We start from the raw sequence: 123,842 nt of genomic DNA, 5'->3' as shown, positions 1-123,842 counted from the left end.
TTTTGGGGAATTTTGGCTCCTTTTTCCCCACAAAATTTGGGATTTTGGGCGGTTTTTAGGTCCCTTTTCTCTGCAAATTTCAGGAATTTCAGGTCATTTTGGGTCCCTTTCCCCTCAAATTTCGCAAGTTTGGGGAATTTCGGGTCCCTTTTCCCCACAAATCTCCGGAATTTGGGTCAATTTGGGGTAATTTCGGTGAATTTTGGGCAATTTTGGTGAATTTTGGGCCGGGTCCGTTTTTGGCGCCCTTTTCCCGCCGCCGCCATCTTGGGGCCGTTTTTGGCGCCGCCGCCGCCATTTTGCCGCCTCCCCTTCACTTCCGGTTCGCCGCTTCCGGGCTGGGCGTGGCCGGAAGTGACGCGGCGGCGGCGGCGGCTCCGGGCCTGGGGGGAAGTTTTGGGGATTTTGGGGAATTTTGGGCGATTTTGGGGCATTTTGGGCGATTTTGGGGCTTTTTGGGGTTCGCGAAACTTCCCCGAGGGGTTTCGGGGCTCTCGGGGGGGCCCGGGGGGGGTTTGGGGCCGTTTGGGGCAAGTGGGGGAATTTTGGGGGGAATTTTGGGGGGAATTTTGGGGAAAATTTGGGGGAATTTTGGGTTTTTTGGCGTTTTTTGTGGAATTTTTGGGTGGAATATTTTGATTTTTGGGGATTTTTTTTTTTTTTTTTTTTTTGGTCAGAATTTTGGGGCTTTTTTGGGGATTTTGGGATTTTTTTGGGGATTTTTTTGGTGGAATTTTTTGGGGGTTTTTTTTGGAATTTTGGGGTTTTTGGGAATTTGGGTTTTTTTTGTTTTTGTCGGGAATTTTTGGGGTTTTTTTGGGGGGGATTTTTTGGGTGATTTTTAGGGTTTTTTGGGAATTTTGGGGATTTTTTGGGATTTTTTTGGGGGGTTTTGGGGCTCTCGGGGGGTCCCAGGGGGGATTTTGGGGCCGTTTGGGGGAATTTGGGGAATTTTGGGGGAATTTTGGGGAATTTTGGGGAATTTTTTTGGGAATTTTGGGGGAATTTTGGGAGATTTTTGGGACAATTTTGGGGGAATTTTGGGGGGAATTTTGGGGAATTTTTGGGGAAATTTTTTGGGAATTTTGGGGGAATTTTTGGGTTAATTTTGGGGAATTTTTTGGGATTTTTTGGGGAATTTTTGCGGAATTTTGGGGAATTTTTTGGGATTTTTTGGGGAATTTTTTGGGGAATTTTTGGGAATATTTGGGGAATTTTTTGGGATTTTTGGGGAATTTTTGGGGGAATTTTTGGGATTTTTGGGTCTCTGGGTGGGGGAGGGGCAGCGGGGGGATAATTAACGACCTCCCTCATTAATTAGCGCTTAATGAGCCCCCACTCCCAGCCCTGCTAACGAGCCCCCGGCTCATTAATTACCCCCGGCTCGTTAATTACCCCTGGGCTCATTAATTACCCCCAGCTCGTTAATTACCCCCAGCTCGTTAATTACCCCCGGCTCATTAATTACCCCTGGGCTCATTAATTACCCCCAGCTCGTTAATTACCCCAGGCTCATTAATTACCCCCGGCTCATTAATTACCCCTGGGCTCATTAATTACCCCCAGCTCGTTAATTACCCCAGGCTCATTAATTACTCCTGGCACAGGTTAATTACCCCGGGATCATTAATTATCCCCGGCTCATTAATTACCCCGGGATCATTAATTACTCCAGGCCCGGTAATTACCCCTGGGCTCGTTAATTACCCCAGGCTCATTAATTACCCCTGGCACAGGTTAATTACCCCTTGCTTGTTAATTACCCCGGGCTTATTAATTACCCCTGGCATGGGTTAATTACCCCAGGCTTGTTAATTACCCCTGGCAGGGGTTAATTACCCCTGGCTTGTTAATTACCCCAGGGTTGGTTACTCAATTAACGAGGGTCCCAATTAATTAAGTCATTCATTAAGGGGTTCATTAGGGTCCCTTTGTCACCCCTGTAATTAAAAATCCGGGGTTAATTACCCCCAGAGTCACCTCAGCCAATTAATGAGGGTTGCAATTAATTAATTGGGGGTTAATTAGCGCTTGCCCCAGACTTTAACCCTTCCAAACCCCTTTTCCCTCCATTTTTAATTAAAAATTGGGAGTTAATTACCCCTCAGACTCCTCCAGGAGGAGATGAATTAATTAATGAGGCCCTTAATTAATTAATGAGGGATTAATTAGCGCATCCCCGATACTTCAACCCTTCCCAAACCCCTTTTCCCTCCCTTTGTTAATGAGAAATGGGCGTTAATTACCCGCCGGGGCTCATTAATTCCCCCCCGGGGCTCGTTAATTCCCCCGCGTCAATTAACGAGGGCCCCAATTAACGGCGCAGGGGTTAATTAGCGCCGCCATGGGGGAGCTGAGCGACCTGGACCGGCAGATCGAGCAGCTGCGGCGCTGCGAGCTGATCCGCGAGAGCGAGGTCAAGGCCCTGTGCGCCAAGGCCCGGTAATTAGCGCTAATTAACACTAATTAATGTTAGTTAGTGAGGGTGGGATGGGGATTGTGCTTGTTACAGCTCGTTAGTGCTCATTAATGGTGATTAACGGTCATTAACGGTCACTGACGCTGATCCGCGAGAGCGAGGTCAAGGCCCTGTGCGCCAAGGCCCGGTAATTAACAGTAATTAACGCTAATTAGTGATCATTAGTGAGGGTGGGATGGGTATTGGTGGGTGTTGTGCTCGTTAGTGCTCATTAATGGTGATTAACGGTCATTAACGGTCACTGACGCTGATCCGCGAGAGCGAGGTCAAGGCCCTGTGCGCCAAGGCCCGGTAATTAGCGCTAATTAACACTAATTAGTGATCGTTAGTGGGGGTGGGATGGGTATTGATGGGTATTGTGCTTGTTAGAGCTCGTTAGTGCTCATTAATGCTCATTAACGGTCATTAACGGTCATTAACGGTCATTAACGGTCATTAACGGTCATTAATGCTCATTAATGCTCATTAACGGTCATTAACGGTCACTGAGGCTCATTAACGGTCATTAACGCTCATTAACACTCATTAACGGTCATTAACGGTCATTAACGGTCATTAAGGGTCATTAACGGTCATTAACGGTCACTGACGGTCATTAACAGTCATTAATGCTCATTAATGCTCATTAACGGTCATTAACAGTCATTAACGGTCATTAACGGTCATTAACGCTCATTAACGCTCATTAACGCTCATTAACAGTCATTAACGCTCATTAACGCTCATTAACGCTCATTAACGGTCTTTAGTGCTCATTAATGCTCATTAACGCTCATTAACGGTCACTGACGCTGATCCGCGAGAGCGAGGTCAAGGCCCTGTGCGCTAATTAACGCTAATTAACGCTAATTAACGCTAATTAGTGATCGTTAGTGAGGGTGGGATGGGCATTGATGGGTATTGTGCTTGTTACCCCTAATTAGCGCTCATTAACGGTGATTAAAGGTCATTAACGCTGACTAATGCTCATGAACGCTGATTAACGCTCGTTAATTAGCACTAATTAACGCTAATTTGCCCTCATTAACGCTAATGAGTGTCCACTAATGCTCATTAGTGCTAATTAATGTTAATTAACCCCAATTAATACTCACTGACATTTATTAATGCTCATTAGTGCCAATTATGCTAATTAACCCTCATTAGCACTCACTGACACTAATTAACTCTCATTAATTAATGCTCATTAAGGCTCATTAGTGCTAATTAATGCTAATTAACCCCAATTAACTCTCACTGACACTAATTAACTCTCCTTACTGAATGCTCATTAGTGCTAATTAACCCTTGTTAACCCTTGTTAACTCATTAACTCTAATGAATGCCCACTAACGCTCATTAGTGCTAATTAACGCTAATTAAGGCTTGTTAACTCTCATTAACGCTAATGAGATTCCATTAAGGCTCATTAGCGCTAATGAACCCTGATTAACCCTCGTTAGCACTCACTGATGCTAATTAACATTCATTAAGGCTCATTAATGCTAATAAATGCTAATTAACCCTTGGTGCCTGTTAGCCCTCATTAATTAACACTAATTAGCGCTAATTAGCGCTCATCATTAATGCTCCCGGACCTTAATTAACACTCGTTAACGCCTAACGAAGCCCGGCAGACGTTAATTGGGGTTAATTAGTGTTAATTGGGGTTAATTAGTGTTAATTGGGGTTAATTAGGGTTAATTAGTGTTGATTGCCGCTAATTGTGCTTCGTTTACCTCGTTAATTGGTGTTAATTAGGGGCAAATGAGCCTTAATTGCAGGTAATGAATGTTAATTGCTGTTAATTAATATTCATTGATGTTGATTACTGTTAATTGTGGTCAATGTTAATTTGGGGCTAATTAGTGTTAATTGCTCTTAATTAACGCTAATTGCTGTTAATTGGCGTTAATTAGCGTTAATTTGCGTTAATTTGCATTAATTTCATGGCAAACGGTGTTAATTAGTGGCAATTGCCATTAATTGGGTTTCATTAGTGCTAATTAGCGCTAATTGGGGTTAATTGCGTTCAATGGGGGAATTGGGGCTGATTTCGTGTTAATTGCTGTTAATTAACATTAATTGGCGTTGATTTTGGATGAGTTGGTGTTGATTTTATGTTAATTAGTGTTAATTGGAGTTAATTGTGGGTTAATTGTGGTTAATTTGGGATTAATTAGCGTTAATTACTGTTAATTTGGGTTAATTAGAGTTAATTGGGTTTAATTAGTGTTAAATGGGGTTAATTAGTGTTAATTTGATGTTAATTGCTGTCAGTGTCAATCAGCATTAATTTGTGCTAGTTTTGGGCTAATTAGTGTTAATTAGTGTTAATTAGGGCTAATTAGGGTTAATTGGGGTTGATTTTGTGTTCATTGCTGTGGAATTTTTGCTAATCAGCGTTAATTAGTGTTAATTAGCGTTAATTAGCGTTAATTAGTGTTAATTTGGGATAACTTGGGGTTAACTTTTGGTTCATTTGGTGTTAATCGGTGCTAATTAGTGTTAACGAGTGTTAATTAGCGTGAATGTTGTGCTAATTAGCATTAATTGGGGCTAATTTGGGGAGGATTTTTGGTTCGTTAGTGCTGACTGTGTGTTAATCAGTGCTAATTAGTGTTAATGAGCTTTAATGAGCATTAATGAGCGTTAATGAGTGCTAATGAGCGTTACTGAGCGCTAATGAGCGTTAATGGTCATTAATGAGTGCTAATTAGCGTTAATGATTATTAATGATCATTAATGAGCGCTAATGAGCATTAATGAGCGTTAATGAGCATTAATGACTGTTAATGAGCACTAATGAGTGCTAACGAGCAGTGATGAGTGCTAATGAGCGTTAATTAATGTTAATGAGTGCTCATGAGTGTTAATGAGTGTTAATGAGCATTAATGAGCGCTAAATAGGGTTAATGAGCGTTAATGAGTGCTAATTAGAGTTAATGAGTGTTAATGAGCGCTAATGAGCATTAACGAGCACTAATGAGTGTTGATGAGCACTAATGAGCATTAATCAGTGCTAATGAGCATTAATCAGTGCTAATTAGGGTTAATGAGCGCTAATGAGTGCTAATGAGTGTTAATGAGTGTTAATGACCGTTAACGAGCATTAATGAGCGCTAATGAGCATTAATGAGTTTTACTGAGTGCTAATGAGCTCTAATGAGCATTAATCATTGCGAAGGAGTGTTAATGAGCATTAATGAGTGCTAATTAGGGTTAATGAGTGTTAATGAGTGCTAATGAGCGTTAATGAGTGTTAGTGAGTGTTAATGAGCGCTAATGAGTGCTAATGAGCGTTAATTGAGTGTTAATGAGCGCTAATGAGTGCTAACGAGCGTTAATGAGTGCTAACGAGTGCTAATGAGTGCTAACGAGCGCTAATGAGTGCTAACGAGCATTAATGAGTGCTAATGAGTGCTAATGAGTGCTAACGAGCGCTATCGAGCGCTAATGAGCGCTAATGAGTGCTAATGAGTGCTAACGAGCATTAATGAGTGCTAATGAATGTTAACGAGTGCTAACGAGTGCTAACAAGCATTAATGAGTGCTAATGAGTGTTAGTGAGTGCTAATGACTGTTAACGAGCATTAATGAGTGTTAATGAGCGCTAACGAGTGCTAATGAGTGCTAACGAGCATTAATGAATGCTAATGAGTGCTAATGAGTGCTGATGAGCATTAATGAGCGCTAATGAGCGCTAATGAGTGTTAACGAGTGTTAATGAGTGCTAATGAGTGCTGATGAGCATTAATGAGCGCTAACGAGCGCTAACGAGCATTAACGAGCGCTAATGAGTGCTAACGAGCACTAATGACCATTAACTAGTGTTAATGAGCGCTAATGAGTGTTAACGAGCGCTAATTACTGCTAATTGTGTCAGGGAGATCCTGGTGGAGGAGAGCAACGTGCAGCGCGTCGACTCGCCCGTCACCGTGAGAGGATCGGGGAAATCGGGAAAATCGGGAAAATCGGGAAAATCCGGAATTTGGGAATTGGGAATTCGGGAATTCGGGAATTCCGGGGAAAATTGGGAATTTCTGGGGAGAAATCCGGGAATTTCGGGAGTTTTTGGAGGAATTTCGGGGAGTTTTTGGGCAGATTTTGGCCAAAATTTGGGAATTTCTGGGGCAGTTTTGGGGATAAATTTGGGAATTTCGGGGAATTTTTCGGGAGTTTTGGGGATTTTTGGGAATTTTCGGTCAAAATTTGGGGATTTTTGGTCGAAGTTGGGGAATTTTGGAGGGAAATTTGGGTTTTTTTATTTTTTTTTGGCGGTTCTGGGGGAATTTTGGGGATAAATATGGGAGTTTTGGGGAATTTTGGGAAATTTTTGGGAATTTTGGGGATTTTTGGGGAGTTTGGGAATTTTGAAGAATTTTTGGGGATTTTTTGGGGGAACTTTTGGCCAAAATTTGGGATTTTTGGGGGAAATTCGGACATTTTGGGGATTTTTGGGAATTTTGAGCATTTTTCGGGATTTTGGGGAATTTTGGCAAATTTTTTGGGAACTTTTTGGCCAAAATTTTGGGGAATTTTTAGGGGTTTTTGGGTGAATTTTTCTGATTTTTTTTTAGGGAGAAATTTGGGAATATTTTGGGGATTTGAGGAATTTTTGAGGGGAATTTTTGGCCAAAATTTGGGAATTTTTTTTTTTGAGAAATTCAGGAATTTCGGGGAACTTTGGGGAATTTTGGGGGGTTTCGGGAATTTCGGGAATATTGAGATTTTTTTTGGGATTTCGGGATCTTTTGGGGGAATTTTTGGGATTTTTTTGGGGGAACTTTTGGCCAAAATTTGGGAATTTTTGAGAGAAATTTGGGGAATTTTTGGTGGAATTTTGGCCAAAATTTGGGAGTTTTGGGGTGAAAAATTGGGGTTTGTGGGGGAGTTTTTGGGATAAATTTGGGAATTTTTCGGAATTTTGGGAATTTAGGGAATTTTTATGCATTTTTGGAGGAATTTTTGGGATTTTTTTGGGGAGAAATTCGGGGATTTTGGGGATTTTTAACGGAATTTTAGGGAAAAATTTGGGGAATTTTTGTGGATTTTTGGAGGAATTTTTGAGATTTTTTTTGGGGAGAAAATTGTGGATTTTGGGGATTTTTAAGGGATTTTTCAGGGAAAAGTGTGGCTGGTTTTGGGGTAATTTTTTGGGAATTTGGGGAATTTTGAGGGATTTTTTGGGAATTTTTTTGGGAATTTTGGCCAAAATTTGGGAATTTTTTGGGGGAAAATTGGGGATTTGGGGGGATTTTTTGGGATGAATTTGGGATTTTGGGGATAAATTTGGGAGTTTGGGGAATTTTGGGGATTTTTTTGGGAACTTTTGGCCAAAATTTGGGAATTTTTGGGGGAAATTTGGGAATTTTGGGGAATTTTTGGAGGAATTTTTGGGGGGAACTTTTGGCCAAAATTTGGGAGTTTTTTTGGAGAAATTCAGGAATTTTGGGGAAATTTGGGGAATTTTGGGGGGTTTGGGGAATTTTGGGAATATTGAGAATTTTTCTGGGATTTCGGGAGTTTTTGGGGATTTTTGGGGATTTTTTGGGGAACTTTTGTCCGGAATTTTGGGGAATTTGGGGATTTTGGGGGTCTTTGGGTGAATTTTGGGTGATTTTGGGTGAATTTTGGACAAATTTTGGGTGATTTTGGGTGAATTTGGGGTGAATTTTGGGTGATTTTGGGTGGATTTGGGTGATTTTGGGTGAATTTGGGGGTGTTTTGGGTGTTTTTCGGTGATTTTGGGTGATTTTGGTGAATTTTGGGTGATTTTGGGGGTGTTTTTGGGTGAATTTGGGTGAATTTTGGGTGCTTTGGGTGAATTTTGGGTGATTTTGGTGAATTTTGGGTTGATTTTGGGTGTTTTTGGGTGTTTTTGAGTGAATTTGGGTGATTTTGGGTGATTTTGGGGGTATTTTGGGTGTTTTTGGGTGATTTTGGGTGATTTTGGTGAATTTTGGCTTGATTTTGGGTGTTTTTGGGTGTTTTTGAGTGAATTTGGGTGATTTTGGGTGATTTTGGGTGATTTTGGTGAATTTTGGGTGGATTTTTGGTGAATTTTAGGTGATTTTGAGTGTTTTTGGGTGATTTTGGGTGATTTTGGTGAATTTTGGGTGTTTTTGGGTGATTTTGGGTGATTTTGGTGAATTTTGGGTGGATTTTTGGTGAATTTTAGGTGTTTTTGGGTGTTTTTGGGTGATTTTGGGTGGTTTTGGTGAATTTTGGGTGATTTTGGGTCGCTTCTCCCCAGGTGTGCGGGGACATCCACGGGCAGTTCTACGACCTCAAGGAGCTGTTCCGGGTCAGTGACCCCTGACCTCTGACCCCCGAGTGACCCCTGACCCCTGAGTGACCCCTGAGTGACCAATGAGTGACCCCTGACCCCTGAGTGACCCCTGACCCCTGAGTGACCCCTGACCCCTGAGTGACCAATGAGTGACCTCACCTGTCCCATCTCACCTGTCCATGTCTCACCTGTCCATATCTCACCTGTCCATCTCACCTGTCCCATCTCACCTGTCCATATCTCACCTGTCCATCTCACCTGTCCATCTCACCTGTCCATGTCTCACCTGTCCATCTCACCTGTCCATATCTCACCTGTCCATCTCACCTGTCCATCTCACCTGTCCATATCTCACCTGTCCACCTCACCTGTCCATATCTCACCTGTCCATCTCACCTGTCCATCTCACCTGTCCATATCTCACCTGTCCATCTCACCTGTCCATGTCTCACCTGTCCATCTCACCTGTCCATCTCACCTGTCCATCTCACCTGTCCATATCTCACCTGTCCATGTCTCACCTGTCCATATCTCACCTGTCCATGTCTCACCTGTCCATGTCTCACCTGTCCATCTCACCTGTCCATGTCTCACCTGTCCATGTCTCACCTGTCCATGTCTCCCCTGTCCATGTCTCACCTGTCCATATCTCACCTGTCCATGTCTCACCTGTCCATGTCTCACCTGTCCATCTCATCTGTCCATCTCACCTGTCCATCTCACCTGTCCATGTCTCACCTGTCCATATCTCACCTGTCCATGTCTCCCCTGTCCATGTCTCACCTGTCCATCTCACCTGTCCATGTCTCACCTGTCCATATCTCACCTGTCCATGTCTCACCTGTCCATCTCACCTGTCCATGTCTCACCTGTCCCATCTCACCTGTCCATATCTCACCTGTCCATGTCTCACCTGTCCATCTCACCTGTCCATATCTCACCTGTCCCATCTCACCTGTCCATGTCTCACCTGTCCATCTCACCTGTCCATCTCACCTGTCCATCTCACCTGTCCATATCTCACCTGTCCATGTCTCACCTGTCCATCTCACCTGTCCATGTCTCACCTGTCCATCTCACCTGTCCATCTCACCTGTCCATGTCTCACCTGTCCATGTCTCACCTGTCCATGTCTCACCTGTCCATGTCTCACCTGTCCATCTCACCTGTCCAGGTGGGTGGGGATGTCCCAGAGACCAATTACCTGTTCATGGGCGACTTCGTGGACCGCGGCTTCTACAGCGTGGAGACCTTCCTGCTGCTGCTGGCGCTGAAGGTGAGACAGGTGGGACACACCTGGACAGGTGAGACACCTGGGACAGTGGGACACACCTGGGACAGTGTGACACACCTGGGACAGTGTGACACACCTGGGACAGTGTGACACGGGTGTGACACGGGTGTGACACACCTGGGACAGGTGTGAGACCTTCCTGCTGCTGCTGGCACTGAAGGTGAGACGGGTGGGACACACCTGGACAGGTGAGACACGGGTGTGACACACCTGGGACACGTGTGAGACCTTCCTGCTGCTGCTGGCGCTGAAGGTGAGACAGGTGGGACACACCTGGACAGGTGTGACACAGGTGTGACACAGGTGTGACACTGCTGTGACACAGGTGATACAGGTGTGACACGTGTGACAGGTGTGACACAGGTGTGACACAGGTGTGACACGTGTGACAGGTGTGACACAGGTGTGTCAGAGGCGTGTCACAGGCATGTTACGTGTGCACGTTTCTGTTATACCTGGTACAGGTGTGACCGGGCGTGTCCCACCCGTGTCCCCTGTCACACACATGTCACACACATCACACACGTGTCACACCCGTGTCACACCCATGTCACACACGTGTCACACACGTGTCACATGTGTCACACACATGTCACACATGTCACACCTCTGTCACACACATGTCACACACATGTCACACACGTTTCACACACGTCACACACATGTCACACCTCTGTCACACACATGTCACACACATGTCACACACGTGTCACACACGTGTCACACACATGTCACACACATGTCACACGCATGTCACACGCATGTCACAGGTGCGGTACCCAGACCGGATCACGCTGATCCGCGGGAACCACGAGTCCCGGCAGATCACGCAGGTGTGTCCTGTCACACACATGTCACACACGTGTCACACACATGTCACACGTGTTCAGGTGCGGTACCCGGACCGGATCACGCTGATCCGCGGGAACCACGAGTCCCGGCAGATCACGCAGGTGTGCCCTGTCACACACATGTCACACCCATGTCACACCCGTGTCACACACATGTCACACACATGTCACACATGTCACAGGTGCGGTACCCGGACCGGATCACGCTGATCCGGGGGAACCACGAGTCCCGGCAGATCACGCAGGTGTGCCCTGTCACACCCATGTCACACACATGTCACACACATGTCACACCCGTGTCACACACATGTCACACACATGTCACACACATGTCACACAGGTGCGGTACCCGGACCGGATCACGCTGATCCGCGGGAACCACGAGTCCCGGCAGATCACGCAGGTGTGCCCTGTCACACCCATGTCACACACATGTCACACACATGTCACACCCGTGTCACACACATGTCACACACATGTCACACACATGTCACACAGGTGCGGTACCCGGACCGGATCACGCTGATCCGCGGGAACCACGAGTCCCGGCAGATCACGCAGGTGTGTCCTGTCACACACATGTCACACACATGTCACACATGTTCAGGTGCGGTACCCGGACCGGATCACGCTGATCCGGGGGAACCACGAGTCCCGGCAGATCACGCAGGTGTGCCCTGTCACACACATGTCACACACATGTCACACATGTTCAGGTGCGGTACCCGGACCGGATCACGCTGATCCGCGGGAACCACGAGTCCCGGCAGATCACGCAGGTGTACGGCTTCTATGACGAGTGCCTGCGCAAGTACGGCTCCGTCACCGTGTGGCGCTACTGCACCGAGATCTTCGACTACCTGAGCCTGTCGGCCATCATCGACGGCAAGGTGCGCACCTGGGCACTCACCTGGGCACACCTGGGCACTCACCTGGGGCACCTGGGGCACCTGGGCACTCACCTGGGCACCTGGGAACTCACCTGGGCACCTGGGATAGACCTGGGGGCACCTGGGCACTCACCTGGGCACTCACCTGGGCACACCTGGGAACTCACCTGGGAACTCACCTGGGCACCTGGGAACTCACCTGGGCACTCACCTGGGCACACCTGGGGCACCTGGGGGCACCTGGGAACTCACCTGGGCACCTGGGCACTCACCTGGGCACACCTGGGCACACCTGGGGGAGGTGGGGCACGGAGATCTTCGACTACCTGAGCCTGTCGGCCATCATCGGCAGCAAGGTGCGCACCTGGCACAGACCTGGGCACTCACCTGGGATAGACCTGGGCACACCTGGGCACACCTGGGATAGACCTGGGGGCACCTGGGCACCTGGGAACTCACCTGGACACACCTGGGGGAGGTGGGGCATGGAGATCTTCGACTACCTGAGCCTGTTGGCCATCATCGGCGGCAAGGTGCGCACCTGGGAACTCACCTGGAACCTGGGCACTCACCTGGGGCACCTGGGCACACCTGGGGGCAACTGGGCACTCACCTGGGCACTCACCTGGGCACTCACCTGGGCACACCTGGGCACACCTGGGCACTCACCTGGGCACCTGGGATGGACCTGGGATAGACATGGGATAGACCTGGGCACAGCTGGGAGTGTTTAAAGGGGGGTTGGGACACACCTGGGCACACCTGGGCACACCTGGGCACTCATCTGGGCACATCTGGTGGCACCTGAGCACACCTGGGAGCACCTGGGGGCACCCGGGGCAGCTGGAGGGGGTCGGGACACTGAGGTCCCCCAATGATCCCAAATCGCCCAAAATGTCCCAAATGTCCCCAAAATCCCCAAAATGACCCAAATCCCCCAAATCCCCCAAATCCCCCAAATTCCCCAAATCCCCCAAAATCCCCCAAACTTTCCCAAATTCCCAGATTTTCTGCGTGCATGGCGGCCTCTCGCCGTCCATCCAGACCCTGGACCAATGTCCCGATGACCCAAATCCCCCAAAATGACCCAAATCCCCCCAAAGTGACCCAAATCCCCCAAATATCCCAAATGTCCCAATGAGCCAAAATCCCAAATTGCCCAAATATTCCCAAATCCATCAAAATGTCCCAAATCCCCCAAATTCCCCAAAATTTCCCAAAATGTCCCAAATGCCCCAAATCCCCCAAATGCCCCAAATTTCCCCAAAATGACTCCATGTTCCAAATCCCCCAAATTTCCCCAATGACCCCAAAATGTCCCAAATCCCCCAAATCCCCCAACAGTCCCAAATCCCCCAAATCCCCAAAATTCCCAAAATCCCCCAAAATGACCCAAACTTTCCCAAATTCCCAGATTTTCTGTGTGCACGGTGGCCTCTCGCCGTCCATCCAGACCCTGTCCCGATGTCCCAAATCCCCCAAAATGACCCAAATCCCCCAAAATCCCCCAAATCCCCCAAAATCCCCCAAATCCCCCAAATGTCCCCAAATCCACCAAAATCCCCCAAATCCCCCAAATCCCCCAAATATCCCAAATCCCCCAAATTAACGAAATGTCCCAAAACGTCACCAATGGCGCCAAATGTCCCAAATGTCCCAAAATGTCCCAAAATGTCCCAAATCCCCCAAATCCCCCAATTTCCCCAATTTCCCCACATCCCCAAAATCCCCAAAATCCCCCAAAATGACCCAAACTTTCCCGAATTCCCAGATTTTCTGCGTGCACGGCGGCCTCTCGCCGTCCATCCAGACCCTGTCCCGATGTCCCAAATCCCCCAAAATGTCCCAAATCCCCCAAAATGACCCAATTTCCCCAAATCCCCCAAATCCCCCAAATCCCCAAAATCCCCCAAATTAACGAAATGTCCCAAAATGTCACCAATGGCGCCAAATGTCCCAAAATGTCCCAAAATGTCCCAAAATGTCCCAAAATGTTCCAAATGACCCAAATCCCCCAAATGTTGCAAAATCCCTCAAACCCCCAAAATGTCCCCAACGTCCCCAAAATGTCCCAAATGTCCCAAATGATCCCAAAATGTCCCAAATTCCCCAAATGAACCAAATGGCCCAAAATGTCCCAATGAGCCAAAATCCCACAAATTGCCCAAATATTCCCAAATCCACCAAAATGTCCCAAATCCCCCAAATCTCCCAAATCCCCCAAATGCCCCAAGTTTCCCCAAAATGAGTCCATGTTCCAAATCCCCCAAATTTCCCCAATGACCCCAAAATGTCCCAAATCCCCCAAATCCCCCAACAGTCCCAAATCCCCCACATCCCCAAAATTCCCAAAATCCCCCAAAATCCCCCAAATTTTCCCAAATTCCCAGATTTTCTACGTGCACGGCGGCCTCTCACTGTCCATGCAGACCCTGTCCCAATGTCCCAAATCCCCCAAAATGTCCCAATTTCCCCAAATCCCCCAAATCCCCCAAATGTCCCCAAATCCCCCAAATGTCCCCAAATCCACCAAAATGTCCCAAAACCCCGAAATCCTCCAAATGTCCCCAAATATCCCAAAATGTCCCAAATCCCCCAAACGACCCAAATTCCCCAAATGTCCCAAATCCCCCAAAATGTCCCAAATCCCCTAAATTCCCCAAAATGTCCCAAAATGTCCCAAATGCCCCAAATCCCCCAAATGTCCCCAAATTTCCCCAAAATGACTCCATGTTCCAAATCCCCCAAATTTCCCCAATGACCCCAAAATATCCCAAATTCCCCAAATGTCCCAAATGCCCAAAATTATCCCAAAACGTCCCAAATCCCCCAAATGTCCCAAATCCCCAAATTCCCCAAATTTCCCAAATCCTCCAAATGTCCCCAATGTTCCAAAATCCCCCAAATGTCCCAAATGTCCCAAAATCCCCAAAATGACCCAAAATCCCCGAAACTTTCCCGAATTCCCAGATTTTCTGCGTGCACCCCCAAACGACCCAAATTCCCCAAATGTCCCCAATGTCCCAAAATCCCCCAAATCCCCCAAATTCCCCAAAATGACCCAAATCCCCCAAATCCCCCAAATCCCCCAAATCCCCCAAATTCCCCAAATTCCCCAAAATCCCCCAAACTTTCCCAAATTCCCAGATTTTCTGCGTGCATGGCGGCCTCTCACCGTCCATCCAGACCCTGGACCAATGTCCCGATGACCCAAATCCCCCAAAATGACCCAAATCCCCCCAAAGTGACCCAAATCCCCCAAATATCCCAAATGTCCCAATGAGCCAAAATCCCAAATTGCCCAAATATTCCCAAATCCATCAAAATGTCCCAAATCCCCCAAATTCCCCAAAATGTCCCAAAATGACCCAAATGCCCCAAATCCCCCAAATGCCCCAAATTTCCCCAAAATGAGTCCATGTTCCAAATCCCCCAAATTTCCCCAATGACCCCAAAATATCCCAAATCCCCCAAATGTCCCAAATGCCCAAAATGATCCCAAAATGTCCCAAATCCCCCAAATGAACCAAATGACCCAAAATGTCCCAATGAGCCAAAATCCCACAAATTGCCCAAATATTCCCAAATCCCCCAAATGTCCCCAAAATCCCCAAATCCCCCAAAATCCCCCAAACTTTCCCGAATTCCCAGATTTTCTGCGTGCACGGCGGCCTCTCGCCGTCCATCCAGACCCTGGACCAGATCCGCACCATCGACCGCAAGCAGGAGGTGCCGCACGACGGGCCCATGTGTGACCTGCTCTGGTCCGACCCCGAAGGTACGGCCGGGCACACCTGGCACACCTGGGCACACCTGGCACACCTGGGCACGGGTGGGGCAGGCGAAAATCCCCGAAAAAACCCCAAAATCCCCGAGGTTTTACACCGAAATTCACTGAATTGGCCCCAAAATTCACCTGAATGTTCTTGGTGAGGGACAGGTGAGGGACAGGTGAGGGACAGGTGAGGGACAGGTGGGCACACCTGGCACACCTGGCACACCTGGCACACCTGGGCACGGGGGGGGCAGGCGAAAATCCCCGAAAAAAACCCAAAATCCCCGAGGTTTTACACCGAAATTCAATGAATTGGCCCCAAAAATCACCTGAATGGGCCCCAAAAATCACCTGAATTCTCCCAAAAATTCTTTAAAATGTTCAAGGTGAGGGACAGGTGGGGGATAGAAAAAACCCCAAAAAAACCCCAAATCCCCAAAAAAATCCCCAAATCCTCGAGGTTTTACCCCAAAATTCACCTGAATGGGCCCCAAAAATTCCTTAAAATGTTCAGGGTGAGGGACCCAAAAAAACCCCCAAAATCCCCAAATCTTTGGGATTTTACCCCAAAATTCACGGAATGGGCCTCAAAAATCCCCTGAATTCCCTCACCTGTGCTGGGGCTCACGCGCACACGCGTGTTCTCACGTGTTCTCACGTGTACACGCGTGTTATCACATGTACACGCGTGTTCTCATGTGTACACATGTGTTATCACATGTGCATGTGTGTTATCACATTTACATGTGTGTTATCACGTGTACATGCGTGTTATCACATGTACACACGTGTGCTATCACATGTACACGTGTTTTCTCACATGTACACCTGAGTTCTCACATGTACATGCATGTTATCACATGTACATGCGTGTTATCACATGTACATGCGTGTTATCACATGTATACGTGTGCTATCACATGTACACGTGTTTTCTCACATGTACACCTGAGTTCTCACATGTACATGCATGTTATCACATGTACATGCGTGTTATCACATGTACACGCGTGCTATCACATGTACACGTGTGCTATCACATGTACACGTGTTTTCTCACATGTAGACACCTGTTCTCACATGTAGACACATGTTCTGACATGTAAACACGTCTTCTCACATAAACATGCGTGTTTTCCCATGTCAGACACCACGGGCTGGGGCGTGTCGCCCCGCGGCGCCGGGTACCCTCACACGCGTGTTCTCCCGTGTTTTCCCGTGTCAGACACCACGGGCTGGGGCGTGTCGCCCCGCGGCGCCGGGTACCCTCACACGCGTGTTCACACATGTTATCCCATGCAGACACCACGGGCTGGGGCGTGTCGCCCCGCGGCGCCGGGTACCCTCACACGCGTGTTCTCACGTGTTTTCCCGTGTCAGACACCACGGGCTGGGGCGTGTCGCCCCGCGGCGCCGGGTACCCTCACACGCGTGTTCTCACGTGTTTTCCCGTGTCAGACACCACGGGCTGGGGCGTGTCGCCCCGCGGCGCCGGGTACCCTCACACGCGTGTTCTCCCGTGTTTTCCCGTGTCAGACACCACGGGCTGGGGCGTGTCGCCCCGCGGCGCCGGGTACCTGTTCGGCTCGGACGTGGTGGCGCAGTTCAACGCCGCCAACGAGGTCGCCATGATCTGCCGCGCCCACCAGCTCGTCATGGAGGGCTACAAGTGGCACTTCGGAGAGACCGTGCTCACCGTCTGGTCCGCGCCCAATTACTGCTACCGGTATGCTAATCACATGCTAATTAGGCGGTAATTAGCTGGTAATGACGTGGGGTTGCTATGAGGGACAGGTGGGGTTTGGGCACAGCTGAGCAAGAAGTGACAATACCCAATTAAGGGGTTTTGAACAGGGCTGGGAGGGTGGAAATGGGGCCAAATTAGTGCTGACGGTATGCTAATGAGATGCTAATTAGGCGGTAATTAGCTGCTAATGACGTGGGGTTTCTATGAGAGACAGGTGGGGTCTGGGCACACCTGGGCAGGGAGTGACAGGGCCCAGGTGAGCGGCTCTGGAGATGAATGGGAGGGCGGAAATGGTGTCAGTATGCTAATGAGATGCTAATTAGGGGGTAATTAGGTGGTAATTAGGTGGTAATGATGTGGGGTTTCTATGAGGGGCAGGTGAGGTCTGGGCACACCTGGGCAAGAAGTGATGGGACCCAGGTGAGGGGTTTTGGATGGGGCTGGGAGGGTCTAAATGAGGCCCAATTATTGCTGCTGGTATGCTAATGAGATGCTAATTAGGCGGTAATTAGCTGCTAATGATGTGGGGTTTCTATGAAGGACAGGTGGGGTTTGGGCACACCTGGGCAGGGAGTGACAGGACCCAGGTGAGGGACTCTGGACAATGGTAGAACCAGTGTCTAATTAGTGCTGCCAGTATGCTAATGAGATGCTAATTAGGTGTTAATTAGCTGCTAATGACATGGGGTTTCTATGAGGGACAGGTGGGGTCTGGGCACACCTGGGCAGGGAGTGACGGGGCCCAGGTGAGCGGCTCTGGAGATGAATGGGAGAGTGAGAAAGGTCTCCAATTAGTGCTGACGGTATGCTAATGAGATGCTAATTAGGGCGGTGATTAGGTGGTAATGACGTGGGGTTTCTATGAGGGGCAGGTGGGGTCTGGGCACACCTGGGCAGGAAGTGATGGGACCAGGTGATGGACTCTGGAGATGAATGGGAGAGTGAGAAAGATCTCAAATGATTGCTGTCGGTATGCTAATGAGATGCTAATTAGGTGGTAATTAGGTGGTAATGACATGGGGTTTCTATGCGGGACAGGTGGGGTTTGGGCACACCTGGGCAGGGAGTGATGGGACCCAATTAAGGGGTTTTGAATGGGGCTGGGAGGGTGGAAATGGGGCCAAATTAGTGCTGATGGTATGCTAATGAGATGCTAATTAGGCGTTAATTAAATGGTAATTACGTGGGGTTTCTATGAGGGGCAGGTGGGGTCTGGGCACACCTGGGCAGGGAGTGACGGGGCCCAGGTGAGCGGCTCTGGAGATGAATGGGAGGGCGGAAATGGTGTCAGTATGCTAATGAGATGCTAATTAGGGGTTAATTAAATGGTAATGACATGGCGGTTGTATGAGGGACAGGTGAGCTCTGGGCACACCTGGGCAGGGAGTGACGGGGCCCAGGTGAGGGACTCTGGACAGGGGTGGGAGGGCGGAAATGGTGTCAGTATGCTAATGAGATGCTAATTAGGGGGTAATTAGGTGGTAATTACGTGGGGTTTCTGTGAGGTACAGGTGGGGTTTGGGCTTTCCTGGGCTCCAGGTGCGGCTCCAGGTGAGTCCGGCAGGTGAGAGCGTGCTGAGAAACCCTCAGGGAGCGCCTAATGAGATGCAAATGAGATGCAGATGAGCAACACCAAGGGGGCGGAGCCGGGGCTGTCAGGTGGGGCCGGGCTGGGTTTGGCAGCCCCAGGTGAATTGGGCAGGTGGGAATGGGCTAAAACCCCCCAAAACCTGACTAATGAGATGCAGATGGGATGCAAATGGTATGCAAATGATATGCAAATGAGGAGGGAGACAGAAAGGGGGCAGAGCCAGCACAGTCAGGTGGGGCCGGGCTGGGTTTGGGATCCCCAGGTGAGCCCAGGAGGTGGTCAGGTCAGTAAAACCCTGCTGAAGCCGACAAATTAGATGCAAATGATATGCAAATTATATGCAAATGAGATGCAAATGAGATGCAAATGAGGTTTGAGACATAAAGAGGGCGGAGCTGGGGCAGTCAGGTGGGTTTGGGATCCTCAGGTGAGGTGGGCAGGTGGGCGGGTCACTAAAACCCCCCTGAAACCGACAAATGAGATGCAAATGAGATGCAAATGAGATGCAAACGGGATGCAAACGAGGCTGTCCGCCAGGTGCGGGAACGTGGCGGCCATCTTGGAGCTGGACGAGCACCTGCAGAAGGAGTTCATCATCTTCGAGGCGGCGCCGCAGGAGACGCGCGGCATCCCCGCCAAGAAACCCGTGGCCGATTACTTCCTGTGAGCGCCCGGGCGCACCTGGGCACACCTGGGGCACCTGGGCACACCTGGGTACTCCTGGGATAGACCTGGGCACACCTGGGGCACCTGGGGGCACCTGGGGCACCTGGGCACACCTGGGGCACCTGGGCACACCTGGGTACTCCTGGGATAGACCTGGGCACACCTGGGGGCACCTGGGATAGACCTGGGGGCACCTGGGCACACCTGGGCGCACCTGGGGGCACCTGGGCACACCTAGGTATTCACCTGGGGGCACCTGGGTACTCCTAGGATAGACCTGGGCACACCTGGGGGCACCCGGGATAGACCTGGGGGCACCTGGGGGCACCTGGGATAGACCTGGGGGCACCTGGGGGCACCTGGTCACTCACCTGGGGGCACCTGGGGGCACCTGGGCACTCACCTGGGGGCACCTGGGATAGACCTGGGCACACCTGGGGGCACCTGGGCACACCTGGGGGCACCTGGGATACACCTGGGCACACCTGGGGGCACCTGGGCACACCTGGGGGCACCTGGGTACTCATCTGGGGACACCTGGGCACACCTGGGCACTCCTAGGATAGACCAGGGCACACCTGGGGGCACCTGGGGGTACCTGAGATAGACCTGGGAGCTCACCTGGGCACACCTGGGGGCACCTGGGGGTACCTGGGCACTTCTAGCATAGACCTGGGCACACCTGGGGGCACCTGGGCACACCTGGGTACTCACCTGGGCACTCCTGGGGGCACCTGGGATAGACCTGGGCACACCTAGGGCCTCACCTGGGCATTCCTGAGTACACCTGGGCGCTCACCTGGGGGCACCTGGGATCAATCCGGGCACACCTGGGCACATCTGGGGGTACCTGGAGGCTCACCTGGGATAGAGCTGGGCACACCTGGGGGTACCTGGGCACACCTGGGGGTACCTGGGCACACCTGGAGCCCCCCTGGGACACGGGGCAGGCCTGGGGACCCCCTGAGACCATTGGGGTGCCCCCAGGTGAGTGCCCAGGTGTGCCCAGCTGTGCTCCCAGGTGTGCCCAGCTGTGCCCAGGTGCCCCCAGGTGTGCCCAGGTGACCTTTGGGTCCCCTCCCCCCCCCCCCCCCGCGCGCGTTTTGGGGCCAAATTTGGGGAATTTTTTTTTGTGTTTCTGCCCCGTTTCGGCTCCGTTTGGATAAAAAAAAGTTGGAAAATCCCAAAAAATTTTCCGGGAATTTTTGGGAAAGGGTGGGGGGCGGGGGGGCAATAATCCCGTCATCCTCCGCGGCACGGCGAAGATGGCGGCGCCCAGGGGGCAAGATGGCGGCGCGCAATTCCCACGTGGCTGCGGGTCCAAGATGGCGGCACCCATAGCGGAAGTGAAGGCGCAGAGCCCCGGGAAACAAGGAAATGACGTAATGCATTGGCCACGCCTTCCCCACTGCCTCCCAGCGCTTGAAATCTCGCGAGAGCTCGCGGGAGAGGCGGGAAAGGGGCGGGGGAATGGCAGCGGAATCTCGCGAGAGTTTCCTCCCTAGAATTAAGGATCTCGCGGGACTTGGGAGGGGAGGAAGGGGGGATGATGGAAAGGCGGGGGAGAAATCTCGCGAGAGCACCCATTGAGACGGACGGCAATCTCGCGAGATTTGTACAAAGAGCGGGAAGGAGGCGGGAGAGAGCGAAAAGCCTCAGTTCGTGGGGGTGGTAAAATCTCGCGAGAGCGCCCGTAGAGAAGCGGTAAGATCTCGCGAGACTTCGTGTGGCGGGAGGGCGGGGCTGAGCAGCGAGGGGAGGAGGGCGGAGATCTCGCGAGAGCGCCCATTCAAACGCACAGAGTTCTCGCGAGACTTGGAACGGGGGTGAATGGGGCGGAGGAGCGCGATCTCGCGAGATCGCTGTGGGACTCAATGGGAGATCTCGCGAGAATTGGCGTGGCGGGAAGGCTGGAAGGATAGCGTGGGGGTGGGGAGAGAGGAAGGAGATCTCGCGAGAACGGTGTTCGACTCAATGGGAGATCTCGCGACATTTGTCGTGGCGGGAGGGCGGGGAGGAGGAGCGAGGGGATGCTGGGGCGAAATCTCGCGCGATCGCGATGCGTCTGAATGGGCGCTCTCGCGAGATTTGAGAGGGGCGGGAATAGCGGGAGGCGCTCAGGGGAGGAGGAGGGCGGACCGCGAGATCTCGCGAGATCGTAATGCTTCTGAATGGGCGCTCTCGCGAGATTTGAGAGGGGCGGGAATAGCGGGAGCTGAGGGGGGAGAAGAGGCGGGCGGGTGGGGAGATCTCGCGAGATCGCAATGCGTCTGAATGGGCGCTCTCGCGAGATTTGAGAGGGGCGGGAAAGGCGGGAGGAGCCGAGGGGAGGGAGGAGGCGGCGGGCGGGCCGCGAGATCTCGCGAGATCTCCCATTGAGCCGCATTGCGCTCTCGCGAGACCCGGCGGGCGCGCGCCGCCGCCGCCATTTGCCGGCGTCTCCCCTCAGGGCCGGACTCCATTTCCCGTGAGCCCCGGGGGAGCGGCGGGAGGAGGGCCCGGGGGGTTCTTTTGGGGGGTCTCGGTGAGGGGGGAGAGGAGGAGGAGGGGGGGAGCCCGGCCGCCATTTGGCGGCGGAGGCGGAGCGAGCCGGCCGGGGCATCCCCCGCGTCTCCCCTCAGGGCGCCGTCCTTCCGCCGCCCCCGCCTCGTTCTCCTCATCCTCATCCTCCTCATCCTCATCCTCATCCTCCTCATCCTCCTCATCCTCCTCCGGGAGGCGGCGGCGGCGATCGGTAACGGGGGAGGGGCGCCGGTTTGGGGTCCCAGTTTGGGGTCCCAGTTTGGGGTCCCAGTTTGGGGTCCCAGTTTGGGGTCCCAGTTTGGGTTTAGGGGTCCCAGTTTGGGTTTGGGGTCCCAGTTTGGGGTCCCAGTTTGGGGTTTGGGGTCCCAGTTTGGGGTCCCAGTTTGGGGTCCCAGTTTGGGGTTTGGGGTCCCAGTTTGGGGTCCCAGTTTGGGGTTTGGGGTCCCAGTTTGGGGTTTGGGGTCCCGGTTTGGGGTCCCAGTTTGGGGTTTGGGGTCCCAGTTTGGGGTCCCAGTTTGGGGTCCCAGTTTGGGTTTGGGGTCCCAGTTTGGGGTTTGGGGTCCCAGTTTGGGTTTGGGGTCCCAGTTTGGGGTTTGGGGTCCCAGTTTGGGGTTTGGGGTCCCAGTTTGGGGTTTGGGGTCCCAGTTTGGGGTCCCAGTTTGGGTTTGGGGTCCCAGTTTGGGGTTTGGGGTCCCAGTTTGGGTTTGGGGTCCCAGTTTGGGGTTTGGGGTCCCAGTTTGGGGATTTTCTGTCACTTTGGGATTTTGGGGATTTTGAGGATTTTGGGTCATTTTGGGTCATTTTGAGGATTTTGGGGATTTTGGGTCACTTTGGGGATTTTGGGTATTTTTGGGTCATTTTGGGGATTTTCTGTCACTTTGGGATTTTGGGGATTTTGGGGTTTTTTGGGTCCCTTTGGGGAATTTGGGTCGTTTTGGGGATTTTGAGGATTTTGGGTCATTTTGGGGATTTTGGGTCACTTTGGGGATTTTGGGTCACTTTTGGGATTTTGGGGATTTTGGGTTTTTTGGGTCATTTTGGGGATTTTGGGGATTTTTGGGTCTCTGTGGGTTTTGGGTTTTTTGGGTCATTTTGGGGATTTTGGGTTTTTTGGGTCATTTTGGGGATTTGGGGTTTTTTGGGTCATTTTGGGGATTTTGGGTCACTTTGGGGATTTTGGGTATTTTTGGGTCAGTTTGGGGATTTTCTGTCACTTTGGGATTTTGGGGATTTGGGTTTTTTTGGGTCATTTTGGGGTTTTGGGGATTTTGGGTCTCTGTGGGTTTTGGGTTTTTTGGGTCATTTTGGGGATTTTGGGTCCCCTCCCTGCCTCACCTGTCCTGCTCTCCCCAGGTGCTCTCAGCTGCTCCCAGGTGTGCCCAGGTGTGCCCAGGTGTGCCCAGGTGTGCCCAGGACCCCCCAGGTGTGTCCCAGGTGTGTCTCACCTGTCCAGGTGTGTCTGACCTGTCCAGGTGTGTCCAACCCCCCCAGGTGTGTCCCAGGTGTCCCACCTGTCTCACCTGTCTCACTTGTCTCTCACCTGTCTCACCTGTCTCTCACCTGTCTCACCTGTCTCTCACCTGTCCAGGTGTCTCACCTGTCCCTCACCTCTCTCACCTGTCTCATCTGTCCAGGTGTGTCTCACCTGTCCAGGTGTGTCTCACCTGTCTCTTACCTGTCCCTAGTGTCTCTCACCTGTCCAGGTGTGTCCCAGGTGTGTCTCACCTGTCCAGGTGTGTCTCAGGTGTGTCTCACCTGTCCAGGTGTGTCTCACCTGTCCAGGTGTGTCCCAGGTGTGTCTCACCTGTCTCTCACCTGTCCAGGTGTGTCCCAGGTGTGTCTCACCTGTCCAGGTGTGTCTCACCTGTCTCTCTCTCCCCCAGGACGCCCCCCCGGCCTCACCGGCACCGTGGAAGTGCAGTGTGAGGAGGAGGAGGAGGGCCCCGCCCACACAGGTGAGCGCACAGGTACGGGGACAGGTGAGTCTGGGGACAGGGGAGATGGACAGGTGAGATGGGACAGGTGAGATGGGACAGGTGAGACATGGACAGGTGACATGGACAGATGAGATGGGACAGGTGAGACATGGACAGGTGAGATGGACAGGTGAGATGGACAGGTGAGACATGGACAGGTGAGACATGGACAGGTGAGATGGGACAGGTGAGATGGACAGGTGAGACATGGACAGGTGAGATGGGACAGGTGAGACATGGACAGGTGAGATGGACAGGTGAGATGGACAGGTGAGACATGGACAGGTGAGATGGGACAGGTGAGATGGACAGGTGAGATGGACAGGTGAGACATGGACAGGTGAGACATGGACAGGTGAGATGGGACAGGTGAGATGGACAGGTGAGACATGGACAGGTGAGACATGGACAGGTGAGATGGACAGGTGAGACATGGACAGGTGAGATGGACAGGTGAGACATGGACAGGTGAGATGGACAGGTGAGACATGGACAGGTGAGACATGGACAGGTGAGATGGACAGGTGAGATGGACAGGTGAGATGGACAGGTGAGATGGACAGGTGAGACATGGACAGGTGAGATGGACAGGTGAGACATGGACAGGTGAGATGGGACAGGTGAGATGGACAGGTGAGACATGGACAGGTGAGACATGGACAGGTGAGACATGGACAGGTGAGATGGGACAGGTGAGACATGGACAGGTGAGATGGACAGGTGAGACATGGACAGGTGAGATGGACAGGTGAGATGGACAGGTGAGACATGGACAGGTGAGATGGACAGGTGAGACATGGACAGGTGAGACATGGACAGGTGAGATGGACAGGTGAGATGGACAGGTGAGACATGGACAGGTGAGACATGGACAGGTGATACATGGACAGGTGAGATGGACAGGTGAGACATGGACAGGTGAGATGGGACAGGTGAGACATGGACAGGTGAGACATGGACAGGTGAGACATGGACAGGTGAGACATGGACAGGTGAGATGGACAGGTGAGACATGGACAGGTGAGACACGGACAGGTGAGACACGGACAGGTGAGATGGACAGGTGGGATGGGACAGGTGAGACATGGACAGGTGAGATGGGACAGGTGAGACATGGACAGGTGAGACATGGACAGGTGAGACACGGACAGGTGAGATGGACAGGTGGGATGGGACAGGTGAGACATGGACAGGTGAGACACGGACAGGTGAGATATGGACAGGTGAGATGGACAGGTGAGATGGACAGGTGAGTCTGGGGGCTCAGGTGAGGTCAGGGATGCCCAGGTGAGGTCAGTGAGGTTCAGGTGAGTCTGGGGGGGGCTCAGGTGGGTCTTACCTGTCCCAGATATCTCAGGCGTGTCCCAGGCGTGTCCCTTGTGTCCCACGCGTGTCTCACCTGTGCAGGTGCCGCGGCTCAGGTGAGGCTGGGCCGCCCGGGCGCCCCCCCCCAGCATGAGGCGCCCCCTACCCAGCAGCCCCTGCGGCCGGGGGGGGGCGGCCCCGGGGCCCCCCGCCCCACCCCCACCCCCCGCTGCACCCCCAGGTGAGTGACCCCGAAACCTTCCCAAAATCCCAGAAAATACCCCAAAAACGGCCCCAAAAACGGCCCCAAAATCCCCAAAAATACCCCAAAAAACGGCCCAAAAACGGCCCCAAAATCCCAAAAAATACCCCAAAAACGGCCCCAAAATCCCAAAAAATACCCCAAAAAATACCCCAAAAACGGCCCCAAAATCCCCAAAAAATACCCCAAAAACGGCCCCAAAATCCCAAAAAATACCCCAAAAACGGCCCCAAAATCCCAAAAATACCCCAAAAAACAGCCCCAAAACACGGCCCCAAAATCCCCAAAAATACCCCAAAAACGGCCCCAAAATCCCCAAAAATACCCCAAAAACGGCCCCAAAATCCCAAAAAAATACCCCCAAAAAATGCCCAAAAACGGCCCCAAAATCCCAAAAAATACCCCAAAACACGGCCCCAAAATCCCAAAAAATACCCCAAAAACGGCCCCCTAATCCCAAAAAATACCCCAAAACACGGCCCCAAAATCCCAAAAAAATACCCCAAAAACGGCCCCAAAATCCCAAAAAATCCCCCCAAAAAAAGCCCAAAAACGGCCCCAAAAATCCCAAAAAATACCCAAAAAAATTCCAAAAACGGTCCCGAAAATGCCCAAAACACAGCCCCAAAATACCAAAAAATACCCCAAAAAATTCCCAAAACACGGCCCCAAAATCCCCAAAACACGGCCCCAAAATCCCAAAAAATCCCCCCAAAAAATGCCCAAAACACGGCCCCAAAATCCCAAAAAATCCCCCCAAAAAATGCCCAAAACACGGCCCCAAAAATCCCCAAAAAATACCCCAAAAAATGCCCAAAACACGGCCCCAAAATCCCAAAAAATACCCCCAAAAAATGCCCAAAAAACGGCCCCAAAATCCCAAAAAATCCCCCAAAAAATGCCCAAAACACGGCCCCAAAATCCCAAAAAATACCCCAAAAAATGCCCAAAACACGCCCCCAAAATCCCAAAAAATACCCCCAAAAAATGCCCAAAACACGCCCCCAAAATCCCAAAAAATACCCCCAAAAAATGCCCAAAACACGGCCCCAAAATCCCAAAAAATACCCACAAAAATGCCCAAAACACGGCCCCAAAAATCCCAAAAAATACCCCCAAAAAATTCCAACAACAGCCACAAAAATCCCCAAAACACGGCCCCAAAATCCCAAAAAATACCCCCAAAAAATCCCCAAAAACGACCCGAAAATCCCAAAAAAATCCCCCATAAAATGCCCAAAACACGGCCCCAAAATCCCAAAAAATACCCCCAAAAAATGCCCAAAACACGGCCCCAAAATCCCAAAAAAATCCCCCAAAAAATTCCCAAAATGTTCCCAAAAAATTCCCAAAATGTGGCCCCAAAATCCCAAAAAATACCCCCAAAAAATTCCAAAAACGGCCACAAAAATCCCCAAAACACGGCCCCAAAATCCCAAAAAATACCCCCAAAAAATGCCCAAAAACGACCCGAAAATCCCCAAAAAATCCCAAAAAATCCCCCCAAAAAATGCCCAAAACCCCAAAAAAATCCCCCAAAAAATTCCCAAAACAGCCCCAAAAATCCCAAAAAATACCCCCAAAAAATTCCCAAAATGGTCCCGAAAATCCCCAAAAAATACCCCCAAAAATCCCAAAAAATCCCCCCCCCAAATTCCCCAAAATGGTCCTGAAAATTCCCAAAAATCCCAAAAAAAACCCCAAAAAATTCCCAAAATGGTCCCGAAAATCCCCAAAAAACGGCTCCAAAAATCCCCCCGAAAAATTCCCCAAACGGTCCCGAAAATCTCTAAAAACGGCCCCAAAATCGCCTCTGAAACCGACCCAAAAATCCCCAAAATACGGCCCCAAAATTCACCTAAAAATGGCATCAAAATCTCCCCAAAACTGACCCAAAATCCCCCCAAAACAGCCCCAAAAATCCCCAAAAAATGGCCCCAAAATCCCCCCAAAACTACCAAAAAAATCCCCTAAAAACGGCCCCGAAATCCCCAAAAATTGCCCCAAAACAGCCCCAAAAATCCCCAAAAAAGGCCCCAAAATCCCCCCAAAGCTACACAAAAATCTCCCCAAAACAGCCCCAAAATCCCCAAAATTTTCCCCAAAATCTCACAAATTTTCCCCCAAACCGGCCCCAAAATCTCCCACAGAAATGACCCCAAAATCTCAAAAAATCCCCCCAAAAATTCCCCTAAAATGGCCCCAAAATCCCCCCAAAAATTCCCTAAAAATCCCCCAAAAAATTCCCCCAAAATTCCCCCAAAATCCCCCACAAAAACGGCCCCAAAATCCCCAAAAATCCCCTCAAAAATTACCCCAAAATCCCCCAAAATAGCCCCAAAAATCCCTAAAAACCTGCCCCAAAATCTACATAAAAATGATCCCAAAATCCCCAAAAATCCCCCCAAAATGAGTCCAAAATCTCCCTTAACCTGCCCCAAAAATCTCCCCAAAATTCCCAAAAAGTGGCAACAGGGACCCCAAAATCCTTTAAAATTCCCCCAAAATCCTCCCAAAAATCCCCCCAAAATCCCCCCGAAATTTCTCCTCCGAAATCCCAAGTTTTTCACCTAAAACCCCCCAAAATCCCAAATTCCCCCCGAAATCCCAAAATTTTCACAGAAAACCTCTCAAATTCCCAAATTTCCCCCCAAAATCCCAATTTCCCCCACAAAATCTCAAGTTACGCCCCCAAAATCCCAAATTTTCCCCTAAAATCCCCAAATTTTCCTCTAAAATCCCCAAATTTTCCCCCAAAATCCCCAAATTTTCCCCTAAAATCCCGTTTTTTCTCCCTAAACCCCTGAATTTTCCCAAAATCCCCTTTTTTCACCCCAATCCAGGCACCCTCGGGCAGGATGACCGGCTCCAGCCCCGTGTCCCTGTGTCCCCTAAAACCCCCTAAAACCCCCAAATTTTCCCCCAAAAACCCCAAATTTTCCCCTAAAAACCCCAAATTTTCTCTTAAAAACCCCAAATTTTTTCCCCAAAACACCAAATTTTCCCAAATCTCCCTTTTTTCCCCCCAAATCCAGGTGACCACAGGCTCCATCTCTGTGTCCCCAAACCCCCCTAAAACCCCCTAAAATCCCCAAATTTTCCCCTAAAATCCCCAAATTTTCCCCTAAAACCCCGTTTTTTCTCCCTAAACCCCCAAATTTTCCCAAAATCTCGTGTTTTCACCCCAATCCAGGCGCCCTCGGGCAGGATGACCGGCTCCATCCCCGTGTCCCCAAATTTTCCCCTAAAATCCCCTGTAAAATCCCCAAATTTTCCCCTAAAAACCCCAAATTTTCCCTTAAAACCCCCGAATTTTCCCAAAATCTCGTGTTTTCGCCCCAAACCAGGCGCCCTCGGGCAGGATGACCGGCTCCAGCCCCGTGTCCCCAAAGCCCCTAAAACCCCCTAAAATCCCCAAATTTTCCCCTAAAAACCCCAAATTTTCCCCTAAAATCCCCATTTTTTCTCCCTAAACCCCCCAATTTTCCCAAAATCTCCTTTTTTCACCCCAAAACAGGCGCCCTTGGGCAGGATGACCGGCTCCAGCCCCGTGTCCCTGTGTCCCCTAAAACCCCCTAAAATCCCCAAATTTTCCCCTAAAAACCCCAAATTTTCCCCTTAAAACCCCAAATTTTCCCCCAAAATCCCCAAATTTTCCCCTAAAACCCCAAATTTTCCCCCAAAATCCCCAAACTTTCCCCTAAAAATCCCCAAATTTCCCCCAAATTTTCCCAAATCTGTCATTTTTTCCCCCAATCCAGGTGCTCACAGGCTCCAGCCCCGTGTCCCCAAACCCCCTAAAACCCCCTAAAAACCCCAAATTTTCCCCTAAAATCCCCAAATTTTCCCCTAAAAACCCTGTTTTTTCTCCCTAAACCCCCGAATTTTCCCAAAATCTCCTTTTTTCACCCCAAACAGGCACCCTTGGGCAGGATGACCGGCTCCAGCCCCGTGTCCCTGTGTCCCCTAAACCCCCCTAAAATCCCCAAATTTTCCCTAAAACCCCCAAATTTTCCCCTAAAATCCCCAAATTTTCTCCCAAAATCCCCATTTTTTTTCCTAAAAACCCCCAATTTTCCCAAAATCTCCTTTTTTCACCCCAATCCAGGCGCCCTCGGGCAGGATGACCGGCTCCAGCCCCGTCTCTCCCGCCTCGTCCTCGGGGGGCTCCCCCGGCAGCCCCTCCCCCCCCGCGCCCCCCCGGGCGGCGCCCGAGGGACCCCCCGACCCCCCCGACCCCCCCCGGCTGTGGGAGCGCAGCGCGGCCGGCACCGCCGAGCAGGCCAAGCACGTAAGGGTTAACTGGTTTATACTGGTTATACTGGTTTGTACTGGGAATGGACTGGGAATGGACTGGGAATGGACTGGGAATGGACTGGGAATGGTTATACTGGGTTATACTGGGTTATACTGGTTATACTGGGTTATACTGGGTTATACTGGGTTATACTGGGTTATACTGGGTTATACTGGGTTATACTGGGAGCGCAGCGCGGCCGGCACCGCCGAGCAGGCCAAGCACGTAAGGGTTAACTGGGGATACTGGTTATACTGGGTTATACTGGTTATACTGGGTTATACTGGGTTATACTGGTTATACTGGGTTATACTGGGTTATACTGGGAGCGCAGCGCGGCCGGCACCGCCGAGCAGGCCAAGCACGTAAGGGTTAACTGGGGATACTGGTTATACTGGTTATACTGGTTTGTACTGGGAATGGACTGGGGAACGGACTGGGAATGGGCTGGGAATGGACTGGGAATGGACTGGGAATGGTTAGACTGGGTTATACTGGGTTATACTGGGTTATACTGGGAGCGCAGCGCGGCCGGCACCGCCGAGCAGGCTAAGCACGTAAGGGTTAACTGGGGATACTGGTTATACTGGTTATACTGGTTATACTGGGAATGGACTGGGAATGGGCTGGGAATGGACTGGGAATGGTTATACTGGGTTATACTGGGTTATACTGGGTTATACTGGGTTAGACTGGGTTATACTGGGTTATACTGGGTTATACTGGGAGCGCAGCGCGGCCGGCACCGCCGAGCAGGCCAAGCACGTAAGGGTTAACTGGTTTATACTGGTTTGGACTGGTTATACTGGTTATACTGGGAATGGACTGGGAATGGGCTGGGAATGGACTGGGAATGGTTATACTGGGTTATACTGGGTTATACTGGGTTATACTGGTTATACTGGGTTATACTGGGAGCGCAGCGCGGCCGGCACCGCCGAGCAGGCCAAGCACGTAAGGGTTAACTGGGGATACTGGTTATACTGGTTATACTGGTTATACTGGGTTATACTGGGTTATACTGGGTTATACTGGGTTATACTGGGTTAGACTGGGTTATACTGGGTTATACTGGGAGCGCAGCGCGGCCGGGACCGCCGAGCAGGCCAAGCACGTAAGGGTTAACTGGTTATACTGGTTATACTGGGAATGGACTGGGAATGGACTGGGAATGGACTGGGAATGGTTAGACTGGGTTATACTGGGTTATACTGGGAGCGCAGCGCGGCCGGCACCGCCGAGCAGGCCAAGCACGTAAGGGTTAACTGGGGATACTGGTTATACTGGTTATACTGGTTATACTGGGAATGGACTGGGAATGGACTGGGAATGGTTATACTGGGTTATACTGGGTTATACTGGGAGCGCAGCGCGGCCGGCACCGCCGAGCAGGCCAAGCACGTAAGGGTTAACTGGTTTATACTGGTTTGTACTGGTTATACTGGTTATACTGGGTTATACTGGGTTATACTGGGAGCGCAGCGCGGCCGGCACCGCCGAGCAGGCCAAGCACGTAAGGGTTAACTGGGAATACTGGTTTGTACTGGTTATACTGGTTTGTACTGGGAATGGACTGGGAATGGACTGGGAATGGACTGGGAATGGACTGGGAATGGTTATACTGGGTTATACTGGGTTATACTGGGTTATACTGGGAGCGCAGCGCGGCCGGCACCGCCGAGCAGGCCAAGCACGTAAGGGTTAACTGGGGATACTGGTTTGTACTGGTTTGTACTGGGAATGGACTGGGAATGGACTGGGAATGGACTGGGAATGGTTACACTGGTTATACTGGGTTATACTGGTTATACTGGGTTATACTGGGTTATACTGGGTTATACTGGTTATACTGGGTTATACTGGGAGCGCAGCGCGGCCGGGATCGCCGAGCAGGCCAAGCACGTAAGGGTTAACTGGGGATACTGGTTATACTGGTTTGTACTGGTTTGTACTGGGAATGGACTGGGGATGGACTGGGAATGGTTATACTGGGTTATACTGGGTTATACTGGGTTATACTGGGTTATACTGGGTTATACTGGGTTATACTGGGTTATACTGGGAGCGCAGCGCGGCCGGCACCGCCGAGCAGGCTAAGCACGTAAGGGTTAACTGGTTTATACTGGTTTGTACTGGGAATGGTTATACTGGGTTATACTGGGTTATACTGGGTTATACTGGGTTATACTGGGTTATACTGGTTATACTGGGTTATACTGGGAGCGCAGCGCGGCCGGCACCGCCGAGCAGGCCAAGCACGTAAGGGTTAACTGGGGATACTGGTTTGTACTGGTTTGTACTGGGAATGGACTGGGAACGGGCTGGGAATGGTTAGACTGGGTTAGACTGGGTTATACTGGGTTATACTGGGTTATACTGGGAGCGCAGCCCAGCCGAGATCGCCGAGCAGGCCAAGCACGTAAGGGTTAACTGGTTATACTGGTTTGTACTGGTTTGTACTGGTTATACTGGGAATGGACTGGGAATGGTTATACTGGTTATACTGGGTTATACTGGGTTATACTGGGTTATACTGGGTTATACTGGTTACACTGGGTTATACTGGGTTATACTGGGTTATACTGGTTAGACTGGGTTATACTGGGTTATACTGGTTATACTGGGATATACTGGTTTATACTGGTTATACTGGTTTGTACTGGGAATGGACTGGGAACGGGCTGGGAATGGTTATACTGGTTATACTGGGTTAGACTGGGTTATACTGGGAGCGCAGCCCGGCCGAGATCGCCGAGCAGGCCAAGCACGTAAGGGTTAACTGGGGATACTGGTTTGTACTGGTTTGTACTGGGAATGGACTGGGAATGGACTGGGGAACGGGCTGGGAATGGTTAGACTGGTTATACTGGGTTATACTGGGTTATACTGGGTTATACTGGGTTATACTGGGTTATACTGGTTTGTACTGGGTTATACTGGTTTATACTGGTTTATACTGGGTTATACTGGTTTATACTGGTTTATACTGGTTTGTACTGGTTTATACTTCTTATACCGGGTGTAGCAGTGACTTGAGGAGCTTTGCAGTGAAATAACCCCAATTTATTCAAATTTTGCCCTAAAATCTCGGGGTTTTTTGCATTTTTTCAGTTTTTTTTCCCCCTCCCCCATCTCACCTGTCCCTCACCTGTCCCACCTTTATCTCACCAGTCTCACCTTTATCTCACCTGTCCCTCACCTGTCCCAGGTGAACCCTCCAGGAGTTTTGCAATGAAATAACCGCAATTTATTCCATTTTTGGGCTAAAATCTCGGGGTTTTTTGCCTTTTTTTCGGGTTTTTTTCCCCTCACCTGTCTCACCTGTGTCCCACCTGTCCCAGGTGAGTCCTTAAGGAGCTTTGCAGTGAAATAACCCCAATTTATTCAATTTTTGGGCTAAAATCTCGGGGTTTTTTGCATTTTTTTTGGGTTTTTTTCCCCTCACCTGTCTCACCTGTCCCACCTGTCCCTCACCTGTCCCAGGTGAGTCCTTAAGGAGGTTTGCAATGAAATAACCCCAATTTATTCCATTTTTGGGCTAACATCTCGGGGTTTTTTGCATTTTTTCGGGTTTTTTTGCCCCTCACCCATCTCACCTGTGTCTCACCTGTGTCACCTTTATCTCACCTGTCTCACCTGTCCCAGGTGAACCCTTCAGGAGTTTTGGAGTGAATTATCCCCAATTTATTCCATTTTTGCCCTAAAATCTCGGGGTTTTTTGCATTTTTTTCCGTTTTTTTTCCCCCTCCCCCATCTCACCTGTGTCTCACCTGTCCCTCACCTTTATCTCACCAGTCTCACCTGTCCCAGGTGAGTCCTTAAGGAGGTTTGCAATGAAATAACCTCAATTTATTCAAATTTTGCCCTAAAATCTCAGGGTTTTTTGCCTTTTTTTCGGGTTTTTTCCCCCTCACCCATCTCACCTGTGTCCCACCTGTCCCACCTGTGTCTCACCTGTCTCACCTGTCCCTCCCCTGTCTCACCTGTCCCAGGTGAATCCTTCAGGAGTTTTGCAGTGCAATGACCCCAATTTATTCCATTTTTGGGATAAAATCTCGGGGTTTTTGCCGTTTTTTCAGGTTTTTGTTTCCCTCACCTGTCCCTCACCTGTCCCACCTTTGTCTCACCTGTCCCAGGTGAGCCTTTCACTAGTGACTTTAAGTGGTTTGCAGTGAAATAACCCCAATTTATTCAATTTTTGGGCTAAAATCTCGGGGTTTTTTGCATTTTTTTCCGTTTTTTTTCCCCCTCCCCCATCTCACCTGTCCCTCACCTGTCTCACCTGTCCCACCTGTCCCACCTGTCCCCCCAGGAGGCCGAGGTGGAGCACCGCGTGGCCGAGATGAAGCGCGAGGGCTTCTGGTCGCTGCGGCGCCTGCCCAAGGTGCCCGAGCCGGCGCGGCCCAAGGTGCACTGGGACTACCTGTGCGAGGAGATGCAGTGGCTGGCCGCCGACTTCGCCCAGGAGCGCCGCTGGAAGAGGGGCGTGGCCCGCAAGGTGACACACCTGGGCGCACCTGGGCGCACCTGGCGGAATTCGGGGGGAAATCGGGTGAAATTTGGGCGAAAATCGGGCGAAAATCGGGTGAAAATTGGGTGTTTTTTGGTGGGTTTTGATCACCTGGAGCACCTGTGGTGGCATCTCAGGTGGGTCTGAGCACCTGGAGAAGGTGTGGTCACACCTGGGCACACCTGGTGAAATTTGGGGGGAATTTGGGTGAAATTTGGGCAGAATTCGGGCGAAAATCGGGTGAAATTTGGGTGTTTTTTGGTGGGTTTTGGTCACCTGGTGGCATCTCAGGAGGGTTTGAGAACCTGGAGAAGGTGTGGCCACACCTGGGCTCAGCTGGTGGAATTTGGGAGGAATTTGGGTGAAATTTGGGCGAAAATCGGGTGAAAATCAGGCGAAATTTGGATGTTTTTTGGTGGTTTTTGGTCACCTGGTGGCATCTCAGGAGGGTTGGAGCACCGGGTGGAGCCAAGGGCACACCTGGCCGCACCTGGCAGAATTCGGGGGGAAATCGGGTGAAATTTGGGCGAAAATCGGGTGAAATTTGGGTGTTTTTTGGTGGGTTTTGGTCACCTGGTGGCATCTCAGGTGGGTTGGAGCACCTGGAGAAGATCAGGTGACACCTGGGCACAGCTGGGTGAAATTTGGGTGGAATTTGGGTGTTTTTTGGTGACCTGGTGGAGCCAAGGACACACCTGGCCACACCTGGGCGCACCTGGCGGAATTCGGGGGGAATTCGGGGGGAATTTGGGTGAAAATCGGGTGAAAATCGGGCGAAAATCGGGTGAAATTTGGGTGGTTTTTGGTGGTTTTTGGTCACCTGGTGGCATCTCAGGAGGGTTTGAGAACCTGGAGAAGGTGTGGCCACACCTGGTCACACCTGGCAGAATTCGGGTGGAAATCGGGCGAAATTTGGGCGAAAATCGGGTGAAATTTGGGTGGTTTTTGGTGGGTTTTGGTCCCCTGGAGCACCTGTGGTGGCATCTCAGGTGGGTCTGAGCACCTGGAGAAGGTGTGGTCACACCTGGGCGCACCTGGCGGAATTCGGGGGGAAATCGGGTGAAATTTGGGTGTTTTTTGGTGGGTTTTGGTCACCTGGTGGCATCTCAGGTGGGTTGGAGCACCTGGAGAAGGTGTGGCCACACCTGGTGAAATTTGGGTGAAATTTGGGTGAAATTCGGGTGTTTTTTGGTGGTTTTTGGTCACCTGGTGGCATCTCAGGAGGGTTTGAGAACCTGGAGAAGGTGTGGCCACACCTGGGCTCAGCTGGTGAAATTTGGGTGGAATTTGGGTGAAAATCGGGTGAAATTCGGGTGAAATTTGGGTGGTTTTTGGTGGGTTTTGGTCACCTGGTGGCATCTCAGGTGGGTTGGAGCACCTGGAGAAGGTGTGGTCACACCTGGGCGCACCTGGCGGAATTCGGGGGGAAATCGGGCGAAATTTGGGTGTTTTTTGGTGGTTTTGGTCACCTGGTGGCATCTCAGGTGGGTTTGAGCACCTGGAGAAGATCAGGTGACACCTGGGCACAGCTGGTGGAATTTGGGTGATTTTTGGGCGTTTTTGGGTCATTTTTGGTGGTTTTGGGTCACCTGGTGGCAGCTCCGGTGGGTTTGAACGTGTGGAGAATCTGTGCCCCACACCCGTGTCACACACGTGTCACACGCATGTGTCACGCGTGTCACACGCGTGTTGCAGGTGGTTTGCATGGTGCTGCAGCACCACGAGGAGCAGCGGGGCTGGAGTGTGTCACACGCGTGTTCCCTGTGTCACACGTGTGTTCTCTGTGTCACACACGTGTTCCTTGTGTCACACACGTGTTCCCTGTGTCACACGCGTGTTCCCTGTGTCACACACGTGTTCTTTGTGTCACACGCGTGTTCCCCGTGTCACACGCGTGTTCTCTGTGTCACACGCATGTTCCCCATGTCACACGCGTGTTCTCTGTGTCACACGCGTGTTCCTTGTGTCACACACGTGTTCCCTGTGTCACATGTGTGTTCACTGTGTCACATGCGTGTTCTCTGTGTCACACGCGTGTTCCCTGTGTCACACGTGTGTTCCCTGTGTCACACGCGTGTTCCCTGTGTCACACGCGTGTTCCCTGTGTCACACGCGTGTTCCCTGTGTCACACACGTGTTCTTTGTGCCACACGCGTGTTCCCCGTGTCACACGCGTGTTCTCTGTGTCACACGCGTGTTCCCCATGTCACACGCGTGTTCTCTGTGTCACACGCGTGTTCCTTGTGTCACACACGTGTTCCCTGTGTCACATGTGTGTTCACTGTGTCACATGCGTGTTCTCTGTGTCACACGTGTTCCCCGTGTCACACACGTGTTCTCTGTGTCACACGTGTTCCCCGTGTCACACGCGTGTTCTCTGTGTCACACATGTGTTCTCTGTGTCACACGTGTTCCCCGTGTCACACACGTGTTCTCTGTGTCACACGTGTTCCCCGTGTCACACGCGTGTTCTCTGTGTCACACGCGTGTTCTTTGTGTCACATGCGTGTTCTCTGTGTCACACGTGTTCCCTGTGTCACACGCGTGTTCTGTGTCACACGTGTTCCCTGTGTCACACGCGTGTTCTCTGTGTCACACGTGTTCCCTGTGTCACACGCGTGTTCTCTGTGTCACACGTGTGTTCCCTGTGTCACACGCATGTTCCCCGTGTCACACGTGTGTTCCCTGTGTCACATGTGTGTTCACCGTGTCACACGCGTGTTCTCTGTGTCACAAGTGTGTTCCCTGTGTCACACGTGTGTTTTCTGTGTCACACGTGTGTTCTCTGTGTCACGTGTGTTCACCGTGTCACGTGTGTTCCCCTTGTCACACGTGTGTTCTCTGTGTCATACGCGTGTTCTCTGTCACACCCGTGTTATCTGTGTCACATCCATGTCACACATGTCCCACACATGTCCCACCCGTGTCCCACGCGTGTCCCAGGTGGTTCGCATGGTGCTGCGGTACCACGAGGAGCAGCGGGGCTGGGCTGTGTGCCTGTGGTGTGTCACACATGTGTCCCACGCGTGTCACACACATGTCACACGTGTCCCACCCGTGTCCCACACATGTCGCAGGTGGTGCGCATGGTGCTGTGGCACCACGAGGAGCAGCGGGGCTGGGCTGTGTGCCTGTGGTGTGTCACACACATGACACACGTGTCCCACGCGTGTCACAGGTCGTTCGCATGGTGCTGCGGCACCACGAGGAGCAGCGGGGCTGTGTGCCCATGGGGTGACACACATGTCACACATGTCCCACACATGTCCCACATGTCACATCCATGTCACACCCATGTCCCACGCGTGTCGCAGGTGGTGCGCATGGTGCTGCGGCACCACGAGGAGCAGCGGGCTGGGCTGTGTGCCTGTGGTGTGTCACACACATGACACACGTGTCCCACGCGTGTCCCAGGTGGTTCGCATGGTGCTGCGGCACCACGAGGAGCAGCGGCAGCGCTCGGAGCGCGCCAAGCGCGAGGAACAGGCCAAGCTGCGCCGCGTGGCCGCCGCCATCGCCCGCGAGGTCCGGCACTTCTGGAGCAGCGTCGAGAAGGTGACCAGACACCTGGGGGGACACGGGACACACCTGGGGACACCTGGGGACACCTGGATACACCTGGGGACACCTGGGGACACCTGGGGGGACATGGGGGGACACGGGGGACATGGGGGACATGGGCACACCTGAGATACACCTGGGCACACCTGGGGGGACACGGGGGACACCTGGATACACCTGGGGGGACATGGGGGGACATGGGGGGACATGGGATACACCTGGGATACACCTGGGGGGACATGGGGACACACCTGGGCACACCTGGGGACACCTGGGGACACCTGGGGACACCTGGGGACACCTGGATACACCTGGGGGGACATGGGGGGACATGGGCACACCTGAGATACACCTGGGGGGACATGGGGACACCTGGGGACACCTGGGGGGACATGGGGACACACCTGGGGACACCTGGATACACCTGGGGGGACACGGGGACACACCTGGGGACACCTGGGGACACCTGGGGACACCGGGGATGCACCTGGATACACCTGGGGGGACATGGGGGGACATGGGGGGACATGGGATACACCTGGGGACACCTGGGATACACCTGGGGGGACATGGGGGGACATGGGGGGACATGGGGACACCTGGGGACACCTGGGATACACCTGGGGGGACATGGGGACACCTGGGGACACCTGGGACACCTGGGCACACCTGGGATACACCTGAGATACACCTGGGGGGACATGGGGGGACATGGAGACACCTGGGATACACCTGGAGGGACATGGGGGGACATGGGCATACCTGGGACACCTGAGAGACACCTGGGGGGACATGGGGGGACATGGGGACACACCTGGGCACACCTGGATACACCTGGATACACCTGGGGACACCGGGGATACACCTGGGGGGACATGGGGGGACACGGGATACACCTGGATACACCTGGGGGGACATGGGCACACCTGGGACACCTGGGCACACCTGGGGACACCTGAGGGGACATGGAGACACACTTGGGCACACCTGGGAGCACATGGGCACACCTGGGATACACCTGAGATACACCTGAGATACACCTGGGATACACCTGGGCACACCTGGGCACACCTGGGCACACCTGGGCACACTTGGGGGGACATGGTCACACCTGGGATACACCTGGATACACCTGGGGGCACCTGAGCAGACATGGGGCTACCTGGGCACACCTGGGCACACCTGGAGGAAGCTGGGATAGACCCGGGCACCTGGGAGGGGCACCTGGGGGGACATGGGCACACCTGGGATACACCCGGGCACACCTGGGGCACACCTGAGGGCACCTTAGGGGACATGGGGCACACCTGGGATATACCCAGGCACACCTGGGCACCTGGGGTGGGCACAGCTGGGATTCACCTGGGCACACCTGGGGGCACCTGAGATACACCTGGGTACACCTGGGGGCACCTGGGCGCACCTGGGGGCACCTGAGATACACCTGGGGGCACCTGGGGCATCTGGGGGGACATGGGCACACCTGGGTCCGGCCAGCTCAGCTGACAGGTGCCCAAGTGGGTGGCCAGGTGTGCCCAGGTGTACCCAGGTGTGCCCAGGTGTACCTAGGTGCACTCCCAGGAGTACCTAGGTGCACTCCCAGGTGTGCCCAGGTGTCCAGGTGCCCGGTGCCTGTTGCTGACAGGTGCCCAGGTGCCCAGGTGTGCCCGTTGCTGACAGGTGCCCAGGTGTGCCCAGGTGTGCCCGTTGCTGACAGGTGCCCAGGTGTGCCCGTTGCTGACAGGTGCCCAGGTGTGCCCAGGTGTGCCCGTTGCTGACAGGTGCCCAGGTGTGCCCAGGTGTGCCCAGGTGTGCCCAGGTGTGCCCAGGTGTGCCCGTTGCTGACAGGTGCCCAGGTGCTCCCAGGTGTGCCCGGTGCTGACAGGTGCCCAGGTGCCCAGGTGTGCCCGGTGCTGACAGGTGCCCAGGTGTGCCCGGTGCCCAGGTGTGCCCGTTGCTGACAGGTGCCCAGGTGTGCCCAGGTGTGCCCGGTGCCCAGGTGTGCCCGGTGCTGACAGGTGCCCAGGTGTGCCCAGGTGTGCCCAGGTGTGCCCAGGTGTGCCCGGTGCTGACTGACAGGTGCCCGTGCCGCAGGTGGTGCAGTTCAAGCAGCAGTCGCGGCTGGAGGAGCGGCGCAAGAAGGCGCTGGACCTGCAGCTGGACTTCATCGTGGGCCAGACCGAGCGCTACTCCCACCTGCTGAGCCGCAGCCTGGGCCAGGCCCCGAGGGCCACCTGCGCAGGTGGGCACTGCCCGGGCACCTGGGCACCTGCCCGGGCACCTGGGAGGGGTTTGGAGGGGTTTGGAGGCACCTGAGAGGGTTTGGTGGCATCTGAGAGGGTTTGGTGGCACCTGGCAGAGGTTTCAGAGGGGTTTGGGGTCACCTGGTGAGGTTTGGGAAGGGTTTGGGGTCACCTGAGAGGGTTTGGTGGCACCTGGGAGGGGTTTGGTGGCACCTGGGAGGGGTTTGGTGGCACCTGGGAGGGGTTTGGGGTCACCTGGGAAAGGTTTCAGAGGGGTTTGGGGTCACCTGGGCGCTGCTCCCACCTGCTGAGCCGCAGCCTGGGCCAGGCCCCCAGGGCCACCTGCGCAGGTGGGCACTGCCCGGGCACCTGGGCACTGCCCGGGCACCTGGGCACCGTGTGGGAGGGGTTTGGAGGCACCTGAGAGGGTTTGGAGGCATCTGAGAGGGGTTTCAGAGGGGTTTGGGGTCACCAGGTGATGTTTGGGAAGGGTTTGGGGGCACCTGGGAGGGGTTTGGTGGCACCTGGGAGGGGTTTGGTGGCACCTGGGAAAGGTTTCAAAGGGGTTTGGGGTCACCTGGGCGCTGCTCCCACCTGCTGAGCCACAGCCTGGGCCAGGCCCCGAGGGGCACCTGCGCAGGTGGGCACTGCCCGGGCACCTGGGAGGGGTTTGGAGGTACCTGAGAAGGGTTTGGTGGCACCTGGGAGGGTTTGGAGGCATCTGAGAGGGGTTTAAGAGGGGTTTGGGGTCACCTGGTGAGGTTTGGGAAGGGTTTGGGAGCACCTGGGAGGGTTTGGGGTCACCTGGGAAAGGTTTCAGAGGGGTTTGGGGTCACCAGGTGAGGTTTGGGAGGGGTTTGGTGGCACCTGGGAGGGGTTTGGGGTCACCTGGGAAAGGTTTCACAGGGGTTTGGAGGTACCTGAGAAGGGTTTGGTGGCACCTGGGAGGGTTTGGTGGCAGCTGGCAGAGGTTTCAGAGGGGTTTGGGGTCACCAGGTGAGGATTGGGAAGGGTTTGGTGGCACCTGAGAGGGTTTGGTGGCACCTGGGAGGGTTTGGTGGCACCTGGGAGGGGTTTGAGGGCACCTGAGATGGGTTTCACAGGGGTTTGGGGTCACCAGGTGAGATTTGGGAAGGGTTTGGTGGCACCTGGGAGGGTTTGGAGGTATCTGAGAGGGGTTTGGTGGCACCTGGGAAAGGTTTCAAAGGGGTTTGGGGTCACCTGGGCGCTGCTCCCACCTGCTGAGCCGCAGCCTGGGCCAGGCCCCCAGGGCCACCTGCGCAGGTGGGCACTGCCCGGGCACCTGGGCACCTGCCCGGGCACCTGGGCACCGTGTGGGAGGGGTTTGGAGGCACCTGAGAGGGTTTGGGGTCACCTGGGAGGGTTTGGAGGCATCTGAGAGGGGTTTAAGAGGGGTTTGGGGTCACCAGGTGAGGTTTGGGAGGGGTTTGGGGGCACCTGGGAGGGGTTTGGGAGGGGTTTGGAGGCACCTGGGAGGGTTTGGAGGTACCTGAGAGGGGTTTGAGGGCACCTGGGAAAGGTTTCAGAGGGGTTTGCGGTCACCAGGTGAGGTTTGGGAGGGGTTTGGTGGCACCTGGCAGAGGTTTCAGAGGGGTTTGGGGTCACCTGGTGAGGATTGGGAAGGGTTTGGTGGCATCTGAGAGGGGTTTGGTGGCACCCGTGGGTGCTCAAGTGACGCCCATGGATACCAGGATCTCACCCGCGGGTGCTCAGGTGCCACCCGTGAGTGCTCAGCTCCCACCCGTGGGTGCCGGGCCCTCACCTGTGGGTGCTCAGCTCCCACCCGTGGGTGCCGGGCCCTCACCTGTGGGTGCTCAGCTCCCACCCGTGGGTGCTAAGGTGCCACCCATGGGTGCCCAGCTCCCACCTCTGGGTGCTAAGGTGCCACCCAAGAGTGCCCAGGTGTCACCCATGGCTGCCCGGCTCCCACCCGTGGGTGCCCAGGTGTCACCCATGGGTGCTCAGCTCCCACCCGTGGGTGCTGGTCTCTCACCCGTGGGTGCCCAGGTGTCACCCATGGGTGCTGGTCTCTCACCCGTGGGTGCTGGTCTCTCACTCGTGGGTGCTCAGCTCCCACCCGTGGGTGCCGGTCTCTCACCCATGGGTGCTCAGGTGTCACCCGTGGGTGCCGGTCTCTCACCTGTGGGTGCTCGGGTGTCACCCATGGGTGCTGGTCTCTGACCCGTGGGTGCCCAGGTGTCATCCATGGGTGCCCAGCTCCCACCCGTGGGTGCCCAGGTGTCACCCATGGGTGCCGGGCTCCCACCCATGGGTGCTGGTCTCTCACCCATGGGTGCCGGGCTCCCACCCATGGGTGCTGGTCTCTCACCCGTGGGTGCTGGTCTCTCACCCGTGGGTGCTGCTCTCTCACCCGTCCCCTCCTCCCGCAGCCTCGGCCGAGAGCCCCCCCCGAGCCCTGGGGGAGCTGCTGGGCGCCCTCCCCCCACAGGTAACGCCCCTCCCCCACCCCAAATACAGCCCCTCCCCCACCCAGCCCCTCCCCCACAGGTAACGCCCCTCCCCCCCCAGGTAACGCCCCTCCCCCCTCGCCCCTCCCCCACAGGTAACGCCCCTCCCCCACCCCAAATACAGCCCCTCCCCCACCCTGCCCCTCCCTCACAGGTAACGCCCCTCCCCCACCCTGCCCCTCCCCCACCCCAAATACAGCCCCTCCCCCCCCGGTAACGCCCCTCCCCCACCCAGCCCCTCCCCCGCAGGTAACGCCCCTCCCCCACCCAGCCCCTCCCCCACAGGTAACGCCCCTCCCCCACCCTGCCCCTCCCCCACCCCAAATACAGCCCCTCCCCCCCCGGTAACGCCCCTCCCCCACCCTGCCCCTCCCCCCGCGGTAACGCCCCTCCCCCACCCAGCCCCTCCCCCACAGGTAACGCCCCTCCCCCACCCAGCCCCTCCCCCACAGGTAACGCCCCTCCCCACCAGGTAACGCCCCTCCCCCACCGCAAAATACCGCCCCTCCCCCCGCCCCCCCCAAAATACAACCCCTCCCCCACCCCGCCCCTTCTCCTCCCCCAAAATTCTGCCCCAACCCTCCCCCACCACCCCAAAATGCCGCCCCTCCCCCCACAGGTAACGCCCCACCCCCACCCCAAATACCGCCCCTCCCCCACCCCAAATACCACCCTCACCCCGCCCCTCCCCCGCCCCGAATTCACCGCCCCTCCCCCCCGCCCCTCCCCCATTCTCACCCCTCCCCCATTCTCACCCGCCCCTCCCCCATTCCCCCCTCCCCCTCCCCCATTCTCACCCCTCCCCCCCCCTCACCCGCCCCTCCCCCACCCGCCCCTCCCCCAGGTTCTGGGCCGGCCTCGGGACCCTCCCCCGCCCTGGGGGCGCCGCGAGGAGGATGAAGAGTTCCGGGCCGAGGAGGAGGAAGGTCAGGGGGGAGGGGAGGGGGGAGGGGAGGGGAGGGGAGGGGACACCCGCACGGGGCAGCTCTGGACACTTTTTGCCATTTTTTACCTTTTTTTTGGCCATTTTTTACAATTTTTTACCATTTTGCTGCCATTTTTTATGTTTTTGTTGCCATTTTTTTACCATTTTGGTAAAACTTTTTGCCTTTTTTGACCATTTTTTACCATTTTTGGCCATTTTTTAATCATTTTTTGCCATTTTTTATCATTTTGGTGCTACTTTTTATCATTTTGGAGCCATTTTTTACCATTTCAGTGAAACTTTTTGGCCATTTTTTACAATTTTGGTGCCATTTTTTACCATTTCAGTGAATTTTTTGGCCGTTTTTTACAATTTTTTACCATTTTTTGCCATTTTTTATCATTTTGGGGCCATTTCTTACCATTTCAGTGAATTTTTTTGCCATTTTTTACCATTTTTTACCATTTTTTGTCATTTTTTATCATTTTGGTGCCATTTTGTGTCATTTTTTACCATTTTTTACCATTTGTTGCCATTTTTTACCATTTTTTTGTCATTTTTTATCATTTTGGTGCCATTTTGTGTCATTTTTTATGATTTTTTACCATTTGTTGCCATTTTTTACCATTTTTTGGCATTTTTTACCAATTTTGTGTCATTTTTTACCATTTTGGTAAAATTTTTTGCCATTCTTTACCATTTTTTACCATTTTGGTGACATTTTTTACCATTTCAGTGAATTTTTTTGGCAGTTTTTTACAATTTTTTACCATTTTTTGCCATTTTTTACCATTTTGGTGCCATTTTTTATCATTTTGAGGCTATTTCTTACCATTTCAGTGAATTTTTTTACCATTTTTTACCATTTTTTGTCATTTTTTATCATTTTGGTGCCATTTTGTGTCATTTTTTACCATTTTTTACCATTTTTCGCCATTTTTTACCATTTTTTGGCATTTTTTACCATTTTTGTGTCATTTTTTACCATTTCGGTAAAAATTTTTGCCATTTTTTACCATTTCTTGTCATTTTTTACCATTTTGGTGCCATTTTTTACAATTTCAGGGAATTTTTTTGGCCATTTTTTACCATTTACCATTTTTTGCCATTTTTTACTATTTTGGTGCCATTTTGATCAATTTGGTGCCATTTTGGTGAATTTTGGTGCCGTTTTTTACCATTTTTATCCATTTTGCTGCCATTTTTTGCCATTTTTTGCCATTTCAGTGCCATTTTTTCCCATTTTGGTGCCATTTTTTCCCATTTCGGTGCCATTTTTTCCCATTTCGGTCCATTTTTCCCATTTCGGTCCATTTTTCCCCATTTTGGCGCCGTTTTGGTGAATTTTGGTGCCGTTTTGTGGCAGGTGAGGACGAGGAGGACACGATCGCGGCCCAGGAGCGCCTCGAGGGCGACGTCGACCACCAGCAGGAGCTGGACGACCTGGCCAGGGAGGGTAAGGGGCAGGAACACCCAAAATCACCCCAAAAATACCCCAAAATCACCCAGAAAATACCCCCAAAAAAATCACCCAAAATCCCCCAGAAAATATCCCAAAAATCACCCAAAATCACCCCAAAATCACCCAGAAAATACCCCAAAAAAATCACCCAAAACCCCCCAGAAAATATCCCAAAAATCACCCAAAATCACCCAAAAATACCCCAAAAAATCACCCAAAATCCCCCAGAAAATACAAAACAAACATCACCCAAAATCACTGAAAAATACCCCAAAAAAATCACCCAAAACCACCAGCAGGAGCTGGACGACCTGGCCAGGGAGGGTAAGGGGCAGGAACACCCAAAATCACCCCAAAAATACCCCAAAATCACCCAGAAAATACCCCCAAAAATCACCCAAAGTCACCCAGGAAATATCCCAAAAAATCACCCAAAATCACCCATAAAATATCCCAAAAATCACCCAAAGTCACCCAGAAAATATCCCAAAAAAATCACCCAAAATCACCCATAAAATATCCCAAAAATCACCCAAAATCACCCAGAAAATACCCCCAAAAAATCACCCGAAATCCCCCAGAAAATATCCCAAAAATCACCCAAAATCACCCAAAAATACCCCAAAAATCACCCAAAATCCCCCAGAAAATACAAAACAAACATCACCCAAAATCACCCAAAAATACCCCAAAAAATCACCCAAAACCACCAGCAGGAGCTGGACGACCTGGCCAGGGAGGGTAAGGGGCAGGAACACCCAAAATCACCTGAAATCACCCCAAAAATACCCCAAAATCACCCAGAAAATACCCAAAAAAAATCATCCAAAATCCCCCAGAAAATATCCCAAAAATCACCCCAAAAAAATCACCCAAAACCCCCAGAAAATATCCCCAAAATCACCCCAAAATCACCCAAAAATACCCCAAAAAAATCACCCAAAATCCCCCAGAAAATACAAAACAAACATCACCCAAAATCACCCAAAAATACCCCAAAAAAATCACCCAAAACCACCAGCAGGAGCTGGGCGACCTGGCCAGGGAGGGTAAGGGGCAGGAACACCCAAAATCACCCCAAAAATACCCCAAAAATACCCCAAAATCACCCAAAAATTCCCCAAAAAATCAACCAAAATCCCCCAGAAAATATCCCAAAAATCACCCAAAATCACCCAAAAATACCCCAAAAAAATCACCCAAAACCACCAGCAGGAGCTGGACAACCTGGCCAGGGAGGGTAAGGGGCAGGAACACCCAAAATCACCTGAAATCACCCCAAAAATACCCCAAAATCACCCAGGAAATACCCCCAAAAATCACCCAAAGTCACCCAGGAAATATCCCAAAAAATCACCCAGAAAATATCCCAAAAATCACCCAAAGTCACCCAGGAAATACCCCAAAAATCACCCAAAATCACCCATAAAATATCCCAAAAATCACCCAAAATCACCCAGAAAATACCCCCAAAAAATCACCCGAAATCCCCCAGAAAATATCCCAAAAATCACCCAAAATCACCCAAAAATACCCCAAAAAAATCACCCAAAACCACCAGCAGGAGCTGGACGACCTGGCCAGGGAGGGTAAGGGGCAGAAACAGCCAAAATCACCTGAAATCACCCCAAAAATACCCCAAAATCACCCAGGAAATATCCCAAAAAATCACCCAAAGTCACCCAGGAAATATCCCCAAAAATCACCCAGAAAATATCCCAAAATTCCCCAGAAAATACCCCCAAAAAAATCACCCAAAATCACCCAAAAATACCCCAAAAAAATCACCTAGGAAATATCCCAAAAAATCACCCAGGAAATATCCCAAAAATCACCTAAAAATACGCCAAAATCACCCAGGAAATACCCCAAAAAAATCACCCAAAATACCCCAAAAAAATACCCCAAAATCCTCCAAAACCCCCCAGAAAATACCCCAAAAAATTACCCAAAACCCCCCAGAAAATATCCCCAAAAATCACCCAAAATCACTCAAAAATACCCCAAAAAATAAACCAAAATCCCCCAGAAAATACAAAACAAACATCACCCAAAATCACTGAAAAATACCCCAAAAAAATCACCCAAAACCACCAGCAGGAGCTGGACGACCTGGCCAAGGAGGGTAAGGGGCAGGAACACCCAAAATCACCTGAAATCACTCCAAAAATACCCCAAAATCACCCAGGAAATACCCCAAAAATCATCCAAAATCCCCCAGAAAATATCCCAAAAATCACCCAAAATCCCCCAGAAAATACCCCAAAAAAAATCACCCAAAACCCCCAGAAAATATCCCAAGAAAATCACCAAAACCCCCAGAAAATATCCAAAAATCACCCAAAATCACCCAAAAATACCCCAAAAAAATCACCCAAAACCCCCAGAAAACATCCCAAAAATCACCCCAAAAATCACCCAAAATCCCCCAGAAAATATCCCCAAAAATCACCCAAAATCACCCCAAAATACCCCAAAAAATCACCCAAAATCCCCCAGAAAATACAAAACAAACATCACCCAAAATCACTGAAAAATAACCCAAAAAAAATCACCCAAAACCACCAGCAGGAGCTGGACGACCTGGCCAGGGAGGGTAAGGAGCAGGAACACCCCAAATCACCCCAAAAATACCCCAAAATCACCCAAAAATACCCAAAATCACCCAGAAATACCCCAAAAATCACCCAAAATCACCCATAAAATATCCCAAAAATCACCCAAAGTCACCCAGAAAATACCCCAAAAAATCACCCGAAATCCCCCAGAAAATATCCCAAAAATCACCCAAAATCACCCAAAAATACCCCAAAAATCACCCAAAAATCCCCCAGAAAATACAAAACAAACATCACCCAAAATCACTGAAAAAATAACCCAAAAAAAATCACCCAAAACCACCAGCAGGAGCTGGACGACCTGGCCAGGGAGGGTAAGGGGCAGGAACACCCAAAATCACCCCAAATCACCCCAAAAATACCCCAAAATCACCCAGAAAATATCCCAAAAATCACCCAAAATCTCCCAGAAAATATCCCCAAAAATCACCCAGAAAATATCCCAAAATTCCCCAGAAATACCCCTAAAAAAATCACCCAAAATCACCAAAAATACCCCAAAAAAATCACCCAAAATCACCTAGGAAATATCCCAAAAAATCACCCAGGAAATATCCCAGAAATCACCCCAAAAATACCCCAAAATCACCCAGGAAATACCCCAAAAAAATCACAAAAAATACCCCAAAAAAATACCCCAAAATCCTCCAAAACCCCCCAGAAAATATCCCCAAAAATCACCCAAAATCACTCAAAAATACCCCAAAAAATAAACCAAAATCCCCCAGAAAATCACCCAAAATCACCCAGAAAATACAAAACAAACATCACCCAAAATCACCCAAAAATACCCCAAAAAAATCACCCAAAACCACCAGCAGGAGCTGGACGACCTGGCCAGGGAGGGTAAGGGGCAGGAACACCCAAAATCACCCCAAAAATACTCCAAAATCACCCAAAAATACCCCAAAAAAATCACCAAAAATCCCCCAGGAAATACCCCAAAAAAATCACCCAAAATCACCCAGGAAATATCCCCAAAAAATCACCCAAAATCACTCAAAAATACCCCAAAAAATAAACCAAAATCCCCCAGAAAATCACCCAAAAAATACCCCAAAATCACCCCAAAAATACCCCAAAATCACCCAGAAAATACCCCAAAAAATCCCCCAAAGTCACCCAGGAAATATCCCAAAAAATCACCCAGAAATATCCCAAAAATCACCCCAAAAATACCCCAAAATCACCCAGAAAATACCCCAAAAAAATCACCCAAAATCACCCAAAAATACCCCAAAAAGTCACCCAAAATCCCCCTGAAAACATAAAAAAAATTGACCCAAAATCACCGAGAAAATACCCCAAAAAAATCACCCGAAAATCACCCAAAACCACCAGCAGGAGCTGGACAACCTGGCCAGGGAGGGTAAGGGGCAGGAACACCCAAAATCACCCCAAATCACCCCAAAAATACCCCAAAATCACCCAAAAATACCACAAAAAATCACCCAAAATCACCCAGAAAATATCCCAAAAATCACCCAAAATCACCCAAAAATACCCCAAAAAACACCCAAAATCCCCCAGAAAATATCCCAAAAATCACCCAAAAGCACCCCAAAAATCACCCAAAATCATCCAGGAAATATCCCAAAAATCACCCAAATCACCCAAAAATACCCCAAAAAGTCACCCAAAATCCCCCTGAAAATATAAAAAAAATTGACCCAAAATCACCCAGAAAATACCCCCAAAATCACCCAAAATCCCCCAGAAAATATCCCAAAAATCACCCAAAATCACCCAGAAAATATCCCAAAAAATCACCTCAAAAATACCCCAAAATCATCCAGGAAATACCCCAAAAAAATCACCCAAAATCCCCCAGAAATTACCCCAAAAAATCACCCAGAAAATGCCCCAAAAAGTCGCCCAAAATCGCCCCAAAACACCCCAAAATCACCTTAAAATACCCCAGGATATTTCAAAATTACTGAAAGTAATCCGAAATTATCCGAAATTATCCAAAAGGTGCCCTGGAAATCCCAAAATGACCCAAAATCAGCCTTGAAACCCCAAAATTACCCAAAATTACCCAAAATCAGCCTTGAAACCCCAAAATTCACCCTGAATTCCCCAAAATGACCCAAAATTCGCCCTGAAAATCCCAAAATAACCCAAAATGACCCAAAATAAGCCTGAAAACTTCAGAATTACCTAAAATGACCCAAAATCAGTTCTGAAAACCCCAAAAATGAGCCAAAATGTCCCAAAATGATCTCTAAAGCCCCAAATGACCCAAAATTACCCAAAAATCAGCCTTGGAACCCCAAAATGCCCCAAAATGACCCAAAAACAGCCTGAAAACTTCAGAATGACCCAAAATGACCCAAAATCAGCCTTGGAACCCCAAAATGACCTAAAATGACCCAAAATACTTAAAAATCAGCCTTGACCTCCCAAAATGTCCCAAAATGACCCAAAATGTCCCAAAATGTTCCAAAATGACCCAAAATTCGCCCTGAAAATCCCAAAATGACCCAAAATCAGACTTGAAACCCCAAAATTACCCAAAATGACCCAAAATCAGCCTGAAAACTTCAGAATGACCCAAAATGACCCAAAATACTTAAAAATCAGCCTTGATCTCCCAAAATGTCCCAAAATGACCCAAAATGTCCCAAAATGACCCAAAATATCCCAAAATTAGTTCTGAAGCCCCAAATGTCCCAAAATGACCCAAAATGCCCCAAAATCAGCCCCAAAACCCCCAAATTTTCCCCAAACCGCGCTGGGCCCCCACCAGATCCACCCGGGAGCCACCGAGAACTTCACCCGGGGCCCCCAGGTGTCCCCAGGTGTGCCCAGGTGTGCCCAGGTGTGCCCAGGTGCCCCCAGGTGCCCCCAGGTGTGCCCAGGTGTGCCCAGGTGTGCCCGCCGTGTTGCAGGTGCGCTGCCCATGGAGGAGCTGCTGCAGCGTTACCGCGGCGCCTTCGCCGACTCCGACTGCGACTCGGGGCCCGGCGCCAGCAGCACGCGCTCAGGTGAGCCGGGCACGCGTGAACACGCGTGTGCGCACGTGTGTGTGTGTGCAGGTGCGTCTGTACAGGTGTGTGTGTGCAGGTGTGTCCCAAGCCCCCCAGGTGTCTCACCTGTCCCCAAACTCACCTGTCCCATCTCACCTGTCCATCTCACCTGTCCATGTCTCACCTGTCCATCTCACCTGTCCCATCTCACCTGTGTCTCACCTGTCCATCTCACCTGTCCATCTCACCTGTCCATCTCACCTGTCCATCTCACCTGTCCATGTCTCACCTGTCCATCTCACCTGTCCATCTCACCTATCCATCTCACCTGTCCCATCTCACCTGTCCATCTCACCTGTCCATGTCTCACCTGTCCATCTCACCTGTCCCATCTCACCTGTCCATCTCACCTGTCCATGTCTCACCTGTCCATGTCTCACCTGTCCTATCTCACCTGTCCATCTCACCTGTCCGTGTCTCACCTGTCCATGTCTCACCTGTCCATGTCTCACCTGTCCATGTCTCGCCTGTCCATCTCACCTGTCCGGGTGTCTCACCTGTGTCTCACCTGTCCCCAGACTCACCTGGCGGTGACACCGATGACGAGGACGATGACGACGACGACGACGACGAGGCCGAGGAGGAGGAGGAGGAGGAGGGGGAGGGGGGGGGGGAGGGGCCGGCGGCCGAGCCCCGGGGGGGAGGGGCGGCCCCGCCCCCGCCCGCCCAGGTGAGCCCAAAACACCCAAAAATACCCCAAAATACCCAAAATACCCCCAAATATTCCCCAAAATCCACCAAAATACCCCCCCAAATATTCCCCAAAATACCCAAAAATACCCCAAAATATTCCCCAAAATACCCCCAAATATTCCCCAAAATCCACCAAAATACCCACAAAAATACCCCCAAAATAACCCAAAATATTCCCAAAAATACCCCGAAATACCCCCAAAAATACCCCAAAATATTCCCCAAAATACCCCGAAATACCCCCAAAAATACCTCCAAATATTCCCCAAAATCCCCCAAAATACTCCCGAAAATCCACCAAAATACCCCGAAATACCCCCGAAAATACCCCAAAAATTCCCACAAAAATACCCCAAAATATTCCCAAAAATCCCCCAATATACCCCAAAAAATACTCCAAAATATTCCCCAAAATACCCCCAAAATAACCCAAAATATTCCCCAAAATACCCCAAAGTACCCCAAAATATTCCCAAAAATACCCCCAAAAATACTCCAAAATATTCCCCAAAATCCGCCAAAATGCCCCCAAAAATACCCCCAAATATTCCCCAAAATACCCCAAAATGCCCCCAAAAATACCCCCAAATATTCCCCAAAATCCACCAAAATACTCAAAAATACCCCAAAATATTCCCCAAAAATTCCCACAAAAATACCCCAAAATATTCCCAAGAATTCCCCAAAATACTCCCGAAAATCCACCAAAATACCCCAAAATACCCCAAAACATTCCCCAAAATCCACCAAAATACCCCCCAAAATACCCCCAAATATTCCCCCAAATACCCTGAAATACCCCCCAAAAAAATACCCCGAAAATACCCCAAAATATTCCCGAAAATACCCCCAAAAATCCCCCAAAATACCCCCAAAATATTCCCGAAAATCCCCCAAAATACCCCCAAAATATTCCCGAAAATACCCCCCAAAATCCCCCAAAATCCCCCCAAATATTCCCCGAAATACTCCCAAAAATACCCCAAAAATTCCCACAAAAATACCCCAAAATATTCCCGAAAACACCTCGAAATACCTCCAAAAATCCCCCAAAATACCCCCAAAATATTCCTGAAAATCCCCCAAAATACCCCCAAAAATCCCCCAAAATATTCCCGAAAATCCCCCAAAATCCCCCCAAAATATTCCTGAAAATCCACCAAAATACCCCAAAATCCCCCCAAAATACCCAAAAATACCCCCAAAATATTCCCCAAAATCCCCCAAAATATTCCCCAAAATCCACCCAAAAATTCCCACAAAAATACCCCTGAAAATTCCCAAAAATCCACCCAAAAATACCCCAAAATACCCCCAAAATTCCCCCAAAATACCCCCCCAAATACCCCCCAAAAATCCCCCAAAAATCCCAAATTTCCCCCAAAAATCCCCCCAGAAATTCTTAAATTTCCCACAACAATCCCAAATTTCTCCCCCAAAAATCCCCCCAAAAATCCCTCCCAAAATCCCAAATTTTTCCCCCAAAATCCCCCCAAAAATTCTTGAAAATCCCCACAAAAATGCCCCTAAAAATCAAAACATTTTCCCCCAAAAATCCCCGTAAAAATTCCCAAATTTCCCTCCAAAAATTTCCAAAATTCACCCCCAAAAATCCCAAATTCCCGCTCAAAATTTCCAAATTTCCCCCAAAAATCCCAAATTTCCCCTCAATAACCCCAAATTTCCCCCCAAAATTTCCCAGATTTCCCCCCAAAAAATTCCCCAAATTCCCCCAAAAATCCCAAATTTTCCCCAAAAATCTCCCCAAAAATTCCTGAATTTTCCTCAAAAATCCCCCCCAAAACCCCCAAATTTCCCCCTCAAAATTCCCCCCAAAAATTCCAAATTTTCTCCAAAAAACACCCCAAAAATTCCCACATTTCCCCCAAAAATCCCAAATTGCCCCGCAAAAATCCCCAAAAATTCCAAATTTCCCTGCAAAAATCCCCCCCAAAAATTCCAAATTTTTCCCCCAAAATCCCCCCAAAAATTCCCAAATTTCCCCCAAAAATCCCCCCAAAAATTCCCAAAATTCCCCCCAAAAATTCCCCCAAAAATCCCAAATTCCCGCCCAAAATTTCTAAATTTTCACCAAAAATCCCCCCAAAAATCCAAAATTTCCTCTCAAAAAACCCCAAATTTCTCCCCAAAATTTCCCACATTTTCCCCCAAAATCCCAAATTTTCCCCAAAAATCCTGCCAAAAACTCCCAAATTTCCACCCAAAACCTCCCAAATTTCCCCCGAAAAATTCCCAAAATTCACCCCAAAAATTCCCAAAAAATCCCCCCAAAAATTCCCAAATTTCCCCCTCAAAATCCCCCCAAAAATCCCAAATTTCCCCCCAAAAATCCCAAATTTTCCCCAAAAACCCCCCCAAAACTTCCCAAACTTTTCCTCCAAAAATCCCCCCAGAATTCCTAAATTTCCCCCAAAAATCCCCCCAAAAATCCCAAAATCCCCCCAAAAATCCCAAATTTCCCCATAAATCCCCCCCAAAATTCCCCCCCAAAAATCCCCCCCAAAATTCCCAAATTTCCCCCAAAAATCCCAAATTTTCCCCCAAAAATCCCAAATTTTCTGCAAAAATCCCAAATTTCCCCCAAAAATCCCCCCAAAATTCCCAAAATCCCCCCCAAAATCCCAAATTCCCCCGAATCTCCCCAAATTCCCGAATTTGGCTCACCTGCGCAGGTGAGCTCCGGCCCGGCCCCGCCCGCCGGCCCCGCCCCCAAGAAGGAGATCAGCGACATCGCGGCGGCCGCAGAGAGCCTGCAGCCCAAGGGGTACACGCTGGCAACGACGCAGGTGAGCACACCTGGGCACACCTGGGCACACCTGGGTACACCTGGGATACACCTGATATACACCTGGGCACACCTGGGATACACCTGGGTACACCTGGGATACACCTGGGTACAGCTGGGCACACCTGGGCACACCTGGGATACACCTGGGCACACCTGGCACACCTGGGCACACCTGGGCACACCTGAGATACACTTGGGTACAGCTGAGATACACCTGGGCACACCTGAGATACACCTGGGTACACCTGGGGTACCTGGGACTCACCTGGGACTCACCTGGGACTGACTCAACTGGGACTGACTCACCTGGGACACACCTTGGGGTACCTCAGGGTACCTGGGACTCACCTGGGACTCACCTGGGGGTACCTGGGACTCACCTGGGGGTATCTGGGACTCACCTGGGGGTACCTGTGACTCACGTGGGGCTCACCTGTGTCACCTGGGCAGGTGAAGACGCCGATCCCTCACCTGCTGCGGGGCACGCTGCGCGAGTACCAGCACATCGGGCTGGGCTGGGGGCGGGGTTACCTGGGGCTCACCTGGGGGTACCTGTGACACACCTGTGACACACCTGGGGCTCACCTGGGACTGACTGGGACTGACTCAACTGGGACTGACTCACCTGGGACTCACCTTGGGGTATCTCAGGGTACCTGGGACTCACCTGGGACTCACCTGGGGGTACCTCAGGGTACCTGGGACTCACCTGGGACACACCTGGGGGTACCTGGGACTCACCTGGGAGTTCCTGGGACTCACCTGGACCTGACTGGGACTGTCTCAACTGGGACTGACTCACCTGGAAGTACCTGGGACTCACCTGGGGGTACCTGTGACACACCTGGGGCTCACCTGGGGCTCACCTGTCTCACCTGGGCAGGTGAAGACGCCGATCCCTCACCTGCTGCGGGGCACGCTGCGCGAGTACCAGCACATCGGGCTGGGCTGGGGGCGGGGTTACCTGGGGCTCACCTGTGACACACCTGTGGCTCACCTGTGACACACCTGTGACACACCTGTGTCACCTGGGCAGGTGAAGACGCCGATCCCTCACCTGCTGTGGGGCACGCTGCGCGAGTACCAGCACATCGGGCTGGACTGGGGGCGGGGTTACCTGGGGCTCACCTGGGGGTACCTGTGACACACCTGTGACACACCTGTGACACACCTGTCTCACCTGGTCAGGTGAAGACGCCGATCCCTCACCTGCTGCGGGGCACGCTGCGCGAGTACCAGCACATCGGGCTGGACTGGCTGGTGACCATGTACGAGAAGAAGCTGAACGGGATCCTGGCCGACGAGATGGGGCTGGGCAAGACCATCCAGACCATCTCCCTGCTGGCACACCTGGCCTGCGAGAAAGGTACCTGGGCACACCTGGGCACACCTGGGAATGGCTGGGATACACCTGAGATACACCTGAGAGTCATTACACACACCTGGGACACACCTGGGCACACCTGGGATACACCTGAGATACACCTGAGATACACCTGAGACACCTGGGATACACCTGAGACTCATTACACACACCTGGGATACACCTGGGCACACCTGGGATACACCTGGGCACACCTGGGTACAGCTGGGCACACCTGGGATGAGGCTGGGCAAGACCATCCAGACCATCTCCCTGCTGGCACACCTGGCCTGCGAGAAAGGTACCTGGGCACACCTGGGCACACCTGGGCACACCTGAGAGTCATTACACACACCTGAGATACACCTGGGTACACCTGAGATACACCTGAGAGCCGTTACACACACCTGGGATACACCTGAGCACACCTGGGTACAGCTGGGCACACCTGGGATGGGGCTGGGCAAGAGCATCCAGACCATCTCCCTGCTGGCACACCTGGCCTGCGAGAAAGGTAACTCACCTGGGCACACCTGGGCACACCTGGGCACACCTGGGATACACCTGGGATACACCTGGGATACACCTGAGCACACCTGGGTACACCTGAGACACACCTGGGCACACCTGGGCACACCTGGGATACACCTGGGAATGGCTGGGATACACCTGAGACTCATTACACACACCTGGGCACACCTGGGTACACCTGGGCACACCTGGGCACACCTGGGATGGGGCTGGGCAAGACCATCCAGACCATCTCCCTGCTGGCACACCTGGCCTGCGAGAAAGGTACCTGGGCACACCTGGGCACACCTGGGCACACCTGGGAATGGCTGGGATACACCTGAGACTCATTACACACACACCTGGGTACACCTGGGATACACCTGAGACGCCTGGGATACACCTGGGCACACCTGAGAGCCATTACACACACCTGGGATACACCTGAGACACACCTGGGATACACCTGAGCACACCTGGGCACACCTGGGTACGGCTGGGATACACCTGAGACACCTGGGATACACCTGTGACTCATTACACACACCTGGGATACACCTGGGCACACCTGGGATGAGGCTGGGCAAGACCATCCAGACCATCTCCCTGCTGGCACACCTGGCCTGCGAGAAAGGTACCTGGGCACACCTGGGCACACCTGGGATGCACCTCAGAGTCATTACACACACCTGAGATACACCTGGGTATGGCTGGGATACACCTGGGTACACCTGATACTCACCTGAGGTGTTTTGGGGGTGTCTCACCTGTGCTCACCTGCGCAGGTAGCTGGGGCTCACCTGAGCCCGTTTGGGGTGTCTCACCTGTGCTCACCTGCGCAGGTAGCTGGGGCTCACCTGGGACTCACCTGGGACTCACCTGAGGTGTTTTGGGGGTGTCTCACCTGTGCTCACCTGCGCAGGTAGCTGGGACTCACCTGAGGTGTTTTAGGGGGTTCCCAGCACTCACCTGAGCCCATTTGGGGGTGTCTCACCTGTGCTCACCTGCGCAGGTAGCTGGGGCCCTCACCTGGGGCTCACCTGAGCCCGTTTGGGGTGACTCACCTGTGCTCACCTGCGCAGGTAGCTGGGGCTCACCTGAGACTCACCTGGGGCTCACCTGAGCTGTTTTGGGGTGTCTCACCTCTGCTCACCTGCGCAGGTAGCTGGGGCTCACCTGAGCCCGTTTGGGGTGTCTCACCTGTGCTCACCTGCGCAGGTAGCTGGGGCTCACCTGAGGTGTTTTGGGGGTGTCTCACCTGTGCTCACCTGCGCAGGTAGCTGGGACTCACCTGGGACTCACCTGCGCAGGTAGCTGGGGCTCACCTGAGCCCATTTGGGGTGTCTCACCTGTGCTCACCTGCGCAGGTAGCTGGGGCTCACCTGGGGCTCACCTGAGCTGTTTTGGGGTGTCTCACCTGTGCTCACCTGCGCAGGTAGCTGGGGCTCACCTGAGCCCGTTTGGGGTGTCTCACCTGTGCTCACCTGCGCAGGTAGCTGGGGCTCACCTGAGGTGTTTTTGGGGGGTTCCCAGCACTCACCTGAGCCTGGTTTAGGGTGTCTCACCTGTGCTCACCTGCGCAGGTAGCTGGGGCTCACCTGGGGCTCACCTGAGCTGCTTTAGGGGGTTCCCAGCACTCACCTGAGCCCGTTTGGGGTGTCTCACCTGTGCCCCACCTGCGCAGGTAGCTGGGGCTCACCTGAGGTGTTTTGGGGGTGTCTCACCTGTGCTCACCTGCGCAGGTAGCTGGGGCTCACCTGAGCCCATTTCAGGGTGTCTCACCTGTGCTCACCTGCGCAGGTAGCTGGGGCCCTCACCTGAGGTGTTTTTGGGGGGTTCCCAGCACTCACCTGAGCCCGTTTGGGGGTGTCTCACCTGTGCTCACCTGCGCAGGTAGCTGGGGCCCTCACCTGGGGCTCACCTGAGCCCGTTTGGGGGTGTCTCACCTGTGCTCACCTGCGCAGGTAGCTGGGGCTCACCTAAGACTTACCTGGGACTCACCTGGGGCTCACCTGAGCCCGTTTGGGGGTGTCTCACCTGTGCTCACCTGCGCAGGTAGCTGGGGCTCACCTGAGGTGTTTTTGGGGGGTTCCCAGCACTCACCTGAGCCCGTTTGGGGTGTCTCACCTGTGCTCACCTGCGCAGGTAGCTGGGGCCCTCACCTGAGGTGTTTTGGGGTGTCTCACCTGTGCTCACCTGCGCAGGTAGCTGGGGCCCTCACCTGAGGTGCTTTAGGGGGGTTCCAGCAGTCACCTGAGCCCGTTTGGGGTGTCTCACCTGTGCTCACCTGCGCAGGTAGCTGGGGCCCTCACCTGATCATCGTGCCCACCTCGGTGATGCTCAACTGGGAGATGGAGCTCAAGCGTTGGTGCCCCGGCTTCAAGATCCTCACCTACTACGGCGCCCAGAAGGAGCGGCGCCTCAAGAGGCAGGTGAGCGCACCTGGGCGCACCTGGGCACACCTGGGGGGACATGGGCACACCTGGGCACACCTGGGATAGACCTGGGATACACCTGGGATACACCTGGGATAGACCTGGGCACACCTGGGCGCACCTGGGTATGGCTGGGATAGACCTGGGCACACCTGGGCACACCTGGGCACACCTGGGCACACCTGGGATAGACCTGGGATACACCTGGGATAGACCTGGGCACACCTGGGCGCACCTGGGATAGACCTGGGCACACCTGGGCACACCTGGGCACACCTGGGCACACCTGGGATAGACCTGGGCACACCTGGGATACACCTGGGACACACCTGGGATAGACTTGGGCACACCTGGGCACACCTGGGCGCACCTGAGCACACCTGGGGGGACATGGGGACACCTGGGCACACCTGGGCGCACCTGGGCGCAACTGGGCTGTTTTAGTTCCGATTTTTGGGGTTTTTTTGGGGTTTTTTGGGCCATTTTCGATGGGGATTTTTGTCTCACCTGTCTCACCTGTCTCACCTGTGTCCCACCTGTCTCACCTGTCAGGGCTGGACCAAGCCCAACGCGTTCCACGTGTGCATCACCTGGTCCAGGCTGGGCACACCTGGGCACACCTGGGCTGTTTTAGTTCTGATTTTTGGGGCTTTTTTTGGGATTTTTGGGCCGTTTTCGATGGGGATTTTTGCCTCACCTGCCTCACCTGTCTCTCACCTGTCCCACCTGTCAGGGCTGGACCAAGCCCAACGCCTTCCAGGTGTGCATCACCTACAGGCTGGGCGCACCTGGGCACACCTGGGCACGCCTGGACTGTTTTAATTCCGATTTTTTTGGGATTTTTCGGCCGTTTTTGATGGGGATTTTTTCCTCACCTGTCCCACCTGTGTCTCACCTGTGTCTCACCTGTCTCACCTGTCTCTCACCTGTATCTCACCTGTCAGGACTGGACCAAGCCCAACGCCTTCCACGTGTGCATCACCTGGGCACACCTGGGCACACCTGGGCTGTTTTAATCTCGATTTTTTGGGGATTTTTGGGCCGTTTTCGATGGGGATTTTTGCCTCACCTGTCTCACCTGTGTCTCACCTGTCCCACCTGTCAGGGCTGGACCAAGCCCAACGCGTTCCACGTGTGCATCACCTCCTACAAGCTGGTGCTGCAGGACCACCAGGCGTTCCGCAGGAAGAACTGGAAGTACCTGATCCTGGACGAGGCGCAGAACATCAAGAACTTCAAATCCCAGCGCTGGCAGTCCCTGCTCAACTTCAACAGGTGAGCGCCGCACCTGGGCGCACCTGGGCACACCTGGGCACACCTGGGGTGCACCTGGATACACCTGGGGTGCGCCTGGATACACCTGGGGTGCGCCTGGATACACCTGGGGTACACCTGGATACACCTGGAGCACACCTGGGTACACCTGGAGCACACCTGGGTACACCTGGGGTACACCTGGATACACCTGGGGTGCGCCTGGATACACCTGGGGCGAACCTGGATACACCTGGGATGCACCTGGATACACCTGGGGCGAACCTGGATACACCTGGGATGCACCTGGGCACACCTGGGGTGCGCCTGGATACACCTGGGGTACACCTGGATACACCTGGGGTACACCTGGATACACCTGGGGCACACCTGGGCACACCTGGGGCGAACCTGGATACACCTGGGCACACCTGGGATACACCTGGGCACACCTGGATACACCTGGGCACACCTGGGCGCACCTGGGATACACCTGGGCACACCTGGGGTACACCTGGATACACCTGGGGCACACCTGGATACACCTGAGTTACCTGGGACACACCTGAGTTACCTGGGGTACACCTGGGCACACCTGGGCTGCACCTGGATACATCTGGAGCACACCTGGGCACACCTGGGGTGCGCCTGGATACACCTGGGGTACACCTGGGCACACCTGAGTTACCTGGGAGACATCTGAGTTACCTGGGATATACCTGGAGCACACCTGAGTTAGCTGGGATACACCTGGGGTGCACCTGGATACACCTGGGATGCACCTGAGTTACCTGGGACACACCTGGGCACACCTGGGGTGCGCCTGGATACACCTGAGTTACCTGGGATATACCTGGAGCACACCTGAGTTAGCTGGGGTACACCTAGGATACACCTGGGGTACACCTGGGTTAACCGGGATACACCTGGGGCACACCTGGGCACACCTGGGCACACCTGGGCACACCTGGGCTGTTTTAGTTTCGATTATTTGGGGTTTTTAGGCCGTTTTATTTTGGATTTTTTGGGGTTTTTTGGGCCGATTTTGATGGGGATTTTTGCCTCACCTGCCTCACCTGTATCTCACCTGTCCCACCTGTCAGGGCTGGACCAAGCCCAACACCTTCCAGGTGTGCATCACCACCTGGGCACACCTGGGCTGTTTTAGTTCCGATTTTTTGGGGATTTTTGGGCCGATTTCGATGGGGATTTTTGCCTCACCTGCCTCACCTGCCTCACCTGTGCCTCACCTGTCAGGGCTGGACAAAGCCCAGGTGTGCATCACCTCCTACAGGCTGGGCACACCTGGGCTGTTTTAGTTTCGATTTTTTTGGGTTTTTGGGCCGTTTTATTTTGGATTTTTTGGGGTTTTTTGGGCCGTTTTCGATGGGGATTTTTGCCTCACCTGCCTCACCTGTGTCTCACCTGTGTCTCACCTGTGTCTCACCTGTGTCTCACCTGTCAGGGCTGGACCAAGCCCAACGCGTTCCAGGTGTGCATCACCTGGGCACACCTGGGCTGTTTTAGTTCCGATTTTTTGGGGTTTTTTGGAGATTTTTGGGCCGTTTTTGATGGGGATTTTTGTCTCACCTGTCTCACCTGTCTCACCTGTGTCTCACCTGTCTCAGCTGTCAGGGCTGGACCAAGCCCAGGTGTGCATCACCTCCTACAGGCTGGGCACACCTGGGCACACCTGGGCTGTTTTAGTTTCGATTTTTGGGGTTTTTAGGCCGTTTTATTTTGGATTTTTTGGGGATTTTTGGGCCGATTTCGATGGGGATTTTTGCCTCACCTGCCTCACCTGTATCTCACCTGTGTGTCACCTGTATCTCACCTGTTGGGGCTGGATGAAGCCCAACGCCTTCCAGGTGTGCATCACCTGGGCACACCTGGGCTGTTTTAGTTCTGATTTTTTGGGGATTTTTGGGCCGATTTCGATGGGGATTTTTGCCTCACCTGTGTCTCACCTGTGTCTCACCTGTCAGGGCTGGACAATGCCCAGGTGTGCATCACCTCCTACAGGCTGGGCACACCTGGGCTGTTTTAGTTTCGATTTTTGGGGTTTTTAGGCCGTTTTATTTTGGATTTTTTGGGGATTTTTGGCCCGTTTTCGATGGGGATTTTTGCCTCACCTGCCTCACCTGTCCCACCTGTGCCTCACCTGTCCCACCTGCAGCCAGCGGCGGCTGCTGCTGACGGGCACGCCGCTGCAGAACTCGCTGATGGAGCTGTGGTCGCTGATGCATTTCCTGATGCCGAGCGTCTTCCAGTCGCACCGGGAGTTCCGCGAGTGGTTCCACAACCCCCTGACGGGCATGATCGAGGGTAGCCAGGAGTACAACGAGAGCCTGGTGAAACGGCTGCACAAGGTACCTGGGCACACCTGGGCACACCTGGGCACACCTGGGCACACCTGGGCACACCTGGGCACACCTGGGAATGGGTACATAGAGATAGGATACACCTGGGATACACCTGGGCACACCTGGGAATGGGTACATAGAGATGGGATACACCTGGGTTACACCTGAGTTACATTGGGTTACACCTGGGCACACCTGGGAATGGGTACACACACCTGGGCACACCTGGGCACACCTGGGAATGGGTACACACACCTGGGAATAGGTACATAGAGATAGGATACACCTGGGTTACACCTGAGTTACATTGGGTTACACCTGGGCACACCTGGGAATGGGTACACACACCTGGGCACACCTGGGCACACCTGGGAATGGGTACACACACCTGGGATACACCTGGGCACACCTGGGAATGGGTACACACACCTGGGATACACCTGGGTCACACCTGGGCACACCTGGGCACACCTGGGCACACCTGGGAATGGGTACATAGAGATAGGATACACCTGAGTTACACCTGGGATACACCTGGGCACCAGGATCGAGGGCAGCCAGGAGTACAACGAGAGTTTGGTGAAGAGATTGCACAAGGTAACGCACCTGGGCACACCTGGGCACACCTGGGATACACCTGGGCACACCTGGGAATGGGTACACACACCTGGGATACACCTGGGTTACACCTGGGCACACCTGGGATACACCTGGGCACACCTGGGAATGGGTACACACACCTGGGCACACCTGAGCACCAGGATCGAGGGCAGCCAGGAGTACAACGAGAGCCTGGTGAAACGGCTGCACAAGGTAACGCACCTGGGCACACCTGGGCACACCTGGGAATGGGTACACACACCTGGGATACACCTGGGCACCAGGATCGAGGGTAGCCAGGAGTACAACGAGAGTTTAGTGAAGAGATTGCACAAGGTAACGCACCTGGGCACACCTGGGCACACCTGGGCACACCTGGGAATGGGTACACACACCTGGGATACACCTGGGCACCAGGATCGAGGGTAGCCAGGAGTACAACGAGAGTTTAGTGAAGAGATTGCACAAGGTAACGCACCTGGGCACACCTGGGCACACCTGGGCACACCTGGGCACACCTGGGCGCACATGGGAATGGGTACACACACCTGAGTTACACCTGGGCACACCTGAGCGCCAGGATCGAGGGCAGCCAGGAGTACAACGAGAGTTTGGTGAAGAGATTGCACAAGGTAACGCACCTGGGCACACCTGGGCACACCTGGGAATGGGTACACACACCTGGGAATGGGTACACACACCTGGGATACACCTGGGTTACATTGGGTTACACCTGGGCACACCTGGGCACACCTGAGCGCCAGGATCGAGGGTAGCCAGGAGTACAACGAGAGCCTGGTGAAGAGGCTGCACAAGGTACCTGGGCACACCTGGGCACACCTGGGCACACCTGGGAATGGGTACATAGAGATGGGATACACCTGGGTTACAGCTGGGCACACCTGGGAATGGGTACACACACCTGGAATGGGTACGTGTAGATAGGAAACACCTACATTGCATTGGGGCACACCTGGGCACACCTGGGAATGGGTACATAGAGATAGGATACACCTGGGATACACCTGGGCACACCTGGGCACACCTGGGAATGGGTACATAGAGATAGGATACACCTGGGATACACCTGGGCACACCTGGGCACACCTGGGAATGGGTACATAGAGATGGGATACACCTGGGTTACACCTGAGTTACATTGGGTTACACCTGGGCACACCTGGGAATGGGTACACACACCTGGGATACACCTGAGTTACACCTGGGAATGGGTAAATAGAGATGGGATACACCTAAGTTACATTGGGGCACACCTGGGACACACTGGATCACACCTGGCACATGCCAGGACACACCTGGGCACACCTGGGGCATATGTGGGACATGCCAGGGCACACCTGGGACACACCTGGGGCACACTGGATCACACCTGGGACACCTGGGGCACACCTGGGACACACCTGGGGTGTGTCAGGTCACACCTGGGGCACACTGGATCACACCTTGGCACACCTGGGGCACACCTGGGACATGCTGAGGCACATTGGGTCACATCTGGGCCACACTGGATCACCCCTGGGCACACCTGGGGCACACCTGGGGTGTGTCAGGGCACACCTGGGGACACCTGGGACACCTGGGGCACACTGGATCACCCCTGGGCACACCTGGGGCACACCTGGTGTGTTTTGGGGCACACCTGGGCACACCTGGGGCACACTGGGACACACCTGGGCACACCTGGGGCACACCGGGCCACCCCCGGGGCGTGTCGGGTCCCACCTGGGCACACCTGGGGCACACTGGGTCACACCTGGGCACACCTGGGGCATATGTGGGACATGCCAGGGCACACCTGGGACACCTGGGGCACACTGGATCACCCCTGGGCACACCTGGGGCACACTGGATCACACCTGGGCACACCTGGGGCACACTGGGACACACCTGGGGCACACCTGGGGCACACCTGGTGTGTGTTGGGGCACACCTGGGCACACCTGGGCCACACTGGGCCAGCCCCGGGGCGTGTCGGGTCCCACCTGGGCACGCCCGGGCACACCTGAGCAGGTGCCCCCGCAGGTGCTGCGGCCGTTCCTGCTGCGCCGCCTCAAGGTGGACGTGGAGAAGCAGATGCCCAAGAAGTACGAGCACGTGCTGCGGTGCCGCCTGTCCAAGCGCCAGCGCTTCCTCTACGACGACTTCATGGGCCAGGCCAGGTGAGGGCACACCTGGGCACACCTGGGCACTCACCTGGGCACACCTGGGGGACAAAAATCCCGAATTTCCTGGGAAAATCTGCACAAATTGCACAAAATTCCATCAAAATTCACCCAAAATTCACCTTTTTGAGGATTCTGGCAATGTCATGGGCCAGGCCAGGTGAGGGCACACCTGGGCACACCTGGGCACACCTGGGCACTCACCTGGGGGCCAAAAATCCCGAATTTCCTGGGAAAATCTGCACAAATTGCATGAAATTCTGTCAAAATTCCATCAAAATCCACCCAAAATTCACCTGTTCAAAGTCTCTGATGGTGCCAGGGGTCAGGGCAGGTGAGGGCACACCTGGGCACACCTGGGCACTCACCTGGGCACTCACCTGGGGGCCAAAAATCCTGAATTTCCTGGGAAAATCTGCACAAATTGCACAAAATTCCATCAAAATTCACCCAAAATTCACCTTTTTGAGGATTCTGGCAATGCCATTGGCCAGGCCAGGTGAGGGCACACCTGGGCACACCTGGGCACTCACCTGGGCACACCTGGGGGCCAAAAATCCCGAATTTCCTGTGAAAATCTATTCAAATTTCATCAAAATCCATCCAAATCCACCCAAAATCCACCCAAATTCACCTGTTCAAAGTCTCTGATGGTGCCAGGGGTCAGGCCAGGTGAGGGGCACACCTGGGCACACCTGGGCACTCACCTGGGCACACCTGGGCACTCACCGGGGCACTCACCTGGGGGCCCAAAAAATCCCGAATTTCCTGTGAAAATCTGCACAAATTCCAGCCAAATTCCACCCAAAATTCACCCAAATTCACCTGTTCAAAGTCTCTGATGGTGCCAGGGGTCAGGCCAGGTGAGGGGCACACCTGGGCACACCTGGGCACACCTGGGGGGCCAAAAATCCCGAATTTCCTGGGAAAATCTGCACAAATTGAACAAAATTCCATCAAAATCCACCCAAAATTCACCTTTTTGGGGATTCTGGCAATGCCATTGGCCAGGCCAGGTGAGGGCACACCTGGGCACACCTGGGCACTCACCTGGGCACACCTGGGGGCCAAAAATCCCAAATTTCCTGGGAAAATCTGCACAAATTTCATCAAAATCCACCGAAATTCACCCAAAATTCACCTGTTCAAAGTCTCTGATGATGCCAGGGGTCAGGCCAGGTGAGGGCACACCTGGGCACACCTGGGCTCACCTGGGCACACCTGGGCACACCTGGGCACACCTGAGAGCCCCAAACTCACCTGGGACCCCAAAAAACCCCCAAATTCTCTCTTAAACCCCTTTAAATCCCCAAATTTCCTCCAGAATTCCCGCGGGTTTTCCGTCTTTGCCCCCAGGTGTGCCCAGGTGTGCCCAGGTGTGCCCAGGTGACCCCGAATTTCCTTCCCCAGAACACCTGGCTCCACCCTGGACCCCCAAATTTCCCCTTAAACCCCCAAATTTCCCCTTTGAACCCCTCCCAAATTCCCCAGGTGACCCCCAGGTGAGCTCAGGTGTGTTCAGGTGAGCTCAGGTGATTTTTGTGTCCATTTTTGACCACCAAGGCCCCCCTGGACCCCCAAAATTCCCCTTAAATCCCCTCCCAAATTCCCCAGGTGAGCTCAGGTGACCCCCAGGTGCGCCCAGGTGCGCCCAGGTGCACCCAGGTGCACCCAGGTGACCCCAAATTCCCCCCCCTGCAGCACCAAGGCCACCCTGGACCCCCAAATTTCCCTTTCAAACCCCTCCCAAATTCCCCAGGTGAGCTCAGGTGAGCTCAGGTGAGCTCAGGTGCCCCCAGGTAACTTCTCCATTTGTTTTTGACCATCAGGACCACCCTGGACCCCCAAATTCTCCATTAAACCCCCAAAATTCCCCTTCAAACCCCTCCCAAATTCCCCAGGTGAGTTCAGGTGAGCTCAGGTGAGCTCAGGTGAGCTCAGGTGATTTTTGTGTCCATTTTTGACCACCAAGGCCCCCCTGGACCCCCAAAATTCCCCTTAAATCCCCTCCCAAATTCCCCAGGTGAGTTCAGGTGCGCCCAGGTGACCCCCAGGTGCGCCCAGGTGACCCCCAGGTGCGCCCAGGTGCGCCCAGGTGACCCCGGTTCCCCCCGCAGCACCAAGGCCACGCTGGCCAGCGGGCACTTCATGAGCGTGATCAACGTGCTGATGCAGCTGCGCAAGGTGTGCAACCACCCCGACCTGTTCGAGCCCCGCCCCGTCACCTCGCCGCTCGTCACACCTGGCCTCAGCCTGGGCGCCCCCGCGCTGGTGCTGCGGGCGCTGGAGCCGCACCCCTTCCAGGTGAGACACACCTGGGCAGGTGAGACACACCTGGGACAGGTGAGAGATACCTGGGATACACTTGGGACAGGTACAGACACACCTGGGACAGGTGAGACACACCTGGGGTGGGTGGGAGACAGGTGAGAGACACCTGAGATAGGTGAGAGACACCTGGGACAGGTACAGACACACCTGGACAGGTACAGACACACCTGGGGTGGGTGGGAGACACACCTGGACAGGTACAGACACACCTGGACAGGTACAGACACACCTGGCCTCAGCCTGGGCGCCCCCGCACTGGTGCTGCGGGCGCTGGAGCCGCACCCCTTCCAGGTGAGACACACCTGGGCAGGTGAGACACACCTGGGACAGGTACAGACACACCTGGGATGGGTGGGAGACAGGTGAGACACACCTGAGACAGGTACAGACACACCTGCACAGGTACAGACACACCTGGACAGGTACAGACACACCTGGGATAGGTGAGAGACACCTGAGACACACCTGGGACAGGTACAGACACACCTGGACAGGTACACACAGGTACAGTCACACCTGGCCTCAGCCTGGGCGCCCCCGCGCTGGTGCTGCGGGCGCTGGAGCCGCACCCCTTCCAGGTGAGACACACCTGGGCAGGTGAGACACACCTGGGACAGGTGAGAGATACCTGGGGTGGGTGGGAGACACACCTGGGACAGGTACAGACACACCTGGACAGGTACAGACACACCTGGACAGGTACAGACACACCTGGGACAGGTACAGACACACCTGGACAGGTACAGACACACCTGGACAGGTACACACAGGTACAGACACACCTGGCCTCAGCCTGGGCGCCCCCGCGCTGGTGCTGCGGGCGCTGGAGCCGCACCCCTTCCAGGTGAGACACACCTGGGCAGGTGAGACACACCTGGGATGGGTGGGAGACACACCTGGGACAGGTGAGAGGTACCTGGGATACACCTGGGACAGGTACAGACACACCTGGACAGGTACACACAGGTACAGTCACACCTGGGACAGGTACAGACACACCTGGCCTCAGCCTGGGCGCCCCCGCGCTGGTGCTGCGGGCGCTGGAGCCGCACCCCTTCCAGGTGAGACACACCTGGGCAGGTGAGACACACCTGGGACAGGTGAGACACACCTGGGATACACCTGGGACAGGTGAGAGATACCTGGGATACACCTGGGACAGGTGAGAGACACCGGGGACAGGTACAGACACACCTGGACAGGTACACACAGGTACAGACACACCTGGGACAGGTACAGACACACCTGGACAGGTACAGACACACCTGGGACAGGTACACACAGGTACAGACACACCTGGGACAGGTACAGACACACCTGGGACAGGTACAGACACACCTGGACAGGTACAGACACACCTGGGATGGGTGGGAGATACCTGAGATACACCTGGGACAGGTACAGACACATCTGGACAGGTACACGCAGGTACAGACACACCTGGACAGGTACAGTCACACCTGGGACAGGTACAGACACACCTGGACAGGTACACACAGGTACAGTCACACCTGGGACAGGTACAGTCACACCTGGACAGGTACACACAGGTACAGTCACACCTGGGACAGGTACAGTCACACCTGGACAGGTACACACAGGTACAGACACACCTGGGACAGGTACAGACACACCTGGCCTCAGCCTGGGCGCCCCCGCGCTGGTGCTGCGGGCGCTGGAGCCGCACCCCTTCCAGGTGAGACACACCTGGGCAGGTGAGACACGCCTGGGATACACCTGGGATAGGTACAGACACACCTGGGACAGGTGAGACACACCTGGGCAGGTGAGACACGCCTGGGATACACCTGGGATAGGTACAGACACACCTGGGACAGGTACACACAGGTACAGACACACCTGGACAGGTACAGACACACCTGAGACAGGTACAGACACACCTGGCCTCAGCCTGGGCGCCCCCGCGCTGGTGCTGCGGGCGCTGGAGCCGCACCCCTTCCAGGTGAGACACACCTGGGCAGGTGAAACACACCTGGGACAGGTGAGAGATACCTGGGGTGGGTGGGAGACACACCTGGGACAGGTACAGACACACCTGGGACAGGTACAGACACACCTGAGATAGGTACAGACACACCTGGACAGGTACACACAGGTACAGACACACCTGGGACAGGTACAGACACACCTGGACAGGTACACACAGGTACAGACACACCTGGCCTCAGCCTGGGCGCCCCCGCGCTGGTGCTGCGGGCGCTGGAGCCGCACCCCTTCCAGGTGAGACACACCTGGGCAGGTGAGACACACCTGGGCAGGTGAGACACACCTGGGACAGGTACAGACACACCTGGGCAGGTGAGACACACCTGGGGTGGGTGGGAGACACACCTGGGACAGGTGAGAGGTACCTGGGATACACCTGGGACAGGTACAGACACACCTGGACAGGTACACACGGGTACAGACACACCTGGAACAGGTACAGACACACCTGGACAGGTACAGACAGGTACAGTCACACCTGAGACAGGTGAGAGACACCTGGGATGGGTGGGAGACACACCTGGGACAGGTACAGACACACCTGGGACAGGTACAGACACACCTGGGATGGGTGAGAGATACCTGAGATACACCTGGGACAGGTACAGACACACCTGAGATAGGTACAGACACACCTGGGACAGGTACACACAGGTACAGACACACCTGGACAGGTACAGACACACCTGGACAGGTACACACAGGTACAGACACACCTGGCCTCAGCCTGGGCGCCCCCGCGCTGGTGCTGCGGGCGCTGGAGCCGCACCCCTTCCAGGTGAGACACACCTGGGACAGGTGAGACACACCTGGGACAGGTGAGAGATACCTGGGGTGGGTGGGAGACACACCTGGGACAGGTACAGACACACCTGGGACAGGTGAGACACACCTGGGATACACCTGGGACAGGTGAGACACACCTGGACAGGTACAGACACACCTGGGATGGGTGAGACACACCTGGAGAGGTTCAGTCACACCTGGGGCAGTTCGGTTATAGCCAGGTGTCACCCAGGTGTCACTCAGGTGTGTCACAGGTGAGACAGGGACAGGTGACACAGGTGTACCAGGGATGGGTGTAGGTGTGTCACAGGTGACACAGGTGTGTCAGGGGTCACACAGGTGTGACACAGGTGTGTCCCAGGTGTGTCACAGGTGTGTCACAGGTGTGTCACAGGTGTGTCACAGGTGACACAGGTGTGACACAGGTGTGACACAGGTGTGTCACAGGTGTGACAACAGGTGACACAGGTGTGACACAGGTGTGTCAGGAGTCACTCAGGTGTATCAATGACGGGCACAGGTGTGTCACAGGTGACACAGGTGTGACACAGGTGTGACACAGGTGTGACACAGGTGTGTCACAGGTGTGTCAGGGGTCACACAGGTGTGTCCCAGGTGTATCTGAGCTCGCTCAGGTGTATCAGGGATGGATGTAGATGTGTCACAGGTGACACAGGTGTGACACAGGTGTGTCAGGGGTCACACAGGTGTGACACAGGTGTGTCACAGGTGTGACACAGGTGTGTCAGGTGTCACACAGGTGTGTCACAGGTGTGTCCCCAGCAGGTGGACCTGTCCCCGTTCGAGCTGGTGGCGCTGGAGGCTCACCTGAGCCTGGGGGTGTCACTCAGGTGTATCAATGACGGGCACAGGTGTGACACAGGTGTGTCAGGTGTCACACAGGTGTGTCACAGGTGTGTCCCCAGCAGGTGGACCTGTCCCCGTTCGAGCTGGTGGCGCTGGAGGCTCACCTGAGCCTGGGGCTGTCACTCAGGTGTATCAATGACGGGCACAGGTGTGACACAGGTGTGACACAGGTGACACAGATGTGACACAGGTGACACAGGTGTGTTAGGGGTCACTCAGGTGTATCAATGACAGGCACAGATGTGTCACAGGTGACACAGGTGTGACTCAGGTGTGTCACAGGTGACACAGGTGTGACACAGGTGACACAGGTGTGTCACAGGTGTGTCAGGGGTCACACAGGTGTGTCACAGGTGTATCTGAGCTCGCTCAGGTGTATCAGGGATGGATGTAGATGTGTCACAGGTGACGCAGGTGTGACACAGGTGTGTCAGGTGTGACACAGGTGTGACACAGGTGTGTCACAGGTGTGTCACGGGTGACACAGGTGTGACACAGGTGTGTCAGGGGTCACACAGGTGTGACACAGGTGTGTCCCCAGCAGGTGGACCTGTCCCCGTTCGAGCTGGTGGCGCTGGAGGCTCACCTGAGCCTGGGGGTGGGCACAGGTGTGTCACAGGTGACACAGGTGTGTCAGGGGTCACACAGGTGTGTCACAGGTGTGTCACAGGTGTGACACAGGTGTGTCAGGGGTCACACAGGTGTGACACAGGTGTGTCACAGGTGTGACACAGGTGTGTCAGGGGTCACACAGGTGTGTCACAGGTGTGTCCCCAGCAGGTGGACCTGTCCCCGTTCGAGCTGGTGGCGCTGGAGGCTCACCTGAGCCTGGGGGTGTCACTCAGGTGTATCAATGACGGGCACAGGTGTGACACAGGTGTGTCAGGTGTGTCACAGGTGTGTCACAGGTGTGTCCCCAGCAGGTGGACCTGTCCCCGTTCGAGCTGGTGGCGCTGGAGGCTCACCTGTCCCGCTACGCGGCCGATTGGTTCCTGCCGCGCTTCCGCCTGACGCGGCGCCTCCTGTGGGACGTGGCCGCCGCCCCCGAGCCCCCGCCCCGCCCCAAGCCCGTCCGCATGAAGGTCAACAGGTGAGGCGCACCTGGGCACACCTGGGCACGCACCTGGGGGGGTTGGGTACACCTGGGCACGCACCTGGGGGGTTTGGGTACACCTGGGGGGGTTGGGTACACCTGGGGGGGTTGGGTACACCTGGGCACTCACCTGGGGGTACCTGGGCACTCACCTGGGGGGTTGGGTACACCTGGGGGGGTTGGGTACACCTGGGCACTCACCTGGGGGGTTTGGGTACACCTGGGCACACCTGGGCACACCTGGGTGGGTTTTGGGCACACCTGGGCAAACCTGGGTGGGTTTTGAACACACCTGGGCACACCTGGGCACACCTGGGTGGGTTTTGGGCACACCTGGGCACACCTGGGTGGGTTTTGAACACACCTGGGCACACCTGGGCACACCTGGGCGGGTTTTGGGCACACCTGGGTGGAGTTTGAGCACATTTGTGCACACCTGGGGCACACCTGGGCACACCTGGGCAGGTTTTGGGCACATCTGGGCACACCTGGGTGGGTTTTGAGCACACCTGGGCACACCTGGGGCACACCTGGGTGGGTTTTGGGCACACCTGGGCACACCTGGGTGGGTTTTGGGCACACCTGGGGCACACCTGTGGCACACCTGGGCACACCTGGGCGGGTTTTGAGCACACCTGGGCACACCTGGGGCACACCTGGGCGGGTTTTGAACACACCTGGGCACACCTGGGCGGGTTTTGAGCACACCTGGGCACACCTGGGGCACACCTGGGGCACACCTGGGCGGGTTTTGAACACACCTGGGCACACCTGGGCGGGTTTTGAGCACACCTGGGCACACCTGGGGCACACCTGGGGCACACCTGGGCGGGTTTTGAACACACCTGGGCACACCTGGGCGGGTTTTGGGCACACTTGGGCGGGTTTTGGGCACACCTGGGTGGAGTTTGAGCACACCTGGGCACACCTGGGCACACCTGGGCGGGTTTTGGGCACACCTGGGCACACCTGGGCGGGTTTTGGACACACCTGGGTGGGTTTTGAGCACACCTGGGCACACCTGGGCACACCTGGGCGGGTTTGGGGCACACCTGGGGCACACCTGGGCACACCTGGGTGGGTTTGGGGCACACCTGGGGCACACCTGGGCACACCTGGGTGGGTTTGGGGCACACCTGGGGCGCACCTGGGCACACCTGGGCGGGTTTTGGGCACACCTGGGCACACCTGGGCACACCTGGGCGGGTTTTGAGCACACCTGGGCACACCCAGGCGGGCTTGGGGCACACCTGGGCACACCTGGGCGGGTTTTGGGCACACCTGGGTGGATTTTGGGCACACCTGGGTGGAGTTTGAGCACACCTGGGCACACCTGGGCACACCTGGGCGGGTTTTGGGCACACCTGGGCACACCTGGGCGGGTTTTGAACACACCTGGGCACACCTGGGCGGGTTTTGGGCACACTTGGGCGGGTTTTGGGCACACCTGGGTGGAGTTTGAGCACACCTGGGCACACCTGGGCACACCTGGGCGGGTTTTGGGCACACCTGGGCACACCTGGGCGGGTTTTGGACACACCTGGGTGGGTTTTGAGCACACCTGGGCACACCTGGGCACACCTGGGCGGGTTTGGGGCACACCTGGGGCACACCTGGGCACACCTGGGTGGGTTTGGGGCACACCTGGGGCACACCTGGGCACACCTGGGTGGGTTTGGGGCACACCTGGGGCGCACCTGGGCACACCTGGGCGGGTTTTGGGCACACCTGGGCACACCTGGGCACACCTGGGTGGGTTTTGAGCACACCTGGGCACACCCAGGCGGGCTTGGGGCACACCTGGGCACACCTGGGCGGGTTTTGGGCACACCTGGGTGGATTTTGGGCACACCTGGGTGGATTTTGGGCACACCTGGGCACACCCGGGCGGGCTTGGGGCACACCTGTGCACACCTGGCCACGCCCCGCGCTGACCCCGCCCCCTCCCCGCAGGATGCTGCAGCCGGCGCCGCGGGCGGAGCCTCGGGCGGTGCTGCTGCTCCCCGCCCCCCGCCCCGCCCCCGGGGGCGTGGCCTCGCCTGGCCCCGCCCCCTCCGCCCCGAGCCACGCCCCCTCCGCCTCAAGCCACGCCCCCTCCGCTCCAGGCAGCGCCCCATTGGCTCCAGGCCACGCCCCCTCTGCGCAAAGCCACGCCCCCGTCGCCGGTGGCCACGCCCCCTCCGCCCCAGGCCACGCCCCCCTGCTGGTGGCCCCGCCCCTCGTGGCGCTGGGCCCCGCCCAGGCCCCGCCCGCCGGCCCCGCCCCCTTGGTGACGTCACAAGGGGCGGGGCTGAACCTGGGGCTGGCGCTGGCCCCGCCCACGCTGCTGGCCACGCCCCCCGCGGCGGCCAATCACGGTGAGGGGCGGGGCCATGAGCGGGGGTGGGGGGGAGTTAATTGGGGTGGGGTCACTAATTGGGGTGGGGGTAATTAGAGTGGGGTTAATTGGGGTGGGGTTAATGGGGGTTGGGGTTAATTGGGGTGGGGATAATTAGAGTGGGGTTAATTTGGGTGGGGCTAATTAGGGGTGGGGTAATTAATTGGGGTGGGGTTAATTAATTGGGCATGTGATTAATTAGGGGTGGAGTTAATGGGGGTGGGGTTAATTAGTTGGGGGTGGGTATAATTAGAGTGGGGTTAATTGGGGTGGGGGATAATTGGGGGTGGGGTTAATTGGGGTGGGGTTAATTGGGGTGGGGTTAATTAGGTTTGGGGTTAATTAATTAGGCATGGGATTAATTAGGGGTGGAGTTAGTGGGGGTGGGGTTAATGGGGGGTGGGGTTAATTGGGGTGGGGTTAATTGGGGGTGGGGTTAATTGGAGTGGGGTTAATTAATTGGGGTGGGGTTAATTGGGCATGGGATTAATTAGGGGTGGGGTTATTTAGGGGTGGGTTTAATGGGGGTGGGGTTAATTTGGGTGGGGATAATTAGAGTGGGGTTAATTAGGGGTGGGGTTAATTAATTGGGGGTGGGGATAATTAGAGTGGGGTTAATTAGGTGTGGGGGTAGTGGCGCGGGATTACTTGGGGTGGGTTAATTAACTAGGAGTGGGGTTAATTAGAGATGGGGTTAATTAGAGGCGGGGTTAGTTTGGGTGGGTTAATTAGGGTGGGGTTAATTAGGGGAGGGGTTAATTGGGGGTGGGGTTAATGGGGGTGGGGTTAATTAATTGGGAGTGGGGATAATTTGGTTGAAGTTAATTAGGGGTGGAGTTAATGGGGGTGGGGTTAATTAGGGGTGGGTTAATTAATTGGGGGTAGGGATAATGGGGGTGGGATTAACTGGGGGTGGGGATAATTGGGGTGGGGTTAATGGGGGTGGGGTTAATTAATTGGCGGTGGGGGTAATTAGGGGTGGGGTTAATGGGGTTGGGGTTAATTGGGGTAAGGTTAATTGGGAGTGGGGTTAATTAGGGGTGGGCTTGATTGGGTAGGGTTAATTAATTGGGGGTGGGGGTAATTAGAGTGGGGTGAATTGGGAGTGGGGATAATAGGGGTGGAGTTAATTAGGGAGGGGATAATTAGTAGTGGGGTTAATTGGGGGTGGGGCTTGATTGACAGTTTATTGGGGGTGGGGTTAATTGGGGTAATTTAATTAATTGGGGTGGGTTAATTGGGGGAGGGACTTGAGTGGGTGGGGTTAGTTGGGAGTGGGGTTAATTATGGGTGGGGCTTGATTGCGAGTTAATTAGGGGTGGGGATAATTGTGGTGGGGTTAATTGGGGGTAGGGCTTAATTAGGGGTGGGGTTAATTGCGGTGGGGTTAATTAGGGGTGGGTTAATTGCTGGGGCTTAATTAGGATGGGTCTTAATTAGGCAGGGGCGGAGCTTAATACATTTAATCAGTATCAGGGCCTTAAAAGTAATGGGGTGGGGCTGGGTGGGTGGAGCTCGCCGTATGCAAATGAGGTGGGCGTGGCCTAACCCGATTTCCCGCCAGCTGCCGCCCTGGCCACGCCCACCCCCGCGGGAGGCCCCGCCCCCCCGGCCACGCCCACCCCAAATTTGGGGAAGGGGGCGGGGCCAGCGCCGGCCCCGCCCGTCGCCGCCTTCGCGCTGCCCCAGCGGCTGCTGCTGGCCCCGGACATGCAGGCCCGCCTGCCCTGTAAGCCACGCCCCCTCATTTGCATCTCATTTGCATGACCGCGCCCTCAAAGCTTTGCCCCTCCTCGAAGCGGTTCCCGGGAGTTTTCCCCAAAATTTCTCCAAAGTTCGTTAAAATTCCCCCAAATTCCCTCCAAATTCCCCCAAATTTTCTCAACATTTTCCACTGAAAGTCTTGCTTTTGTCTCATTTGCATCTCATTTGCATGACTGCGCCCTCAAAGCTTTTCCCTTCCTTAAAACGATTCCCGGGAGTTTCCCCCCAAAATTTCTCCAAATTTCGTTAAAATTCCTCCAAATTCCCCCAGATTGTCTCAAAATTTTCCACTGGAAGGATTGCTTTAGTCTCATTTGCATCTCATTTGCATCTCATTTGCATGAGATTTATTTGAAGCTTTCTAGTTCTTAACCCATTCTCTAATTTTTCCTTAAAATTTCTCCAAATTTCCTCAAAATTCTCACAAATCCTCTCAAAACCCTTCCCCAAACCTTCCTTTTGTGCTCATTTGCATCTCATTTGCATCTCATTTGCACGAGTACAATTTGAACCTTTCTAGTCCTAAAAATCGTTCTGAAACTTTCCCCAAAATTTCTTCAAATTTCTTCAAAATTCCCCCAAATCCTCTCAAAACCCTTCCCCCGAACCCTTCCCCCTCTGCTCATTTGCATCTCATTTGCATCTCATTTGCATGACCGCGCCCTCAAAGCTTTTCCCCTCCTTGAAACGATTCCCGGGAGTTCCCCCCAAAATTTCTTCAAATTTCGTTAAAATTCCCCCAAATTCCCCCAGATTGTCTCAAAATTTTCCACTGAAAGTCTTGGCTTTGTCTCATTTGCATATGATTTGCATCTCATTTGCATGAGTGCCATTTAAAACTTTCTAGTCCTTAGAAACCATTTTGAAAATTTCCCCAAAATTGCTCCAAATTTTCTCAAAATTTCCCCAAATCCTGTCAAAACCCTTCCCCAAACCTTCCTTTTGTGCTCATTTGCATCTCATTTGCATCTCATTTGCACGAGTACAATTTGAACCTTTCTAGTCCTAAAAACCGTTCTGAAACTTTCCCCAAAATTTCTTCAAATTTCCTCAAAATTTCCCCAAATCCTCTCAGAACCCTTCCCCTGAACCCTTCCCCCTCTGCTCATTTGCATCTCATTTGCATCTCATTTGCATGACCGCGCCCTCAAAGCTTTTCCCCTCCTTGAAACAATTCCCGGGAGTTTTCCCCAAAATTTCTCCAAATTTCGTTAAAATTCCTCCAAATTCCCCCAGATTGTCTCAAAATATTCCACTGGAAGTCCTGGCTTTGTCTCATTTGCATATGATTTGCATCTCATTTGCATGAGTGCTATTTGAAACTTTCTGGTCCTTAAAAAAAACATTCTCAAAATTTTCCTTAAAATTTTCCCAAATTTCGTCAAAATTCCCCCAAATTCTTTCAAAACCCTTCCCTAAACCTTCCTTTTGTGCTCATTTGCATCTCATTTGCATCTCATTTGCATGAGTGTTATTTAAAACTTTCTACTCCTAAAATCCGCTCTGAAAATTTCCCCAAAATTGCTCCGAATTTCCTCAAAATTCCTTCAAACCCTAAAACCCCCCGAAATCTCCCAAAACCCGCTCTAATCTCCCTAATTAGCTGCTAATTTGCATAACCACCACTTAATTTGCATACCCACCCCCGGGACGCCATTTTGGAATCCCCAAATTCCCGTTTTTCCTCCCAAAATCCCTTTAAAACCTCCCAAAATCCTCTCTAATATCCCAAATTATCCCTTAATTTGCATAATTACTACATAATTTGCATACCCACCCCCTCCCCCACCCCCAGGGCGCCATTTTGGAATCCCCAAATTCCCGTTTTCCCTCCCAAATCCCCCTAAAATCTCCCCAAAATCCCCTTTAACTGCCCTAATTTGCATAACTACCGCACAATTTGCATAATTACCCCCTCCCCCACCCCCGTGACGCCATTTTGAAATCCCCAAATTCTCGTTTTTCCTCCCAAATCCCCCTAAAATCTCCCAAAATCCCCCTTTAACCACCCTCATTTGCATACCCACCGCACAATTTGCATACCCACCCCCTCCCCCACCCCCAGGACGCCATTTTGAAACCCCAAATTCCCGTTTTTCCTCCCAAATCCCCCTAATTGTGTCCCCAAACCCCCTTTAATCGCCCTAATTTGCATACCCATTGTACAATTTGCATACCCACCCCCTCCCCCACCCCCAGGGCGCCATTTTGGAACCCCAAATTCTCGTTTTTCCTCTCAAATCCCCCTAAAATCTCCCCAAAACCCCCTTTAACCGCCCTAATTTGCATAACCACCGCACAATTTGCATACCCACCCCCTCCCCCAACCCCAGGGCGCCATTTTGAAACCCCAAATTCCCGTTTTTCCTCTCAAATCCCCCTAAAACCTCCCAAAATCCCCCTTTAACCGCCCTCATTTGCATACCCATTGTACAATTTGCATACCCACCCCCTCCCCCACCCCTAGGGCGCCATTTTGGAATCCCCAATTTTTGGTTTTTTTTCCCAAATCCCCTTAATTTTGTCCCCAAACCCCCTTTAATTGCCCTAATTTGCATAACCACTGCACAATTTCCATAATTACCCCCTCCCCCACCCCCGGGACGCCATTTTGGAATCCCCAAATTCCTGTTTTTCCTCCCAAAATCCCTTTAAAATCTCCCAAAATCCTCTCTAATATCCCAAATTATCCCTTAATTTGCATAATCACCACATAATTTGCATACCCACCCCCTCTCCCACCCCCAGGGCGCCATTTTGAAACCCCAAATTTCCATTTTTCCTCCCAAAATCCCTCTAAAATCTCCCAAACTTCCCTCTAATCTCCCTAATCAGCCCCTAATTTGCATAAACACCACATAATTTGCATACCCACCCCCTCTCCCACCCCCAGGGCGCCATTTTGAACCCCCAAATTCCCGTTTTTCCTCCCAAAACCCCCTAATTGTGTCCCCAAACCCTCTTTAACCGCCCTAATTTGCATACCCACCGCACAATTTGCATAATTACCCCCTCCCCCACCCCCGGGACGCCATTTTGGAACCCCAAATTCTCGTTTTTCCTCCCAAATCCCCCTAAAATCCCCCTAAAATCTCCCAAAATCCCCTTTAATCACCCTAATTTGCATACCCATTGTACAATTTGCATACCACCCCCTCGGCGCCATTTTGAAACCCCAAATTCCCATTTTTCCTCCCAAAACCCCCCCTAATTGTGTCCCCAAACCCCCTTTAATAACCCTAATTTGCATACCCACCGCACAATTTGCATACCCACCCCCTCCCCCACCCCCAGGACGCCATTTTGGAACCCCCAAATTCCCGTTTTTCCTCCCAAAATCCCTTTAAAATCTCCCAAATTCCTCTCTAATATCCCAAATTATCCCTTAATTTGCATAATCACCACATAATTTGCATACCCACCCCCTCTCCCACCCCCAGGGCGCCATTTTGAAACCCCAAATTCCCGTTTTTCCTCCCAAATCCCCCTAAAATCTCCCAAAATCCCCCTTTAACCGCCCTAATTTGCATAACTACCGCACAATTTGCATACCCACCCCCTCCCCCACCCCTAGGGCGCCATTTTGAACCCCCAAATTCTCGTTTTTCCTCCCAAAACCCCCTAATTGTGTCCCCAAACCCCCTTTAATCACCCTAATTTGCATACCCACCGCACAATTTCCATAATTACCCCCTCCCCCACCCCCGGGACGCCATTTTGGGCTCCCCAAACCCCCAAATTTTCTCGTTTTTTCCCGTTTTTTCCTCTTTTTCCAGCCGGCGAAGTGGTCAGCCTGGGCCAGCTGGCGGCCCTGGCCCCGCCCCGCCCCTCCCCCACCGCGGCCGGAGGGGGCGTGGCCAAACCCGCGGGGCCCCTCCCCCCGCCGGGCCAGGCCCCGCCCCCCGCGCCGGCCCCGCCCCCTCTGACGCTGCAGCTGCAGGGCGGGAAAGTGACGCTAAGCCCCGCCCCCTCCGCGCTAAGCCACGCCCCCGCCATCGTCAGCCCGGCCGGGATTGGCCACGCCCCTTCCGGGGTGGGACATGCCACTTCCGGGTTAAGCCACGCCCCTTCCGGCCTAAGCCCCGCCCCCGCGCTGCGGCAGCTGGCGCTGGCCCCGCCCCCCGGCCGGGGGCTGGCACGTGAGTGGCGGATTGGGGGAAATGTGGGAAATTTGGGAATTTGGGGGAATTTGGGGGATTTGGGGAAATTTGGGGGAATTTGGGGGAAATTTGGGGATTTTGGGGGTTTGGGGGAAATGTGGGGATTTGGGGAAATTTGGGGGAATTTGGGGAATTTGGGGAATTTGGGGGTTTTGGGGAATTTGGGGATTTTGGGAAATTTGGGGGGGATTTTGGGGAATTTGGGGGAAATGCGGGGAATTTGGGGAAATTTGGGGGGAAATTTGGGGAATTTGGGGGAAATTCGGGGAATTTGGAGGGAATTTGGGGATTTTGGGGAATTCGGGGGGAATTTCGGGATTTTGGGAAATTTGGGGGGAATTTGGGGATTTTGGGGAATTTGGGGGGAATTTGGGGATTTTGGGGAATTTGGGGGGAATTTGGGGATTTTGGGGAATTTGGGGGATTTGGGAATTTGGGGATTTGGGAAAATTGGGGAATTTGGGGGTTTGGGGGAATTTGGGGGATTTGGGGATTTGGGGAAAACTGGGGGATTTGGGGGGATTTGGGGAAAATTGGGGGATTTGGGGGATTTGGGGAATTTGGAGGATTTTGGGGATTTGGGGGATTTAGGGAAAATTGGGGAAAATTTGGGGAATTTGGGGATTTGGGGGAAAATTGGGGAATTTGGGGAAATTTGGGGGATTTGGGGGAATTTGGGGATTTGGGGAAATTTGGGGAAAATTTGGGGAATTTGGGGATTTGGGGATTTGGGGGAATTTGGGGATTTGGGGGATTTGGGGGAATTTGGGGGAATTTGGGGAAAATTTGGGGAATTTGGGGGATTTTGGGGATTTGGGGAATTTGGGGGAATTTGGGGGATTTGGGGATTTTGGGGGATTTGGGGGAATTTGGGGATTTGGGGAAAATTGGGGGATTTGGGGAATTTGGGAATTTGGGGAAAATTGGGGAATTTGGGGGATTTTGGGGATTTGGGGATTTGGGGGAAATTTGGGGATTTGGGGAATTTGGGGATTTGGGGATTTGGGGGAAATTTGGGGATTTGGGGAATTTGGGGGATTTTGGGGATTTGGGGGAATTTGGGGAAAATTTGGGGAATTTGGGGGTTTGGGGAATTTGGGGGATTTTGGGGATTTGGGGGAATTTGGGGAATTTGGGGAATTTGGGGGATTTGGGGAATTTGGGGAAAATTGGGGGATTTGGGGAATTTGGGGAATTTGGGGGATTTGGGGGATTTGGGGAATTTGGGGAATTTGGGGAATTTGGGGAATTTGGGGAATTTGGGGGATTTGGGGAATTTGGGGAATTTGGGGAATTTGGGGGATTTGGGGAATTTGGGGAATTTGGAATTTGGGGGATTTGGGGGTTTTGGGGAATTTGGGGATTTTGGGGAAATTTGGGGGTTTTGGGGAAATTTGGGGGTTTTGGGGAATTGGGGAAATTTGGGGGGATTTTGGGGAATTTGGGGAATTTGGGGGAAATTTGGGGAATTCGGGGATTTGGGGAAATTTGGGGGAAATTTGGGGATTTTGGGGAATTTGGGGGTTTGGGGGGAAATTTGGGGAATTTGGGAAATTTGGGGGGAATTTGGGGATTTTGGGGAATTTGGGGGAAATTTGGGGAATTTGGGGATTTGGGGAAATTTGGGGGTTTGGGGAAAATTCGGGGATTTTGGGAAATTTGGGGAATTTGGGGAATTTGGGGATTTTGGAGAATTTGGGGAAATTTGGGGAATTTGGGAAATTTGGGGAATTTGGGGATTTGGGGGGAAATTTGGGAAATTTGGGGGGAATTCGGGGATTTTGGGGAATTTGGGGTTTTGGGGGGAAATTTGGGGAATTTGGGAAATTTGGGGGGAAATTTGGGGGGAAATTTGGGGATATTGGGAAATTTGGGGGGAAATGGGGGGTTTGGGGAGAAAATTTGGGGGATTTTGGGAAAAAATTGGGGATTTGGGGGGAAATTTGGGGATTTTGGGAAGTTTGGGGGTTTGGGGGAAATTTGGGGATTTTGAGAAGTTTGGGGGAAATTCGGGAATTTGGGGGGAAATTTGGGGATTTGAGGAAATTTGGGGGTTTGGGGGAAAATTTGGGGATTTTTGGGGTAATTTTGGGGAGAATTTGGGGATTTGGGGGAAAATTTGGGGGAAAAGTTGGGGATTTTGGGGGGAAATTCGGGAAGAAAACGGGGGGAAAAAAGGGAAAAAAATCACCAAAAAATTGGGGAGAAAAAGGGGGTAATGGGGAAAAAAATGGGAAAATTTGGGAATTTCGGGGAATTTTGGGAGGAATTTTTGGGGAATTTTGGGAGACATTTTGGGAAGAATTTTTGGGAAATTTGGGAGGAATTTTGGGGATTTTTTGGGATTTTGGGGGGAATTTCGGGGAATTTTGGGAGGTATTTTGGGGATCTTTTGGGATTTTGAGGGGAATTTTTGGGGAAAATGGGGAATTTTGGGGGGAAATTTGGGAAGAAAACGGGGGACGAAAATGGGAAAAAAATTGGGGAAAAAATGGGAAAATTTGGGAATTTTAGGGGGAATTTTGGGAGGAATTTTTGGGGATTTTTCGGATTTTGGGGGGAATTTCGGGGAAAAATTTTGGGAAGAAAGTGCGGGGAAAATGGGAAAAAAATCCCAAAAAATTTGGTGGAAAAGGGTGGAAAATGGGGAAAAATGGGAAAATTTGGGAATTTTGGGGTTTTGGGAGGAATTTTGGGGGGAATTTTTTGGGGGGAATTTTGGGAGGAATTTTTGGGGATTTTTCGGATTTTTTGGGAATTTCGGGGAGGAATTTGGGAAGAAAACGGTGGGGGGAAAAAACGGGAAAAAATCACCAAAAAATTGGGGAGAAAAAGGGGGTAATGGGGGAAAAAAATGGGAAAATTTGGGAATTTCGGGGAATTTTGGAAGGAATTTTTGTGGAATGTTGGGGGGAATTTTGGGAGAAATTTTGGGAAGAATTTTTGGGAATTTTGGGAGGAATTTTGGGGAATTTTGGAAGGAATTTTGTGGATTTTTGGGGAATTTGGAGGGGAGTTTTGGGAAGAATTTTTGGGAATTTTGGGGGCAATTTCAGGGATTTTTTGGGAATTTTGGAAGGAATTTTGGGGAATTTTGGGAGGTATTTTGGGGATCTTTTGGGATTTTGAGGGGAATTTTTGGGGAAAATGGGGAATTTTGGGGGGAAATTTGGGAAGAAAACGGTGGACGAAAATGGGAAAAAAATTGGGGAAAAAATGGGAAAATTTGGGAATTTTGGGAGGAATTTTGGGAGCAATTTTTGGGGGGAATTTTGGGAGGAATTTTTGGGGATTTTTCGGATTTTGGGGGGAATTTCGGGGAGGAATTCGGGAAGAAAACGGGGGGAAAAAAGGGAAAAAAAATCACCAAAAAATTGGGGAGAAAAAGGGGGTAATGGGGAAAATGGGAAAATTTGGGAATTTCGGGGAATTTTGGGAGGAATTTTTGTGGAATTTTGGGAGACATTTTGGGAAGAATTTTTGGGAAATTTGGGAGGAATTTTGGGGATTTTTTGGGATTTTGGGGGGAATTTTGGGGAATTTTGGGAGGTATTTTGGGGATCTTTTGGGATTTTGAGGGGAATTTTTGGGGAAAATGGGGAATTTTGGGGGGAAATTTGGGAAGAAAACGGGGGACGAAAATGGGAAAAAAATTGGGGAAAAAATGGGAAAATTTGGGAATTTTGGGGGGAATTTTGGGAGGAATTTTTGGGGATTTTTCGGATTTTGGGGGGAATTTCGGGGAAAAATTTTGGGAAGAAAGTGCGGGGAAAATGGGAAAAAATCCCAAAAAATTTGGTGGAAAAGGGTGGAAAATGGGGAAAAATGGGAAAATTTGGGAATTTTGGGGTTTTGGGAGGAATTTTGGGGGGAATTTTGGGAGGAATTTTTTTGGGGAATTTTGGGAGGAATTTTTGGGGATTTTTCGGATTTTGGGGGGAATTTTGGGGCAAATTTTTGGGGAATTTTGGAAGGAATTTCAGGGATTTTTTGGGAATTTTGGAAGGAATTTTGGGATTTTTTTGGGGGGTTTTGGGAGGAATTTTGGGAGGAATTTTTGGGGATTTTTTCGGATTTTGGGAGGGAAGTTCGGGGAGGAATTCGGGAAGAAAACGGGGTGGGAAAAAACGGGAAAAATCGCCAAAAATTGGGTAAAAAAGAGGGAAAAACGTGGGGAAAAATGGGAAAAATGTGGGAATTTCGGGGAGGGGTTTTTGGGAATGCGTCGTGACCCCGCGCTGACCCCCCGCAGGTCACGTGGTGCACCTGGTGGCCGCGGGGGGGCAGCACCTGCTGGCCCCGCCCACCCAGCTGGCCCTGCTGGCGCCCCTGGGCGGCCCCGCGGCGCCGGGGGGCGGGGCCTCGGCCGCGCTGGCCACGCCCCCGGCCCCGCCCCCCGCGGGAATGGGGCTCCCCCTGGCGGCGGCGCAAGGTGAGGGCGGGGGCAACCGGGGGGCACCTGAGATACACCTGGGGGCACCTGGGCACTCACCTGGGGGCACCTGAGATACACCTGGGCACACCTGGGGGCACCTGGGCACTCACCTGGGGGCACCTGGGCACACCTGGAGTAACCTGGGCACACCTGGGGGCACCTGAGATACACCTGGGGACACCTGGGGGCACCTGAGATACACCTGGGCAAACCTGGGGGCACCTGGGCACACCTGGGGGCACCGGGGCACTCACCTGGGGGCACCTGAGATACACCTGGGCACACCTGGGGGCACCTGGGCACTCACCTGGGGGCACCTGGGGACACCTGGGCACACCTGAGATACACCTGGGCACACCTGAGATACACCTGGGCACACCTGGGGGCACCTGGGCACTCACCTGGGGGCACCTGAGATACACCTGGGCACACCTGGGGGCATCTGCAGGGGGTTAGACACATCTGGGCACTCACCTGGGCACACCTGAGATACACCTGGGCAGGGTTAAACACACCTGGGGGCACCTGAGATACACCTGGGGGCACCTGGGCACTCACCTCGGGGCACCTGGGCACACCTGGGGGCATCTGAGATACACCTGAGATAGACCTGGGGGCACCTGGGCACACCTGAGGGGTGTTAGACACACCTGCGCGCACCTGGGGGCACCTGGGCACTCACCTGGGGGCACCTGGGGGCACCTGAGATACACCTGGGCACACCTGGGAGCACCTGGGGGGGTTTAGACACACCTGGGCACTCACCTGGGCACACCTGGGGGCACCTGAGATACACCTGGGGGCACCTGAAGGGGGTTAGACACACCTGGGCACTCGGACACTCACCTGGGCACACCTGGGGAGGGGTTTAGACACAACTGGGCGCGCACCTGGGCACACCTGGGGGCACCTGGGCACAGCTGGGCACAGCTGGCACAGGGAGGTTTTGGGCGGTTTTAGGGTTCCTCTGGGGAGAATTTGGATATTTGGGGTAATTTGGGGTAATTTTAGGGTGGTTTTGGGGTGATTTGGGGTAATTTTGGGGAGATTCTGGGTAATTTTGGGTAATTTTGGGGTGATTTTGAGATGTTTTTGGGGTGGTTTTGGGGTATTTTTTGGGTAATTTGGGGTAATTTTGGGGAGATTTTGGGTAATTTTGGGGTGATTTTGAGATGTTTTTGGGGTGGTTTTGGGGTATTTTTTGGGTAATTTTGGGTGATTTTGGGGAGATTTTGGGTAATTTTGGGGTGATTTTGAGATGTTTTTGGGGTGGTTTTGGGGTATTTTTTGGGTAATTTTGGGTGATTTTGGGTAACTTCGGGGAATTTTGGGGTGGTTTTGGGGTGATTTTGGGTAATTTTGGGGTGATTGTCAGATGTTTTTGGGGTAGTTTCAGGGTATTTTTTGGGTAATTCTGGAGTGATTTTGGGGTGAATTTGAGGTGATTTCGGGATAATTTTGGGGTGATTTTGGGTAATTTCGGGGTGTATTTTGGGGTGATTTTGGGTAATTTTGGGGTGTATTTGGGACTGATTTCAGGGTAATTTCAGGGCGTATTTGGGCTGTTTTCGGGGTGATTTTGGGGTAATTTCGGGGCGATTTCGGGGTGTATTAGGGCTGTTTTCAGGGCGGTTTAGGGGTGATTTTGGGGCGATTTTGGGGTGATTTCGGGGTGTATTTGGACTGTTTTCGGGGCAATTTCGGGGGCAATTTTGGGGCAATTTGGGGGTGATTTCGGGGTGTATTTGGGGGCGATTTCGGGGCAATTTTCGGGTGATTTCGGGGTGTATTCGGGCTGTTTTCGGGCTGATTTTGGGGGCAATTTTGGGGCAATTTGGGGGCGATTTCGGGGTGATTTCGGGGTGATTTCGGGGTGTATTTGGGCTGTTTTTGGGGTGATTTTGGGGCGATTTCAGGGTGTATTTGGACTGGTTTTGGGGTGATTTCGGGGTGATTTTGGGGCGACTTGGGGGTTTTTTTGGGGTGTATTTGGGCTGTTTTCGGGCTGATTTTGGGGGCAATTTTGGGGCGATTTGGGGGTGATTTCGGGGTGTATTTGGGCTGTTTTCAGGGCGATTTCGGGGTGATTTTGGGGTGATTTTGGGGTGATTTTGGGGCGATTTTGGAGTGTATTTGGGGTGATTTTGGGGCGGTTTCGGGGTGATTTTGGAGTGTATTTGGGGTGATTTTGGGGTGGTTTCGGGGTGATTTTGGCGGCGATTTTGGGCTGTTTTCGGGGTGATTTTGGGGCGATTTCGGGGTGATTTTGGCGGCGATTTCGGGGCGATTTCGGGGTGATTTTGGGGCGATTTCGGGGTGATTTTGGGGTGATTTCGGGGTGTATTTGGGCTGTTTTCGGGGCGATTTCGGGGCGATTTCGGGGTCCCTGACCCCCCTTCTCCCCCTCCCGCAGTGCCGGCGCCGCTGGTGAACAGCGGGGGAGGGGTGGTGAAGATCGTGGTGCGCCAGGGGCCGCCCCCCGCCCCTCCCCCACCCCCCGGCCCCTCCCCCCAGCCCCGCCCCCCCTGCTGCGGGTGCTGCCCGCCGCCCCTCCCCCGCCCCCGCCCGGGGCCGCCGCGCCGGAGACGGGTGAGTGACCCAAAAAAGCCCGAAATTGCCCCGAAAAACGGCTCCAAAACGGCCCAAAAATGGCCACAAAAATGGCCAAATTGTCCTCAAAAAACGGCCCCAGGTGGACCCAAAAATGGCCTAAAAATGGATCAAAAAATGGCCTAAAATGGACCCAAAACTGTCCTGAAATGGACCCAAAAATGGCCTCAAAATGGCCTCAAAATGGCCAAAAAACGGCCCCAAATGGACCCAAAAATATTCCCAAATGGACCCAAAAATGGCCTCAAAATGGGCCTAAAAATGGCCAAAAAACAGCCCCAAATGGACCCAAAAAATGTCCCCAAAATGGCCTAAAAATGGTCGCAAAAATGTCCAAATTGTTCTCAAAAAACGGCCGCAGATGGACCCAAAAATATTCCCAAATGGACCCAAAAATGGCCACAAAAATGTCCAAATTGTCCTCAAAAAACGGCCCCAAATGGACCCAAAAAACGGCCCCAAATGGGCCTAAAAATGGGCACAAAGTGGCTCCAAAAATGGACCCAAATGGACCCAAAAATGGCCACAAAATGGACCTAAAAATGGCCTCAAAGTGGTTCCAAAAATGCCCAAAAATGGACCCAAATGGACCCAAAAAACATCCCCAAATGGACCTAAAAATGGGCACAAAATGCCCAAAAAACTGCCCCAAATTCCCCCAAAAAACGGCCCCAAAAAACATCCCCAAATGGACTAAAAAATGGCCACAAAAATGTCCAAATTGTCCTCAAAAAACGGCTCCAAATAGACCCAAAAATGGACCCAAATGGACCCAAAAAACGGCCCCAAATGGACCCAAAAAATGGCCCCAAATTGGCTCTAAAAATGGCCTCAAAATGGACCCAAATGGACCCAAAAAACATCCCCAAATGGGCCCAAAAAATGTCCCCAAAATGGCCTAAAAATGGTCGCAAAAATGTCCAAATTGTTCTCAAAAAACGGCCGCAGATGGACCCAAAAATATTCCCAAATGGACCCAAAAATGGCCACAAAAATGTCCAAATTGTCCTCAAAAAACGGCCCCAAATGGACCCAAAAAACGGCCTAAAAATGGGCACAAAATGGCCAAAAAACGGCCCCAAATGGACTCAAAAAATGGCCCCAAATGGGCCTAAAAATGGGCACAAAGTGGCTCCAAAAATGCCCAAAAATGTCCCCAAATGGACCCAAAAAATGACCGGAAAATGCCCCAAAATGGGCTCAAAAAATGCCCCAAAATTGGTTCCAAAATTGCCTCAAAATGGCCCCAAAATGGTCCCAAATTAACCCAAAAATGGTCCCAAATGGACCCAAAAATGGCCTAAAAATGGCCACAAAAATTCCCCAAAATGGCTGCAAAAATGCCCCTAAAATGTCCAAATTGTCCTCAAAAAATGCCCCCAAATGGACCCAAAAAACGGCCCCAAATGGACACAAAAATGGACAAAAATGGTCCCAAAAATGGCCCAAAATAGACCCAAATTGACCCAAAAAATGGCCCCAAAATGGCCCCAAAAATGATCCAAAAAATGGTCCCAAAATGGCCCCAAAATTGGCCCAAAAGTGCCTCAAAATGGACCCAAAAATGGCCCAAAATTGACCCCAAAAATGCCCCAAAAATTCCCCCAAATTGGCACCAAAATCCCCCCAAATATCGCCAAAATCGCCTAAAATTCTCCAAATTCTGCCCCAAAAACCCCAAATTTCCCCCCAAAACCCCCAAATTTCCCCCCAAAATCCCCCAAATTTCCCCTCCCCCAAACTTGGGACCCCCCAAAATTCCCCAAATCCCCCAAAATTCCCCAAAATTCCCCAAAATTCTGACCTAAACCCCCCAAATTTCCCCTCCCCCACCCATGATACCCCCCAAAATTCCCAAATTTTCCCCAAAATTTCCAAATTTTCCCCAAATTCCCCCCGAAATCCCCCAAATTTCCCCTCCCCCATCCTTGGGACCCCTCAAATTTCCCCAAAATCCACCAAATTTCCCCAAAATTCACAAATTTTCCCCAAATCCCCCAAATTTCCCCAAAATTCCCCCCAAAATCCCCCAAATTTCCCCAAAATTCCCAAATTTTCCCCAAATTTCCCCCCAAAACCCCCCAAATTTCCCCTCCCCCACCCCCGACACCCCCCAAAATTCCCGAATTTTCCTAAAATCCCCCAAATTCCCCCCAAATTCCCCAAATTCGCCCCAAAATCCCCCAAATTTCCCCTCCCCTAATCTTGGGACCCCCCAAATTTCCCCTCAAAATCCCCCAAATTTCCCCAAAATTCCCAAACTTTCCCCAAATTTCCCCTCAAAATCCCCCAAATTTCCCCAAAATTCCCAAACTTTCCCCAAATTTCCCCCCAAAATCCCCCGAATTTCCCCTCCCCCACCCCCGACACCCCCCAAAATTCCCAAATTTTCCCAAAATCCCCCAAATTCCCCCCAAAATCCCCCAAATTTCCCCAAAACCCCCAAATTTCCCCTCCCCCATCCCGATACCGCCCAAAATTCCCGAATTTCCCCAAAATCCCCCAAATTTCCCCTCCCCCATCCTTGCGATCCCCCAAATTTCCCCAAAATTCCCAAATTTTCCCCAAATTTTCCCCCAAAATCCTCCAAATTTCCCCAAAATTCCCAAATTTCCCCAAATTCCCCAAATTTCCCCCAAAATCCCCCAAATTTCCCCTCCCCCACCCCTTATACCCCCCAAAATCCCCGAATTTCCCCAAAATCCCCCGAATTCCCCCCAAATTCCCCAAATTTTCCCCCAAATTCCCCAAATTTCCCCAAAATCCCCAAATTTCCCCAAAATCCCCTAAATTGCCCCCCAAATTCCCCCAATTTTCCCCCAAAATCCCCCAAATTTCCCCAAAATCCCCAAATTTCCCCAAAATCCCCAAATTCCCCCCAAAACCCCCCAAATTTTCCCAAAATCCCCCGAATTCCCCCCGAAATCCCCCCTGAGCCCTCCCCTCTCTCTCTCCGCAGCCCCTCCCCGCGAGGAGCCGGGGGCGGGGCCGAGCCCCCCCATGGCCACGCCCCCTCCGAGCCAGGCCACGCCCCCCGCGCCGCAAGCCACGCCCACTGCGGCACAGGCCACGCCCACTGCGGTCCAAGCCACGCCCACTGCGGCTCAGGCCACGCCCACTGCGGTCCAAGCCACGCCCATCGCTGTGCAGGCCACGCCCCTTCCCGCGCAAGCCACGCCCACTGCGAGCCAAGCCACGCCCATTCTGACCCAAGCCACGCCCACTCTGGCTCAGGCCACGCCCCCTCCGGGCCTGGCCACGCCCCTCTCGCCGAGGCCCCTCCCCCCCCGCCGGCAGCCGCCGCCCCCCCCGCGCTCCCCCTTCTACCTGGTGAGGAAATGGGGGAAATTTGGGAAATTTGGGGATTTTGGGGAAATTTGGGGGAATTTGGGGGATTTGGGGAAATTTGGGGGGTTTGGGGGGTTTTGGGGGGTTTTGGGGGGTTTGGGGGGTTTTGGGGGGATTTTGGGCTATTTGGGGGATTTTGGGGGGATTTGGGGGAAATTTGGGGATTTTGGGGGAATTCAGGGGGTTTTGGGGAAATTTGGGGATTTTGGGGGAAATTTGGGGGAAATTGGGGGATTTTGGGGAAATTTGGGGGATTTTGGGGGAAATTTGAGGGATTTTGGGGGGATTTGGGGGAATTGGGGGGATTTTGGGGAAATTTGGGCATTTTGGGGAAATTTGGGGGATTTTGGGGAAATTTGGGGGATTTTGGGGGAAATTTGAGGGATTTTGGGGGGATTTGGGGGAATTGGGGGGATTTTGGGGAAATTTGGGCATTTTGGGGAAATTTGGGGGATTTTGGCAGATTTTTGGGGAAATTTGGGGGAAATTTGGGAGGGATTTGGGGAAATTTGGGAGATATTTGGGGGGATTTTGGGGAAATTTGGGAGGGATTTGGGGGGTTTGGGGGGTTTCGGGGGGATTTTTGGGAAATTTTGGGGAAATTTGGGGGATTTTGGGAGGGACTTGGGGGAAATTTGGGGGATTTTGGGAGGGACTTGGGGGAAATTTGGGGGATTTTGATGAAATTTGGGGGGTTTTGGGGAAATTTGGGGATTTTGGGGGATTTGGGGGATTTTGGGAGGGATTTGGGGGGTTTGGGGAAATTTGGGAAATTTTGGGGAAATTTGGGGGATTTTGGGGGGGATTTAGGGGGAATTTGGGGGGTTTTGGGGACATTTGGGGATTTTGGGGAAATTTGGGGGGTTTTGGGGGAATTTGGGGGATTTTGGGGAAATTTGGGGGAATTTGGGGGATTTTGGGGACAATTTGGGGAGTTTTGGGGGATTTTGGGGGATTTTTAGGGAAATTGGGGAAAATTTTGGGGGTTTTGGGGAAATTTGGGGGATTTTGGGGAAATTTGGGGGATTTTGGGGGATTTTGGGGGGATTTGGGAGGTTTGGGGGTGGGGGAGGGGAAATTTGGGGGTTTTGGGTGGGAAATTTGGGGATTTTGGGGGTAAATTTGGGGGATTTTTGGGGAATTTTGGGGGGAAATTTGGGGATTTTGGGGGCAATTTGTGGAAAAAATTGGGGGAAATTTTAGGGGATTTTGAGGATGTTTTGGGGAAATTTGGGGGATTTGGGGATTTTGGGGGAAATTTGGGAGATTTTGGGGAAATTTGGGGGATGTTGGCTGGAAATTGGGGGATTTTGGGGGGAAACTTGGGAATTTTCAATTGGAATTTGGGGATTTTGGGGAAATTTGGGGGGTTTTGGGGAAATTTGGCGGATTTGGGGGAATTTCGGGACATTTGGGGGAAACGAGGAGAAATTAGGGAAATTTTGGGGTTTTTTAATTCCGATTTTTGGGTATATTTTCCCCATTTCAACTCCGATTCTCTCCGGGTTTTTTTTCCCCTCACATTCCCGATTTTTTCCCCATTTTTTCCTCACAGAAATCCCAGAAATTTGTCCGAATTTGGGATAAATTTTGGAGTATTTTAGTGCAGAATTTTAGATTTTTTAATTGCGATTTTTCCCTGTATATTCCCCATTTCAACTCCGATTCTCTCCGGATTTTTTTCCTCAATTTTCCCAAATTTTTCCCTTTTTTTTTCTCAAAAATCCCTGAAATTTGTCAGAATTTGGGATCATTTTTCTCTATTTTAGTGTCAATTATTGGGATTTTTAATTCCAATTTTTGGGTATATTTTCCCCATCTCAACTCCGATTCTCTCCGGGTTTTTTTCCTCTCACATTCCCGATTTTTTTCCTCACAGAAATCCCTGAAATTTCTCAGAATTTGGGATCATTTTTCTCTATTTCAGTGTCAATTATTGGGATTTTTAATTCCAATTTTTGGGCGTATCTCCCCCATCCCAGCTCCGATTCTCTCCGGGTTTTTTCCCTCACATTCCCCAATTTTTTTCCCATTTTCCCCCCGCAGGAATCCCAGGAATTTGTCAGAATTTGGGATAAATTTGTGCTATTTACGTGCAGATTTTTAGGTTTTTAATTGCGATTTTTTCCCATATCTCGCCCATTTCAACTCCGATTCTCTCCGGGTTTTTTTCCCCTGACATTCCCGATTTTTTTCCCATTTTTTCCTCACAGAAATCCCAGAAATTTGTCAGAATTTGGGGCTGGTTTAGAGCAGATTTTGGCCTGATTTAATGTCAATTTTTGGGATTTTTAATTCCAATTTTTGGGCGTATCTCCCCCATTCCAGCTCCGATTCTCTCCGGGTTTTTTCCCCTGACATTCCCGTTTTTTTCTCCTCAGAAATCTCTAAAATCTGGCAGAATTTGGGGCTGGTTTAGAGCAGATTTTGGCCTGATTTAATGTCAATTTTTGGGATTTTTAATTAGAATTTTTGGGTATATTTTCCCCATTTCAACTCCGATTCTCTCCGGGTTTTTTTCCCCTCACATTCCCGATTTTTCCCCCGCAGGAATCCCTGAAATTTGTCAGAATTTGGGATAAATTTGGGGTATTTCAGTGCAGATTTTTAGGTTTTTAATTCCGATTTTTGGGTATATTTTCCCCATCCCAGCTCCGATTCTCTCCGGGTTTTTTCCCCGGACATTCCCGATTTTTTCCCCACAGAAATCCCAGGAATTTCTCAGAATTTGGGATAAATTTGTGCTATTTACGTGCAGATTTTTAGGTTTTTAATTGCGATTTGTTCCCGTATCTCCCCCATTTCAACTCCGATTCTCTCCGGGTTTTTTTCCCCTGACATTCCTGATTTTTCCCCCCGCAGGAATCCCTGAAATTTCTCAGAATTTGGGATAAATTTGGGGTATTTCAGTGCAGATTTTTAGGTTTTTAATTCCAATTTTTGGGCGTATCTTCCCCATCCCAACTCCGATTCTCTCCGGGTTTTTTCCCCTCACATTCCCGATTTTTTCTCCACAGAAATCCCAGGAATTTCTCAGAATTTGGGATCATTTTTCTTTATTTTAGTGCAGATTTTTAGGTTTTTAATTGCGATTTTTTCCCGTATCTCCCCCGTTTCAACTCCGATTCTCTCCGGGTTTTCTCCCCTGACATTCCCGATTTTTCCCCCCGCAGGAATCCCTGAAGTTTCTCAGAATTTGGGATCATTTTTCTCTATTTTAGTGTCAATTTTTGGGATTTTTAATTCCAATTTTTGGGTATATTTTCCCCATCCCAACTCCGATTCTCTCCGGGTTTTTTCCCCTGACATTCCCGATTTTTCCCCCCGCAGGAATCCCTGGAATCGCGGCGCTCGCGGGGCCGGGCGGAGCGGCTGGAGCGGCTCCTGCGGCTGAACGAGCTGCGCTGCGGGCTCAGCCCCGTCTACGGCCGCGAGGTTTTGGGGTTCCTGACGCTGCCGCCGCCGCCGCCGCCGGGGGGCGCCCTGGAGCGCGCCGTGCTGCGCCCGCCGCAGCGCCAGCAGCAGCTGCAGCCCCTGCTCGACAGGTCAGCACACCTGGGATTGGTCGGGAACGCGTTGGGAATTTTTGGGAATTTTTTGGGAATTTTTAGGGGATTTTTTGGGGATTTTTTCTGATTTTTTGGGGATTTTTTGGGGTTTTTTGGGGATTTTTTGGGGTTTTTTGAGGATTTTTTTAGTGATTTTTGGGTCAGGATGGAGTTCTTCGATTGGTAAAAATTTGGGAATTTTTTGGGGATTTTTAGGGATTTTTTGGGGATTTTTGGGGATTTTTTAGGATTTTTTGGGGATTTTTTACGATATTTTTCCGAATTTTAGCGATTTTTAGGCAGGTTTTAGGGTCAGGATGGAATTCTTAGATTGGTAAAAATTTGAGAATTTTTGGTGATTTTTTGGGGATTTTTTGGGAATTTTTGGGGATTTTTTGGGGGTTTTTTTGGGGGTTTTCGGGGCCCTCCCTGGAGCGCGCCGTGCTGTGCCCGCCGCAGCGCCAGCAGCAGCTGCAGCCCCTGCTCGACAGGTCAGCACACCTGGGATTGCTCGGGAACGCGTTGGGAATTTTTTGGGAATTTTTTTGGGAAGTTTTTTGGGAATTTTTTTGGGGTTTTTTTGGGGATTTTTTGGGGGTTTTTTGGGGTTTTTTGGGGTTTTTGGGGATTTTTTAGGGATTTTTTGAGGATTTTTTTAGTGGTTTTTTAGGTCAGGATGGAGTTCTTCGATTGGTAAATAGTTGGGAATTTTTAGGAAATTTTTAGGAATTTTTAGGGATTTTTTAGTGATTTTTTTGTGATTTTTTACGATTTTTTCTGAATTTTTAGTGATTTTTTGGGATTTTTCACGAATTTTTCATGAGTTTTTAGGCAGGTTTTAGGGTCAGGATGGAGTTCTTAGATTGGTAAAAATTTGGGAATTTTTTGGGGATGTTTAGGAATTTTTTGGGGATTTTTTGGGGATTTTTTGATGATTTTTTAGTGATTTTTTGGGATTTTTTGATGATTTTTTTGGATTTTTTAGGTCGGGATGGAGTTCTTCGATTGGTAAATAGTTGGGAATTTTTAGGAATTTTTTGGGAATTTTTAGGAATTTTTTGGGGATTTTTTAGTGATTTTTTTACTATTTTTTCTGAATTTTAGCGGTTTTTAGGCAGGTTTTAGGGTCAGGATGGAATTCTTAGATTGCCAAAATTTTGGGAATTTTTGGGGAATTTTTTGGGAATTTTTGGGGGTTTTTTGGGGGAGTTTTAGGGATTTTTTGCTGATTTTGGGGATTTTTTAGTGATTTTTTGCTGATTTTGGGGGATTTTTTGGGGTTTTTTGGTGATTTTTTCGGATTTTTGCTGATTTTTTTAGTGATTTTTGGGTCAGGATGGAGTTCTTCGATTGGTAAAAATTTGGGAATTTTTCAGGAATTTTTAGGGATTTTTTGGGGATTTTTTTGGGGTTTTTTTGGGATTTTTTACAATTTTTTCTGAATTTTTAGTGATTTTTTGGGATTTTTCACGAATTTTTCATGATTTTCTGGCAGGTTTTAGGGTCAGGATGGAGTTCTTAGATTGGTAAATATTTGGGAATTTTTTGGGAATTTTTGGGGATTTTTGGGGGATTTTTTGATGATTTTTTAGTGATTTTTTGGGATTTTTTGATGATTTTTTGGGATTTTTTAGGTCAGGATGGAGTTCTTCGATTGGTAAAAATTTGGGAATTTTTTGGGGATTTTTAGGAATTTTTTAGGATTTTTTTGGGGATTTTTTACGATTTTTTCTGAATTTTAGCGATTTTTAGGCAGGTTTTAGGGTCAGGATGGAGTTCTTAGATTGGTAAAAATTTGGGAATTTTTGGGGATTTTTAGGGATTTTTTACAAATTTTTCTGAATTTTTAGTGATTTTTTGGCCTTTATTCAGAATTTTTAGCGATTTTTTAGGCGGGTTTTAGGGTCAGGATGGAATTCTTAGATTGCCAAAATTTTGGGGATTTTTGGGGATTTTTGGGATTTTTGGGGATTTTTGGGGATTTTTTGGGAATTTTTTGGGGAATTTTTTGGGAATTTTTTGGGTTTTTTAGGGGATTTTTTCTGATTTTTTTGGGGTTTTTTGGGGGTTTTTTAGGGATTTTTTGAGGATTTTTTTAGTGATTTTTGGGTCAGGATGGAGTTCTTCGATTGGTAAAAATTTGGGAATTTTTTGGGGATTTTTAGGGATTTTTTGGGGATTTTTGGGGATTTTTTTTGGATTTTTTACGATTTTTTTCTGAATTTTAGCGATTTTTAGGCAGGTTTTAGGGTCAGGATGGATTTCTTAGATTGCCAAAATTTTGGGAATTTTGGGGAATTTTTTGGGATTTTTTGGGGAATTTTTAGGTGATTTTTGGGAATTTTTAGCGATTTTTGGGATTTTTCACGAATTTTTCATGATTTTCAGGCAGGTTTTAGGGTCACGATGGAATTCTTAGATTGGCAAAAATTTGGGAATTTTTTGGGATTTTTGGGGATTTTTTTGTGATTTTTTGGGATTTTTATTGATTTTTTTTAGTGATTATATGGGTCAGGATGGAGTTCTTAGATTGGTAAAAATTTGGGGAATTTTGGGGATTTTTTGGGGAATTTTGGGAAATTTTTGGGATTTTTTAACAGATTTTTAAGATTTTTTTTTCTCAATATTTATTTATTTTTTGTGGTTATTTCGGAATTTTTCGGGATTTTTTTGGGCTGCTTGTGAGTCAGAATAAAAATTCTGCAGAGGTAAAAATGGGAATTTTTGGGGGTTTTTTAACAAATTTTAGGATTTTTTTTAAATTTATTTTTTGGAATTTTTTTGGCATTTTTTGTGATTTTTTTTTTTTAAATTTTTGAATTTTTTGGGCATTTTTAGTGATTTTTTTTTTAATTTTTGGATTTTTTTATACATTTTTGGTGCTTTTTTTCACCATTTTCACCTCAGGACGATTTCTCCACACTCCCAAAAATATTGGACATTTTTGGGGGAAATTCCTGAATTTTTGGTGATTTTTTTTTAACCATTTTTTTCCCAATTTTTCAACGATTTTTTCTCATTTTTTTGGAGAGCTTTTGGGCAGATTTCAAAACTCCCTCATGGGTGGAAAATTTGTGGATTTTGGGGCGTTTTTTGGGCATTTTTTGAGTGTTTTTTGGGGATTTTTGGGCATTTTTTGGGTGTTTTTTGGGGTTTTTTGGGTGTTTTTTGGGGCGTTTTTTGGGCGTTTTTTGGGCGTTTTTTGGGCGTTTTTTGGGTGGTTTTTGGGCGTTTTTTAGGCGTTTTTTGGGGGTTTTTGGGTGTTTTTTGGGCGTTTTTTGGGCGTTTTTCGGGCAATTTTTGGGTGTTTTTTGGGGCTTTTTTTGGCGTTTTTTGGGCGTTTTTTGGGCGTTTTTTGAGTGTTTTTTGGGCGTTTTTTGGGTGTTTTTTGGGGTTTTTTGGGCGTTTTTTGGGCGTTTTTTGGGTGTTTTTTAGGGCGTTTTTTGGGGTTTTTTGGGCGTTTTTCGGGCATTTTTTGGGTGTTTTTTGGGGCGTTTTTTGGGTGTTTTTTTGGCGTTTTTTGGGCGTTTTTTGAGTGTTTTTTGGGCGTTTTTTGGGTGTTTTTTGGGGTTTTTTGGGCATTTTTTGGGTGTTTTTTGGGTGTTTTTAGGCGTTTTTTGGGCGTTTTTTGGGGTTTTTTGGGTGTTTTTTGGGGTTTTTTGGGCGTTTTTTGGGCGTTTTTTGGGCATTTTTTAGGCGTTTTTTGGGTGTTTTTTGGGGTTTTTTGGGCATTTTTGGGGCGTTTTTTGGGCGTTTTTTGGGGGTTTTTGGGGGGTTTTTGGGTGTTTTTTGGGTTTTTTGGGTGTTTTTTGGGGTTTTTGGGCGTTTTTTGGGCGTTTTTTGGGGTTTTTGGGGCATTTTTTGGTCGTTTTTTTGGGGTTTTGGGTGTTTTTTGGGGTTTTTGGGCGTTTTTGGGGTGCTTTTCGGTGTTTTTTGGGTGTTTTTGGGTGTTTTTGGTCCCCATGGAAGAGTCCAAGTGACTTTGGGGGGGTCCAGGAGCTTTGGGCTGTTCCATGTCCCCGTGGGGGGTCCTGGTGTCCCCAAAGTGTCCCCAAAGTGTCCCCAGGGTGTCCCCAAGTCCCCAAATCCCAATTTTGGGGTGTCCCAATGTCCCCAAGGGTGTCCCCAAGGTGCCCCCAAGGTGCCACCCCCCATTTCCGTGTCCCCAAATCCCAATTTTGGGGTGTCCCCAAAGTGTCCCCAAGGTGTCCCCAAGTCCCCCAATCCCATTTTTGGGGTGTCCCAGTGTCCCCAAAGTGTCCCCAGGGTGTCCCCAAAGTGCCACCCCCATTTCTTGTCCCCAAATCCCAATTTTGGGTGTCCCAATGCCCCCAAAGTGTCCCCAAAGTGTCCCCAAGTCCCCAAATCCCAATTTTGGGGTGTCCCCAAAGTGTCCCCATGGTGTCCCCAAGTCCCCAAATCCCAATTTTGGGGTGTCCCGGTGTCCCCAAATCCACTCCAAGTGACTTTAGGGTAGAAAATTCCAAATTTAACGTCACAAATCCCCCAAAATTGGGGTCCAGGACCCCCCTTAGCGATGTCCCCGAGGTGCCACCACCCCGTCCCCATGTCCCCAAATCCCAAATTTGGGGTGTCCCAGTGTCCCCAAGGGTGTCCCAATGTCCCCAACTCCACTCCAAGTCACTTTAGTGTAGAAAATTCAGATTTTAACGTGACAAATGCCCCATAAGGGTGACCAGGACCCCCCTTAGCGATGTCCCCAAGGTGCCACCACCCCGTCCCCGTGTCCCCAGATCCCAAATTTGGGGTGTCCCCGTGTCCCCAAGGGTGTCCCAATGTCCCCAGGGGTGTCCCAATATCCCCAACTCCACTCCAAGTCACTTTAGGGTGGAAAATTCAGATTTTAACGGGACAAACGCCCCATAAGGGTGTCCAGGACCCCCCTTAGCGATGTCCCCGAGGTGCCACCACCCCGTCCCCATGTCCCCACAGGTTCCAGTGTCCCCAAGGTGTCCCATCACATTTTGGGGAGTCCCCAATGCCCCCAAGTGCCACTCCAAGTCACTTAAAGGTGGAAAATCCCGATTTTAATGACACAAACACCCCATAAGGGTGACCAGGCCCCCCCTTAGCGATGTCCCCGAGGTGCCACCACCCCGTCCCCGTGTCCCACAGGTTCCTGGTGGCAATTCCAGTGTCCCCAGGGGTGTCCCAGTGTCCCCAGGGGTGTCCCAGTGTCCCCAAATCCACTCCAAGTCACTTTAGGGTGGAAAATTCAGATTTTTACGTGACAAACGCCCCATAAGGGTGTCCAGGACCTCCCTTAGCGATGTCCCCAAGGTGCCACCACCCCGTGCCCGTGTCCCCGCAGGTTCCTGGTGGCAATTCCAGTGTCCCCAGGGGTGTCCCAGTGTCCCCAAGGGTGTCCCAATGTCCCCAACTCCACTCCAAGTGACTTCAGGGTGGAAAATTCAGATTTTAACGGGACAAATGCCCCATAAGGGTGACCAGGACCCTCCTTAGTGATGTCCCCGAGGTGCCACCACCCTGTCCCCATGTCCCCAAGTCCCAAATTCGGGGTGTCCCAGTGTCCCCAGGGGTGTCCCAGTGTCCCCAGGGGTGTCCCAATGTCCCCAAATCCACTCCAAGTCACTTTAGGGTGGAAAATCCCGATTTTAATGACACAAACGCCCCATAAGGGTGTCCAGGACCTCCCTTATCGATGTCCCCGAGGTGCCACCACCCCATGCCCGTGTCCCCGCAGGTTCCAGGTGGCAATTCCAGTGTCCCCAAGGGTGTCCCCAATATCCCCAAATCCACTCCAAGTCACTTTAGTGTAGAAAATTCAGATTTTAACGGGACAAATGCCCCATAAGGGTGGCCAGGATCCCCCTTAGCGATGTCCCCGAGGTGCCACCACCCCGTCCCCATGTCCCCAAATCCCAAATCTGGGGTGTCCCCGTGTCCCCAAGGCGTCCCCAAGGTGCCACCCCCAATTTCAGCGTTTCCAAATCCACTCCAAGTGACTTTAGGGTGGAAAATCCCAATTTTAATGACACAAACACTCCATAAGGGTGACCAGGACCCCCGTTAGCGATGTCCCCGAGGTGCCACCACCCCGTCCCCATGTCCCACAGGTTCCAGGTGGCCGTGCCGGCGGTGGCCTCGCGGGGGGTGTCCCTGCACAGCGGCCGCCCCCCGCCCTGGGCGCAGCGGCAGCGGCAGCGGCTGGAGCAGCGGCTGCGCGAGGAGCTGCGGGCACGGGGGGCACTGCCCGGCCCCGGGCTGCACACGCAGTTCCCCGACCCCCGGCTGGTGCAGTATGACTGCGGTACGGGGACACGGGGACATTGGGGACATTGGGGACATTTGGGGGATTGGGGACATTTGGGGGATTGGGGACATGGGGGCACTGGGGACATTGGGTACATCAGGGACATTTGGGGACATTGGGGACATGGGGACGTTGGGGACATTGGGGATGTTGGGGACATGGGGACATTGGGGACATTGGGGACATTGGGGACATTGGGACATTGGGGACATTTGGGGCAATGGGGACATTGGGCACATTGGGGATATTGGGAACATTTGGGCACATCTGGGACATTGGGGACACTGGGGGATTGGGGACACTGGGGACATTGGGACATTTGGGACATTGGGGACATGGGGGCACTGCCCGGCCCCGGGCTGCACACGCAGTTCCCCGACCCCCGGCTGGTGCAGTACGATTGTGGTACGGGGACATTGGGGACATTGGGGACATTTGGGGACATTGGGGACATTGGGGACATTGGGGACACTGGGACATTGGGGACACTGGGACATTGGGGACATTTGGGACATCTGGGACATTTGGGGGATTGGGGACATTGGGGACATTGGGGACAGAGGGACATTGGGGACATTGGGGACATGGGGACATTGGGGACATGGGGACGTTGGGGACATTGGGACATTGGGGACATTGGGGACATGGGGACGTTGGGGACATTGGGACATTGGGGACATTGGGGACATTGGGGACATTGGGACGTTGGGGACATTGGGGACATGGGGACATTGGGGACATGGGGACGTTGGGGACATTGGGGACATGGGGACGTTGGGGACATTGGGGACGTTGGGGACATTGGGGACATTTGGGGGATTGGGGACATTGGGGACATTGTGGTCATGGAGGACCTGGAAAGTGTTGGGGACACTGAGGACATCGGGGACATTGGGGACATTGGGAACATTTGGGCACATCTGGGACATTTGGGGACATTGGGACATTGGGGACACTGGGGACACTGGGGACATTTGGGGAGGTTGGGGACATTGGGACATTGGGGACATTTGGGACATTTGGGGGATTGGGGACATTGGGGGCATTGAAGGCATTGGGGGCAATGGGGACATCTGGGACATTGAGGACATCGGGGACATGGGGACATCGGGGACATTGGGGAGATTGGGGGAGGTTGGGGACATCTGGGACATTGGGGACATTTGGGGGACATCTGGGACACTGGGGGCATTGGGGACATCGGGGACATTTGGTGAGGTTGGGGACATTGGGGACACTGAGAACATTGGGGACATTTGAGGACATTGGGGACATTGGGGACATGGGGCACTGGGGACATTTGGGGACACGGGGACACTGGGGACATTGGGGACATTGGGGGCATTGAGGACATTAAGGACATCGGGGACATTTGGGGCAACGGGGACATGGGGACATTGGGGACAATGTGGTCATGGAGGACCTGCAAAGTGTTGGGGACACTGAGGACATTGGGGACATTTTGGACATTGGGGACACTGGGGACATTGGGGACATTTGGGGACATTGGGGGGATTTGGGACACTGAGGGCATTGGGGACATTGTGGTCATGGAGGACCTGGAAAGTGTTGGACATCTGGGGACATTGAGGACATTGGAGGTGTTGGGGACATTGGGGACATTTGGGGACATTGGGGACACTGGGGACACTGAGGACTTTGGGGACATTTGGGGAGGTTGGGGACATTGAGGACACTGAGGACTTTGGGGACATTGGGGACATTTGGGACATTTGGGGACTTTGGTGGCAATGGGGACATTTGGGGATTGGGGCAGTTTGCAGTGAAATGACCCCAATCTATTCCATTTTTGGGCTAAAATTTTGGGGTTTTTTGCCATTTTTTCGGGATTTCCCTTCCTCACCTGTCTCACCTGTCCCTCCCCTGTCCCTCACCTTTATCTCACCTGTCCCTCACCTGTCTCACCTGTGTCACCTTTATCTCCCCTGTCTCACCTGTCCCAGGTGAACCCTCCAGGAGCTTTGCAGTGAAATGACCCCAATCTATTCCATTTTTGGGATAAAATTTTGGGGTTTTTTGCCATTTTTTCAGGATTTCTTTGCCTCACCTGTCCCTCACCTGTTCCACCTTTATCTCACCTGTCCCTCACCTGTCCCTCCCCTGTCCCTCACCTGTCTCACCTGTGTCACCTTTATCTCACCTGTCTCACCTGTCCCAGGTGAACCCTCCAGGAGCTTTGCAGTGAATTATCCCCAATTTATTCCATTTTTGGGATAAAATTTTGGGGTTTTTTGCCATTTTTTCAGGATTTCCTTGCCTCACCTGTCCCTCCCCTGTCCCTCACCTGTCCCTCCCCTGTCTCACCTGTCCCACCTGTGTCACCTTTATCTCACCTGTCCCAGGTGAACCCTCCAGGACCTTTGCAGAGAAATGACCCCAATCTATTCAATTTTTGCCCTAAAATCTCGGGTTTTTTTGCCATTTTTTCGGGATTTTTTTCGCTTCCCTCGCCTCACCTGTCCCTCACCTGTGCGCAGGTAAGCTGCAGGCGCTGGACGCGCTGCTGCGGCGGCTGCGGGCGGGCGGGCACCGCGTGCTGATCTTCACGCAGATGACGCGGATGCTGGACGTGCTCGAGCGCTTCCTCACCTTCCACGGCCACATCTACCTGCGCCTGGACGGCTCCACCCGCGTCGAGCAGCGCCAGGTGAGGGGGACACACCTGGGCACACCTGGGGAGGGGGTGGGGACACCTGGGGAGGGGTTGGAGACACCTGGACACACCTGGGGAGGGGGTGGGGACACCTGGGGAGGGGTTGGATAGGGCTGGGAGACACCTGGGCACACCTGGGGAGGGGTTGGAGACACCTGAGATACACGTGAGCACACCTGGGCACACCTGGGGAGGGGTTGGACACACCTGGGGAAGGGTTGGACACACCTGGGCACACCTGGGCACAGCTGGGGAGGGGTTGGACACACCTGGGGAGGGGTTGGATAGGGCTGGGACACACCTGGACACACCTGGGGAGGGGTTGGACACACCTGGGGAGGGGTTGGACACACCTGAGATACACCTGAGCACACCTGGGCACACCTGGGGAGGGGTTGGACACACCTGGGGAGGGGTTGGAGACACCTGAGATACACCTGGGGAGGAGTTGGAGACACCTGGGGAGGAGTTGGATAGGGCTGGGAGACACCTGGGCACACCTGGGGAGGGGCTGGACACACCTGGACACACCTGGGGACACCTGGGGAGGGGCTGGACACACCTGGGCACACCTGGGGAGGGGTTGGACACACCTGGGGAGGGGTTGGACACACCTGGGGAGGGGTTGGATAGGGCTGGGACACACCTGGGCACACCTGGGCAGGGTTAGACACACCTGGGGATGGGCTAGAGACACCTGGGCACACCTGAACACACGTGAGGAGGGGTTGGACACACCTGAGATACACCTGAGCACACCTGGGCACACCTGGGGAGGGGTTGGACACACCTGGGACACACCTGGGGAGGGTTAGACACACCTGGGCACACCTGGGCTGGGTTACAGACATGAGACATGCATCTCCAGTGTGCCCCAGGTGTCCCAGGTGTGCTCCAGGTGTGCCCCACCTGTCTCAGGTGTGCCCCAGATGTGTCCCAGGTATCTCAGGTGTGTCCCAGGTGTCCCTCAGGTATCTCAGGTGTGCCCCACCTATCTCAGGTGTGTCCCAGGTGTGTCTCAGGTATCTCAGGTGTCCCTCAGGTGTTTCTCAGGTGTGTCCCAGGTGTTCTCCAGGTATCTCAGGTGTGTCTCAGGTGTGTCTCAGGTGTCCCTCAGGTATCTCAGGTGTGTCTCAGGTGTGTCTCAGGTGTGTCCCAGCTATATCTGGTGTGTCTCAGGTATCTCAGGTGTCCCTCAGGTGTGTCCCAGCCATCTCAGGTGTGTCTCAGGTGTCCCCCAGGTATCTCAGGTGTGTCTCAGGTATCTCAGATGTGTCTCAGGTATCTCAGATGTGCCCCAGGTGTGTCTCAGGTGTGTCCCAGCTATCTCAGGTGTATCTCAGGTGTGCCCAGGTGCGTCTCACCTGTGCCCAGGTGTGTCCCAGGTGTGTCTCAGGTATCTCAGGTGTGTCTCAGATGTGTCCCAGCTATCTCAGGTGTCCCTCAGGTGTCCCTCAGGTGTGTCCCAGGTGTGTCCTAGCTATCTCAGGTGTCCCTCAGCTATCTCAGGTGTGCCCAGGTGCGTCTCACCTGTGTCCCAGGTGTGTCCCAGGTGTGTCTCACCTGCGTGTCCCCCCCAGGCGCTGATGGAGCGCTTCAATACCGACAAGCGGATCTTCTGTGCCAGGTGTCCCTCAGGTGTCTCAGGTGTCCCTCAGGTGTGCTCAGGTGTCCCTCAGGTATCTCAGGTGTCCCTCAGGTGTGCTCAGGTGTGTCCCAGCTATCTCAGGTGTGTCTCAGGTGTGCCCCAGGTGTCCCTCAGGTATCTCAGGTGTGCCCCAGGTGTCCCTCAGGTATCTCAGGTGTGTCTCAGGTATCTCAGGTGTCCCTCAGGTGTTTCTCATGTGTGTCTCAGGTGTCCCTCAGGTATCTCAGGTGTGTCTCAGGTGTGTCCCAGCTATCTCAGGTGTATCTCAGGTGTGCCCAGGTGTGTCCCAGCTATCTCAGGTGTGTCTCAGGTGTGTCCCAGGTGTGTCCCAGCTATCTCAGGTGTGTCCCAGCTATCTCAGGTGTGCTCAGGTGTGTCCCAGCTATCTCAGGTGTGTCCCAGCTATCTCAGGTGTGCTCAGGTGTGTCTCAGGTGTGTCTCAGGTATCTCAGGTGTCCCTCAGGTGTGTCCCAGGTGTGTCCCAGCTATCTCAGGTGTGCCCAGGTGCGTCTCACCTGTGTCCCAGGTGTGTCCCAGGTGTGTCTCACCTGCGTGTCCCCCCCAGGCGCTGATGGAGCGCTTCAACGCCGACAAGCGGATCTTCTGTGCCAGGTGTCCCTCAGGTGTCCCTCAGGTGTCTCAGGTGTCCCTCAGGTGTGCCCAGGTGCGTCTCACCTGTGTCCCAGGTGTGTCCCAGGTGTGTCCCAGCTATCTCAGGGGTATCTCAGGTGTGCCCAGGTGTGTCTCAGGTGTGTCCCAGCTATCTCAGGTATCCCTCAGGTATCTCAGGTGTATCTCAGGTGTGCCCAGGTGCGTCTCACCTGTGCCCAGGTGTGTCCCAGGTGTGTCTCAGGTATCTCAGGTGTGTCTCAGATGTGTCCCAGCTATCTCAGGTGTGTCTCAGGTATCTCAGATGTGTCCCAGGTGTCCCTCAGGTGTGTCCCAGCTATCTCAGGTGTGTCTCAGGTGTGTCTCAGGTGTCCCTCAGGTGTGTCTCAGGTGTCTCAGGTATCTCAGGTGTCTCAGGTGTGTCCCAGCTATCTCAGGTGTCCCTCAGGTATCTCAGGTGTCCCTCAGGTGTGTCCCAGCTGTCTCAGGTGTATCTCAGGTGTCCCTCAGGTATCTCAGGTGTCCCTCAGGTGTGTCCCAGGTGTGTCCCAGCCATCTCAGGTGTGTCTCAGGTGTCCCCCAGGTATCTCAGGTGTGTCTCAGGTATCTCAGATGTGTCTCAGGTATCTCAGATGTGCCCCAGGTGTGTCTCAGGTGTGTCCCAGCCATCTCAGGTGTGTCTCAGGTGTGCCCAGGTGTGTCCCAGGTGTGTCTCAGGTATCTCAGGTGTGTCTCAGATGTGTCCCAGCTATCTCAGGTGTCCCTCAGGTGTCCCTCAGGTGTGTCCCAGGTGTGTCCCAGCCATCTCAGGGGTATCTCAGGTGTGCCCAGGTGTGTCTCAGGTGTGCCCAGGTGCGTCTCACCTGTGCCCAGGTGTGTCTCACCTGCGTGTCCCCCCCAGGCGCTGATGGAGCGCTTCAACGCCGACAAGCGGATCTTCTGCTTCATCCTCTCGACGCGCTCGGGCGGCGTCGGCGTCAACCTGGCGGGCGCCGACACCGTCGTCTTCTACGACTCCGACTGGAACCCCACCATGGACGCCCAGGCCCAGGACAGGTGCCACCGCATCGGCCAGACCCGCGACGTGCACATCTACAGGTGCGCGCACCTGGGGGTGCCCGGGGGGTGCCTGGGCAGGTGTGTGGGGGTCAGGAGATCACCTGGAGATCCTGGAGATCACCTGGAGCTCACCTGGAGCACCTGGAGCTCACCTGGAGCTCACCTGGGCAGGTGTTTGGGGGTTAGGAGCTCACCTGGAGCTCCTGGAGATCACCTGGAGCTCCTGGAGATCACCTGGGCAGGTGTTTGGAGGTCAGGAGCTCACCTGGAGAACCTGGAGCTCACCTGGAGCTCACCTGGGCAGGTGTTCGGGGGTTAGGAGCTCACCTGGAGAACCTGGAGATCACCTGGGGAGGTGTTTGGGGGTCAGGAGATCACCTGGAGCTCCTGGAGATCACCTGGGGAGGTGTTTGGGGGTTAGGAGATCACCTGGTGAACCTGGAGATCACCTGGGCAGGTGTTTGGGGGTCAGGAGATCACCTGGAGCTCCTGGAGCACCTGGAGCTCATCTGGAGCACCTGGAGCTCATCTGGAGCTCACCTGGGCAGGTGTTTGGGGGTTAGGAGCTCACCTGGAGAAGCTGGAGATCACCTGGAGCTCACCTGGGCAGGTGTTTGGAGGTTAGGAGATAACCTGGAGAACCTGGAGATCACCTGGGCAGGTGTTTGGGGGTCAGGAGATCACCTGGAGAACCTGGAGATCACCTGGAGCTCATCTGGAGCACCTGGAGCTCATCTGGAGCTCACCTGGGCAGGTGTTTGGGGGTTAGGAGCTCACCTGGAGAAGCTGGAGATCACCTGGAGCTCCTGGAGATCACCTGGAGCTCACCTGGAGCTCACCTGGAGCTCACCTGGAGCTCACCTGGAGCTCCTGGAGATCACCTGGGGAGGTGTTTGGGGGTCAGGAGACCACCTGGAGAACCTGGAGATCACCTGGAGCACCTGGAGATCACCTGGGCAGGTGTTTGGGGGTTAGGAGCTCACCTGGAGCTCACCTGGAGCACCTGGAGCTCACCTGGAGATCACCTGGAGCTCACCTGGGGAGGTGTTTGGGGGTCAGGAGCTCACCTGGAGCTCACCTGGAGCACCTGGAGCTCACCTGGAGCTCCTGGAGATCACCTGGGCAGGTGTTTGGGGGTCAGGAGCTCACCTGGAGAACCTGGAGCTCCTGGAGCTCACCTGGGCAGGTGTTTGGGGGTTAGGAGATAACCTGGAGCTCACCTGGAGCACCTGGAGATCACCTGGGGAGGTGTTTGGGGGTCAGGAGCTCACCTGGAGCTCACCTGGAGCACCTGGAGCTCACCTGGAGCACCCGGAGCTCACCTGGGCAGGTGTTTGCGGGTCAGGAGATCACCTGGAGAACCTGGAGCTCACCTGGAGCTCACCTGGGCAGGTGTTCGGGGGTCAGGAGCTCACCTGGAGCTCACCTGGAGCACCTGGAGCACCTGGAGCTCACCTGGAGCTCACCTGGGCAGGTGTTCGGGGGTTAGGAGCTCACCTGGAGAACCTGGAGATCACCTGGAGTTCAGCTGGGCAGGTGTTTGGGGGTCAGGAGCTCACCTGGAGCTCACCTGGAGCACCTGGAGCTCATCTGGAGCACCTGGAGCTCATCTGGAGCTCACCTGGAGCTCCTGGAGCTCACCTGGAGCACCCGGAGCTCACCTGGAGCTCATCTGGAGCACCTGGAGCTCACCTGGGGAGGTGTTTGGGGGTTAGGAGCTCACCTGGAGCTCACCTGGAGAACCTGGAGATCACCTGGAGCACCCGGAGCTCACCTGGAGCTCACCTGGAGCTCACCTGGGCAGGTGTTTGGGGGTCAGGAGCTCACCTGGAGCTCCTGGAGCACCTGTCCATATCTCACCTGTCCATATCTCACCTGTCTCACCTGTCCCACCTGTCCCAGGCTGATCAGCGAGCGCACGGTGGAGGAGAACATCTGTGGGCTCACCTGTCCATGTCTCACCTGTATCTCCTGTCCATGTCTCACCTGTCCATGTCTCACCTGTCCATGTCTCACCTGTCGCACCTGTCCCAGGCTGATCAGCGAGAGCACGGTGGAGGAGAACATCTCGATCCCACCTGTATCTCCTGTCCATATCTCACCTGTCTCACCTGTCCATATCTCACCTGTCCCTATCTCACCTGTCCATATCTCACCTGTCTCACCTGTCTCACCTGTCTCACCTGTCCATATCTCACCTGTCTCACCTGTCTCACCTGTCTCACCTGTCCCAGGTTGATCAGCGAGCGCACGGTGGAGGAGAACATCTGAGGCTCACCTGTCCATATCTCACCTGTCCATATCTCACCTGTCCCACCTGTCTCACCTGTCTCACCTGTCCCACCTGTCTCACCTGTCCCACCTGTCCCAGGCTGATCAGCGAGCGCACGGTGGAGGAGAACACCTGTGTGCTCACCTGTCCATGTCTCACCTGTCCATGTCTCACCTATCCATATCTCACCTGTCCATGTCTCACCTATCCATATCTCACCTGTCCATGTCTCACCTATCCATATCTCACCTGTCCATGTCTCACCTGTATCTCCTGTCCATATCTCACCTGTCCATGTCTCACCTGTCCATGTCTCACCTGTCGCACCTGTCCCACCTGTCTCACCTGTCTCACCTGTCCATATCTCACCTGTCCCACCTGTCCCAGGCTGATCAGCGAGCGCACGGTGGAGGAGAACACCTGGGACTCACCTGTCCATGTCTCACCTGTCCATGTCTCACCTGTCCATGTCTCACCTGTCTCACCTGTCTCACCTGTCCATATCTCACCTGTCTCACCTGTCCATATCTCACCTGTCCATATCTCACCTGTCCCACCTGTCCCAGGCTGATCAGCGAGCGCACGGTGGAGGAGAACATCCTCAAGAAGGCCAACCAGAAGCGCCTCCTGGGGGACATGGCCATCGAGGGCGGCAACTTCACCACCGCCTACTTCAAACAGGTGAGCGCCGCCAGGTGAGCGCGGCGGCGCACCTGGCCGGGCCCGGGGGGTTGGGGGGGACACAGGTGGGGTCACAGGTGGGGTTTGGGGGGGTCACAGGTGAGGTTTGGGGGGTCCCAGGTGAGGTTTGGGGGTCACAGGTGGGGTTTGGGGGTCCCAGGTGAGGTCCCAGGTGAGGTTTGGGGGTCCCAGGTGGGGTTTGAGGGTCCCAGGTGAGGTTTGGGGGGTCACAGGTGGGGTTTGGGGGTCACAGGTGAGGTTTGGGGGTCCCAGGTGAGGTTTGGGGGGTCACAGGTGGGGTTTGGGGGGTCCCAGGTGAGGTTTGGGGGTCCCAGGTGAGGTTTGGGGGGTCACAGGTGGGGTTTGGGGGTCCCAGGTGGGGTTTTTTGGCTCCCAGGTAAGGTTTGGGGGTCCCAGGTGAGGTTTGGGGGGTCCCAGGTGAGGTTTGGGGGTTCCAGGTGGGACTTGGGGGTCCCAGGTGTGTCCAGGTGGGTTCTGGTTGTGTCCAGGTGAGGTTTGGGGGTCCCAGGTGAGTTTTGGGGGGGTCACAGGTGTGTCCAGGTGGGTTCTGCTTGTGTCCAGGTGAGGTTTGGGGGTCACAGGTGAGGTCCCAGGTGGGGTTTGGGGGTCCCAGGTGAGGTCACAGGTGAGGTTTGGGGGTCCCAGGTGGGGTTTTTTGGCTCCCAGGTGAGGTTTGGGGGTCCCAGGTGAGGTCACAGGTGAGGTTTGGGGGTCCCAGGTGAGGTTTGGGGGTCCCAGGTGGGGTTTGGGGGGGGTCACAGGTGTGTCCAGGTGGGTTCTGCTTGTGTCCAGGTGAGGTTTGGGGGTCACAGGTGAGGTCCCAGGTGTGCCCAGGTGCCCCCAGCTGTCCCCAGGTCTATCTCAGGTGCCCCCAGGTGATCTCATGGGTGCCCCCAGGTGTGCCCAGGTGCCCCCAGGTGCTCTCCCAGGTGTGCCCAGGTGCGCCCAGATGCCCCGAGGTCTATCTTAGGTGTGCCCAGGTGCCCCAGGTGCTCTCCCAGGTGTGTCTCAGGTGCCCCCAGGTGTATCTCAGCTGCCTCCAGGTGCCCCCAGGTGTCCTCAGGTGTCCCCAGGTGCCCCCAGGTGTCCTCAGGTACCCCCAGGTGCCCCCAGGTGTCCTCAGGTGTCCCCAGGTGTGCCCAGGTCTATCCTGGGTGTCCCCAGGTGTCCCCAGTTGCTCCCAGGTGTCCCCAGGTACCCCCAGGTGCCCCCAGGTGAGCTCCCAGCTATTCCCAGGTGTCCCCATGTGTGTCCCAGCTGTCCCCAAGTGCCCCCAGGTGAGCGCCCAGGTGTGCCCAGGTGTGCTCAGGTGCCCTCCCAGGTGTGCCCAGGTATCCCCAGGTGTGCCCAGGTGTGTCTCAGGTGTGCCCAGGTATGTTTTACTCCCCTAGCTGCCCCCCAGGTGTGTTTTCACCCCCCCAGGTGTGCCCAGGTGTATCTCAGATGCCCCCAGGTATATCTCAGGTGTCCCCAGGTGCCCCCAGGTGTATCTCAGGTGCCCCCAGGTGTATCTTAGGTGTCCCCAGGTGTGCCCAGGTGTCCTTCCAGGTGTTCCCAGGTGTGCCCAGGTGTCCCCAGGTGTCCCCAGGTGTGCCCAGGTGTCCCCAGGTGTTCCCAGGTGTGCCCAGGTGTTCCCAGGTGTCCCCAGGTGTGCCCAGGTGTCCTTCCAGGTGTTCCCAGGTGTGCCCAGGTGTCCCCAGGTGTCCCCAGGTGTGCCCAGGTGTCCCCAGGTGTTCCCAGGTGTCCCCAGGTGCGCCCAGGTGTGCCCAGGTGTATCTCAGGTGCCCCCAGGTGTATCTCAGGTGCCCCCAGGTGTGCCCAGGTGTCCCCAGGTGTGCCCAGGTGTGCCCAGGTGTGCCCAGGTGCGTCTCTCCCCCCACCCTCAGCAAACCATCCGCGAGCTGTTCGACATGGCGCCCGAGGAGCGCGACCCCGACGGGGACCGGGACAAAAGCGGGGACAGGAACGGGGACAGGGACGTCCCCAACGAGGACGACGAGGACCCGGCGGCCACCCGCAGGACGCACATCCTGGAGCAGGTGAGGCACACCTGGGGCACACCTGGGGCAGTGTCCCCAAGGTCCCCAAAGGGTCACAAATGTCCCCCAAGATGGCACCGATGGCCACAAATGGCCCCGATGTCCTCAAAGTCCTTGATGGCCTCCATGTCCTTGATGGCCACCAAGTCCTTGATGGCCACCAAGTCCTTGATGGCCTCCATGTCCTTGATGGTCTCCATGTCCTTGATGGCCACCATGTCCTTGATGGCCACCAAGTCCTTGATGGTCTCCATGTCCTTGATGGCACCAAATCCTTGATGTCCTCCATGTCCTTGATGGTCTCCATGTCCTCGATGGTCTCCATGTCCTCGATGGTCTCCATGTCCTTGATGGCCACCAAGTCCTTGATGGCCTCCATGTCCTTGATGGCCACCAAATCCTCGATGGTCTCCATGTCCTTGATGGCCACCAAGTCCTTGATGGTCTCCATGTCCTTGATGGTCTCCATGTCCTTGATGGTCTCCATGTCCTTGATGGGCACCAAGTCCTTGATGGCCTCCATGTCCTTGATGTCCTCCATGTCCTTGATGGTCTCCATGTCCTTGATGGGCACCAAGTCCTTGATGGCCTCCATGTCCTTGATGTCCTCCATGTCCTTGATGGTCTCCATGTCCTTGATGGCCTCCATGTCCCCAAATGGTCTTGATGGCCCCAAATGTCCCCAATGGCCCCAGTGTCCCAAAATGGCGCCAATATCTCCAAAATCCTTGATGGCCTCCATGTCCACAAATGATCTTGATGGCCACAAATGACCACGAATGGTCTTGATGGCCCTAAATGGCCTCAAATGTCCCCAATGGCCACAATGGCCACAATGGCACTGATCGCCACAAATGGTCTTGATGGCCCCCAATGGCCTCGATGTCCCCAAGGTCCCAATGGCACCAATGTCCCAAAATGGCGCCAATCTCTCCAAAATCCTTGATGGCCTCCATGTCCCCAAATGTCCCCAATGGCCACAATGGCCTTGATGTCCCCAAGGTCCCAATGGCACCAATGTCCCAAAATGGCGCCAATATCTCCAAAATCCTTGATGGCCTCCATGTCCCCAAATTTCTCCAATGGCCACAATGTCCCCAACCCCCTGAATGTCCTCAATGTCCCCATTGCCACCAAAGTCCTCAGTGTCTCCAGATGTCCAACACTTTCCATGTCCTCCATGACCACAATGTCCCCAATGTCCCCAACACCCCAAATGAACTCAACCTCCCCAAATGTTCCCAATGTTCTCCATGTCCTCCATGGCCTTCATGACCCCAATGTCCCCATTGCCCCAAGTGTCCCCAATGTCCCCAACACCTCCAATGTCCTCAATGTCTCCAACCTCCCCAAATGTCGCCAATGTTCTTCATGTCCTTCATGACCACAACATCCCCAATGTCCCCAACGTCCCATTGCCCCAAATGTCCCCAATGTCCCCAATGTTCTCCATGTCCTCTATGGCCTTCATGACCACAATGTCCCCAATGTCCCCATTGCCCTAATGTCCCCAAATGTCCCCAATGTCCCCAACACCTCCAATGTCCTCAATGTCTCCAACCTCCCCTCATGTCCCCAATGTTCTCTGTGTCCTCCATGGCCTTCATGACCCAAATGTCCTGAACGTCCCCATTGCCCCCAACATCCCCAACCCCCCGAATGTCCCCAGGCGCTGTGTGGGGCCGAGGACCCCGAGGACATCCGGGCGGCGTCGCAGGCGCAGGCCGAGCGCGTGGCAGCGCTGGCCCCCTGTCCCCAATGTCCCCAATGTCCTCAATGTCCTCAGTGTCCCCAACAACCCAATGTCCCCAACACCTCCAATGTCCTCAGTGTCTCCAGTGTCTCCAACCTCCCCAAATGTCCCCAATGTTCTCCATGTCCTCCATGGCCTTCATGACCCAAATGTCCCCAATGTCCTCCATGCCCCAAATGTCCCCAATGTTCTCCATGTCCTCCATGACCTTCATGACCACAATGTCCCCAATGTCCCCAACATCCTCCATGTCCCCAATGTCCTCAGTGTCCCCAATGTCCTCAATGTCTCCAACCTCCCCAAATGTCCCCAATGTTCTTCATGTCCTCCATGGCCTTCATGACCACAATGTCCCCAAATGTCCCCAATGTCCCTAACACCTCCAATGTCCTCAATGTCTCCAACCTCCTCAGATGTCCCCAAATGTCCCCAATGTTCTCCGTGTCCTCCATGGCCTTCATGACCCAAATGTCCTGAACGTCCCCATTGCCCCAAATGTCCCCAATGTCCTCAATGTCCCCAATATCCCAAATGTCCCCGATGTTCTCAATGTCCCCAATGTCCTCAATGTCCCCAATGTCCCCAACACCTCCAATGTCCTCAATGTCTCCAACCTCCCCAAATGTTCCCAATGTTCTTCATGTCCTTCATGGCCTTCATGACCCAAATGTCCCGAACGTCCCCAATGTCCTCAATGTCCTCAATGTCCTCAGTGTCCCCTCAATGTCCTCAGTCCCCCCAATGTCCCCAATGACTCCAACACCTCCAATGTCCTCAGTGTCTCCAGTGTCTCCAACCTCCCCAAATGTCCCCAATGTTCTCCGTGTCCTCCATGGCCTTCATGAACCCAATGTCCCCAATGTCCTCAATGCCCCCAGTGTCCCCAACACCCCAAATGTCCCCATTGCCCCAACTTCCCCAATGCCTCCAACCTCCCCAAATGTCCCCAATGTTCTTCATGTCCTCCATGGCCTTCATGACCCAAATGTCCTGAATGTCCTCAAATGTCCCCAATGTCGTCAGTGTCCCCAACACCCCAAATGTCCCCAATGTTCTTCATGTCCTCCATGGCCTTCATGACCACAATGTCCCCAATGTCCTCATTGCCCCAAATGTCCCCAATGTCCCCAACACCTCCAATGTCCTCAATGTCTCCAACCTCCTCAGATGTCCCCAAATGTCCCCAATGTTCTCCGTGTCCTCCATGGCCTTCATGACCCAAATGTCCTGAACGTCCCCATTGCCCCAAATGTCCCCAATGTCCTCAATGTCCCCAATATCCCAAATGTCCCCGATGTTCTCAATGTCCCCAATGTCCTCAATGTCCCCAATGTCCCCAACACCTCCAATGTCCTCAATGTCTCCAACCTCCCCAAATGTTCCCAATGTTCTTCATGTCCTTCATGGCCTTCATGACCCAAATGTCCCGAACGTCCCCAATGTCCTCAATGTCCTCAATGTCCTCAGTGTCCCCTCAATGTCCTCAGTCCCCCCAATGTCCCCAATGACTCCAACACCTCCAATGTCCTCAGTGTCTCCAGTGTCTCCAACCTCCCCAAATGTCCCCAATGTTCTCCGTGTCCTCCATGGCCTTCATGAACCCAATGTCCCCAATGTCCTCAATGCCCCCAGTGTCCCCAACACCCCAAATGTCCCCATTGCCCCAACTTCCCCAATGCCTCCAACCTCCCCAAATGTCCCCAATGTTCTTCATGTCCTCCATGGCCTTCATGACCCAAATGTCCTGAATGTCCTCAAATGTCCCCAATGTCGTCAGTGTCCCCAACACCCCAAATGTCCCCAATGTTCTTCATGTCCTCCATGGCCTTCATGACCACAATGTCCCCAATGTCCTCATTGCCCCAAATGTCCCCAATGTCCCCAACACCTCCAATGTCCTCAATGTCTCCAACCTCCTCAGATGTCCCCAAATGTCCCCAATGTTCTCCGTGTCCTCCATGGCCTTCATGACCCAAATGTCCTGAACGTCCCCATTGCCCCAAATGTCCCCAATGTTCTCAATGTCCCCAATATCCCAAATGTCCCCGATGTTCTCAATGTCCCCAATGTCCTCATTGCCCCAATTGTCCCCAATGTCCCCAATGTCCTCAGTGTCCCCAATGTCCCCAGTGTCTCCAACCTCCCCAGGTGTCCCCAATGTTCTCCGTGTCCTCCATGGCCTTCGTGACCCAAATGTCCTGAACGTCCCCAATGTCCCCAATGTCCTCAATGTCCCAAATGTCCCCAACTTCCCCAATGTCCTCAGTGTCCCCAATGTCTCCAACCTCCCCAAATGTCCCCAATGTTCTCCGTGTCCTCCATGGCCTTCATGACCCAAATGTCCTGAACGTCCCCAATGTCCCCAATGTCCTCAATGTCCCAAATGTCCCAAATGTCCTCAACCCCCCGAATGTCCCCAGGCGCTGTGCGGGGCCGAGGACCCCGAGGACATCCGGGCGGCGTCGCAGGCGCAGGCCGAGCGCGTGGCGGCGCTGGCCCCGTGTCCCCAATGTCCCCAATGTCCCCAATGTCCTCAGTGTCCTCAGTGTCCCCAACACCCCAAATGTCCCCAATGTCCCCAACACCTCCAATGTCCTCAGTGTCTCCAATGTCTCCAACCTCCCCAAATGTCCCCAATGTTCTCCATGTCCTTCATGGCCTTCATGACCACAATGTCTCCAATGTCCTCCATGTCCCCAATGTCCCCAACACCCCAAATGTCCCCATTGCCCCAACTTCCCCAATGTCTCCAACCTCCCCAAATGTCCCCAATGTTCTCCGTGTCCTCCTTGGCCTTCATGACCCAAATGTCCCGAACGTCCCCAATGTCCCCAACGTCCCCAACCCCCAAATGTCCCCAATGTCCCCAACGCCCCGAATGTCCCCAAATGTCCCCAACCCCCCGAATGTCCCCAGGCGCTGTGCGGGGCCGAGGACCCCGAGGACATCCGGGCGGCGTCGCAGGCGCAGGCCGAGCGCGTGGCGGCGCTGGCCGAGTTCAGCGAGTCGCTGAGCCCCGAGGACGGCGCCGGCGCCGAGGGCCCCGAGGAGGAGCTGAGCAAGGCCGAGCAGGAGATCGCCGCCCTGGTGGAGCAGGTGATTTTGGGGCAATTTTGGGGGGATTTTGGGGCGTTTCGGGGCAATTTAGGGAGATTTTTGGGGTTTTTTGGGGGTGTTTTGGGGTGATTTTGGAGCAATTTGGGGGGATTTTGGGGCAATTTGAGGGGATTTTGGGGTGTTTTGAGGGGATTTTGGGGCAATTTGGGGGGATTTTCGGGCAATTTGAGGGGATTTTGGGGGGTCTTGGGGTGATTTTGGGGTGTCTTGAGGTGATTTTGGGGCAATTTGGGGAGAATTTGGGGGGTCTTGGGATGATTTCGGGGTGTTTTAGGGGAGATTTTGGGGTGTCTTGGGGTGATTTGGGGGCAATTTTGGGGAGAATTTGGGGTGTCTTGAGGTGATTTTGGGGCAATTTGGGGAGAATTTGGGGTGATTTGGGATGATTTTGGGGTGTTTTAGGGGAGATTTTGGGGTGTCTTGGGATGATTTTGGGGCAATTTTGGGGAGAATTTGGGATGTTTTGGGATGATTTTGGGGCAATTTGGGGTGATTTTGGGGCAATTTTAGGGGATTTTGGGGTGTCTTGAGGTGATTTTCGGGCAATTTGGGGGGATTTTCAGGGAATTTGAGGGGATTTTGGGGTGATTTGGGATGATTTTGGGGTGTTTTAGGGGAGATTTTGGGGTGTCTTGGGGTGATTTTGGGGCGTCTTGGGGTGATTTGGGGGCAATTTGGGGAGAATTTGGGGGGTCTTGGGATGGTTTTTGGGTGGTTTAGGATGATTTTAGGGCAATTTCGGGGGGGATTTTGGGAGATTTTGGGGTGTCCCGAATGATTTTGGGGTGTCTTGGGGGGATTTTTGGGGCAATTTGGGGGCCCCAAATGTGGGGGTGTCCCACTTTTCCCCATGTTCCTTTAATTTGGGGATTTTTTTGGGGGGCTTCTGGGGGTCCATTTGAGCCGGGATTTTTTTGGGGGGCTCCCCGGCGATCCGGGGATGTTTTTTGGGAGGATGCTGACCCCTCCCCAAATTTGGGGGGGTCCCATTTTCCCCCTCCCCAAATTTGAGGGTGTCCCACTTTTCCCCATGTTCCTTTAATTTGGGGAATATTTTGGGGGGCTTCTGGGGGTCCATTTGAGCCGGGATTTTTTTGGGGGGCTCCCCGGGGGTCCGGGGATGTTTTTTGGGGGGCTGCTGACCCCTCCCCAAATTGCAGCTGACCCCCATCGAGCGCTACGCCATGAACTTCCTGGAGGCCTCGCTGGAGGACGTCAGCCGGGAGGAGCTGAAGCAGGCTGAGGTTTGGGGGGGGGGGTCCCAAATTGGGTCTGGGGTCTCAGGAGGGTTTGGGGGGGGTCTCAGGGTGGATTTGGGGGGTCCCAAATTGGGTCTGGGGTCTCAGGGTGGGTTTTGGGGGGGTCCCAGTTGGGTTTTTGGGGGTCCCCGAATTGGGTCTGGGGTCTCGGGGTGGGTTTTGGGGGGTCTCAGGGTGGGTTTGGGGGTTCCCGAATTGGGTCTGGGGGTTCCTGAATTGGGTCTGGGGTCCCAGTTTGGGTTTTGGGGGTCCTGAATTGGGTCTGGGGGTTTTGGGGGTCCCAATTCGGGATTCGGGGTCCCAATTTGGGTCTGGGGTCTCAGGGTGGGATTTTGGAGGTCCCATTTGTGATTCGGGGTCCCAATTTGGGTCTGGGGTCCCTGGGGGGTTTTGGGGGGTCCCAATTGGGGATTCGGGGTCCCAATTTGGGTCTGGGGTCTCAGGGTGGGATTTTGGGAATCCTGAATTGAGTCTGGGGTCTCTGGGGGGGTTTATGGGGGTCCCAGTTGGGATTTTGGGGTCCCAATTTGGTATTCGGGGTCCCAATTTGGGTCTGGGGTCTCTGGGAGGTTTTGGGGGGTCTCAATTTGGGATTTGGGGTCCCAATTTGGGTCTGGGGTCTTGGGGGGGTTTTGGGGGTCCTGAATTGGGTCTGGGGGTTTTGGGGGGTCCCTTTTGGGATTTCGAGGTGCCAATTTGGGTCTGGGGTCTCAGGGTGGGATTTTGGGGGTCCTGAATTGGGTCTGGGGGTTTTGTGGGGTCCCAATTTGGGATTTTGGGGTCCCAATTTGGGTCTGGGGTCTCAGGGTGGGATTTTGGAGGTCCCATTTGTGATTCGGGGTCCCAATTTGGGTCTGGGGTCTCATTTTGGGATTTTGGGGGTCCCGATTTGGGTCTGGGGTCTCTGGGGGGTTTTGGGGGGTCCCAATTCGGGATTCGGGGTCCCAATTTGGGTCTGGGGTCTCCGCAGGAGCAGCTGGAGGCCGCCCGCAAGGACATTGGCCAGGCCAAGGGGGGCGGGGCTCGGGCCCGGCCCCGCCCCGGCCCCGCCCCCCTGGGGGAGGAGCCCGAGGAGGGGGCGGAGCCCGAAGGGGGCGTGGCCTCGTCGGAAAGGGGCGTGGCTCAACCCAAAGGGGGCGTGGCCAGCTCGGAGAGGGGCGTGGCTCCACCCAAAGGGGGCGTGGCCTCGTCGGAGAGGGGCGTGGCCTCCTCCGAAAGGGGCGCGGCCAATCCTAAAGGGGGCGTGGCCAACATAGGGGGCGTGGCCAGCTCAGAAAGGGGCGTGGTCTCCTCCAAAGGGGGCGTGGTCGGCTCAGAAAGGGGCGTGGCCTCCTCCAAAGGGGGCGTGGTCGGCTCAGAAAGGGGCGTGGCCTCCTCCAAAGTGGGCGTGGCCACCCCTGAGCCCGTCGCTGCCTGCAAAGGGGGCGTGGCCTCGTCAGAAAGGGGCGTGGCCACCCCAGAAATGGGCGTGGTTTCATCGGAAATGGGCGTGGCCTCCTCAGAAAGGGGCGTGGCCACCCCAGAAATGGGCGCGGCCTCACCGGAAGTGGGCGTGGCCAGCCCGGAAGGGGCGGAGCCCGATCTGGAAAAGGGGGCGGGGCCAAGGAAGGCGCGGCGCCCGCGGGCCCCGCCCCGCCCCTCCCCCCAGCGGCCCGGCCGGCGCCCGCGGGTTGTGACGTCATCGCTGACGTCACCGATGACATCATCAGAGCCCGAGCCGCCCAGCGTGACGTCATCGCCGCCCGCCGAGGCCACGCCCACTCCGTCGCCGCCCGCGGCGGCGCCGGAACATCACGCGGCGGCGTCAGGGCAGGAAGTGACGTCACCGGAGGCGGAAGTGACGTCACCGGCGGAGGGGGCGGGGCCCGAGGAGCCCCCCCGCGCCCCGCCCCCGGGGCCGCGGCGCCGGCGCAGCGCCGACCTGGAGATCCGGCAGGGCGGGCGCGCCGGCCCGGCCGCCAAGGTGCTGCGGGCCCTGCCCGGCCGGTTGGTCACCGTGCTGGAGGCCCCGCCCCCCGGCCACGCCCCGCCCCGCCGCCGCGCCCGCCCGCGCCCCGCCCCGCCGCCTGCCTCAGTTTCCCCGCCGTCCTCCCCCTCGTCGGCCTCGTCGGCGTCTTCCTCCTCCTCATCATCCTCCTCCTCGCCCGCCCCTCCGCCCCCGAAGCGCCGCCGCGGCCGCCCCCCCAAGCCCCGCCCCCTCCCCGCGGGGGGCGGGGCGCGGAGGCGCCGCCGCCGCCATCTTGGCGCCCGCCGGCGCCGCCCCCGCCGCGAGGACCCCAAAGCGGCGGCGGCGCCGCCGCGGAAACGGCGGCGGGGGCGGCCGCCCAAGATGGCGTCGCCGGAGCGCGAGGGCGGGGGAGGGGACGGGGAGGGGTCGCCCGGCCCCTCCCCGGCAGCGGCGGCCATGCCGCGGTCCACCCGCGCCCGCCCCGGCGCCCCCCTGGCCCCGCCGCTGCAGCGGGAGCCGCGGCGGCGCCCCCGGCAAGATGGCGGCCGGGTGGGCGTGGCTTCGGGCGGAGGGGGCGGGGCCAAGCGGAAGGAGCCCCTCCCCCCGCGCCCGGCCAAGCGGCGCAGGACCGGGGGGGGAGGGGCCGGCGGAGGCCCCGCCCACCGGAGGGGGAGGAAAAGGGGGCGGGGTCCCCCCGCGGCCCCGCCCCGCCGGACGCAGCCCCCCCGGCGCTGCGCCGCCCCCCCCGCGCAGGGAGGGGGAGGGGCGGCCCCCCCGGACCCCCCCGGTGGGGCGGGGGCGGGGGGGAGGGGGAGGAAGGGGAGGACGTGAGGGGCGCGGCAAGATGGCGGCAAGGGGGGGAGAGACGGGGGTGGGTGGTGGTGGGGGAGGGGCAAGATGGCCGGCGGTGGGGTGATGTAAAATGGCTGATGGTGGGGGTGAGACAAAATGGCTGACGGTGGGGGTGAGACAAAATGGCTGACAGTGGGGTGAAACAAAATGGCCGACAGTGGGGGTGACACAAAATGGCTGACCGGAAAGGGATACAAAATGGCCGCCAGTGGGGGTGAAACAAAATGGCCAAAAGTGGGGGTGAAACAAGATGGCTGACGGTAAGCATGAGACAAAATGGCCGCCGCTTGGGGTGAGACAAAATGGCTGACAGTGGGAGTGATGCAAAATGGCTGAGAGGGAAAAGATTCAAAATGGCCGCCAGTGTGGGTGACACAAAATGGCTGACGGTGGGAGTGAAACAAATTGGCTGATAGTGGAAGTGAAACAAAATGGCCGACAGTGGGGGTGACACAAAATGGCTGACAGGGAAGGGATACAAAATGGCCGCCGGCCGCCTGGATGTGGTCATGTGATTTGTGGGGGATTTAAATGTGGCTGACATGGCGGCCATGTTGATCAGTCCCAGTGTGGCTGGTGGGGTGACCTTTGATTGACCCCAATATGGCTGACACAGTGATCTTCGCTCCCAATATGGCCGACACTTGACCTTTGGTTGACCTTAATATGGCAGACACTTGACCTCTGATTGACCCCAATATGGCAGACACCTGACCTCTGATTGACCCCAATATGGCTGACACTTGACCTTTAAATTATCCCAATATGGCCGACATGATGACCTCTGACTGACCCGAATATGGCTGACGTGGTGACCTCTGACCCCAACATGGCTGACAGTGACCTTTGTTTGACCCCAATATGGCTGACACTTGACCTTTGGTTGACCCTAATATGGCTGCCATGCAAGGGGGCGTGGTCTCAAAATGGCCGCCGGGGTGACCTCTCAGTGACCCCAAGATGGCCGCCACCGTCGATCCAAGATGGCAGCCCGCGCGCGTCCGTGATGTCACTGCTGGAGGCCATCTTGGCTTGGGTGACGTCATTGCTGGCAGCCATTTTGAACCTGGCGGCCATCTTGTTTTCTGGCAGCCATCTTGAACACCAACCCCTAAAGGTGGTGGCCATCTTGCCTCCTGGCGGCCATCTTGACCTCACTTTGACCCAACCTCCCGGCAGCCATCTTGACTCTGGCCATCACGTGACCCGGCGGCCATCTTGATTGTGAGATGCAAAAATCTTGGCAGCCATTTTGTCTCCCGGTGGCCATCTTGGCTCCCACCATCTTCATCAATGCCTGGCCACCATTTTGATTCCTGGTGGCCATCTTGACTGGGAAGATGCAGGAACTTGGCGGCCATCTTGACTCTGTCACATGATCCGGCGGCCATCTTGACTGCTCGTCGATCTCGACTCCCAGCAGCCATTTTGACTTCCACCAACTTTTGTGAGTTCTGGCGGCCATCTTGGTTCCTGGTGGCCATCTTCACTGTAAACTCGGCGGCCATGTTAAATCCTGGCGGCCATCTTGGCCATGAGAAGATCGAAGACTTGGCAGCCATTTTGAATCCTGGCGGCCATCTTATCTCTGACCAACGTGTGACCTGGCGGCCATCTTGGCCATGAACTGACAGCGAAAACTGGCGGCCATCTTGGCCTCCCCAGCATCTGTAACTGCCGGCAGCCATATTGAATCCTGGTGGCCATCTTGAATGCGAAACAACCACAAAACCTGGCGGCCATCTTAACTCCCATGACTCCTGGCAGCCATTTTGAATCCTGGCGGCCATCTTAACTCATGTGATGCCCAGAAGGCATCTTGAATCCTGGTGGCCATCTTGACTGCGAGACGACCACAAAACACGGCGGCCATCTTGCCTCCTGTGACGCCCGGCAGCCATCTTGAATCCTGGCAGCCATCTTGACTTATGTGATGCCCAGCAGCCATTTTGAATCCTGGCAGCCATCTTGACTGCGACACAATTACACAACCTGGCGGCCATCTTAACTCCCATGACTCCCAGCAGCCATTTTGATTCCTGGCGGCCATCTTGACTACGACACAACCACAAAACCCAGCTGCCATCTTGAATCCTGGTGGCCGTCTTGCCTCCCGTGACTCCCGGCAGCCATTTTGAATCCTGGTGGCCATCTTGACTATGAGAAGACCACAAAACCCGGCGGCCATCTTGATTCCTGGTGGCCATCTTGCCTCCCGTGACTCCCGGCAGCCGTTTTGAATCCCGGCGGCCATCTTGCATCCCGGCGGCCATCTTGCTTCAGGACCGTGCCCAGCAGAGTTGGGGGTGCGGGGTGGGGGAGGGGCGTTTCCCCTCCCCCCCGGATATGTAAATTTGGTTCCTTTCGAACCCGATCTATGCAAATGTGCTGGGCCGGGGGGCGGGGCCGGGATTTTTGGGGGGGGAGCGGCGGTCGAGGCTCTTCCTGCCGTGAATAAAAAAAGGTTCAAAATTCCCAAGTTTTGGGGTCCCCCCCGGGTCAGTTTTTTGGGGTGGGGGAATTTTGGGGGTCCCTGAGGAGTTTTGGGGTCCCTGAAGAAATTTTGGGGGTCCCAGAGAGATTTTGGGGTTTTTTTAGGAATTCGGGGAATTTTGGGGGTCCCAGAGGAGTTTTGGGGGTCCCTGACAGATTTTGGGGAACTTTTAGGAATTTGGGGGTCCCAGAGAGATTTTGGCGATCTTTTAGGAATTTGGGGGGTGCCAGAGAGATTTTGGGGTTTTTTTAGGAATTTGGGGAATTTTGGGGGTCCCTGAGGAATTTTGGGGGTCCCAGAGGAGTTTTGGGGGTCCCTGACAGATTTTGGGGAACTTTTAGGAATTTGGGGAATTTTGGGGTCCCAGAGAGATTTTGGCGATCTTTTAAGAATTTGGGGGGTCCCAGAGAGATTTTGGGAGTCCCCAGGGGATCCCAGAGAGATTTTGGGGATGTTTTAAAAATTTGGGGGATTTTGGGGGTCCAGGAACAGATTTTGGGGTTCTTTTAAAGTTGGACAGAATTTCTGGTATTTTTGGGGGGTCCCTGAGGAGTTTCAGGGGTCCCAGACAGATTTTGGGGGTCCCAGACAGATTTTGGGGCTCTTTTAGGAATTTTGGATATTTTGGGGGTTCCAGAGGATTTTTTGGAGTCCCTGAAGAAATTCTGGGGGGTCCCCAGGGGATCTCAAAAATATTTTGGGGATCTTTTAGGAATTTGGGGAATTTTGGGGGTTCCAGAGGATTTTTGGGGGTCCCTGAAGAGATTTTGGGGGTCCCCAGGGGATCCCAGAGAGATTGTGGGGATCTTTTAGGAATTGGG

General features: G+C 53.4%; 2 protein-coding genes across 2 annotated transcripts; both read left to right on the top strand.

Moving 5' to 3' along the window:
- The first annotated feature begins 354 nt into the window (after positions 1 to 354).
- Positions 355 to 19,797, top strand: PPP4C (protein phosphatase 4 catalytic subunit). Its single transcript, XM_077789584.1, has 9 exons — positions 355 to 391; positions 2,329 to 2,442; positions 6,345 to 6,396; positions 8,715 to 8,765; positions 9,925 to 10,026; positions 11,612 to 11,785; positions 15,437 to 15,563; positions 17,097 to 17,286; positions 19,436 to 19,797. The coding sequence occupies exons 2-9, from the start codon at positions 2,345 to 2,347 to the stop codon at positions 19,563 to 19,565; spliced, it is 924 nt and encodes a 307-aa protein (XP_077645710.1). The 5' UTR covers positions 355 to 391; positions 2,329 to 2,344; the 3' UTR covers positions 19,566 to 19,797.
- A 10,038-nt stretch (positions 19,798 to 29,835) lies between these two features.
- Positions 29,836 to 120,785, top strand: SRCAP (Snf2 related CREBBP activator protein). Its single transcript, XM_077789550.1, has 41 exons — positions 29,836 to 29,921; positions 34,240 to 34,425; positions 37,852 to 37,992; positions 40,093 to 40,240; positions 42,653 to 42,711; positions 43,575 to 43,656; positions 45,022 to 45,111; positions 50,627 to 50,722; positions 51,283 to 51,365; positions 54,151 to 54,264; positions 55,150 to 55,254; positions 55,455 to 55,632; positions 56,140 to 56,143; positions 56,718 to 56,773; positions 58,435 to 58,571; positions 59,680 to 59,849; positions 62,005 to 62,197; positions 64,835 to 64,971; positions 67,092 to 67,278; positions 71,886 to 72,055; positions 74,012 to 74,087; positions 74,301 to 74,415; positions 76,000 to 76,164; positions 79,976 to 79,986; positions 80,092 to 80,338; positions 84,612 to 84,713; positions 87,208 to 87,258; positions 87,309 to 87,383; positions 90,364 to 90,734; positions 94,083 to 94,297; positions 100,399 to 100,592; positions 103,094 to 103,263; positions 106,428 to 106,624; positions 109,424 to 109,538; positions 111,446 to 111,483; positions 111,523 to 111,598; positions 116,268 to 116,447; positions 117,629 to 117,712; positions 118,698 to 119,732; positions 120,000 to 120,224; positions 120,717 to 120,785. The coding sequence occupies exons 2-41, from the start codon at positions 34,270 to 34,272 to the stop codon at positions 120,783 to 120,785; spliced, it is 6,117 nt and encodes a 2,038-aa protein (XP_077645676.1). The 5' UTR covers positions 29,836 to 29,921; positions 34,240 to 34,269.
- The last annotated feature ends 3,057 nt before the right edge of the window (positions 120,786 to 123,842 follow it).

This window comes from Lonchura striata, chromosome 35 (assembly GCF_046129695.1).
Source record: "Lonchura striata isolate bLonStr1 chromosome 35, bLonStr1.mat, whole genome shotgun sequence".
Taxonomy (NCBI): Eukaryota; Metazoa; Chordata; class Aves; order Passeriformes; family Estrildidae; genus Lonchura; species Lonchura striata.
This window is presented reverse-complemented; position numbering and strand designations above follow the sequence as displayed.

Bases quoted from the DNA above. Each gene is read 5' to 3' on its own strand.
- PPP4C (XM_077789584.1), top strand. From the start codon at position 2,345: ATGGGGGAGCTGAGCGACCTGGACCGGCAGATCGAGCAGCTGCGGCGC. The intron at 11,786-15,436 runs GTGCGCACCTGG...CCGAATTCCCAG, and splicing joins CGGCCATCATCGACGGCAAG to ATTTTCTGCGTGCACGGCGG. The intron at 15,564-17,096 runs GTACGGCCGGGC...TTCCCGTGTCAG, and splicing joins GCTCTGGTCCGACCCCGAAG to ACACCACGGGCTGGGGCGTG.
- SRCAP (XM_077789550.1), top strand. From the start codon at position 34,270: ATGAAGCGCGAGGGCTTCTGGTCGCTGCGGCGCCTGCCCAAGGTGCCC. The intron at 90,735-94,082 runs GTGAGGAAATGG...TTCCCCCCGCAG, and splicing joins CGCGCTCCCCCTTCTACCTG to GAATCCCTGGAATCGCGGCG. The intron at 116,448-117,628 runs GTGATTTTGGGG...CCCAAATTGCAG, and splicing joins TCGCCGCCCTGGTGGAGCAG to CTGACCCCCATCGAGCGCTA.